Source organism: Callithrix jacchus, chromosome 1 (genome assembly GCF_049354715.1).
Source record: "Callithrix jacchus isolate 240 chromosome 1, calJac240_pri, whole genome shotgun sequence".
NCBI classification, from domain to species: Eukaryota; Metazoa; Chordata; class Mammalia; order Primates; family Cebidae; genus Callithrix; species Callithrix jacchus.
In genome coordinates, this window is record NC_133502.1 from 209849882 (window position 1) to 209988603 (window position 138722).

Consider the following 138722-nt stretch of genomic DNA (forward strand, 5'->3'; position numbering starts at 1 on the left):
GCCTGTGCCTACGGGACCCAGGATGAGCTGATCCTCATGTTTTTTTTTTCTCTTGTTGCAGGAGAAGCCTACAGCCCAAAATTGCCATCGTAAGTATTCTTTAAAACAAACAAAAAAAAACCAGCTATATTGGCACATGTTTGACATTCAAAACAATTCACCTATGTACAGTGTGTGATTCCGTGTTTTTACTATAATTTACATGGTTGTGCACACATTTTTACAATCTAATTATAGAATCTTTTCATTCCCCTTAGGAGTCACTTCTCTTTTCTCCCCAAGCCCACATCCCTGGCCGTGGGCAGCCACTAATCCATTTTCTCTTTCTCTAGATTTGCCTACTCTGGCAATTTCTTTTTTAATTCCATTTTTATTTTCAGCTCGAAGATATGTGTGCAGGATCTGCAGGGTGTTGGTGTTGTTAATGAATGAGAGCTTCTTATGCTGCTCAGGTTGGCCTTGAACTCATAGCCTCGCCTCCTTATGCGCCAGGACAACTGGCCGGAGCCACTGCGGCTCCCTGCCGGTTTTTTAATATAGGAAAAAGTGCGGCATGGCGGTTTGTTGCACCCATGAACCCATCGCCTAGGTGTAAGCCCCGCATACATTAGCCCTTTACCCCCATGCTCTGCCTGTCCCGCTTCCCCCGCAGCAGGCCCCCGTGTGTGTTGCTCCCTCTCTAACACTGTGCACATCTAATACGACTCCCTTCCTAGTGACAAATCTAAGTGATGAGTAAGGGAAATTCTCTTGCTTTTGTCTGGAGAAGCTCCCTGGCTTCAGGTGCCTGATAGGCGTGAGGATCTGGGGTGTGGTGTGAGAAACAGATGGCTCCGTGAAGAACTGTGATCATCCACTAAGGTCCCCGGAGTCAGCCGTATCTCTTAGCTGGTGTGGGGCTGTGTGCAGGAGGGCTGGGAGGTAAGCAGCAGTGAGCTAATATGTAGTGATTATGAATGTGTCTGTCAATGTGCTTCTTTTTTCCTGAAAATGTGGACTCACGTGCACAGCACAGTGCAAGTGTCACTGTTTTTGAATTCCTGACCTATCCTGTCCCCTCAGCCTCCCGAGTCATGTCATTCATCCAATAAAAAGGAAGGAAAAAACCCACAACGACCTACACTTCATATAAATCACCTCCTTCCTCTTTCCCCGCAGCTGTACCTGAAGGCCAGTTTAATATCCTACTTCGTTACTGTGGGATGGGAAGGGTACAGAAAGAATGAATCCAGAACGTGGCATGAAAGAGGCAAACATGAACCCAGAAGTGGGTCCCAGGGTCGGTGCTCTGTGTTATTCAACAGCGTCACTTCTTCGTTTCCCATTAGCACCCTCATAGTTTTGGGGATGTTGACCAGTGGTTCAGCCACTGTACCGCTTCTGGTTTTCCAATATTGCCAAGGGAATAACAGACCTATGTGAGGTGCACAGCGGGATCCCATCTGCACAACGCTTTCTTCTGTATAATTGCAGAGAACATCATGGGAGAGAATACACAGTGGGCACCATGAAGGAACCCACTTCGTGAGGGACCGACTTGCTGCTTGAGTGCATGGAAACCTGATTCTGGGACCCTGCTGGGAAGGAGGATTGGGGTCTCCTGGGAAAAAGCTACTGTGACAATATAGAACTCCAGCCAGAGAGGCTATAGGAAGCTTTGTCAACCCAGAGAAAAGACCAGGGAATCATGTGTGAGGCAGCCTGGCTTCAGCTGGAGGAGGAGTGGGCGAGTCACTCTTTCTAATGACTTTACCTGATTTTTATTTTTATTTTTTGATACAGAGTCTCACTCTGTCACTGAGGCTGGAGTGCAATGGCACGATCTTGGCTTCCTGCAACCTCCGCCTCCTGGGTTCAAGTGATTCTCCACCTTAGCTTCTGAGGTAGCTGAGACCACAGGTACGCACCACCACGACCAGATCATTACTGTATCATTAGTAGAGACTGGGTTTCACTATATGGCAAGACGGATCACAAATGTCTGAGCATGTGATCCGCCCACCTCAGCTTCTCAAAGTGCTGGGATCACAGCTGTGAGCCACTGCGCCTGGCCTGAATCTATTTTCCTAACAGTGCTGAGGTTAAGTTTCTCCCAATATTCTTTCTGCTTCTAAAGGACAGTGCCTTTCTGTACTAACCAGTCTTAGGGTGACTATTTTCACACTAACAAGGTAGTCACAGCCACAAAGCCAAGGCTCTTTCATTTCTGTCTGCCCCTCTCCTTTGCCTTCCTTCAACACCAAGGAGAGTGGTCCAGCAGCAGCTCAGTCCATGCTTGTCAGCAGCACAGCTGCTTCGGTCCACATCCCCCAAGCCTCCTCGTGGGATTCCTCAGCAGCACCAGTGCACTGTCTCTCTGTGTTCTCCTAGCTCCCGTTCAAGACCCAGAGGAGTTACATCTGAGAGGATTGCGGAAGAGACATCACCTCACATAGTAAGATGCATTTTTTTGTCTTGAAGAGAAATGTCTTTTTCTGGGGCTTCTAGAATATCAAGGGAATATCAGTTTTCACTGACATCATGAATCAGGCCTCATTTGTTCATGGACTCTAGCGACCGGTCCCTAGAGTTTGGAAGTGTCTTCCCAACTAATACGTAATACACCGGGAGGTTTCTAAATAACAGCATCCATTATCCGCTGTAACACATTGATTGACAATGTCAGTCAAACACGGCATCACTGACAAACTGAGAGCGAGCATATTTCTCCGTAGCAACTTTTTCTTCTTGAAAAATAATTTTGTGTTTCTCAGCCGCCAGGGACACTTGCTAAATACTCTGAGAAAACCCACTGCCTTTTCCACAGGCATCCTCTATGCTTCATTTGGGGGCCAGTGACTTGATCACTGTTTGACATCTGGTATTCTAATGTCACCAAGTGAATAAAAGACCTGTGCCTACAGGACCCAGGATGAGCTGATCCTCATGTTGTTTTTTTTCTCTTGTTGCAGGAGAAGCCTACAGCCCAAAATTGCCATCGTAAGTATTCTTTAAAACAAACAAAAAAAACCAGCTATATTGGCACATGTTTGACATTCAAAACAATTCACCTATGTACAGTGTGTGATTCCGTGTTTTTACTATAATTTACATGGTTGTGCACACATTTTTACAATCTAATTATAGAATCTTTTCATTCCCCTTAGGAGTCACTTCTCTTTTCTCCCCAAGCCCACATCCCTGGCCGTGGGCAGCCACTAATCCATTTTCTCTTTCTCTAGATTTGCCTACTCTGGCAATTTCTTTTTTAATTCCATTTTTATTTTCAGCTTGAAGATATGTGTGCAGGATCTGCAGGGTTTTTGTTGTTGTTAATGAATGAGAGCTTCTTATGTTGCTCAGGTTGGCCTTGAACTCATAGCCTCGCCTCCTTATGCACCAGGACAACTGGCCAGAGCCACCGCGGCTCCCTGCAGGTTTTGTAATATAGGAAAAAGTGCGGCATGGCGGTTTGTTGCACCAGTGAACCCATCACCTAGGTGTAAGCCCCGCATTCATTAGCCCTTTACCCCCATGCTCTGCCTGTCCCGCTTCCCCCGCAGCAGGCCCCCGTGTGTTGCTCCCTCTCTAACACTGTGCACATCTAATACCACTCCCTTCCTAGTGACGAATCTAAGTGATGAGTAAGGGAAATTCTCTTGCTTTTGTCTGGAGAAGCTCCCTGGCTTCAGGTGCCTGATAGGCGTGAGGATCTGGGGTGTGGTGTGAGAAACAGATGGCTCCGTGAAGAACTGTGAGCATCCACTGAGGTCCCCGGAAACAGCATATCTCTTAGCTGGTGTGGGGCTGTGTGCAGGAGGGCTGGGAGGTAAGCAGCAGTGAGCTAATATGTAGTGATTGTGCATGTGTCTGTCCATGTGCTTCTTTTCCCCTGCAAATGTGGACTCACGTGCACAGCACAGTGCAAGTGTCACTTTTTTGAATTCCTGGCCTATAGTGATCCTGTCACCTCAGCCTCCCGGGTCATGTCATTCATCTAATTAAAGGGAAGAAAAGAGACCGGCGGTGGCGGCGGCACATTCAGGCCGGGCCGGCGCGGGAGGAGTTCCGGGGCCACGGGCCCGGGGCCGGGCTGACGCTTTGACAGCTGGAAAGAGCGCGGAGCCAGCGCCTGGGCGGGAGGGAGGGAAGCGCGGCGAGGAGAGCGAGTGAGCGAGCGCCGGGGAGGGGCCGGGAGCGGGGGCAGCTCGGGAGAGCCGGGGCGGCGGCGGCGAGACTCGGCGTCCTCTTCCCAGCAAACCACGTTTGCCGAAGGCAAAGGCTCGGCGCTGCCCTCGGACGGGCGGGCTCGGGAAAAGTCAGCTTTAAACGTCTACGAGTATTTACTGCACGTAGGAGCCCAGAAATCTGCACAGACTCCTTATCCGAGATTCGATGGGAAAAAGACATCACGCTGGGAGAACCGCCTGGGGTTTTGCACCCGTGGCGGCATTTTGGGACCTTTCCTGGGCAGCTCCTGAAAGGAGAGGCGCTTGTGAACATCCAAGTGAAGCAAAAGCCTGTCGTGATTCTAGTGCAGCAGCTGCCCCGAGCCCCGTGCTTGGCAACATTCCCCCCAATGATGGGGTGCCGGGAGGCCCCAGCCCGCCAGGTTTCTTTCAGGGTCCTCCGGGGTCACAGCCCTCGCCGCACGCACAGCCTCCACCTCACAATCCTAGCAACATGATGGGACCCCACAGTCAGCCTTTTATGTTACGGAGATATGCAGGCAGCCCCAGGCCCCGGATCAGAATGGGAAGTCAGCCTCCGGGAGGGGTTCCTGGGACACAGCCATTGCTGCCCATTTCCATGGATCCCACAGGACAACAAGCCCACCCCAACATGGGAGGATCAATGCAGAGAATGAACCCTCCCCGAGGCATGGGGCCCATGGGTCCTGGCCCACAGAATTACAGCAGCGGCATGAGACCATCACCCAACTCCCTCGGTCCCCCCCATGCCCGGGGTTAACATGGGCCCCGGAGCTGGCAGGCCCTGGCCCAATCCTAACAGTGCTAACTCGATTCCATACTCCTCCTCATCACCCGGTACCTATGTGGGACCCTCTGGTGGTGGGGACCCCCCTGGTGGTGGCGGCCCTCCAGGAACACCCATTATGCCCAGTCCCGCAGAGTCAACTAATTCCAGTGACAACATCTACACAATGATTAATCTGGTGCCTCCTGGAGGCAGCAGGTCCAGCTTCCCAATGGGTCCCGGCTCGGATGGTCCGACGGGCGGCATAAAGCCACACCACATGAACGGATCGTTAGGGTCAGACCACATAGATGGACTTCCAAAAAATTATCCTAACAACATAAGTGGCATTAGCAATCCTCCAGGCACCCCTCGAGATGATGGCAAGCTAGGAGGGAACTTCCTCCACTCCTTTCAGAACGACAATTATTCTCCAAGCATGATGATGAGTGTGTGATTCCCCCTTCTCCAAGACGCTGAGAGAGCCAGCATTGCAGGCGGGAAGATGCCAGAAATTATGCAAGAAGTGAGGTGTCATTATCTAGGAGCTGGTGGGGGGGCATCTCCCTGCTCCCCTCAACCCCCGCCCACCCCCTCCACCCCCTCCACCTTTCCCAATTTTAGTTTCATCCAATAAAAAGGCCGAACTTTTTATTCCATAAAACATGAAGGACAAAACTCAAAATGTATTTCGAGTCAGTGACCAGGAAAATCCTACCCCTCGCTCTTTCCCCAAAGGACCTTTTCTGTACATGACACTTTTTTGTTGTTTGTTTGGGATTTTACCATTGTTGGGAGTTTTTTATTTGTTTTCAGGGGGGTTTTTTGTGGGAAGAATTTTAAATGGAAGCTTCTAGCAAGCCCCCCACCCCAACCAACCCCTATGCTTTCTTCTTAAAAGAAAAAGAAAAAAAAAAAGAAAACCGGAAGCCCTGCTGACCGTGCCCAAGCCCTTCTACCAGGAAAGCTAGTCTAGGTGTGAGAGCCTACATTGTCTGCAGCCATCAGAAATAATAATAAACCGGGTAGGTTACAATACATACAGGAATACATAATAATAACGGGAAGAAACATTTCCAATCACCACACACTTCACATAAGTCACCTTTTTCTCCCTCACCACAGCTGTACCTGAAGGCCAGTTTAATATCCTACTTCGTTATTGTGGGATGGGAAGGGTACAGAAAGGAATGAACCCACATTTTGACCTCCTGAATGAAAGAGGAAAACATGAACCCAGAAATGGGTCCCAATGTTGATGCTCTGTGATATTCAACAGTGCCACTCAGGCATGGGTTAAGGTGTCCACACACCAGGGAGTTCCAGCACTTATGTACACCTGGAACTGTCATGACGTATGAGCATGCCAAACATTGCCCATCATCAAACAGGGCCTCAGTGGTCACATAACTTAGGGTAGCAAAAGGCATATGGAAAAACAGGCCATTAACGTGGACGTTACTGTGAAGTACACATGGAAAGCCCAAGGCTTCTGGTCAGCTCAGAGATTCTGAGAAGTAAGGGAACCACACAGAACAGTGTATGCCAACGTGTGTTAGTGCTGGGGTCACTCCTCAGCACTTAGTGAAAACAGGGAAAAGTCAGGAAGATACTGTATTGTATTGAAGAGCATGACCACCTCAAGCCTCAGAATTGCTTTAATCTGTGGCAGACAGACAAGGGCCAGTGCCATGTGAAAATGCAGAGGACAACATGTTGTTAGCCTGGTGCCCATCACCAGGTACAGCAGGTTCTGGGAGCTCGGCCTGTTGAATGAAGCCTGATGTTTAGGGAATCTCCTCAGGGAGAGTGACACAGAAGCTGCTTTGGCCCCCGATTACAGGGGCACAAAAATGTGTGTGCAACCATGGTTCCAAATGAAGACTTTAAAAAAGAGAAATCTTGTTAATTTTTAATTGTAGCTTTTAGTATCAAATTTTTTCCTGACCTATATGAAAAAGAATGTGTGATAAATAACTTGGCTAAAATGGAATCAATTTCGCCCATAAAGTGGGCCTTTAACGAAGTAATAAATTCTTCAAAAGAGATGATAGATGTAGTACCAGCATGGTAGGGTCCTGAGTACTGACACGGTCTTGAACACATTCAGAAAATGCACTGGTTTAGAAGAGCTTCAAAAACATGTGAGAGGGAGAGAGGCCCTCTTCCACTGAACCTTAGTGTGCCTTTCAGTTTCCATTTTCGGCTGACTCCTTTGTGCTGCTGCCTGACTCTAGTACAGGGCAGAGACCTCCATGTCTCATCTCCTTCCTGCTGCCCTCCCTTGCCAGCCCTCTTCCACCCAGGGGGACGGCCCAGCATCAACTCAGTCCGTGCTTGATAATCCCCCACCTCCATACCCCACATCCAGCAAAGCTCCCTGAGTAATTCACAGCCACCAACCACCAGGGTGCTGAGCTTTCCTCTGGGTCCCTTCAGTGTCTTCGGACAACTATGCCAGCACTATGAGCCTAAAATTGTGGGAGGAAGAAGATGATGAAAACTATATGAATCTGATTCAGGGATCCCGCTGGGAAGGAGGATTGGGGGTCTCCTGAGAGAAAGTGATTTAGCCAATATAGAACTCCATGGAGAGAGGCTGTAGGAAGGTTTATCAACTCAGAACAAAGACCAGGAAATGAGGTGTGAGGCCGCATGGCTTCAGCTGGGGGTAGAGGAGTGGGTGAATCACTCTTTCTAATGACTTGTCCTGATGCTTTTGTTTCTAAAGGGTGGCTTCTTGGAGCCTCTTCATTGGGGGTCGTCTTCATTGAGTCTGCATACGACCCCACAAGGTAGGGAACTACTTTATCAACTCAGAACAAAGACCAGGGAATGACGTGTGAGGCCGCATGGCTTCAGCTGGAGGAAGAGGAGTGGGTGAGTCACTCTTTCTAATGACTTGTCCTGATGCTTTTGTTTCTAAAGGCTGGCTTCTTGGAGTGTCTTCAGACTCAATGAAGACGACCCCCAAGGTTGGGAACTACTTTCCAGGTAGGACCTAATGGGAAAGGGTTCAGGTTATCCCCGCTGCTTGAGGGGCTGAAGCAGGGGGTATGAAATCAGAAAGAAAACGAAAATGTGTGCGAGGTTTGGTTTGCTCTTTTCAGTTTGTTGTCATAAAGGTAGGAACTGTGTCTCTGGGCTATGAGGATGCGGTGATCATTAGAGATGGTCTCTGCAGTACACCTGCTCTTTTCTGCCCAGTGAAGCATCAAAACCTTTGGTTTGGATTAATCAGCACTCCTTGGGATTATGCACAAGGGGTGTAGAGCTGGGCATTGAGTGTCATCTGTAAGGAAAGGAAGGAATCTGTGGGAACATCTGTCTCACAGGCATTTACTTGAACTTGGAGAAAAAAAGGTCTTCTGCTGTGTGCCAGGGGGAAATTGATAATCACCCTCGGAACTTTTAAGACTTGTTATATATAGCACGTTTATGTTTCTGTCCTGTCTGCGGGTTTAAAGGGATCTCCCAGGGGTGGATGGCAGAGTGAATATTCACTCTGGGCTCACTGGTGCATCTCCAGTCTCCTGGGAAGGCAGAGAAGGAGTCTGACCTTGAGCGCATTTGTAGCCTCCACTTCCCACCTCCTACCGCAGATTCTGAGATGAGGCTTCTTTCTCTCCAGTTCTCTAATTTTTGGGGAAACCAAGAGTTGGTTCCCACAGAATATGGCATCACACTATTTCCTGTCTTCAAAAATTAGGCTTCTGTTGTTCTCTAAGTCGAGATTTATAACTAAGGTCTGGACCTTTTATTCACAGTTGCTAAAAGTTATGCAGGAAACTCCACATGATAAAATGTGTTGACAGCACATGATTCTGCCCATGCTACAGATGACATTTTTATCTTTGGACGATCCTCATTTTACATAATAAGATATAAAACTAAGTGGCACCCTCTATCCAGTCTGGGGCGCTTCATTAAACCCAGAACTGAGTTTGACGCTGTCTGTCATTTGCTTTTCTTCATGAGAACCCTGAACACCTAACCATTGCCAGCACCCTCTTTTGAGACCCTCGACATCAAGGGTCCGGGAGAGAACATCTGAGAGAGTGAGAGGGCACTCCCTCCCTTCACTCCTTGAAGCTACAAGTGAAGACGTTTCTGGCTCATCCCTGAAGTTTCTCTGCCACGTTTACGTCGACCTCCTCCTTAAGGGAACTGCTCTGACTGCCAATGATTTGTTTAGACTTCCCCAGGTTTGGAATATTATACATAGAATAAGTCAATATGTATTTCTTGGTGTCTGGCTTTTTTGCTCATGTTATTATTTTAAAATTAATTCATGTTCTAAAGGGTGTTTTCTTATATGTCTGGTGCTCACCTGGGAGTGTGATTCTTATTTCAGTAAAAAGTAGCATAGACGTTTTCTTTCCTTTCGTTTAGCAGCTTAATAATGGTGATGGATGCCTGCCATCTTCCCCAGGGGAAGAGTTATTATCAGGGTGAGCTCAAAGTTATGTTACTGTATGGGATACCTCTGAGCCCACCGTGGGTCTACTTTATGGATGTTGACAATGACCCACTGTGCCTCTTCTGGTGGCCCTACGGATGCTCCTGAGAGAACCCAGCACACCTGGATGACTTTCTGCTCTCTGTTCACAATCTGTTCTGGGCACATCTTTCCCCTGCCTCATGCCTGAAGCTGGCCATTAACCAGAGTGGGCTGGTTCCTTGAAGTGGGAAGCGGGATTTGGAGATCACACTTGGGGTGCTACTCACACAGCCCTTTTGAGCCAGACACTCCAAACACACCCAAAATGGAGACAAGACCCTGAGAGGGTGATAGGGGCTTGCTTCCAACTTCTCCCTGGAGGTTGAAGCTGTAATTTCTTACTAGCACCTGGCGAGACCCATCCCCCAAAAAGACAACACCAGGGAGGCTGGGAGGGAGACCCCTGCAGTTGTGGCTGTAGTCACATCGGTTGCTGACTGTGGGGTAAGCTGCCCTTTCTCTGGGCATTGGGGACACCTGAGGATGCCTGCCTGCTCTTATCCTCTGGTCACACCAGGAGGCTAGAGTTACAACAACCCTGTAGAGTAAAGAATCCCTGTCCCCTTCCACGCCACATCACTCCTTAGGGAAGCAAACACCCCTCCTCCTCCCTGGCAGGATCCATCTCCAGGAAACCGACTACCTTCCTGCCTCAGGCCCAGCCCTCCTCAGTTTTGTGGCTCTGGGAAAGTCACTTGGCCCCTCTACATTTCAGTGCCCTCAACTGTAAAATGCGGGATACAGCCTGGCCCCGCGCACCCCACAGGGCTCATGTGAGCGTCACAAGAGATGGCGTGTCTTAAGGCATCTTGCCCATATAAAGGCTGGAAACTGACCTTCCACTCCCCATGACTTGTACCCATCCAAGCTTCCTCTCTGGAGGCAGCCACTGCTACTTGTCTGCCTCATTCTTTTAGATAGTCTATGTTTGAACACTTTTGTAGCACTTATGAAGTCATTCTTCTTCGGGCTTAATGAGGATCTGCCTAGAGTAAGCTTCATAACATAATGCTAACAGGCAGGCCCCATGTACATCTCCACATCACACAGCAGGGAACTGAGCACAGAGGGGTTCAGTCTCTTTCCCAGGGTTACACAGCTTCTAGCTGCCATCTGAGCCCAGGCCATCAGGCACCTGCCCCTTGCCCTCGGTCACTGAGCTCAGCTGCCTTCTTGAGTTTCCTCCTCTCGTTAGAGTAACATCCTAGTGCAATCAGCCTGTTGTGTATTGTAAGTGCCCACCACACAAAAGGACCCCTCCTCCTAAGCCCAACTTTGACTCAGTCTCCCTTAGGCAGCTGGTGAACACAAGTGTAACCTGGGAAACATGAGCACTGGCCCATGGTCTCCTGCCAGGAGCATATCAACAGTGGTCTCTACTTTGAATGTATTTTTCTCATGCTCATGGCTCATGGATCGTGATAGATTTAAGTACAGGATATGCCAGAAAAGTGATCTGGATACAAGGAAACCTCCTGCCTATCCCCAGGAGCATCTAAATCAGCCTCTGGCCAAGAGCAGGTGGAACCTCAGTCGTCACCCCCTGCCAGCTTCTCCACTGAAGGTGCTGTGGACTTGAAGCCATCAGGAGATTTTGAGTCATGGTTTATACAGCAGGGCCTGAGTCTTGGTGAGAAAGGGTAGGAGCAGGAAGCTGCCCACTCAAGAACTAGGTTAGCCTCTGATCCTTCTCAGCCAGGCCTGAGTCTAGGCTGCTCGGGCAGCTGTTCTGGTCAATAGGCACTGAGACCCTGGCAGCTTGTCGGATTCACTCCCCGAGCTGTCCAAGCACCAGCCCCACAGGCCACTTTTTCACTTAATGAGTATTAACTGCCCAGCAGCCTGGTTTGGTCGGTTTAAGATGAATCTGATTCTAAGTCCAACTGTCACAGGGGCAGTTGGCTGGGAACGTCCTGCATTCTGAGTCGGTTGGGAGTCAAGGAGGCTACTGGTCATTCAGGGAGGTCACCCCACAAGGCAGATACAGGGTCAAGTGTGGGCAAGACACACTCTAAACTCCTCTGGCTGCAACCTGAAGGCAGATAGGGAGGAGGATGCAAGGGTGTTGGGGGTGCAGCAGCACTCGTACCTGCATGGAAGCTTGTCCTACCTCTGCACAAGGTGGACTCCCAGTGATTGTTTTTGGGAGGGGAAGGTTTCTGTTGCCATCAGAAACAGATGGATAAAGGATAGGAGTATCAGTGTAGCTGGGCACAATGGCTCACATTTGTAATCCCAGCACTTTGGGAGGCTGAGGTGGGCGGATCACAAGGTCAGGAGTTTGAGACCAGCCTGGCCAACATGATGAAACCCTGTCTCTACTAAACATACCAAAAATGAGCTGGGTGTGGTGGCACGTGCCTGTAATTCCAGTTACTCGGGAGGCTGAAACAGCAGAATCGCTGGAACCCAGGAGGCAAAAGTTGCAGTGAGCGGAGATCACACCATTGCACTCCAGCTTGGGCAACAGGGCAAGACTCCATCTCAAAGGAAAAATAAATAAATAGGTGGAAAATAAACAGTTCAGCTTACCAGGAACATACTTTGTAGAAGAAAATGTCATAATAACTCCAGACCAGGGAGGCATCCTCAAACCCAGCTCTAAGACGGCAGTTAAGGCACAGTGGGGAAGGGACGCCAGCTTTGCAGCCAGGCAAATCTGAGATCTGCCCTTCCTGACTGTGTGACCTCGTGTGATTTACTTAATGTCTCCAGGCCCCTAATCTTCCTCATCTATAAGTGGTCGTAGTAATACCCAGCTTATAGGGTCATGGGGAAGATAAAAATGTGAAACTTGATGTAAAGAACTTAGCACAGTACTTGGAATGTTAATAGAATGGAAGAAATGATTGTTATTATCATTAGTCACACTACTTTTTATTTATTTATTTATTATTCATTTATTTTTTGAGAGGGAGTCTTGCTCTGTCACCCAGGCTGGAGCAAAGTTGCTCAATCTTGGGTTCAAGCAATTCTCCTGCCTCAGCCTCCTGAGTAGCTGGCACTGTAGGCAGAAACCACCACACCCGACTAATTTTTTTTGTATTTTTAGTAGAGATGGGTTTTCACCATGTTGGCCAGGCCAGTCTTAAACTCCTGACCTCAAGTGATCCTCCCACCTCAGCCTCACAAGGTGGTGGGATTACAGGTGTGAGACACTTGCCCAGACTATTTTTTAAAAACAATTTCACGCCAGGTGTGGCGGCTCATACTTGCAATCCTGGCACTGTGGGAGGCCTAGGTGGGCAGATCACTTGATGTCAGGAGTTCGAGACCAGCCTGGACAACATGGTGAAACCCCGTCTAAAACAGAAAAAAAAGGTCTGGTGGTGTGCACCTGTGATTCCAGCTACTGGGGGGCTGACAAGGCAGGGTCACTTGAGCCATGATTGCAACACTGCACCCCAGCCTGGGTGACAGAGTGAGACCCTGTCTCAAAACACACACACACACACACACACCCCAAATTTTTCCACCTGTGTAATTTTATTTGATGAAAGTTATATATGGCTGGGCATGGTGGCTCACACCTATAATACCAGCACTTGAGTAGGCCGAGGTGGGCAGATCACCTAAGGTCAAGAGATCGAGACCAACATGGTGAAACTCCAACTCTACTTAAAAGAAAAGCAAAAAAAAATTAGCCAGGCCTGCTGGTGCACTCCTGTAGTCCCAGCTACCAGGGAGGCTGAGGCAGGAGAATAGCTGGAGCCCAAGAGGTGGGCGTTGCAGTGAGCTGAGATCTTGCCACTGTACTCCAGCTGAGATCTTGCCACTGTACTTCACCATGTTGGTCAGGCTAGTCTCGAACTCCTGATCTTGTGATCCACCTGCCTCAGCCTCCCAAAGTGCTGGGATTAGAGGCGTGAGCCACCACACCCGGCCTGTTTTTGTTTTTTAAATGTGAATGTAAGTTTACATTTCTCTGGAATAAATGCCCAAGCTGGATTGTATGTTAAGTACATGTTGAGTTTTATAAGAAACTACTAAAGTATATTCAAGAACAGCACTCGATATACTTTATAATAGAAAATATATTCTCATCGGCAATGTATAAATGATCCAGTTTCTCCAGCATTTGGCACTACTGCGATGTTTTATTTAGCCACTGATAAGTCTGTGGTAATATTCTGATAGGTCCGTAGTAATACTGTGGTTTTAATGTTCACTTCCCTATTGGGGGAAGTGATGCAAATACCTATTTCATGCACCTGCCATCCACATATTGCTTTGGTAAAATCTTTGCTCCTGATTTTCTTTCAATTTTAAAAATATTGTGGTAATTCAGACTTAACATAAAATCTACTATCCTGACTGTTTTTAGGTACAGGGTTGAGTCACATTAAACATATTAAATGTATTCACAATGTCACCCAACCGTCACCGCCATCCGTCTCCAGGGCTCTTTTCTTTCCCTTTTTCTGAGACAGAGTCTCCTTCTGTCACCCAAGCTGGAGTGCAATGGCAGGGTCTTGGCTCACTGCAACCCCACTTCCCGAGTTGAAGCAATTCTCCTGCCTTAGCCTCCTATGTAGCTGGGATTACAGGCATCCGCAACAACGCCCGGCTAATTTTTGTATTTTTAGTAGAGGAAAGATATCTCCATGTTGGCCACACTGGTCTCAAACTCCTGACCTCAGGTGATCTGCCCGTCTCAGCCTCCCAAAATGCTGGGATTACAGGTGTGAGCCATCATGCCCAGATGGTTCTTTTCATCTTGGAAGACTAAAACTCTCTACCCGTTAAATACAAACTCCCCGTTCCCTCCTCTGCCAGCCCCTGGCAACCACCAGTCTACTTTCTGTCTTCACCATTTTGAATATTATTTTGTTTTTGCTTTTGTTTTGAGATGAAGTCTCGCTCTGTCGCCCAGGCTGGAGTACAGTGGCTCGATCTCGGCTCACTGCAACCTCGCCTCCTGGGTTCAAGTGATTTTCATGCTTCAGCCTCCCAAGTAGCTGGGATTACAGACATGTGCTATCATGCCCGGCTAATTTTTGTATTTTTAGTAGAGACGTGGTTTCAGCATGTTGGTCAGGCTGGTCTTGAACTCCTGACACGGCCGGACAAGGTGGCTCACACCTGTAATCTCAGCACTTTTGGAGGCCAAGATGGCAGATCACAAGGTCAGGAGTTTGAGACCAGCCTGGGCAACATGGTGAAACCCTGTCTTTACTAAAAATACAAACATTAGCCACGCACGGTGGTGTGTGCCTGTAATCCCAGCTACTCGGGAAGCTGAGGCAGGAGAATTGCGTGAGCCAGGGAGGCGGAGACTGCAGTGACCCCAGATCTGCAACCTCCTCCTCGGGTTCAAGCGGTTCTCCTGCCTCAGCCCCTCCAGTATCTGGGATTACAGGCGGGCGCCATCACGCCCGGTTAATTTTTGTATTTTTAGTAGAGACGAGGTTTCAGCATGATGGCCAGGTGGCTGGGATTCCCCCGCCTCGCCCCAGATCCCCGGGAGGCCAGCACGGCCCTCCCATGGGTGTCACAGAGACAGACGCGATGCGGGTCCCTCTCCCTGGGAAGGGGCGGGCTGGGTCCAGTCCGCAGGGCCCCTCCGGGCGCTGACCTAGGATGGAGTTGAGGTGCGGCGGCGCTGGACCCCAGGACCTCTGCCTGCCTCCTGGGGAGCCGGGTGACCCAGGCAGCCCCGGTCAAGCCCCCGGGCTCCCACAGGACGGATGCGGACAGGGAAGCCGGGGAGGCCTCCCTGCTGGACTGTCCCTGCAGCCCCCAGCTTTCCGTGGTTCTAAGGGCCCCCTCTGCAGAGGGACCAGGGAGCCCGCCCTGCATCCTGAGGCGCCGCGCTTGAGGGACCCCACAGCTCCGGCCAGGCCGCTTCCTTTGCGGATCGTGAAGCTGAGGTCCAGAGGAGGGCAGGGGCAGGCCCTGGAAGCTCCCCAGGCAAAGGGAGCCGATCTCGGGGCTGGGGTCACAGGGCTCCACTCCTGTGATCTCTAGGGCCCTAGAGCCGGGAGGAGAGACTGGGGGGCCTTTCGTCCACCGCTGGGGCTGGGCAGAGGCTCAGCCTGGGCCGCAACGCGAAGCTGCTTCTGTGCAGTCCGAGCCGCGGCCCCTTTAAGAGGGGGTGGTGCGTCAGCCAGTCGCTAGGGACGCTGCGGGCGTGCGCGCCTCTACGGAAGCCGAGATGGCGCTTTTCGTGGGGCCCGGGAAGAAGCCGCTGCGTCGTTAAAAGGAACGGAAGCAGCGGCGATGCGGCTCCTAGCGAAAGCGGCGGCCAGAGTCGGGGGCGTAGTCCTAGTGAGCAGAAGCGAAGTCGACGTCCCAGCGAGCAGAAGCGATGGCGTCCGGAAGTGGCTGCGCCGTCCCAGCGAGCTTCGGAGAAGCAGTGGTGGCTTCCCGGTGATGGGGGAGCAGGAGGCTGGTCTCCGCGGTAAGTGGCGGCGCATGGACCCCCCCCACCCCGGGAACCCTCCGGGCCTCCCCGCTCCTTCCCCACCGCTCGCATTTGGGCCCTTATTCCCAGGGGACCTCTGGGCCCTTAAAAATTAAAATAAATAAATAAGCCCATGCATGGTGGTTTACAGTCATTGTCCTAGATTTTTGGGAGGCTGAGGCAGGAGGATCGCTCAAGCCCAAAAGTTCTAGATCAGCCTGGGCAACATGGCAAAAACCCCGTCTCCACAAAAAAATAATAAGCCAGGAGTGGTGGCACCCACCTGCACCCCCAGCTAATCAGGAGGCTGAGGTGGGAAGATTCCTTGTGCTGGGAGGTCAAGGCTGCACTGAGCCCAGATCTCACCACTGCACCCCAGCCTGGGCAATAGAGAGAGACCCTGTCTCAAAAATACATCAAGAAGAAAAGGCCTTGGGGTTCCTGGCCTGCCCTCTGCTCCCATCGCCCCACCCCTGCACTCCTCCTGTTCCTGGTCTGAGCTCTCCCCACCCGCCTCCTTCCCTAGGTGGGTCCTGATCCCTCCTGTCATGCAGAAATGTGCTTCCTCTCTTGGTTCTGCCACAACATGCTGTCTCCTAACAAGGATTACGAGGTCACCTGGTACGCCTCTTGGAGCCCTTGCCCAGAGTGTGCAGGGCAGGTGGCCGAGTTCCTGGCCAGGCACAGAAACGTGAGGCTCACCATGTTCACTGCACGCCTCTACTACTTCTGGAATCCGGGTTTCCAGCAGGGGCTCCGCAGGCTGAGTCAGGAAGGGGCCTCCGTGCTGATCATGCCCTATGAAGGTGAGATGTACAGGGCTGAGGAGAGCGGGTGGCAGGGGATGGCATGAGGGACAGGTGGGTCTGCAATGCCGTGGGGTGGGGCAGTGTCCCTGAGGAACCTGTGGGGACAGGCCGGTGCTGACTGCAACTGGCAGCCAGGAGACAAGGCCTGGGAGGGGAGGACCCAGTGCTGGGGAGAGAGGCCTGCTGGGCCCTCACTGCTTTCTCCTGGTTTTTGTTTCAGATTTTAAATATTGTTGGGATAACTTTGTGTACAATGATGGTCAGACATTCAAGCCTTGGAAGAGACTTCGATGCAACTCTCTATCCCTGTACAGAACGCTACAGGAGATTCTCCAGTGAAGGGTCTCCCTGGGCCTCCCGGTCTGGCTGCTCTAGCCTCCTGCTCTTCCTGCGAGGGCCTCCAACCCATCCTGGACCAGCTTTGCTTTTGCCGGGTCATCCTGAGCTCCTCCTGCCCTCAGGCCCATTCCACAGTGCTCACTGCCTCCTCCCAGCTCTCCCCAGCTCCTCCTGCAGAGGCCCCTTTCTGCCTCCATGGCTAGCTCCATCCACCCCTTTAGAACACATTCCCCCAGCCTGGCGCCCCAACCTGGCTCTTCCCATCTCCCCAGGAAAACCAAATCTTACTAAAGTCAACACAGGTTGGGTGCAGTGGCTCATGTCTGTAATCCCCGCACCTTGGGAGGCTGGTGAGAGGATCACTTGAGGTCAGGAGTTTGAGACCAACCTGGCCAACATGGTGAAACCCCATGTCTACTAAAAATACAAAAGAATTTAATCAGGTGTGGTGGCTCATTCCTACAATGTCAGCTACTCGGGAGGCTGAGGCGGGAGAATTCCTTGAACTCCAGAGGCCGAGGTTGTAGTGAGGTGAGATCGTGCTATTATACCCCAGCCTAGGTGACAGAGCAAGACTCCCTCTCAAAATAAAGAAATCAAATTGAATAAATAAAATGTAGTGTGATTAATGATAATAACCATCATTTCTCCATTCTATTAACACTCTAGCTACTGTGCTAAGTTCTTTACATAAAGTTTCACATTTTTATCTTCCCCATAACCCTATAAGCTGGGTATTATTAGGTCTGTTTGCAGATGAGAAATATTACAGGCCCAGAGACATTAGGGTCACGTTGTAAGGAAGGGGCAGATCTCAGAGTTACCTGGCTGCAGAGCTGGGTTCCTGCCCCTCTGTGCCTTGACTGCCCCCTTAGAGCTGGGTTTCAGGCCTCCCTGGTCTAGGGTCATTATCATATTTTCTTGTTCCAAGTATGTCTCTGGTTAACGGAACTGCTGATTTCACACGGATGCTCTTATCCTTTGTCCATCAGTTTATTTTTTTGTTTTGTTTTTGGAGCTAAAATTTTGGTCTTGTTGCCCCGGCTGAAGTACAATATCTTGATCTTGGCTCACTGCAACCTCTGCCTCTCAGGTTCAAGTGATTCTCCTGCCTCAGCCTCCTGAATAGCTGGGATTACAGGCAGGTGCCACCATGTCCAGATAATTTTGTATTTTTAGTAGAGACGAGATTTCACCATATTGGTCAGGCTGGTCCCAAACTCCCGACCTCAGGTGATCTGCCCGCCTTGGCCTCCCAAAGTGCTGGGATTACAGGTGTGAGCCACTGCGCTCAGCTTGTCCATCTGTTTCTGATGGCAACAGAAACCTTCACCTTAAAAAAACCATCATCAGGAGTCCACTTTGTGCAGAGGGAAGATGAGCTTCCATGCAGGTAGGGGCGCTCCTGCTCGCCCAGCCCCATTCAGCCTCCTCGGTATCTGCCTGCAGGTTGTAGAGGAGTTCAGAGCCTCTACAGAGAGCACAGCTTCTCCCACTGGAACAGACTCGCCTTAAAGCAATCTATTCAGGAAGATTATTTCAAGGATGCAATGTACATGCATTCCTTCAAAATATGCTTGGATGGACTTAAATAATCAGAAAGCTGTGTGTGTGTGTGTGTGTGTGTGTGTGTGTGTGTGTGTGTGTTTTGCATGTTCTTGGTTCACAGGGAACCCCTTAAGAGGTCCCTGTGGGCAGTGAGCCTGTTTGTAGACACCCCCCTCCCCTCCTTGATGTTACAGACACCACAATCCCTCTGAGGGGCTGACCTGCCCCCCACCCTCTGGAAGCTGGGAGGTTGGAAGAGGGAGGTGTGTGAAGGAGCCAGCACACAGCTGGGGACTCAAGGCACATCAGCCTTCGTTTCTGTTGTGCAGAGTCTGTGCTTCCTTCGTCACTGGAGTCTCAAAACCTTCCCCCACTCACCTGGGAGTTGCTGCTCCAAACTCTGGACAGACATTAGGGCTGGGCAGGGGGTGGTGCAGAGGGGACTCCAGCCTGCCCATCCACCAGGTGAGGGGGCACCTGCCTCTCTTTCAGCCTGGTCTGAACCCACCTCCCGGGCTCTGGCTGCAATGCCGTTCTGCAATGTCTTGGCCTAGGCTCCTGCCCAAAACAAAGACAGAGCAACCTGTCTTTATGAGCGGTTCCTCTGCCAGGGGGAGGGACCCGGAGAAAACCAGAAGGAGGGCCAGAGCCAGAGAAAGGTAAAGCACCCGAGGGCCTCCCACACCAGTGCCTGAGCAGGAATGGGGAGGTGCCAGGACTCACAAGGCCCTGCGAGGTCACTTTAAGAGGGCTGTCCAGCTGCAAGATACTGTAAGCGGAAAGTGAAACCACAGAGCTTTGAAAAAGAGCGGGACTGCGACAAGCCTAGCAAAGCGGCTGGGCATGAATCCACAGATCAGGTAGGTTGCCTGCTCTGTCTGCAGATCCCTTCTGCCCCTTCCCCTACTGGGCCTCAGTCCTGGCCTCCTCTGCCCCTGCCCATCCCTCGCCTTGGGATCCCTCCCCTCTGGTTCCTGTGTCACTCCCGCTCTCAGCCAGGCTCTTTGCTCTGCCCTGTGGTCGCCCCACTGCTGCTTCTGAATGGGCCGCCTCCCCAACCTGCCCCAGCTCAGACTCCCCTGTTCAGACTGATCTATGGTGGCTCCCATTGCAAAGTTCTCCACCCTGAAAGTCATAGCTGAGCCGGTGACCCTGGGAGGGTGCTCCCTCTGCGTGCTTCCCCCCATTCCTCAGCTCTGGAATGGGGAGAACTGAACCAAGGGATGATGGGAGCAATCTGGCATTTTGTTCACAGCGCCTTGGTGGGTTTTCTGTAAGATTTACTTTGCTTAAATACAAAGTCTTACGAGAGGGTGTTGGGAGGGAATGGTCTCTGAAGCACAAGATAAATCTTGTCACCCAAGGATGACTCCAGGGTGAGCAGATGTCCCCCCACAAAGGTTCCAGTCCAAGGTCACTCTTCATCTTGTAGAACATGACCAGTAGCATGGAATGTGAGAAAAAACGCAATGATCAGGAGAAATGCTCTTAAGATTGAATGAACAGAGAGCGGGTCCCCAACGGCTCCCTCCTGCAGGGCCTGTGATGCAGAGGCTGGACAGGGCTGGCCTGGAAAGGGGCCCCAGCTCCATCACCCAGCTCCATGTCCTGGGCAGGTTACCCTGCCTCTCTGCGCCTCTGGCACCTCCTCTGTAAGATGGGAATGGCCCCTGCAGGCCCAGGTCAGCATCACATGAGCTCAGAACCTTGCAGCACTTAGAGGAATGACCTGGGCCTTGGAATTCTGCCATGACTTTAAAATAATATTGGCTGGGCACAGTGGTTCACGCCTGTAATCCCAGCACTTTGAGAGGCCGACTGGGGTGGATCGCCAGCTCAGGAAATAGAGACAATCCTGGCCAACATGGTGAAACCCCGTCTCTACTAAAATACAAAAATTAGCTGGGTGTGGTCATGGGTGCCTGTAGTCCCAGCTACTCGGGAAGCTGAGGCAGGAGGCAGAGTTCCTGGGTTCCTACTTGAACCCCGGAGGTGGAGATTGCAGTGAGCCCAGATCTCGCCACTGCACTCCAGCCTGGCAACAGAGCAAGACTCTGTCTCAAAATAAATAAATATAATAATAATGTTAGTCAGGCGCAGTGGCTCACACCTGTAATCCCAGCACTTTGGGAGACTGAGACAGGCAGATCATCCGAGGTCGGGAGTTCGAGACCCACCTGATCAACATGGTGAAACCTTGTCTCTACTAAAAATACAAAATTAGCCGGGTACGGTGGTGCGTACCTATAATCCCAGATACTCAGGAGGCTGAGGCAGGAGAATCCTTGAACCTGGGAGGTGGAGGTTGCAGTGAGCCCAGATCTCACCACTGCACTCCAGCCTGGGCAACAAGAGTGAAACTCTGTCTCAAAATAAAATAAAATACAAATATGAATAATGTTAACATGCAGAGGTGAAGCATCAGGAAAGAATTGAGCTGAAAGGTTAAAAGCTATTATTTTGGGGTGAGGCATTTTATTCTCCTTTGCATTTTCCTAATGGGTTGGGGAGTGGGTGGGCAGAAATACTGGAGGGTGGGGAAGGTACCCCTGGAAAGACCAGCCCTGGGGCCTGAGTGGGGAGAGGTCACCCGGCCCTGCTGCCCCTGCCACCATCATCTCCTCTTCCTGTCTCCTCAGTCTTTCTGCTTGGGAGGCAGCAAAAACCCTCAGGGCTGTGGAGGGGTGGGGGAGGCCCAGGGCCGTCCGGGAGCTGTGTTGAGTGGACATAGGCCCCGAGACTCCGGGGAGCGCTCTGTGCAGGGCCCTTTCTCTCTTGTGCCCTCAGAAATCCCATGGAGCGGATGTATCGAGGCACATTCTACTACAACTTTGAAAATGAACCCGTCCTCCCTGGTCGGTCCTACAGCTGGCTGTGCTACGAAGTGAAGATAAACAAGGACCCCTCAAAACTCCCTTGGGACACAGGGGTCTTTCGAGGCCAGGTACCACCCAAACTTCCATCGGATCACAGGCAGGATCTAAGCAGCTGGGAATGCAGAAAACATAAGACTAAGTAAAATGTGCGGCGGCGGTGGGCTTTCAATTGCCTGTTTCTTCCCACATTCCTTTTTTTATTTTTTATTTTTATTTTTGAGACAGAGTCTTGCTCTGTCACCCAGGCTGGAGTACAATGGCATGATCTTGGCTCACTGTCACCTCTGCCTCCCAGGTTCAAGCAATTCTCCTGCCTCAGCCTCCGGAGTAGCTGGCATTACAGGATCCCGCCACCATACCCAGCTAATGTTTCTATTTTCAGTAGAGACAGGGTTTCGCCATGTTGGCCAGGCTGATCTGTAACTCCTGACCTCAGGTGATTCAGGAGTTGAGATCCCTTCCAAAGTGCTGGGATTACAGGCATGAGCCACTGCACTGGGCCACTTCCCATATTTCTTCGTCATTTTTTGAGACAGAGTTTTGTTCTTGTTGCCCAGGCTGGAGTGCAATGGCGTGGTCTCGGCTCACTGCAACCTCTGCCTCCCAGGATCAAGTGATTCTCCTGCCTCAGCCTCCCGAGTAGCTGGGATTACCGGTGCCCACCACCATGACTGGCTGATTTTTTGTATTTTTAGTAGAGACAGGGTTTTGTCATGTTGGCCAGGCTGATTTTGAACTCCTGACCTCGTGATCTGCCCACGTTGGCCTCCCAAAGTGCTGGGATTACAGGTGTCTGCCACGGAGCCTAGCCTCTACTTCCTACATTTCTTAAGTCCGTGGCCCAGACCTTTTGGCTTGACTGCCTGGCCACTGCCCCGATTCCTCCATGCCAAGGTATCATCACAGGGTGAACCCTCACTCCTCACCCTGCCGCCCCCACTCGGGACACTAAAACCCTTGACTTTCCCACCCACCCCTGCAGCCCCCTCCACCCAGGCACGAGACTTCTCAGTGTGTTTGGGGAGGAAGCCGTCCGTGTGCTGAGCAGGTCTGACCAACGGCAGTGCTGGCCGAAGAAACACCCAGGACTCAGAAGTGAAGTGCAAGAGTTTCCAGTCTCCACACACTCAAAGGCGACCAGAACTGGCAAACAAATATTTTATTTAGTCCACTATAGCTAATGTATTACTTCAGCATTAATTAACATACAATTCTTCTTGGCCAGGTGTGGCAGGTCACACCTGTAATCCCAGCACTTTGGGAGGTCAAGACGGGTGAACCACGAGGCTGGAGTTCAAGACCCGCCTAGCCAAGATGGCGAAACCCCATCTCTACTCAAAAGTACAAATTTAGCTGGGTGTGGTGGTGCCTACCTGTCATCCCAGCTACTCGGGAGGCTGAGGCAAGGAATTGCTTGAATCTGGGAAGCGGAGGTTTCAATGAACCGAGATCATGCCACTGCTCTCCAGCCTGGGTGACAGCCAGGCTTCATCTCAGAAAACAAAACAAACAAACAAACAAATAAAAATCCTACTGGTTGGGCGTGGGCTCTCACGCCTGTAATCCCAGCACTTTGGGAGGCCGAGGCGGGAGAATCATGAGGTCAAGTGTTCGAGACCAGCCTGACCAACATGGTGAAACCCCATCTCTACTAAAAAATACAAAAATTAGCCTGGCGTGGTGACATGTGACTGTTATTCCAGCTACTCAGGAGACTGAGGCAGGAGAATTGCTTGAACCCGGGAGGCAGAGGTTGCAGTGAGCCGAGATCACATCATTGCACTCTAGCCTGGGCAACAGAGTAATATTCCCTCTCAAAAAAAAATACAAATACAAATACAAATATTAGCTGGGTGTACTGGCAGGCACCTGTAATCCCAGCTACTTGGGAGGCTGAGGAAGGAGAATCTCTTGAATATAGGAGGTGGAGGCTGCGGTGAGTCAACATTGTACCGTACGCTCCAGCTTGGGCGACAGAGTGAGACTCCATCTCAAAAACAAACAAACAAAAGTTCTTCACCAGATAGTGAAGTTTTTTATTCTTCTCACTCTCAAAAGAGTGGTATATTTGTCCTGTGCACAGGTCTCTCATCAGGCCCCATTTTAAGTGCTCCGTAGCCCCCGTGGCCAGTGCCCCCCTCCCGACATGGGACAGCACAGGTCCAGTGGCCTCCCCAGTAGACAGCAGGCAGGGAACGAGGCCGACCCCAGAGGGCCAGGACACAGCAGGGGCTGAGCATGTCTGGTGAACGAATGCCTGGGAGAATGGATGCCAGAATTCACGCATGAGGCCATGAACAGGGCTAGGAAAACTACCAACAGAAGGGAAGCATGTGTCTTAGTGCACCCGGTGATGCTTCAACAGCATGACTGAGACGGGGAAATTTACAATGAACGGAAATGTGTTGGCTCCAGTTCTGGACTCTGGGAAGTCCAATGTCAAGGCACCAGCAAGTTTCCGGGGCCTGCGAGCTGCACTGTCACGTTGGGGTGAAGGTTGCTGGGGAAGCTCAGGGGATGCTGCAGACAGAGCGGCCTGGGATGTGGAGTCACTGCTGCTCCACCACAGGGGACAGAGGAAGCAGGAGTTTAGTCTGACACGCTGCCCCTCCAGCTGGAGGGGAAGAGACAGAGAGAGGGGCTGAAGTCACCCTTGAATAACCACCCCAGTGGTAACCATCCAGTGGGGCCGGCACCCACAGCCTCATAGTCTAGTGTCAGTGCCATCTCTTAAGGCCATTGCAATAGCAATTAACACTGAACATGAGCTTTGGAGCAGACAGACTCTCAAACCAAAGAAGGGGGATGGAGGAAAGGAGCTTCAGTGAACAAGATCCCCTGGGCTGTCCGGGCCCCTCCTCCCCCTGCCCCACCCCTGCACTCCTCCTGCTCAGTGTCCCACAGCTTCCCCTGCCCCCTCCTCTTCTCCCAGGTCTATTCAAAGCCTCAACACCACCCAGAGATGAGATTCCTCCATTGGTTCCGAAAGTGGAAGCTGCATAGTGACCAGGAGTACGAGGTCACCTGGTTTGTGTCCTGGAGCCCCTGCCCAGTGTGTGCAAGGAATGTGGCCGAGTTCCTGACTGAGGATGGGAAGGTCACTCTGACCATCTTTGTGGCCCGCCTCTACTACTTCTGGATCCCACGTTACCGGGAGGAGCTTCGCAGACTGTGTCAGAGAAGAGACAGTCCACATGCCACCATGAAGATCATGAGTTATGGCGGTGAGAAGTAGGGGTTCAGGGGTGTGGGAGGGAGTGCATGAGGGTCTGCGATGGGTGGGTCTGTGATGGCAGCAGAGGCCAAGTGTCCCAGGGAAGCCTGTGGGGTCAGGTCCGGCACTGAGTGTAACTAACATCCCGGAGTAGGTCTGGGAGGGGAGGGCCCCAGGGTCACAGGAGAGAGGCCAGCTGGGCCTGACTGCGTTCTCTCTTCTTTTTCTCAGAATTTCAACATTGTTGGGACAAGTTTGTGGACAACAAAACAGAGACATTCGCTCCTTGGAATGAGCTGCCTAAAAATTATACATTACTGCGCATCACCCTGGGGGAGGTTCTCAGGTAAGAGTCTCTCTCCAGCCTCAACACCTCTCTCCTCTCACCTCCTGCTCATCCTCCTGCGGCCTCCCCTCTGTCCCAGAGCAGGTCCCCTCTTGGCTGAGCCCTCCCGCCCCACTTCCTGCCCTCATGGTCACACCCCCTCACCCCCACCCTCACCCCCATCTCTGCTCCCTCCACCTTGTTGTCTCCCCTGCTTTCCTGGGCCCTTCCTGTGAGCGAGAGGCCCCTTCTGCCCCCCGAGTGACTTCCGTCCACCCCTGAGGTCGCCCTCCCCTCAGCCTGGGAGCCCCAACCTGCTCCTTCCATCTCCCTGGCATAACTGAATTTATCATAAATGGTGTGAATATTCACGAGCCGGACAACTGGAAGCTTTGAGCAACATTCTTAAAGGCTGGTCCTGAGCCCCTGAGAAGGAGCTGCCTCCAAGGCTGCTCTTCCTGGCTCACAGGGGTCCCTTCCGGTCTTTCTTCTGTATACCTACACCCCTGGGGTCTCTCTGCCCCCAAATGTCCTCCTCATTTATGGACCCTAGTCAAGTGAATTTGGGCCCACACTAAAGGTCTCATTTAAATTAAGGTCCTGATATAAGGACTTGTCTCCAAGCAGGGCGTGGGGGCTCATGCCTGTAATCCTAGCACTTTGGGAGCCAAGGGAGGTGGATCACTTGAGGTCAGGAGTTCGAGACCAGCCTGGCCAACATGTGAATTTTCATACCAAAAATATGAAAATTGGCCAGGCGTGGTGCTGGTGCGCACCTATAATCCCAGATACCCAAGATCCTGAGGCAGGAGAATCGCTCGAACCTGGGAGGCGGAGATTACCATGAGCTCAGACTGTGCCACCCAACTCCAGCCTGGGTGAAAGAGCGAAACTTCTCAAACAAAAAAGAAAGGACCTGTTCCAAATACAAGCACACTTTGAGGTAGCCGGGGTTAAAATGTACCCCCAAACAGGGTTTGTGTGAGCAACATGGCTGTTGATTCACCGGGTGCGGGTGGGCTGAGTCCGAAGGGTCAGCGGAGGGTGGTGGGATACGAGTTGGTTTTACAGGTTTGAGGTCAACAGTAGAAAGTTACAGAAGTTACAGTTTATGGTGGTTTCTTGCAACATGGGAGGGGGTCCTAGGGCCGAGGTTGACCAAAGTCAGTTCCAAAGTCCAAAGTCCTTGTCAATTAAGGCCAGAATAGAAATAATAGAAGAACGTCTCAAGTTAGTTAAGCGCCTCAGGGGTCCACTGTTTTTTCACTTTTCGTGGTCTTCAGGTTTTCTAATTGCAGAAGGCCCTTCAGAGGCGTACCTGTGGGTCACAGAGGTGACCACGCCGTCCAAGGGGCGGTCAGACCTTACAGTGGGGGTTGGGACCTCCATATGTTGATTTTGGGGAGAAACAGTGCAGCCCATGGCAACAGGCACAGCCATTGTGGGCGGGCCTGGGGGGCGAGGGAGGGGTTCCTGTCCTGTGTGTGTGTCTTCCAGGGGTCCTGACCTGACCCTCACAGCCCCTCCACCCAGACCTTCCTGCGTGCTCCACCCACCCCATTCCTCCTGCACCCCACACTCCTGAGCCGCTCCTTAGCCCCGACAGGCTCCCTGCCCCTGGCTGCTCCTCTTGTCACTCTCTCCGGGCCTCTTTAGGGGTCCCCACGTGACCCCTCGGCTGATGCCCCTGGCTTCCCCAGCCAGACTCCTCCCGGTCCCAGGCTCTGCAGAGTCCCATCAGAGGTCTCGTCCTCCCCTCTGTCCAGTCCAGGGAGAAGCCCTGGCGCTTCTGTGTTGGAAGAGCCTCTGCACTGGGGCTGAGAGTTCACTTCTATTTTCATAACGTGTGGTCTTGTGAGGACACGTGTTTTTTGGGCAACAGAAGAATCCTGTGAATTATCCAAAAACAGTCCCTAGCAGGCTCTCCTGCTGGTCCCACTCAGGAGCATCTCTGCCCCGATGCTGGGTGTGGTAATATTAACCCCACTTGCAGGAGGGAAGCCCCAGAGGGTCCATCTCCAGCAGGGACTGAGGGTGAGCAGAGCCAGGACTGGGTTGCATGGTGAGGCCAGGGAAGGAGACCCAGCTCTAGCTCAGGGAGAGGGGCAGGGGCCTCCCCAGAGGGTCTGAGCACACAGAGCTGACCCTGGGAGACCCTGACAAGGCCCCGACAGGCCCCAGGGCTGCAGGGATGTCCCAGTGAGCCCCAGAAGGGGCCCCCTGAGAGGGGGAGGTTTGGAGATTCCAGCACGTGAGCGGGAGCCCCTCCTGAGCGGTGGGTGCCAAGGGATGTGGGGAGCAGGGGGAAGGAATTTGGGGTGCCTGAGGGAAAGCGTGGGGAAGGAGGGGGAGGCGGGGCAGTCCAGGAGGGCTCTTACTTTTCTGGGCTTTTCTCCCGCTGTCCACAGAGACCTGATGGATCCAGACACATTCACTTACAACTTTACCAATGACCCTTTGGTCCTTGGACGGCACCAGACCTACCTGTGTTACGAGGTAGAGCACCTGCACAATGGCACCTGGGTCCCGCTGCACCAGCACAGGGGCTTCATACTCAACGAGGTAATCACCAAACACCCGCATCCACGCAGGGCCCTCCCCACCGAGGGACACACATGGCTAGAAGGTTCCGGGTGGGACCTGTGGGGTCCCTCAGACTGTCTGACCTGTGCTTCCTGCACTGCTGCTGCTTGGGCCTGGGGTTCGGGGAGACCTCGGCTTCAGTGACTCTCCAGGATCAGCAGCTTCCAGCCCCACATACCTAACCGGCCATGTGGGGCACCACTAGTCCAGAGTCACCCCCAGGTCCAGGGCTCAGCCATCCCCCCTCCTGCTGTGCTCTGAGAGGGTCCAGGCAGAGGAAAAGGGTCTGCACCAGGGCCAGGTGGGGTCAAAGGCAAAGTGCTTCCTGAGACCCTCCCAGGATCCCTCACAGACGCAGCTCTCACCAGGAATCATTAGAATGGTGGGATTTGAGGGTCAGGGCCTCCCTGACCTCACAAGGCCAGGATTCCCCAGTGCCTGCTCCTGGGCTACATCCCATGGGGAGAGAGACTGAGGCAGGAGAGGCCGATCAGGGATTCTGTCCTGACCAGGGTGGAGCCCACAGCAAGGCCAGAACAGTCTCCCCACAAGGGACGAACATGCAGCTCAGTGGCATCTGTCCTCCCTCCCCTAGCTCTGCAGCCCCTCCTGGGCCCAGAGTGAGGGTCGTGAAGGCACTGACCTCAGGTGCAAAATGAGAAGATGCTCCAAATACTCAGTATCAGAGAAATTGCACCATAATCTAAAATAAAATGATTTAATGTATTATTTTAAAAGTCAGGTCAAGTTTGGTGGCTCACACCTGTAATCCCAGCAGTTTGGGAGGCCAAGGTCAGAGGATTACTTGATGTCATGAGCTGGAGACGATGAAACCTCGTCTCTACTAAAAATACAAAAATTAGCCAGGTGTGGTGGTGAGCGCCTGTAATCCCAGCTACTGAGGAGGCTAAGGCACGAGAATCGCTTGAACCCAAGAGTCGGTGGTTGCAGTGAGCTAAGATCGGAGCACTGCACGCCAGGCTGAGTGACAGAACCAGACTCTGTCTCAAAAAAAGAAAAATAAGAAAAGAAAATCATCTTGATAACTAGGGTTTGGTGCCCCTTCTAATCTTGTGTTGGAGGCTGCCCCGCACCCAGCCTCTCTGATCTGGGCTGTCCCTCCCTGCTCACAAAAGACGCCTCACACCTTGCTTTCTTTTCTAGGCTTCAAATAGTCTCAGTTTCCCTGAAGGCCGCCATGCAGAGCTGTGCCTCCTGGACCTGATTTCCTTTTGGAAGCTGGACCTGGCCCAGTGCCTCAGGGTCACCTGCTTCATCTCCTGGAGCCCCTGCTTCTGCTGTGCCGAGAAGGTGGCTGAATTCCTTCAAGAGAACCCACACGTGAACCTGCGCATCTTCGCTGCCCGCATTTATGATTATCGCCCAGGATATGAGGAGGGGCTGTGCAGGCTGAGCTGGGCTGTGGCCCCAATTTCCATGATGAAATACAGTGGTGAGAATGGAAGCCGGGAGTGGGGTGGGGTCAGCCGGGGCAGGAGAGGGCCCTCGGGAGTTACTAGAAAGTGGGGAGGGCGGGCATCCCTGGGGGAGAGGCCTTGGTCTGCTGTCTGCAGAGGCGAGGGCTGCACACTGAGCCTGACTTTGGGGTCTATGGGAAGAGAGAGGCCAGGAGATGGGGGCCTGAGGAGGGCGAGGAGGGTGGCTGGAAGAAGGACTTGGGGCTTCCAGAAGAATGAGAACTCCTCCTGCCTCCCCTCCATCCCCAGGCTTCCTCCCTCGCACCCACACTCTTTTCCCATTGCCCACACCCCTTGGCACCTATCAGGAAGGGCTCCCGCTCACTTGCTGGAGCCTCCAAACCTTCCCTCTGACCCCTTCTGGGGCTCACTGGGAGATCCCTGCAGCCCTGGGGCCTGTTGGGGCCTTGTCAGGGTCTCCCAGGGTCAGCTCCCTGTGCTCAGGCCCTCTGGGGAGGCCCCTGCTCTTCTCCCTGTCCCAGATTCCAATGGGAAGGAAGTGGCTAATACCAGAGCGAAGTCCTGAGGGGAAGGGGAGGGAAAGGAGGGACTCAAACCAGCATGTGGGAGTCTGTCCTGAGAGTCAGGGGAACGGGACTTATCTCCCCTGTCCTGTTTCAGAGTTTAGTCACTGCTGGGACACCTTTGTGGATCACCACAGACGCCGCTTCAAGCCCTGGGAGGGCCTAGATGAGCACAGCCAAGCCCTGAGTGGGAGGCTGCAGGCCATTCTCCAGGTGAGGGCTTCCTCCCTCTGCCCAGTGCCCCATGGGCCTCCCCTCCTCCCCTCTCCCCCTGGGCCTTGCCTTCCCCTCTGCTCAGAGCCTCCTCTGGGTTCCCTGCTCCCCCCAGGGCACCCAATGCTGTCTCTCCCTTTCCTCCTCACAGCCTCCCTCTCTCTCCCACCTCCTCCATCCCCCTCTCCTCTCCCATCATTGTCCCTGTCCCCAGGCCTCCTCCTGTGCCCTCTTTCCACTCTCTCACTCCCTGCTCCATTCAACTCCCCTGCTCTTCCTGAATCAGGGAAACTGATGAATGATCCTCAGTCTCTAAGGAAGGCAGAGACCTGGGCTGAGCAGCGGAATAAAAGATCTTCTTCCAAGAAATGCAACCGGGCTGTTCACCGCCAGCTGCAGCTGATCACAGATGCCAGCAAAGCAATTCACTCCTGACAAGTAGATTATTTTAAAAATTAGAGTGTGTAAGGTTAGTGTAGTCAAAGGAGAAAAGACCCTAAGTCAGGCGAGCATGTTTTATTAACCGGCCGGGCTGCCCCACAACAGTCGGAGGAGGCAGCCCCGAGCTTATAAAATGAGGGGTTTATATGGGGTGAGAAGAGCATAAGGGAGTTTCGGGACTGAGATAATCTATCCACTTGTAACAGGCAGAGATATTTTGTTAACTTGTGACCTACTTACAATACATCATCCTGTGACTTTTGTGGGGGCAGTTTTTTAAAAAATCAGGGTTTTACAGATATGTTTTAAGCAGGAATTTACAAGTGTGGATAGCAAACACTGGTTTTTCCCTGTCCTCTCCCAAGCTGCCCGGATGGCTGTAATCAGGCTTTGCAGCCTTGACCTGGCACCCGGATAGGAGTTCAGAAATGCAGCTGCGGAGCACCAGAGTGTGCAGGGCTCAGCTTTCGTGGAGGGGGTTTCTGAGGCAGCTTGTCCCTAACAGGGAGAATTACTTTTAATCAAAAATGTATTCGATGTTTCAGGAATACAGTAGTGAGACTGTGCTCAGAAAGGTTTCAAACCTACTCATCCGGTGATGAATTGAATTGGCTTCATGTTAAAACGTGTGCTCTGAATGAGGAGACCCCTAAACAGGCTTTGTGTGAGCAACATGGCTGTTTATTCATCCGGGTGCGGACGGGCTGAGGCCGAACATGGAGTCAGCAAAGGGCGGTGGGATAGGAGTTGATTTTATAGGTTGTGGGGAAGGCAGTGGAAAGTTACAAAAGTTACTTTAGGGATGTTTTTTGAAAGTTGGGAGGGGGTCATAGGTTTGCAAGCTGGGAGGGGGTTGTAGGGTGTGGAGTCAAGGTCGGTTACAAAGTCCGCTGGCTTTGTCAATTGAGGCGGGAATAAGAAACAATAGAATAATGTCTCAGGGTAGTTATGCGCAGCAGGGGTTAGGGGTTGATGGTTTCTTACAGGGACTCACCGGGGTGTGCGTGCAGATCACAGAGGTGATCCTGCTGTTCATGGCCCGGCCTTAAACTTTACGTGAAAGAATAAAATGAAATACTAATTTTTTTTTTTGAAATAGAGTCTCACTCTGTCACCAGAGCTGGGGTGCAATGGCATGGTCTCGGCTCACTGCAACCTCCGCCTCCCAGGTTCAAGCAATTCTCCTGCCTCAGCCTCCCAAATAGCTGGGATTACAGGCGTGGGACACCACACCCAGCTAATTTTTATATTTTTAGTAGGGACAGGGTTTCACTATGTTGACCAGGCTGGTTTCAAACTCCTGACCTCGTGATCCACCTGCCTCGACCTCCCAAAGTGCTGGGATTACAGGCGTGAGCTACCATGCTCAGCCGGGATCATATGTTACAGGCATGTCTGTTTAACAAGCAGGGAGCACAACCACCGGCATGAATATTCCTAGCTCCTCCCATATCCTGTTGAATATGTATGTTTGGCCAACCCCTTCAGCATAAAGCTCCTGCCCCAACCCCACCTGCTTCTAAAGGTCTGTCTCTCGTGTTTCCTAGAGGCTGCTCTTCCCGGCCTGCCGGATGGCTACCTTGCAGGCTGTCACCCTTAACAGGAAATAAGTCTCCTTTCCAAATTTATACGTTGTGAAATGTTTCGTTAGCTGCACCACGGGAGCACATTACTTGGGGAAGGGAGCTGTGAGATGCACAGGGAGGCTCCAGATAGGTTGGCCTGGGACACCAGCCGCTGCCCTTTCATGACATGGGACAGGAGGAGGCAAGAGCTCAGCCCACCAGGGAGGAACTCCAGGCAGGAGAAGCAGAAGAAGGAGAAGCCAGAAGGAAGGAGCTCAGTGTGGGAGTGCCCATGACATCCTGGTGGGCCAGCTGGGGGCCACACCCACCTGCTGTCCCTCCCTCCCATGCTGGCCTCCGAGTGTGAAGCCATGGGGAGGGATGTAGACACCTGGCCCTTCACTCTCCCTCCTCGTCCCCACGGCGGCTGGGTGGGGTGTCTCTGGGATGATCGTTGAGAACAGGATCCAGGAGTCCCTGCAGAGGCTTCAGCCTGTCTGTCTTGATGGTGGAGAGGTGGCTCCAGCTGACCCGGACCACCAGGGAGGGGCCTCTGCTCTGCTGGCTCAGCCTAGTGTGGACCCACCTCCCCAGCTCTGGCTGAAATGACTTTCTCTTTTTCCCTTTGCGATTTCCTTGGGTCCTGCCGCAGAGAGCAGTCCGCTTTATCAGAGGTCTCTCTGCCAGGGGGGGGGTCCCTGAGAAAGAAAGAGGGTGGGGCCCAGGAAGATAAAGCACTCGGGATTCTCCAGAAGCAGAGCCTGAGCTGGGAGGGGGAGGGACCATGACTCACAAGGTCCTGGGCGTGGTCACTTTAAGGAGGGCTGTCCTAAAACCTGGAGCCTGTAGCCGAAAGTGAAACCTTAGTGGTTCAGACAAAGATCATGGTTGGGACTAGCTGGCCACAGATGAAGCCTCAGACCAGGTACAGCTGTCCCCTCCTGCCTGGTAGCCCTGCTGGGACTTAGCCCTGGCCTCCCCCTGCCCCTGGCCCACCCCTGGGCTGGTTCCCTCCCCTCTGGCTCCTCTGTTGCCCCCACTCCCTGCCAGGCTCTTTGCCCCACTGTGTGGTCACCTCACTGCTGCTTCTGAATGGGCCACCTCCCCCACCTGCCCCAGCCCAGGCCTCCTGCTAAGACTGTCTCCTGAAAGTCTTGGCCAGGCTGATGCTCCCTGCCCTGGGAGGGTGCTCCCTCTACGTGCTTCCCACCGTTCCTAAGCTCTGGAACTGGGAGAATTGAATCGAAGGATGACTGGAGCAATCAGGCATTTTTGTTCACAGCGCTTTGATGGATTTTCTGTAAGATTTACTTTGCTGAAATACAAAGTCTTGGGCCGGGGGTGGTGGCTCAAGCGTGCAATCCCAGCGCTTTGGGAGGCGGGTGGATCATGAGATCAGGAGTTCAAGACCAGCCTGGCCAACATGGTAAAACCTCATCTCTACTAAAAATACAAAAAACTAGCCGGGCATGGTAGCAGGCATCTGTAATCTCAGCTACTCAAGAGGCAGAGGCAGGAGAATCACTTGAACACAGGAGGTGGAAGTTGCATTGAGCTGAGATTGCGCCATTGTACTCCAGCCTGGGCAACAGAAGGAGACTCAGTCTCAAAAAAAAAAAAAAAAGTCTTATGAGAGGGTGTGGGGGAGGGAATGGTCTCTGAAGCACAAGATAAACCATCTCTTCCAAGGATGTCTCCACTGTGGGCACAGGAGGCTGCAGATGACCCCAAACACACAGTCCTCCTCCAGTGTTAAAACGGGAGCTCTGAATGAAGAGACCCCCAAACAGGCTTTGTGTGAGCAACATGGCTGTTTATTCACCCAAGTGTGGCCAGGCTGAGGCCGAAAATGGAGTCAGCAGAGGGTGGAGGGAGAGGAGTTGGTTTTATAGGTTTGGAGTTAAACAGTGGAAAGTTACAGAAGTAACTTTAGGGAGGTTGTTTTGCAAGCTGGGAGGGGGTCGTAGGTTTGCAAGCTGGGAGGGGGTCGTAGGTTTGCAAGCTGGGAGGGGGTGGTAGGTTTGCAAGCTGGGAGGGGGTCGTAGGGCATGGAGTCACGAGGTCGGCCAAGGTCGGTTACAAAGTCACAAAGTCCAATGGCCTTGTCAATTGAGGCTGGAAGAAGAAACAATAGTGACATTTTGGCCTGTATGATAATTTAAAAGAAGAAAGAAACAATAGAAGAATGTCTCAGGTTAGTTAGGCATCGCAGGAGTTGATCGTTTCTTCCAGGAACTCATCTGGGGTGTGTGTGCAGGGTACACAGAGATATTACCATGCCATTCATGGGCAGTCAGAGCTTACATCTAGGACTGCCATTCACCGTTTATAATGCCACCAGTAACATGGAATATAGAGGAAAAACGCAATGATCAGGAGAAATGCTCTTATTTTAAAATGTAGTGAGAAGGCCGGGCGCGGTGGTTCACGCGTATAATCCCAGTACTTTGGGAGGCTGAGGCGGGTGGATCATGAGGTCAAGAGATCGAGACCATCCTGGTCAACAAGGTGCAACCCCGTCTCTACTAAAAATACAAAAATTAGTTGGGCATGGTGGTGGGCACCTGTAGTCCCAGCTACTCGGGAGGCTGAGGCAGGAGAATTGCCTGAACCCAGAAGGTGGAGGTTGAGGTGAGCCGAAATCGTGCCATTGCACTCCAGTCTGGGTAACAACAGCGAAACTCCGTCTCAATAAATAAATAAATAAATAAAAATAAAATGTAGTGAGAAGAGAGCCCAGTCCCCAGCGGCTCCCTCCTGCAGGGCTGGTGAATGCAGAGGCTGGAGAGGGCTGGCCTAGAAAGGGGCCTCAGCTCCATCAGCCCAGCTCCATGTCCAGGGCAGGTTACCCTGCCTCTCTGTGCCTCTGGCACCCCCTCTGTAAGATGGGAATGGCCCTGCAGGCCCAGGTCAGCATCACATGAGCTCAGAACCTTGAAGCACTTAGAAAAGTGGCCTGGGCCTCAGCATTCAGTTCTACCGTCATTTAAAAATAATCATATAGAGGTGAAATGTCAGGAGGAAGCTGAGGTGAAAGGTTAAAAGCTATTATTTGGCGGTGAAGAGTTTTGTTCTCTGCCTTTTTTTTTTTTTTAAGACGGAGTTTAACTCATCACCCAGGCTGGAGTGCAGTGGCGCCATCTCAGCTCACTGCAACCTCCAACTGGCAGTTCAGGCAATTCTCCTGCCCCAACCTCTAGAGTAACTGGGTTTACAGGCACCTACTACCACACCTGGCTAATCTTTTTTTGTATTTTTAGTAGAGACACGGGGTCTCACCATGTTAGCCAGGCTGGTCTCAAACTCCTGACCTCAAGTGATCTGCCTGCCTCAGCCTCCGAAAGTGCTGGGATTACAGGCATGAGCATAACACCCAGCCACAAGATAGTGAAGTTTCTCTTTTGCATCTTCCTAATTGGCAGTTGGGTGGGCAGAAATATTGGGAGGGTGAGGAATGTACCTGTGGAAAGACCAGAGCTGGGCCCTGAGCGGGAGAGGTCACCCTGGCCCTGCTGCCCCTGCCACCATCCCTTTCTCTTGTTCTCTCCCTGGTATTTTTTTTTTTTTTTTTGAGACGCAGTCTTGCTGTGTCTCCAGGCTGGAGTGCAATCGGATGACCTTGGCTCATTGCAACCTCCCACAGCATTTCTCTGGCCTAATGCCTCCCAGGTTCAAGATTCCCCTGCCTCAGCCTCCCTGGTAGCTGAAATTACAGGCATGGCACTACCATGCCCAGCTAATTTTTTGTATTTTAGGAGAGATAGGGTTTCACCATGTTGGCCAGGATGGTCTCGAACTCCTGACCTCATGATACTCTCACCTCGGCCTCCCACAGTACTGGGATTACAGGCATAAGACACCCAGCCATCTCCCTGGTCTTCCTGCCTGGGCAGGCAGTAGAAATTCTCAGGCCTGTGGAGGGAGGGGGAGGCCCAGGGCTGTCCAACAAGCTGTGCAGAGTGGACATCAGCCCGGAGGGCTCCAGGGAGCGCTCTCTGAATTGGCTGGTTTCTCTCTTGTGTCTTCAGAAACACGGTGGCGCGAATGGATCCAGACACATTCTTCTACAACTTTTATAATAGACCCATCCTTTCTCATCGGAACACCGTCTGGCTGTGCTACGAAGTGAAAATGAAAACAAATGACTGCTCGAGGCCCCCTTTGGTTGCAAAGATCTTGCAAGGCCAGGTACCCCCCAGACTCCAGTGAATTTGCAGGCAGAAGCTAAGCCAGCTGGGGAAGCAAAGCACGCACTGATCGGTGACATGCCCGCGGCGGGCTATCCACTGTGTACTTTTCTCCCACGTTTTTCAAGTCTGTGAACCTGACCTGCTGGCTTGACCGTCCTGGGATCGGATCGTGGGGGTTTGCCTCTTAGCAGATACGCTTTTTTTTTTTTTTTAAGTTGGAGTTTTGCTCTTGTTGCCCAGGCTGGAGTGCAATGGCGCGATCTCGGCTCACCGGAAGCTCTGCCTCCTGGGTTCAAGCAATCAGACTCCTGAGGTGCTGGGATTACAGGTGCCCATCACCACGCCCAGCTAAATTTTTTGTGTTTTTAGTAGACATGGGGTTTCATCATGTTGGCCAGGCTGGCCTCGAGCTCCTCACCTCAGGTGATCCACCTGCCTTGGGCTTCCAAAGTATTGGGATTGCAGGCATGAGCCACCACGCCTGGCCTAATTTTAATATTTTATTTAATCCACTGTAGCTAACATATTACTTCAACATTAATTAACATAAAATTCTTCACAAGATAGTGAAGTTGCTTTTTCCTCTCACACGGAGTCTTTGAAATGAGCAGTGTAGGCCACACACAGTGGCTCATGCTTGTAATCCCAGCACTTTGGGAGGCCAAGGCAGGCAGATCACCTGAGGTTAGATGTTTAAAACCAGCCTGGCCGACAGCGTGAAATCCTGTCTCTACTAAAAATTAAAAAATAAAAAAATGAAAAAATAGGCAGTTGTGGTGGTGGGCACCTGTAATCCCAGATGCTCCAGAGCTGCCTCAGCAGAATCACTTGAACCCATGAGGCGGAGGTTGTGGTGAGCCGAGATCACGCCATTGCACTCCAGCCTTGGCAACAAGACAAAACTCCGTCTCAAAAGAGAGAGAGAGAGAGAGAAGTGAGCTTTGTATTTTTCCTGTGCTCACATCTCTCATCAGGCTCCATTTCAAGTGCTCTGTAGCCCCCGTGGCCAATGCCCACCCCCCCACCCACATGGGACAGCACAGGCCCAGCAGCCTCCCCAGCAGATGGCAGGCAGGGAACGAGGCCGACCCCAGAGGGCCAGGCCACACCAGGGGCTGAGCATGTCTGGTGAACGAATGCCTGGGAGAATGGATGCCAGAATTCACGCATGAGGCCATGAACAGGGCTAGGAAAACTACCAACAGAAGGGAGGCATGTGTCTTAGTGCACCCGGTGATGCTTCAACAGCATGACTGAGATGGGGAAATTTACAATGAACGGAAATGTGTTGGCTCCAGTTCTGGACTCTGGGAAGTCCAATGTCAAGGCACCAGCAAGTTTCCGGGGCCTGCGAGCTGCACTGTCACGTTGGGGTGAAGGTTGCTGGGGAAGCTCAGGGGATGCTGCAGACAGAGCGGCCTGGGATGTGGAGTCACTGCTGCTCCACCACAGGGGACAGAGGAAGCAGGAGTTTAGTCTGACACGCTGCCCCTCCAGCTGGAGGGGAAGAGACAGAGACAGAGAGAGGGGCTGAAGTCACCCTTGAATAACAACCCCAGTGGTACCCACAAAGGTGCAGTCCCCACAGCCTCACAGTTGAGTGTCGGTGCCACCCCTTAAGGCCATTGCAATAGCAATTAACACTGAACATGAGCTTTGGAGCAGACAGACTCTCAAGCCAAAGAGGGGGGATGGAGGAAAGAAGCTTCAGTGAACAAGATCCCCTGGGCTCTGTCTTGGCCCCTCCTCCCCCTGCCCCACCCCTGCACTCCTCCTGCTTAGTGTCCCACAGCTTTCCCTGCCCCCTCCTCTTCTCCCAGGTCTATTCAAAGCCTCAACACCACCCAGAGATGAGATTCCTCCATTGGTTCCGAAAGTGGAAGCTGCATAGTGACCAGGAATACGAGGTCACCTGGTTTGTGTCCTGGAGCCCCTGCCCAGTGTGTGCAAGGAATGTGGCCGAGTTCCTGACTGAGGATGGGAAGGTCACTCTGACCATCTTTGTGGCCCGCCTCTACTACTTCTGGATCCCACATTACCGGGAGGAGCTTCGCAGACTGTGTCAGAGAAGAGACAGTCCACATGCCACCATGAAGATCATGAGTTATGGCGGTGAGAAGTAGGGGTTCAGGGGTGTGGGAGGGAGTGCATGAGGATCTGCGATGGGTGGGTCTGTGATGCCAGGAGAGGCCAAGTGTCCCAGGGGAGCCTGTGGGGTCAGGTCCGGCACTGAGTGTAACTAACATCCCGGAGTAGGTCTGGAAGGGGAGGGCCCCAGGGTCACAGAAGAGAGGCCAGCTGGGCCTGACTGCGTTCTCTCTTCTTTTTCTCAGAATTTCAACACTGTTGGGACAAGTTCGTGGACAACCAAAGATTGTATAAGCCTTGGAATAAGCTGCCTAAACATTATACATTACTGCACATCACGCTGGGGGAGGTTCTCGGGTGAGGGTCTCCTTCCGCCTCATCGCCTCTCTCCTCTCACCCCCTGCTCATCCTCCTGAGGCTTCCCCTCTCCTGCTCATCCTCCTGAGGCGTCCCCTCTGTCTCAGACCAGTTCCACTCCTGGCCGAGCCCTCCTGCCCAGCTGCCTGCCCTCATGGTCACACCCCCCACCCCCACCCTCAACCCCACCTCTAGCCCCACCCCTGCTCCCTCTATTTTGCTGTCTCCCTGCTTTTCTGGGCCCTACCTGTGAGTGAGAGACCCCTTCTGCCTCCAGAGTGACCTCCATCCACCCCCGAGGCTGCCCTCCCCTCAGCTTGGGAGCCACAGGCTGGCTCCTTCCATCTCCCTGGTGAATATTCACAAGCTCTACAGAAGCTTTCAGCCACATCCTTATAGGCCAACCTGAGCCCCTGAGAAGGAGCCGCCTCCTTGGAAACAGAGCTTCAGGCTTCGGCTGCCATAGAAGATGGCCCCGGGCTGGGCACCCACAGGGCAGCTGTTTATTTTCTCACAGATGTGGAGGCTGCAAGTTCAAGGTGGAGCCGTCGGCTGGGTTGTTTCCTCTGAGGCCCGAGGCTGCTCCTCCTGGCTGGCAGGGGTCCCTCCCAGCCATGTCCTCTGTGGCCTTTCCTCTCTGCACCTGCTCCCCTGGTGTCTCTCTGCCTGCAAACGTCCTCCAGGTTTAGGACCGCAGCCAAGTGAATTTAGGCCCACCCTAGAGGTCTCATTTACATTCATCATCTGATGCAAGGACCTGTCTCCAGGCTGGGTGCAGAGGTTCATGCCTGTAATCCCAGTACTTTGGGAGTGTGAGGCGGGTCCACCTGAGGTCAGGGGTTCGAGATCAGCCTGGCCAACATGACAAAACCCCATCTCTACCCAAAATAGAAAAATTAGCCAGTCGGCGGATGCATGTTTATAATCCTGGCTACTCTAGAGGCTCAGGCAGGAGAATGGCTTGAACCTGGGAGGCAGAGGTTGCGGTGAGGCCAGACTGTGGCACCGCACTCCAGCCTGGGGGACAGATCGAAACTTGTCAAGCAAACAAACAGAAAAGGACCTGTTTCCAAAGACAGCCACACTTTGAGGCAGTGGGGGTTGGGGCTTCAATATGTGGATTTTGGGGAGAAACAGTGCAGCCCACGGCAACAAGCACAGCCATTGTGGGCAGGCCTGGGGAGCGAGGGAGGGGTTCCTGTCCTGTGTGTGTATCTCCCAGGGAGTCCTGACCTGACCCTCACAGCCCCTCCACTCAGACCTTCCTGCGTGCTCCACCCACCCCATTCCTCCTGCACCCCACACTCCTGAGCCGCTCCTTAGCCCCGACAGGCTCCCTGCCCCTGGCTGCTCCTCTTGTCACTCTCTCTGGGCCTCTTTAGGGGTCCCCACGTGACCCCTCAGCTGATGCCCCTGGCTTCCCCAGCCAGACTCCTCCTGGTCCCAGGCTCTGCAGAGTCCTATCAGAGGTCACGTCCTCCCCTCTGTCCAGTCCAGGGAGAAGCCCTGGCGCTTCTGTGTTGGAAGAGCCTCTGCACTGGGGCTTCTGTGTTGGAAGAGCCTCTGCACTGGGCACTTCTGTGTTGGAAGAGCCTCTGCACTGGGGCTTCTGTGTTGGAAGAGCCTCTGCACTGGGTGCTTCTGTGTTGGAAGAGCCTCTGCACTGGGGCTTCTGTGTTGGAAGAGCCTCTGCACTGGGTGCTTCTGTGTTGGAAGAGCCTCTGCACTGGGTGCTTCTGTGTTGGAAGAGCCTCTGCACTGGGGCTTCTGTGTTGGAAGAGCCTCTGCACTGGCGCTTCTGTGTTGAAAGAGCCTCTGCACTGGGTGCTTCTGTGTTGGAAGAGCCTCTGCACTGGGGCTGAGAGTTCACTTCTATTTTCATAATGTGTGGTCTTGTGAGGACACGTGTTTTTTGGGCAACAGAAGAAAATCCTGTGAATTATCCAAAAACAGTCCCTAGCAGGCTCTCCTGCTGGTCCCACTCAGGAGCATCTCTGCCCCGATGCTGGGTGTGGTAATATTAACCCCGCTTGCGGGAGGGAAGCCCCAGAGGGTCCATCTCCAGCAGGGACTGAGGGTGAGCAGAGCCAGGACTGGGTTGCATGGTGAGGCCAGGGAAGGAGACCCAGCTCTAGCTCAGAGAGAGGGGCAGGGGCCTCCCCAGAGGGTCTGAGCACACAGAGCTGACCCTGGGAGACCCTGACAAGACCCCGACAGGCCCCAGGGCTACAGGGATGTCCCAGTGAGCCCCAGAAGGCGCCCCCTCAGAGGGAGGTTTGGAGATTCCTGCACGTGAGCGGGAGCCCCTCCTGAGTGGTGCCAAGGGATGTGGGGAGCAGGGGGAAGGAATTTGGGGTGCCTGAGGGAAAGCGTGGGGAAGGAGGGGGAGGCGGGGCAGTCCAGGAGGGCTCTTACTCTTCTGGGCTTTTCTCCCGCTGTCCACAGACACCTGATGGATCCAGACACATTCACTTACAACTTTACCAATGACCCTTCGGTCCTTGGACGGCACCAGACCTACCTGTGTTACGAGGTGGAGCACCTGCACAGTGGCACCTGGGTCCCGCTGCACCAGCACAGGGGCTTCATACTCAACGAGGTGATCACCAAACACCCGCATCCACGCAGGGCCCTCCCCACTGAGGGACACACATGCCTAGAAGGTTCTGGGTGGGACCCGTGGGGTCCGCAGGCTGGCTGTCACCTGTGCTTCCTGCACTGCTGCTGCTTGGCCCTGGGGTTCAGGGAGACCTCGGCTTCAGCGACTCTCCAGGATCAGCAGCTTCCAGCCCCACATACCTAACCGGCCATGTGTCTTGGGGGCACCACTAGTCCAGAGTCACCCCCGGGTCCAGGGCTCAGCCATCCCCCCTCCTGCTGTGCTCTGAGAGGGTCCAGGCAGAGGAAAAGGGTCTGCACCAGGGCTAGGTGGGGTCAAAGGCAAAGCGCTTCCTGAGACCCTCCCAGGATCCCTCCCAGACGCAACTCCCACCAGGAATCATTAGAACGGTGGGATTTGAGGGCTCAGGGCCTCCCTGACCTCACAAGGCCAGGATTCCCCAGTGCCTGCTCCTGGGCTACATCCCGTGGGGAGAGAGACTGAGGCAGGAGAGGCCAATCAGGGATTCTGTCCTGACCAGGGTGGAGCCCACAGCAAGGCCAGAACAGGCCCACATCAGGATGCAGGGATGGCCAGCATTTGGGGAGGAGCCGGGACAGGACAGGCCAAGGGGCCCTGAGCCCGAGGGATGATCTTCCCCGGCCCCCGCCCAGCACAGCCCCTGGTTAGAGAGGCCTGATTCCGCTCAGCTCTGGTGCTAGACATGGGGGCTCCTCTGGGCTTTATGAGCTCATTGTAGGCCCTGCTGGGCCCACACACACTGCTTGGAAGCTACTTTTTAGGTCTCCACACCGCCTATCCCATGGGACAGGAGTCCCCCCAGAATGACCCACAGCCCCTTCTCAGCACAGATCGTGTCCTCCCTTCTCCCCCGAGTCCTCTCCACACTGGCGTCCTGGGCTTCACCAGTTCCTCATCGAAATGGAAAATCCTGCACTTGTGTTTGGACAAAATGCCATAATTCCTTGGGCTCAACAAGGACAGTCACCCCATGACTGGGGCCTTAACCCCATTTGGGGTTAATCCTACTGGGAGCTCCTCATCCCCACTTCTCCCTGCAAAGGGAGCCCTCTGGCCTCAGTCTATGTCACCCTTAGACTCAATACAGGGGGAAGCTTCTAGAATTATAGGTCACAGAAGGGGTGGGCTGAGGGGAAACGATGGGTATAGAGGTCAGTCTCCCCACAAGGGATTCAGATGCAGCTCAACGGCATCTGTCCTCCCTCCCCTAGCTCTGCAGCCCCTCCCTGAAGGGGTCCTGAAGAGAGGGTCCTGAAGGCACTGACCTGAGGTCCAAAATGAGACCATGCTCCAAAAACTCGGTATCAGAGAAATCCCTTCACAATGTCAAATAAAAGTAATGCATCATTTTCAAAATCAGGTTGGGTGTGGTGGCTCACACCTGTAATCCCAGCAGTTTGGGAGGCCAAGGCGAGAGCATCACTTGAGGTCAGGAGTTCAAGATCAGCCTGGCCACCATGGTGAAACCCCGTCTCTACTAAAAATATAAAAATTAGCGAGGCATGGTGGCGCGTGCCTGTAGTCCCAGCTATTGGGTAGGTTGAGGCACAAGAATCGCTTCAACCCAAGAGGTGGAGGTTGCAGTGAGCTGAGATCGCACCATTGCACTCTAGCCTCGGAGACAGAACCAGACTCTTTGTCTCTCAAAAAAAAAAAAAAAAAGAAAAGAAAAGAAGAAGAAGAAAATGAAATCATCTTGATAACTAGGGTTTGGTGCCCCTTCTAATCTTGTGCTGGAGGCTGCCCCACACCCAGCCTCTCTGATCTGGGCTGTCCCTCCCCGCTCACAAAAGACACCGCACACCTTGCTTTCTTTTCTAGGCTTCAAATAATCCGGGTTTCCCTGAAGGCCGCCATGCAGAGCTGTGCCTCCTGGATCTGATTTTGTTTTGGAAGCTGGACCCGGCCCAGCGCTACAGGGTCACCTGCTTCATCTCCTGGAGCCCCTGCTTCTGCTGTGCCGAGAAGGTGGCTGAATTCCTTCAAGAGAACCCACACGTGAACCTGCGCATCTTCGCTGCCCGCATCTATGGTTATCAACGAGGATATAAAAAGGGCCTGCGCAGGCTGAACAGAGCTGGGGCCCCAATTTCCATGATGAAATACAGTGGTGAGAATGGAAGCCTGGAGTGGGGTGGGGTCAGCCGGGGCAGGAGAGGGCCCTTGGGAGTTACTAGATAGTGGGGAGGGTGGGCATCCCTGGGGGAGAGGCCAGGCCAGGAGATGGCGGCATGGGAATGGCAAGGAGGGTGGCTGCAAGTGGAAGACAGACTTGGGGCTTCCAGAAACAATGAGATCTGGGCTGGCTCCGATTCCAATGGGAAGGAAGTGCCTGATGAAGGAAGGAAGTCCCTAGGGGAGGGAGAGGGAAAGGAGGGACTGAAACCAGCATGTGGGCGTCTGTCCTGAGAGTCAGGGCCCTGGGTGCCTCTCTCTCCCCACAGGGGAACAGGACTTATCTCCCCTGTCCCGTTTCAGAGTTTAGTCACTGCTGGGACACCTTTGTGGATCACCACAGATGCCGCTTCGAGCCCTGGGAGGGCCTAAATGAGCACAGCCAAGCCCTGAGTGGGAGGCTGCAGGCCATTCTCCAGGTGAGGGCCTCCTCCCTCTGCCCAGTGCCCCATGGGCCTCCCCTCCTCCCCTCCTCCCCTGGGCCTTGCCTTCCCCTCTGCTCAGAGCCTCTTCTGGGTTCCCTGCTCCCCCCAGGGCGCCCAATGCTGTCTCTCCCTTTCCTCCTCACAGCCTCCCTCTCTCTCCCACCTCCTCCATCCCCCTCTCCTCTCCCATCATTGTCCCTGTCCCCAGGCCTCCTCCTGTGCCCTCTTTCCACTCTCTCACCCCCTGCTCCATTCAACTCCCCTGCTCTTCCTGAATCAGGGAAACTGATGAATGATCCTCAGTCTCTAAGGAAGGCAGAGACCTGGGCTGAGCAGCGGAATAAAAGATCTTCTTCCAAGAAATGCAACCAGGCTATTCACCGCCATCTCCAGCTGATCACAGACGCCAGCAAAGCAATTCGCTCCTGACAAGTAGATTATTTTTTAAATTAGAGTGAATTACCTTTAATCGAAAATTTATGTGCTATAGTAGTAAGAGTGTGCTCAATACATTCAGAAAAGTTTCAAACCTACTAATCCAGTGACAATTTGAATCGATTTTATATGTAGAGGAATACAATGAAATACTAAATATTTTCATATGTTTCCTTCTGTGAGTGTATCATGACTTGCAAGTGTTTACATAAATATTAGCAAATGTGTAACTGTCTTTCCTTTTGTAGTGGGCCTGTAATGGGGCAAAGGTCACACTACATCCCTCTGGAGCCAGAAAACTCAGCTAAAGCCCACAGGAGAGTGATAAAAAATGTGTGGTCATTCTGGGCAAAGGGGCCATGGAGGGGAGGCCAGAGGGCCTGACCCTGGTGAAGGAACCCCACAGTTAGTCATGTCACAGTGTTGTAACCGAACGAGTTATAGAGAAAGTGCCACACTCTGAGATTCAAGCAGGAGTCCTCTTATTGCCGGCGACCGAGAGATAGCTAATGCTCAAAATTCTCTCGGCCTGAAGAAGGGGCTCGATTACTTTTTGTACCTTGTGTATGACATGGGAGGGGGAGTCTAGCTGAAGCAAAATTTCACAGCAGCAGAACAAGCAGGTTAGAGAGGAAGGCTGGTAACCAGGAGGCAGGAGTGTTCCCATAATTGTTGGTTACCAAAGGGGGTATTCAGATACTTTCCATACAGTCACCAAGGGGGTGTTATTCACAATAGCGGGTGGACTTGCCAAGTCTGGATGCAGTTACAATGGTTACAGGTACTGAGAACAGCATGACCCAACCTGGACCCAAACCTCAACGGTTCAAAGCTCTGAGCACAGCGTGACCTGAGGGGCTGTGGCAGGGAGGGAGAGCTAGAGAAAGCTTGTCAGGCTTAGAGCTAAGATGCAGTCAGTTAGGCTAGCACAACAAGGCGGGTCCCAGGGAGACCTGCCCCGGCCCCCAGGACCCCACTTCCCCAGGACCCAGGCCCCCTGTTCCCTGGGCCTCCACTCACAGTGGGTCCTGGGAAGGGGACTGGACACAGCCCCATGACACTGCTGAGAGCTGGGCTGGGAACTGGCAGCCTGTGGTCCTCTGGGCTGTGGGGGGTCGGGGCCCCACAGTGGTGGCAGAGCAGGGACCTCAGTACAGAGCAGCATGGACTCCAGACCTCAGCGGGACCTCCATTCTGGTCCCAGGGTGACCTGGGCTGTGTATCCCAGCACCTGCCCAGGGTCCCTCTGCTCTGCTCTGTCCCTCAATAGTCTGAATCCCTGCTGGGCACCTGCCTCCTCCCCGCTTACAGGGGACCAGGGTGAATCTCAGTCAATGCCTGCACCTGTGAAGGCGGCCATTCTCCCTGCACCCATCCCTGCTGCCCACAAGGGGAACCAGCTCCTTCCTGTCCCTGGTGACCTTTCCTGGGCTCCAGCGGAAACTCCAGCAGGATGTGGGGTCTTTCATTTTCACTCAGTGTTGCACGGGCCAAAATAGGGGTGGGGCTGTCGGTCCGCAGGAGATAACGCCTGTAGATGATGCTGGTAAAACACTGTGCATCCCAGAGATGCTTTTAAGTACACCTGTCACCTGTACCTCAAAGCGTCTCCGGGATGTACAGTGTTTTATCAGCATCATCTACAAGCATTTTACAGTGAAGTGTTTGTCTTTTTTTTTTTTAAGATGGAGTCTTGCTCTGTCACTTAGGCTAAAGAGTAATGGTGCGATCTTGGCTCACTGCAACCTCTGCCTCCCAGGGTCAAGGGATTCTCCTGCCTCAGCCTCCCGAGTAGCTGGGATTGTAGGTGTGCGCCACCATGCCCAGCTAATTTTTGTAGTTTTAGTAGAGATGGGGTTTCACCACTATTGTCCAGGCTGATCTCAAACTCCTGACCTCAAGTGATCTGCCTGCCTGGCCTCCCAAAGTGCTGGGATTACAGGCACGAGCCTCCACTGCCCAGCCATGAATACTAGTTTTAGATCTGATCCTAGACCCCAGGCTGTGTCTGTCATGAGCAATCATGATGAACTTTTTTGTTTTTTTTTTTTTTTGAGGCGGAATCTGGCTCTGTCACCAGGCTGGAGTGCAGAGTTGCAATCTCAGCTCACTGCAATCTCTGCCACCCCGGTTCAAGCGATTCTCCTGCCTCAGCCTCCCGAGGTGCTGGGACTACAGGCAGGTGCCACCACGCCCAGCTAACTTTTGTATTTTTAGTAGAGACACGGTTTCACCATGTTGGCCAGGATGGTCTCGATCTCTTGACCTCGTGATCCACCCGCCTCGGCCTCCCAAAGTGTTGGGATTACAGGTATGAGCCACCGCACCCGACCTCATCATGATGAAATTTTGCTGCATTGTGCTCAGGGAAAAAGAATTTTTTTGCTGGACATTTTGCCACCCACTCCACCCCACTTAGCAAATAAAACAAACCCCTCAGGATCCCAGCATGGAGGGCACGGCAGTCTAACGGTTGGACAGAATGGCAGAGGCTGCACCGAGCTGTTCCTGGGAAAGTCCAAAGGAATGAGATCAGGATTCTAGGCAGTTCCTGGTGAATATCATCCCCTACCCTACCTTCCCTCAGAACAAACATAGATTTCCAAATCTACCACTTTTGTCTTTCAAATTTTCTTTTTCTTTTTTTGGGGGCAGACGGATTCTTGCTCTGCTGCCCAGTGGCACGAGCTTGACCCACTGCAACCTCAACCTCCCAGGTTCAAGCAATTCTCTACCTCAGCCTCCTGAGGAGCTCGGATTACAGGTGTGAGCCACCACATCCAGCTATTTTCTTTTTTGTAGTAGAGATGAGGTTTCACCATGTTGGCCAGGCTGGTCTTGAACCCCTGACCTCGTGATCCACCCACCTCAGCCTCCCAAAGTGCTGGGATTACAGGCATGAGCCACTGCGCCTGGCTGTCTTTCACATTTTCTACCTATGGGAGAGTGAACGATCATCCAGAGATCACAGGGAAAGTTGTTGCTTCATCAAGACGCTGGTGTGTTTCAAGGAGCTGGCCAGGGTGCAGTGGCCCAGTTCCCTGGGTGGGAAGACTGAGATGGAGGTGGGGGTGGTCCAGGGCCTGCCAGGAGCAGGGCTGGGGGAGATGGCCTGGCATAGGCCCATGCCCACACACGGAGCAACAATGCCCACCATCGGGTTTGCCCTGTGCCAATCAGAAAACCCTGGGCAGAGACTGTGACCCTCTGTGTCACTTTGGGGCAGGCAGTGATGGCTCCACACACTTCTATGGGGACCTGGAGAGTAGGGACCATTGCACTGGTATGTGGGCAGGTGAGCCTGGGTCTAAGAGCCCACTGTGCCTGCCACTGTCAGGTCCCCAGGCACATCGCCTCCCCTGAAACCTCTTTACTCATCTGTAGAGTGGGGGCAATGATACCTCCCTCTCAACTCTGCACTTGGAGGGCAGTGGGGGCTGGATGTGAAAAAGGCCTGGCCGCACCAGGCATTGGGCCAATCTGAGTCTCCTCCTCCCCCTGGGTCAAGCTTCCCGATGTCATAGCAGACTCCCTGTGCCCAAGGTTGGCTTCAGCCCCTCCACCCAGGAAGCCCTCAGGGAGCTGATGCCACCAGCAGCGTTCTGGTTTTGGCACTCGCAGGCTCAGGATGGGTGGCCATGGAAGGCTCTTGCTGCCCCTCAGGGTCTGTACCTCTGCCTCCCTCCAGGGTGGGGCACTGTCCTCTTCCCACTCCCTTCTCCAGCCCTCACCACCCCAGGCAGGCATTGCTTCCCAGAGAGCCATCTGGGCCAGGTGTAAAATGGCCTCTGTGTCAAAGTCTGAACGCATTGCCCCCACACCTGCCTAACGGTACACAGCGTTTTCTGAGGGAGCGAGGGGGAGGTGGGCAAGAGTCTGGCACCTTTTCCGAGTTACATCCCTTCTAACAGGGCCCTGAGTCTGCAGGACGGAAGGATGTGGCCTTGCCTGTCAGAGGGTTCCGCGAACCCAGAAGGCGTCTGAGTCCTCCAGGGCATCCTGAGTGGGAGGGTGGCCCTGAGCAGAGAGGAACGGAAGGGCCAAGGCACAACCCTTTAGAGGTCTATGTCAGCAGTGAGCCTGTTTGCCTGTAGACATCCATCTCCCCTTCTATTTATTTATGTATTTTTTTGAGACAGGGTCTTGCTCTGTCACCCAGGCTGCAGCCTCAACCTCCCAGACTTAAGCAATCTTCCCATCTCAGTCTCCCAAGTAGCTGGGACTACAGGCATGCTACAGCCAGCTAATTTCTGTGTGTGTGCGTGTGTGTGTGTGTGTGTGTGTGTGTTTTAGCAGGGATGGGGTTTTTCTATGTTATTCAGGTTGATCTTACATTTCTAGGCTCAGGTGATCCTCTTGCGTCAGCCTCCCAACGTACCGGGATCGCAGGCGGGAGCCGCTGCCACAGGCATCTTCTCTCCTTGATGTTGAAGTGAGAAATGGCAAAAGTAGCCAGTCTCACTGCGGAAATGTGCTCCCTGTCGTGATCTGCAACGCCCTGCCTCCCAGCAAGTGCTACCAAGTCGCCTGGGTCATATCCTGGAGCCCCACCTGGACTGTGTGTTGAGAGTGTGAGTCTACTAGAAGCCGAGCAAAACCAAGTGAGGCTGAGCATCTTCCCTGCCCACCTTCACCATGACTGTGACCCACCATGATTCCAACATGGGCTTCACAGACTGCATGACAAAGGGGAATGTGTGCAGATCATGTCTTCTAAGGGTGAGGGGGTCAGGCGTGGTGGCTCACGCCTATAATCCCAGCACTACGGGAGGCTGAGATGGGCGGATCACCTGAGGTGAGGAGTTCAAGACCAGCCTGACCAACATGGAGAAACCCCTGTCTCTACTAAAAATACAAAATTAGCCAGGCATGGTGGCACATGCCTGTAATCCCAGCTTCTGGGGAGGCTGAGGATGCCGAGGCAGGAGAATCACTTGAACCTGGGAGACGGAGGTTTCAGTGAGTTGAGATCATGCCATTGCACTCCAGCCTGGGCAACAAGAGCAAAACTCCAACTCAAAAAAAAAAAAAACAGGGTGAGAGGTTGGGGCCTGAGGAGTGTGCTGGAGGGAGGAACAGCATGAGGGGCAGGGGAGTCTGGGATGCCATTGGGACAATGTCTCAGGGGAGCCTGCAGGGACTGAGCCAGCACTGACAGCCGTGAGATCACTCCTGGGAAGGGTGGGCCCAGGGTCAGGGAGAGAGGCCTGCTGAGCCTGACTGCCTTCTTCCCTCTTTTATCTCAGAATTTAAACACTGTTGGGAAGACCGTGTACAAGAGAGATGAGCCACGTCAGCCTCGCATGACACTGCATGAAAGCTACCCATCTCTGGTCCCCAAGCTGAAGCGTAGCCTCACAGCTGATCCCCTCGCTCCTCTTGGCTCCTGCTCAGCCTCCTGATGCCTTCCCTCTGTCCCGTACCAGATTCACCCCTACCTGGGCCTTCTGAGCTGCTCCTGCCCTGAGTACCGCCCCTCAGTGCCCAACACCTTGCTGCCTCCTCCACACTTTCCCAACCTGCCAGTGAGAGGCTGCTTTCTGCCTCCAGAGCAACCTCCATCCACCATCCCCAGACTCCTTCCTCCCATCCTGGGGCCGGCTAGCCTGGCTCCTACCATCTCCCCAACATACTTGAATCTTGTCAGTGAACTGAATATAAATGGGTAGTAGAAATATACATAAATGTGAAAGTTGGGTTTTGAGAAACATCTTTTGTAAGAACGGATGCTAAGCATTAGGTCATTCCCGTCTTGCCCAACTAAAACAGAGGCCAGGAGCCAAGAGGGGAAAGCGCTCAGGCTACAGAACATGGCTTCCACGAGCCTGATGGCTGAAACTGCTCATCCCGTGCCCTGAAACCAGCTTCACCTACAACCTCTGAGATAAACTGCTGCCACTCTTGAACTCACGATGCCTACCGCAGTGGCTCATCAATGGAACCTGCCAGCTCCCAACCTTCCTAGGGCCCATGAACTTTCTGAAAGAGGAACAGAAGTATTTCTCCTTGTTATAAAATCTTCAGCCTTCCCTTTGTTCCTCATGTACATGCGGAATTGCAATTCTTCTTCCCAAACTGTTGGAAATGGATGATTGGTGCTGCAAAGAAAAACGAGCACTAAGACAAAGGAATGTTCAGCAACGCAATTTTACTTCCTGGACTGCAGAAAGGGTACTCTCACTAGCCATCTTGCCATGAGAGTACAACGAACAAAGGAAAACATATAATTTTTTTTTTTTTTAAGCATTTGGGGTCATCCTTACTGCTGTGTCTGATCTCCATTGGCTGGAGCCAGACCTCACAATCTAAACTAAAACCCAGTTGGCTAATAACTTAAAACTTTTCCAAACAGGTAAAAGCAGTGGAGAGGCGGGACATGCCTGTGAGCAAGCACTTCCGGCACAGATATCCTGGTTAAAGTGCCAGGACGTAGAATGTACTACGTGCCTGTCAGCATGGCATGTCTAACAGCTACATAGGGTACGGCTTAACAAAGAGTTATCAGCACACTTATTTTTCAACAGGAAGGGAAACTTTAAAAATGAACTTGTCTACTTCCCACAGAAATGAAACATTCGATTTAGAGATTCCTCTCCACGGTTTTGCCTTTGACATACATGATGTCAGAAGTGGGACCCTCCAGAGGAATCGCCAGCCCACAGAACTATGGTGGGAGGAATCCACACTGGTAACCCCTCAGCCCCCTGGTAGATCTTTCTTGAACAAAACTCCAGAATTGGGTTTGCATTCTGTTTTATTTTGGATAAGGTTGGGAGAGGTCTTTCCCCCTTCTGTTTGGAAGATTTCCTGTTAGGAGGAGGGTTTTTCTGTTTTGTTTTGTTTTTGACAGAGTCTCACCCTGTCACCAAGGCTGGAGTAAAGTGGTGTGACCTTGGCTCACTGTAACCTCTGCCTCCCGGGTTCCAGTAATTCTCCTGACTCAGCCTCTGGAGTAGCTGGGATCACAGGCACCTGCCACCATGCCTGGCTAATTTTTATATTTTTAGTAGAGACAGGATTTCACCATATTGGCCAGGCTGGTCTTGAACTCCTGACCTTGTGATTCACCAGCCTCAGCTTCCCAAAGTGCAGAGCCACCACACCCGGCCTAGGAGTGTTATTTTCCTCCTGTTGACCTGGGCTGTGAGGTTTGCACCTCGACAAGTTTAAAAGAGGTGATTTCACCCTCATTTGGAGAAAGCGATCATCCTCCCTGGTAAGCACGTACTTCGCTTCCCATCAGTGCATTTATTGTGCTTTCGTGTACTTGATGTCAAACTAAATTCCCTAGATCAGGCTGAAGGGCAGTGGCTCAATCTCGGCTCACTAAAACCTCTGCCTCCCAGGTTCAAGCAATTCTCCTGCCTCAGCCTCTCGAGTAGTTGGGATTACAGGCACCTGCCACCATTCCCAGCTAATGTTTGTATTTTAGTAGAGATGGGGTTTCACCATGTTGGCCAGGTTGGTCTCAAACTCCTGACCTCAGGTGATTGACCCACCTTGGCCTCCCACAGTGCTGGGATTACAGGCATGAGTCACCACGCCTGGCCCTGGATAACTTTCTTTGTATCAACAAAGTAATAAATCTTGTCACACTGTCAGCTCGCCCTCATGTAGACATAGCTTAGCTTTTACATACATAAGTCTCCAATATAAGAAAGGCCATGGCTGGGCGCGGTGGCTCATGCCTGTAATCCCAGCACCTTGGGAGTCTGAGGTGGGTGGATCACGAGGTCAAGAGATGGAGACCATCCTGGTCAACGTGGTGAAACCCCGTCTCTACTGAAAATAAAAAATAAAAAAATTAGCTGGGCATGGTGGCGCATGCCCATAATCCCAACTCAGGAGGCTGAGGCAGGAGAATTGCCTGAACCCAGGAGGCGGAGGTTGCGGTGAGCCGAGATCACACCATTGCACTCCAGCCTGGGTAACAAGAGCGAAACTCCGTCTCAAAAAAAAAAAAAAAAAAGAAGAAAGAAAGGCCAGGCATGGTGGATGAGGTCATTGGGGTGGTTCCTAATTCAATATGTCTGATGTCCTTATAAAGGGTGGATTTAGGCCGGGCGTGGTGGCTCATACCTGTAATCCCAGCACTTTGGGAGGCCGAGGCGGGCAGATCATGAGGTCAGGAAATCGAGACCATCATGGCCAACAAGGTGAAACGCCATCTCTACTAAAATGCAAAAATTAGCCAGGCATGGTGACATGTGCCTGTAGTCCTAGCTACTCGGGAGGCTGAGGCCAGAGAATCGCTTGAACCTGGGAGGCAGAAGTTGCAGTGAGCTGAGATCATGCCATTGCATTCCAGCCTGGGTGACAAAGTGAGACACTGTCTCAAAAAAAAAAAAAAAAAATAGTATTTCATTTTATTCCTCTACATATAAAGCCAATTCAAATTGTCACTGGATGAGTAGGTTTGAAACCTTTCTGAGAGTATTGAGCACAATCTCACTACTGTATTCTTGAAATATCACATACATTTTTTATTAAAAGTAATTCGCTCTAATTTTTAAAATAATCTACTTGTCAGGAGCGAATTGCTTTGCTGGCGTCTGTGATCAGCTGGAGATGGCGGTGAACGGCCTGGTTGTATTTCTTGGAAGATCTTTTATTCCGATGCTCAGCCCAGGTCTCTGCCTTCCTTAGAGACTAAGGCTCATCCATCAGTTTCTCTGATTCAGGAAGAGCAGGGGAGTTGAATGGAGCAGGGAGTGAGAGAGTGGAAAGAGGGCACAGGAGGAGGCCTGGGGACCGGGGACAATGACGGCAGCGGGGGATGGAGGAGGTGGGAGAGAGAGGGAGGCTGTGAGGAGGAAAGGGAGAGACAGAGCTGGGCGCCCTGGGGGGAGCAGGGAACCCAGAGGAGGCTCTGAGCAGAGGAAAAGGCAAGGCCCAGGGGAAGAGGGGAGGAGGGGAGGCCCATGGGGCACTGGGCAGAGGGAGGAGGCCCTCACCTGGAGAATGGCCTGCAGCCTCCCACTCAGGGCTTGGCTGTGCTCATTTAGGTCCTCCCAGGGTTTGAAGCGGCGTCTGCGGTGATCCACAAAGGTGTCCCAGCAGTGACTAAACTCTGAAACGGGACAGGGGAGATAAGTCCCGTTCCCCTTTGGGGAGGGGGAGGCACCTAGGGCCCTGACTCTCAGGACAGACTCCCACATGCTGGTTTGAGTCCCTCCTTTCCCTCCGCCTCCCCTAGGGACTTCCCTCCTTCATCAGGCACTTCCTTCCCATTGGAATCGGAGCCAGCCCAGGTCTCACTGTTTCTGGAAGTCCTAAGTCCCTCTTCCACTTCCAGCCACCCTCTCTTCCCACCCTGCGCCCCCATCTCCTGGCCTGGCCTCTCTCTTCCCATAGACCCCAAAGTCAGGCCCAGTGTGCAGCCCTCACCTATGCAGGCAGCAGCCCAAGGCCTCTCCCCCAGGGATGCCCGCCCTCCCCACTTTCTAGTAACTCCCGAGGGCCCTCTCCTGCCCCGGCTGACCCCACCCCACTCCAGGCTTCCATTCTCACCACTGTATTTCATCATGGAAATTGGGGCCCCAGCTCTGTCCAGCCTGCGCAGCCCCTCCTCATGTCCTGGGCAATAATCATAAATGCGGGCAGCGAAGATGCGCAGGTTCACGTGTGGGTTCTCTTGAAGAAATTCAGCCACCTTCTCGGCACAGCAGAAGCAGGGGCTCCAGGAGATGAAGCAGGTGACCCTGTAGCGCTGGGCCGGGTCCAGCTTCCAAAACAAAATCAGATCCAGGAGGCACAGCTCTGCATGGCGGCCTTCAGGGAAACTGAGACTATTTGAAGCCTAGAAAAGAAAGCAAGGTGTGAGGCGTCTTTTGTGAGCAGGGAGGGACAGCCCGGATCAGAGAGGCTGGGTGCGGGGCAGCCTCCAACACAAGATTAGAAGGGGCACCAAACCCTAGTTATCAAGATGATTTCATTTTCTTCTTCTTCTTTTCTTTTCTTTTTTTTTTTTTTTTTTTTTTGAGAGACAAAGAGTCTGGTTCTGTCTCCGAGGCTAGAGTGCAATGGTGCGATCTCAGCTCACTGCAACCTCCACCTCTTGGGCTGAAGCGATTCTTGTGCCTCAGCCTACCCAATAGCTGGGACTACAGGCACGCGCCACCATGCCTCGCTAATTTTTATATTTTTAGTAGAGACGGGGTTTCACCATGGTGGCCAGGCTGATCTTGAACTCCGGACCTCAAGTGATGCTCTCGCCTTGGCCTCCCAAACTGCTGGGATTACAGGTGTGAGCCACCACACCCAACCTGATTTTGAAAATGATGCATTACTTTTATTTGACATTGTGAAGGGATTTCTCTGATACCGAGTTTTTGGAGCATGGTCTCATTTTGGACCTGAGGTCAGTGCCTTCAGGACCCTCTCTTCAGGGCCCCTTCAGGGAGGGGCTGCAGAGCTAGGGGAGGGAGGACAGATGCCGTTGAGCTGCGTCTGAATCCCTTGTGGGGAGACTGACCTCTATACCCATCGTTTCATCTCAGCCCACCCCTTCTGTGACCTATAATTCTAGAAGCTTCCCCCTGTATTGAGTCTAAGGATGACATAGACTGAGGCCAGAGGGCTCCCTTTGCAGGGAGAAATGGGGATGAGGAGCTCCCAGTAGGATTAACCCCAAATGGGGAAGGCCCCAGTCATGGGGTGACTGTCCTTGTTGAGCCCAAGGAATTATGGCATTTTGTCCAAACACAAGTGCAGGATTTTCCATTTCGATGAGGAACTAGTGAAGCCCAGGAGGCCAGTGTGGAGAGGACTCGGGGGAGAAGGGAGGACACGATCTGTGCTGAGAAGGGGCTGTGGGTCATTCTGGGGGGAGTCCTGTCCCACGGGATAGGCGGTGTGGAGACCTAAAAAGTAGCTTCCAAGCAGTGTGTGTGGGCCCAGCAGGGCCTACATTGAGCTCATAAAGCCCGTAGGAGCCGCCATGTCTAGCACCAGAGCTGAGCGGAATCAGGCCTCTCTAACCAGGGGCTGTGCCGGGCGGGGGCCAGGGAAGATCATCCCTCGGGCTCAGGGCCCCTTGGCCTGGCCTGTCCCGGCTCCTCCCCAAATGCTGGCCATCCCTGCATCCTGATGTGGGCCTGTTCTGGCCTTGCTGTGGGCTCCACCCTGGTCAGGAAAGAATCCCTGATCGGCCTTTCCTGCCTCAGTCTCTCTCCCCACGGGATGTAGCCCAGGAGCAGGCACTGGGGAATCCTGGCCTTGTGAGGTCAGGGAGGCCCTGAGCCCTCAAATCCCACCGTTCTAATGATTCCTGGTGGGAGTTGCGTCTGGGAGGGATCCTGGGAGGGTCTCAGGAAGCGCTTTGCCTTTGACCGCACCTGGCCCTGGTGCAGACCCTTTTCCTCTGCCCGGACCCTCTCAGAGGACAGCAGGAGGGGGGATGGCTGAGCCCTGGACCCGGGGGTGACTCTGGACTAGTGGTGCCCCCGAGACACATGGCCGGTTAGGTATGTGGGGCTGGAAGCTGCTGATCCTGGAGAGTCACTGAAGCCGAGGTCTCCCTGAACCCCAGGCCCAAGCAGCAGCAGTGCAGGAAGCACAGGTCAGACAGTCTGAGGGACCCCACAGGTCCCACCCGGAACCTTCTAGGCATGTGTGTCCCTCGGTGGGGAGGGCCCTGCGTGGATGCGGGTGGTTGGTGATCACCTCGTTGAGTATGAAGCCCCTGTGCTGGTGCAGCGGGACCCAGGTGCCACTGTGCAGGTGCTCCACCTCGTAACACAGGTAGGTCTGGTGCCGTCCAAGGACCAAAGGGTCATTGGTAAAGTTGTAAGTGAATGTGCCTGGATCCATCAGGTGTCTGTGGACAGCGGGAGAAAAGCCCAGAAAAGTAAGAGCCCTCCTGGACTGCCCCGCCTCCCCCTCCCTCCCCACGCTTTCCCTCAGGCACCCCAAATTCCTTCCCCCTGCTCCCCACATCCCTTGGCACCCACCGCTCAGGAGGGGCTCCCGCTCACGTGCTGGAATCTCCAAAACTCCTCCTCTGAGGGGGCCCCTTCTGGGGCTCACTGGGACATCCCTGTAGCCCTGGGGCCTGTCGGGGCCTTGTCAGGGTCTCCCAGGGTCAGCTCCGTGTGCTCAGACCCTCTGGGGAGGCCCCTGCCCCTCTCCCTGAGCTAGAGCTGGGTCTCCTTCCCTGGCCTCACCATGCAACCCAGTCCTGGCTCTGCTCACCCTCAGTCCCTGCTGGAGATGGACCCTCTGGGGCTTCCCTCCTGCAAGCAGGGTTAATATTACCATACCCAGCATTGGGGCAGAGACGCTCCTGAGTGGGACCAGCAGGAGAGCCTGCTAGGGACTGTTTTTGGATAATTCACAGGATTCTTCTGTTGCCCAAAAAACACGTGTCCTCACAAGACCACACATTTTGAAAAGAAAAGTGAACTCTCAGCGCCCAGTGCAGAGGCTCTTCCAACACAGAAGCGCCAGGGCTTCTCCCCGGACTGGACAGAGGGGAGGACGTGACCTCTGATGGGACTCTGCAGAGCCTGGGACCGGGAGGAGTCTGGCTGGGGAAGCCATGGGCATCAGCTGAGGGGTCACGTGGGGACCCCTAAAGAGGCCCGGAGAGAGTGACAAGAGGAGCAGCCAGGGGCAGGGAGCCTGTCGGGGCTAAGGAGCAGCTCAGGAGTGTGGGGTGCAGGAGGAATGGGGTGGGTGGAGCACGCAGGAAGGTCTGGGTGGAGGGGCTGTGAGGGTCAGGTCAGGACCCCCTGGGAGACACACACACAGGACAGGAACCCCTCCCTCGTCCCCCAGGCCGACCCACAATGACTGCATGTTGCCATGGGCTGCACTGTTTCTCCCCAAAATCCACATATTGAAGTCCCAACCCCCACTGCCTCAAAGTGTGGCTTTGAAAACAGGTCCTTTCTTTTTTGTTTGAGAAGTTTCGATCTTTCCCCCAGGCTGGAGTGCGGTGCCACAGTCTGGACTCACTGCAACTTCTGCCTCCTGGGTTCAAGCCATTCTCCTGCCTGAGCCTCCAGTAGCTGGGATTACAGGCTTACACTACCAGCCTGGCTAGTTGTATTTTTGGTAGAGACGGGGCTTGGCCAAGTTGGCCAGGCTGATCTCGAACCCCTGACCTCAGGTAGACCCGCCTCACACTCCCAGAGTACTGGGATTACAGGCATGAACCTCTGCACCCAGCCTGGAGACAGGTCCTTTCATCAGATGATGAATGTAAATGAGACCTCTAGGGTGGGCCTAAATTCACTTGGCTGCGGTCCTAAACCTGGAGGACCTTTGGAGGCAGAGAGACACCAGGGGAGCAGGTGCAGAGAGGAAACGCCACAGAGGACATGGCTGGGAGGGACCCCTGCCAGCCAGGAGGAGCAGCCTCGGGCCTCAGAGGAAACAACCCAGCCGACGGCTCCACCTTGAACTTGCAGCCTCCACATCTGTGAGAAAATAAACAGCTGCCCTGTGGGTGCCCGGCCCGGGGCCATTTTCTACGGCAGCCGAAGCCTGAAGCTCTGTTTCCACAAAGGCGGCTCCTTCTCAGGGGCTCAGTTCAGGCTTTAAAGCTGTTGCTCAAAGCTGCCAACAGTCAGACTTATGAATATTCACACCCATTTATGACAAATTTGGTTATGCCAGGGAGATGGAAGGAGCAGGCTAGGCCTCCCAGGCTGAGGGGAGGGTGGCCTTGGGGGTAGATGGAGGTCACTCTGGAGGCAGAAGGGGCCTCTCACTCACAGGAAGGGCCCAGGAAAGCAGGGGAGACAGCGAGGTGGAGGGAGCAGAGGTGAGGGTGAGGGTGCGGGTGGGGGATGTGACCATGAGGGCAGGAAGTGGGCAGGAGGGAGGGCAGGAGGGCTCAGCCAGGAGGGGACCTGCTCTGGGACAGAGGGGAGGCCTCAGGAGGATGAGCGGGAGTTGAGAGGAGAGAGGTGATGAGGCCGGAGGGAGCCCTCACCTGAGAACCTCCCCCAGGGTGATGAGCAGTAACTTATAATGCTTAGGCAGCGCATTCCAAGGCGTGAATGGCTCTCTTTGGTTTTTTACGAAATTGTCCCAACAGTGTTGAAATTCTGAGAAAAAGAAGACAGAACGCAGTCAGACCCAGCTGGCCTCTCTCCTGTGACCCTGGGGCCCTCCCCTCCCAGACCTACTCCCGGATGCTAGTTACAGACAGTGCCAGACCTGACCCCACAGGCTCCCCTGGGACACTTGGCCTCTGCTGGCATCACAGACCCACCCATCGCAGACCCTCATGCACTCCCTCCCACACCCCTGAACCCCTACTTCTCACCACCATAACTCATGATCTTCATGGTGGCATGAGGATTCTTTTTTTTCTGACACAGTCTGCGAAGCTCCTTCTGGTAATGTGGGTCCCAGAAGTAGTAGAGGCGGGCCACGAAGATGGTCAGGGTGACCTTCCCGTCCCTGGCCAGGAACTCAGCCACATTCCTTGCACACACTGGGCAGGGGCTCCAGGACACAAACCAGGTGACCTCGTACTCCTGGTCACTATACAGCTTCCACTTTCGGAACCAATGGAGGAATCTCATCTCTGCGTGGTGTTGAGGCTTCAAATAGACCTGGGAGAAGAGGAGGGGGCAGGGGAAGCTATGGGACACTGAGCAGGAGGAGTGCAGGGGTGGGGCAGGGGGAGGAGGGGCCAGGACAGCCCAGGGGATCTTGTTCATTGAAGCTCCTTTCCTCCAACCCCCCTCTTTGGCTTGACAGTCTGTCTGCTCCAAAGCTCATGTTCAGTGTTAATTGGTATTGCAATGGCCTTAAGAGGTGGCACCGACACTTGGCTATGAGGCTGTGGGTGCCGGCTCCACTGGATGGGTACCACTGGGGTTGTTATTCAAGGGTGACTTCAGCCCCTCTCTCTGTCTCTTCCCCTCCAGCTGGAGGGGCAGCGTGTCAGACTAAACTTCATTGAAGCTCCTTTCCTCCAACCCCCCTCTTTGGCTTGACAGTCTGTCTGCTCCAAAGCTCATGTTCAGTGTTAATTGGTATTGCAATGGCCTTAAGAGGTGGCACCGACACTTGGCTATGAGGCTGTGGGTGCCGGCTCCACTGGATGGGTACCACTGGGGTTGTTATTCAAGGGTGACTTCAGCCCCTCTCTCTGTCTCTTCCCCTCCAGCTGGAGGGGCAGCGTGTCAGACTAAACTCCTGCTTCCTCTGTCCCCTGTGGTGGAGCAGCAGTGACTCCACATCCCAGGCCGCTCTGTCTGCAGCATCCCCTGAGTTTCTCCCAACAACCTTCACCCCCACGTGATGATGCAGCTCGCAGGCCCCGGAAACTTGCTGGTGCCTTGACATTGGACTTCCCAGAGTCCAGAACTGGAGCCAACACATTTCCGTTCATTGTAAATTTCCCCGTCTCAGTCATGCTGTTGAAGCATCACCGGGTGCACTAAGACACATGCTTCCCTTCTGTTGGTAGTTTTCCTAGCCCTGTTCATGGCCTCATGCGTGAATTCTGGCATCCATTCTCCCAGGCATTCGTTCACCAGACATGCTCAGCCCCTGCTGTGTCCTGGCCCTCTGGGGTCGGCCTCGTTCCCTGCCTGCTGTCTGCTGGGGAGGCCGCTGGACCTGTGCTGTCCCATGTCGGGAGGGGGGCACTGGCCACGGGGGCTACAGAGCACGTGAAATGGAGCCTGATGAGAGACTTGGCCACAAGAAAAATACACCACTAATTTCTCTCTCTCTCTCTCTCTCTCTGAGTCAGAGTTTCCTCTTGTTGCTCAGGCTAGTGTGCAATGGTGTAATCTCAGCTCACCACAACCTCTGCCTTACGGGTTCTAGCGATTATCCTGCCTCAGCCTCTGGAGTATCTGGGATTACAGGTCCACCACCACGCCTGGCTAATTTTTTTGTATTTTTAGTAGAGACTGTGTTTCACCATGTCGGCCAGGCTGGTTTTGAACATCTAACCTCAGGTGAGCTTCCTGCCTCGGCCTCCCAAAGTGCTGGGATTACAGGCACGAGCCACTGTGCGTGGCCTACACCACTCATTTCAAAGACTCAGTGTGATAAGAAAAAGAAATTTCACTCATGTTAATTAATGTTGAAGTAATATGTTAGCTACATTGGATTCAATAAAATATCAAAATTAGGCTGAGCACAGTGAGTCTGATGCAACAGATTGCTTGAACCTGGGAGTTGGAGGCTTCTGTGAGCCAAGATGCCTCCATTGCACTCCAGCCCGGGCAACAAGAGTGAAACTCCATCTCAAAAAAAGGAAAAAAAGTCCCCGTGAAGAGTCAAAGCCCCTCCACGATCCGATGGTCAAGCAGGAAGGTCAAGCAGAAAGGTCAGACAGGAAGGTCAAGCAGGAAGGTCAGATAAGAAGGTCAAGCAGGAAGGTCAGGCAAGAAGGTCAAGCAGAAAGGTCAGGCAGGAAGGTCAAGCAGAAAGGTCAGGCAGGAAGGTCAAGCAGAAAGGTCAGGCAGGAAGGTCAAGCACGAAGGTCAGACAAGAAGGTCAAGCAGGAAGATCAGGCAGGAAGGTCAAGCAGAAAGGTCAGGCAGGAAGGTCAAGCAGAAAGGTCTGGCAGGAAGGTCAAGCACGAAGGTCAGACAAGAAGGTCAAGCACGAAGGTCAGGCAAGAAGGTCAAGCAGGAAGATCAGGCAGGAAGGTCAAGCAGAAAGGTCAGGCAGGAAGGTCAAGCAGAAAGGTCAGACAGGAAGGTCAAGCAGGAAGGTCAGGCAGGAAGGTCAAGCAGGAAGGTCAGGCAGGAAGGTCAAGCAGAAAGGTCAGGCAGGAAGGTCAAGCAGAAAGGTCAGGCAGGAAGGTCAAGCAGAAAGATCAGGCAGGAAGGTCAAGCAGAAAGGTCAGGCAGGAAGGTCAAGCAGAAAGATCAGGCAGGAAGGTCAAGCAGAAAGGTCAGGCAGGAAGGTCAAGCAGAAAGATCAGGCAGGAAGGTCAAGCAGAAAGGTCAGACAGGAAGGTCAAGCAGGAAGGTCAGACAGGAAGGTCAAGCAGAAAGGTCAGGCAGGAAGGTCAGGTAGGAAGGTCAAACTGGAAGGACAGGGCCACAGACTTGAAAAATGTGGGAGAAAAGCCCACTACCAGGCATTTCACTGATCAGTGCGTGCTTTGCTTCCCCAGCTGGCTTAGCTCCTGCCTGCAAATTAATTGGAGTCTGGGTACCTTGCCTTCAAAGATGTTTGCAACCAAAGGGGAACTTGAGCGGTCGTTTGTTTTCATTTTCACTTCGTAGCACAGCCAGACGGTGTTCCGATCAGAAAGGATGGGTCTATTATAAAAGTCTTTGAAGAATGTGTCTGGATCCATTTGCACAACTGTGTTTCTGAAGACACAAGAGAGAAACCAGCCAATATGGAGAGCGCTCCCTGGAGCCCTCCGGGCTGATGTCCACTCTGCACAGCTCCCTGGACAACCCTGGGCCACCCCCATCCCTCCACAGGCCTGAGAATTTCTGCTGCCTGCCCAGGCAGAAAGACCAGGGAGATGGCTGGGTGTCTTATGCCTGTAATCCCAGTACTGTGGGAGGCCGAGGTGGGCGGATCATGAGGTCAGGAGTTTGAGACCATCCTGGCCAACATGGTGAAACCCTGTCTCTACTAAAATACAAAAAGTTAGCCGGGTGTGGTAGTGCCATGCCTGTAATTTCAGCTACTAGGGAGGCTGAGGCAGGGGAATCTTGAACCTGGGAGGCATTAGGCCAGAGAAATGCTGTGGGAGGTTGCCAGGGTCATCCAATTGCACTCTAGCCTGGCGACACAGCAAGACTGCATCTCAAAAATAAAAAAAGACCATGGAGAGAACAAGAGAAGGGGATGGTGGTGGGGGCAGCAGGGCCAGGGTGACCTCTCCCTGCTCAGGGCCCAACTCTGGTCTTTCCATGGGTACATTCTTTCCAATATTTCCCACTCTCCAAACCATTAGGAAAATGCAAAAGAGAATAAAGTTCTTGCCTGAGCGTTATGGCTCATGCCTGTAATCCCAGCACTTTGGGAAGCTGAGGCAGGCAGATCACTTGAGGACAGGAGTTTGAGACCAGCCTGGCCAACATGGTGAAACCCCATCTCTACTAAAAATACAAAAGAATGAGCCAGGCATGGTGGCAGGTGCCTGTAATCTCAGATACTCTGGAGGCTGACGCAGGAGAATCACTGGAAACTGCCAGTCAGAGGTTGCAGTGAGCTGAGATGGCGCCACTGCACTCCAGCCTGGGTGACAAGAGTAAAACTCTGTCTAGAAAAAAAAAAGAATGAAACTCTTCACCCTCAAATGATAGCTTTTAACCTTTCAGCTCAGTTCCTTCCTGACATTTCAACTCTGTATATTATTATTTTTAGATCATGGCAGAACTGAAACCTGAGGCCCAGGCCACTCTTGTAAGTGCTGTGAGGTTCTGAGCTCATATGATGATGACCTGGGCCTGCAGGGACCATTCCCATCTTACACAGGAGGTGCCAGAGGTGCAGAGAGGCAGGACATGGAGCTGGGCAGAGGGAGCTGGGGCCCCTTTCCAGGACAGCCCTGTCCAGCCTCTGTAGCACGGGTCCTGCAGGAGGGAGCCATTGTGGATCAGGCTCTCTTTTCACTAAGTTTTCAAGTAAAAGCATTTCTCCTGATCATTGAGTCTTTTCCCTATATTTTGAGTTATGGCGATTGTGGAGGAAGAGCGTGTGTTTGGGGTCATCTGCATCCTCCTGTGCCCACAGTGGAGACATCCTTGGGAGGGATGATTTATCTTGTGCTTCAGAGACCATTCCCTCCCTGACACCCTCACATAAGACTTTGTATTGAAACAAAGTAAATCTTACAGAAAGTTCATCAAAGCACTGTGAATAAAATTCCATAGTGATCCAATCATCCTTTAGTTCAGTTCTCCCCGTTCCAGAGGCCAGGAATGGCGGGAAGCACACACAGGGAGCACCCTCCCAAGGTGGGGAGCACCAGCCTGGCCATGGCTTTCAGGGGAGAGTCTCAGCAGGGGGCCTGGGCTGGAACAGGTTGGGGAGGCAGCCCATTCAGAAGCAGCAATGGGGCAGCCACACAGCAGAGCATAGAGCAAGGCTGGGAGTGGGAGCAGTGGGGGAGCCAGAGGAGAGGGAGCCCAGGGCTGGGGATGGGGCAGGGATAGGGGAAGACCAGGGTTGAGACCCGGCAGGGCCGCCAGGCAGGAAGGAGCAGCGGAGGGCAGAGCGGGCAGCGGTACCTGATCTGTGCTTCTGGCCACAGCCTCCTTGGCAGACCTGTCCCTGTTTGTCTGGGACGCTGAGTTTCACTTTTGTTACCAGGGCCCTTGCTGTAAGGCGGCTCTCCCGAAAGTCACCTCCCAGGTCCTGGTGAGGAGGCTCCACCCTCTTCCTTTTGGAGGACTGGGTGGGAGGGCCTGGGGGTGCTTTAGATTCTTGGGGCTCCTTCTTTTCTCTACCTTCCTCAGGCTTGCAGGGGAAGTAGACGGAACCCTGATGGAGACAGCTCACCTCCCATCCCCCCATCCCCAGCTCCCTCCCCAGGTACAGTTTGCAAAGGAACAAAGAAAGGAATAGAAGGGGGTTTGGGGTGCCTATAATTCCAGCACTTTGGGAGGCTGAGGCGGGTGCATCACTTGAGGTCAGGAGTTTGAGACCAACCCGGCCAACTATACTCCAGCCTGGGCAACAAGAGTGAGATTCCGCCTCAAAAAATAAAACGAATGAAAGGAATTGAAGCCACAGAGGGGAATGTGGATCCAGACAAGGGCTGATTCCACAGGCAAGATGCCACTCTCCTAGTGGATAGGGCAGGCTGCTGCCCCCTCCTTATCACCCCGCTGACGTTCCTTTGTCATTCAGCCTCCTGGCAGGACTCTGTGCCTGGTGTGAAGTGAGAAATGGGGTCAGGGCTGGTACTGCATCTCCAGCAGGGCCGGTGCCCATTACCCAGCCCAGTCCCCAGACAACAGTGGGAGAGAAAGATAGTGATCCTGACAGTCAGAGGAGGTCCCAAGCACAGAGAGGCTGACACACTGTCCCCAGGTCACATAGCAAATCAACAGCAGAGCTGGAGTGCTGGCCAGGGCTTCCTGTGCCATCTCTCCCCCGCAGCTAGCTACTTTGAGATCCACCCCGCACACCCCAACAGCCCCCCAGACCCTGCATGATCCCTAGAGTCACAGGAGCTTGGGTGGGCATTTAGAAGGTTCCTGGGAATGACGTCCCCTCCACCCTATCTGTCCTAATGTTGGGGCTACAGTCCATGGAAGATTCCAGAATGAGCAGGATCCTGCCAGGTGAGACATCAGAACTACACACTGCAGTGCTGGTTAATCAGAGCTGAGTCTCCCAGGCTGAGAAGCAGGGAGGATGGAAAGGAGGGTGGAACCCTTTCCCGGTCTTTCCCGCAGGCAGCATTCCCACTGCTCCTCCAGTGAATTCCTTCACCAGACACCCTGTGGTGTCTAGGACTGGCCTTGGCTTAGGCGTTGTCTCCAGGAGGAGGGGAGGCCTGGCCTGGCCACTGTGGCCTGTGTTTGTTGCTGGAAAAGGAGTCCCGATCCGGAGTCCAAGAGTGGGTTCTTAGAACTCTTACGGGAAAGGGCTCGAGGTGAGCCACAAGGCGTGGTGAAGTCATGATCAGTTATTAGAAGCTCCTGCACTACAGACTAGGGACCCCTCAGAAGGCAGAAGGAAGAATGCCCTGGCTTTAAGCTTTTGTCTTTCTTTTTTTTTTTTTTTTTGAGAGGGAGTCTTGCACTGTCACCAGGATGCAGTGCAGTGGCATGATCTCGGCTCACTGCAACCTCCACCTCCTGAGTTCAAGCGATTCTCCTGCCTCAGCCTCCCGAGTAGCTGGGACTACAGGCTTGCACCACGACACCCAGCTATTTTTTTTGTATTTTTAGTAGAGACGGAGTTTCACCATGTTGGCCAGGCTGGTCTCGAACTCCTGACTTCAGGTGATGCACCCACCTCAGCCTCTCAAAGTGCTGGGATTACAGGCATCCCAACCTGCCTTCTATTCCTTTCTTTATTAATTTGCAAACTGTACCTGGGGAGGGAGCTGGGGATGGGAGGATGGGAGGTGAGCTGTCTCCATCAGGGTTCCGTCTACTTCCCCTGCAAGCCTGAGGAAAGTAGAGAAAAGAAGGAGCCCCAAGAATCTAAAGCACCCCCAGGCCCTCCCTCCCAGTCCCCCAAAAGGAAGAGGGTGGAGCCTCCTCACCAGGACCTGGGAGGTGACTTTCAGGAGAGCCGCCTTACAGTAAGGGCCCTGGAAACAAAAGTGAAACTTAGCGCCCCAGACAAACAGGGACAGGTCTGCCAAGGAGGCTGTGGCCAGAAGCACAGATCAGGTACCGCTGCCCGCTCTGCCCTCCGCTGCTCCTTCCTGCCTGGCGGCCCTGCCGGGTCTCAGTCCTGGTCTTCCCCTATCCCTGCCCCATCCCCAGCCCTGGGCTCCCTCTCCTCTGGCTCCCCCGCTGCTCCCACTCCCAGCCTTGCTCTACCCTCTGCTGTGTGGCTGCCCCATTGCTGCTTCTGAATGGGCTGCCTCCCCAACCTGTTCCAGCCCAGGCCCCCTGCTGAGACTCTCCCCTGAAAGCCAAGGCCAGGCTGGTGCTCCCCACCTTGGGAGGGTGCTCCCTGTGTGTGCTTCCCGCCATTCCTGGCCTCTGGAACGGGGAGAACTGAACTAAAGGATGATTGGATCACTATGGAATTTTATTCACAGTGCTTTGATGAACTTTCTGTAAGATTTACTTTGTTTCAATACAAAGTCTTATGTGAGGGTGTCAGGGAGGGAATGGTCTCTGAAGCACAAGATAAATCATCCCTCCCAAGGATGTCTCCACTGTGGGCACAGGAGGATGCAGATGACCCCAAACACATGCTCTTCCTCCACAATCGCCATAACTCAAAATATAGGGAAAAGACTCAATGATCAGGAGAAATGCTTTTACTTGAAAACTTAGTGAAAAGAGAGCCTGATCCACAATGGCTCCCTCCTGCAGGGCCCGTGCTGCAGAGGCTGGACAGGGCTGTCCTGGAAAGGGGCCCCAGCTCCCTCTGCCCAGCTCCATGTCCTGGGCAGGTTACCCTGCCTCTCTGCACCTCTGGTGCCTCCTGTGTAAGATGGGAATGGTCCCTGCAGGCCCAGGTCATCATCACATGAGCTCAGATCCTCCCAGCACTTAGAAGAGTGGGCCTCGGAATGGAGGTGCTATCCTGATTTTTTTTTTTTTTTTTTTTTTAATGACAGGCCTTGCTAGGCACAATGGCTCATGCCTGGAATCCCAAAACTTTGGGAAGCTGAGAGGGGAGGATCACTAGCGGCCAGGAGTTCCAGACCGGCCTGGGCAACATAGGGAGACCCCTTATCTACTAAAACTAAGAATAATAATAATAACATGAATAGGTAAAATGCCAGAAATTAATTGAACTTAAATACTAAGAGCTCTTATTTTGAAGTGGAGAATTTTATTCACTTCTCTTATTTTTGATGGGTTGGAGGATGGGTGGCAGAAATACTGGGAGGATGAGGGGTCTGCCCCTGGAAAGACCAGAGTTAGGCCTGAGCTGGCAGAGGTCACCTTGGCCCTGCTGCCCCTGCCAACATCCCCTCCTCTTCCCCTCTCCCTGGTCTTCCTGTTTGGGAAGGCTGCAGGAATTATCAGGACTAGGAGGCTTGAAATCCTCAGAGGTTTTCCAGAAAGCAGAATAGAAAGTAGAAGGGCAACCACCAAATCAGAGAAGCCAGAGAAAGGAGCTCAGGCCCGCAGGGAGACAAGAAGTGAGCACAGGGGTCTGGGCCCGCAGGAGCACGCTTGGCAACATAATATTACATTTTACAAAGAGAGATCCTGGCCGGGCGCAGTGGCTCACGCCTGTAATCCCAACACTTTGGGAGGCCGAGGAGGGCGAATCACCTGAGGTCAGGAGTTCAAGACCAGCAATAGTGAAACCCTGTCTCTAATAAAAACACAAAAATTAGCTGAGTGTGGTGGCAGGCATCTGTAATCCCAGCTATTTGGGAGGCTGAGGCAGGAGAATCGCTTGAACCTGGAAGGCGGAGGTTGCAGTGAGCCGAGATGAAGCCACCGCACTCCAGACTAGGTGACAGAGTGGGATTCCGTCTCAAAAAAAAAAAAAAACAGTTGGGTTTGAAAAGTGGCTTGAGCCTGGGGTGACTCCAGAAGGTGCTCCCTGCATCTTTGGTTTTCCCCTTTCTGTCGCACAGAAACGTGATGCCTCTGCTAACAGCCGAAACATTCAGCTTACAGTTTAACAACCGGCCTTGCTACCCCAAGAGGACATACTTGTGTTACCAGCTGATGCCACAGAATGGCTCCACTCCTACCAGAGGCTACTTTAAAAACAAGGTGCCACACGGGCTCTATGGGCACAGGACCGGCAGGGGCTAACCCCATCCGATGTGTGCGGAAAATACATGAAATGCCTGCCTAGAAATTTCTCAGTTGCTGACTTAACACCCTGTGTTTTCCTAACCCTCGGTCCCTGCCTGGGTTTTGGCTTAGCTGGGTCTGAGTGGTCCAGCTTCCCTGGGACACTCCCCATCCCTTCCCACCCCCTGACCTCCCAAGAAGCCATCCCTTCTGCAGAATCCCTTCTGTAGAATGCTTCTTCTGCCCCTCTTTGAGGAAGCTGACATTTACTCATTCTCCCGATCTCAGCTCAGTCACTACTTTGGGAAAGCCGCGGGGCAGAGCCACGGTCTGAGTGCAACTCCATCACATCCCTGCCTTCTGCTCTGCTGCCTGCCCTGCCCTGCCCTGCCTCCTCCCCCTAACCCCCCCTCCATCCCCGGCTCTCACCTGCTCTTTAGGATCTCCAGGTTGGACACAGCCTCCTGGGCGGGTGTCCAAAGGCAAAGTCGACAGAGCTTTGGGACTGGGGCATGGAGGTGTCCTCTCCTCCTCTGGATGCTGGATCTTTGTCCAATTTAGAGAAAGCTGTGGAAAACCCGGGACAAATGAATCAACACGCGAGTGCCTGAGTGCAGGGCTGTGTAAACCCAGAAAGGCAGGAAGTGGGTGCTTGCCAGGCTACACACCAGGAAGTTCACCGGACAGACCCCCTCTGCCCCCGCCCCCCTCCCCTCTGCCACAGTCACGTGAATCCTGGCCTCTGTCTTCTTACCTTCCTTCTCTCTGTTCGGGACCCTCTCCAGAACAATCGCCATGCAGAAATTTGCTTTATTGACAAGATTGAGTCCATGGGACTGGACAAAACCCAGTGCTACGAAGTCACCTGTTACCTCACGTGGAGCCCCTGTCCCTCCTGTGCCCAGAAGCTGGTTGCCTTCGCCAAGGCTCAAGTCCATCTGAACCTGCGCATCTTCGCCTCCCGCCTGTACTACCACTGGCTCTTGAGCTGCAAGAAGGGGCTGCAGCTTCTGTGGCAATCCCAGATCCCCGTGGAGGTCATGGGCCTCCCAGGTAGGAAGGAGGCTTTGTAGTTCCAAGAGGCCAAAACGGCGGGGTAGGGGTGGGGATGCGGGTGGGGGGGATCTGTGGGAGGTCAGGAAGGAAGGATTGTGGCCCAGTTGAGACCCAAGATCCGACGCCACCCAGGAGGGAGAATTCCCCAGAGAGAGCACTGTCTAGGGAGAGGAAGAGAGAAGAGGGGAAAGGAAGGAGCTCCTGGCGCTGCAGCTGCTGCCCTGGGCCTGGCCGCTTTCTCCTCTTCCATCTCAGAGTTTACTGACTGCTGGGAAAACTTTGTGGATCACGGGAAACCGCCTCCCTTCAACCCCTCTGAGAAGTTACAGGAGCTAGGTGAAAGAAGTCGGTCCATAAAGAGACGGCTGGAGAAGATAAAGGTGAGACGCTGTCCTGCCGCTGCCCACTGCCTCCTCACCGCCCGCCTCAGCCCCACTCCTGATCACGCCTCTGCCCACTGCTCTTCCCCCTACTTTTTTTTTTTCTTTTCTTTTTTGAAACAGGGTCTCACTCTGTCACCCAGGCCGGAGTACAGTGGTGCGATCTCAGCTCACTGTGCAACCTCCGCCTCCCAGGTTCAAGTGATTCTCATGCTTCAGCCTCCCATGTAGCTGGGATTACAGGCACCCGCCACCATGCCCAGCTGATTTTTTTCATTTTTAGTGGAGATAGGGTTTTACCATGTTGTCCAGGGTGGTCTTGAACTCTTGGTCTCAAGTGATCCACCTGCCGCAGCCTCCCAAAGTGCTGGGATTACAGGTGTGAGCCACCGCATCCGGCCCTGCCACCTGTTTCTTTTTTGTGTTCTCTTACACCAGGGCTCCCAGCTCCTCCCTCTCTCCCTCTTTTGTTCTTTTAGATTCTAGGGGTACATGTGCAGGATTGTTACATGGATATACTGTGTGATGCTGAGGTTTGAGTCACCCCATCTACTGGAACATAGCATCCAATAGGTAGTTTTTCAACCCTGGCCCCCCTCCTGCCCCCACTTCTTTTGGGGTCCCGTGTCTATTATTTCCATCTTTATGTCCATTTGTACCCCTTACCATATACAAAAATTAACTCGGCTTGGACGTGGTAACTCATGCCTGTAATCTCAACATTTTGGGAGGCTGAGGCGGGTGGATCACAAGGTCAGGAGTTCGAGACCAGCCTGGCCAACATGGCGAAACCCCATCTCTACTAAAAATACAAAAATTAGCTGGGTATGGTGGTGGGTGCCTATCATCGCAGCTCCTTGGGAGGCTGAGGCAGGAGAATTGCCTGAATCTGGGAGGTGGAGGTTGCAGTGAACCGATATTGCACCACTGCACTCCAGCCTGAGTGACAGAGCAAGACTCCATCCCGAAAAAGGAAAAAAATTAACTTGAGACGTGTGGGGCATGATGACTCATGCCTGTAATCCCAGCACTTCAGGAGGCCAAGGTGGGTGGATTGCTTGAGCCCAGGAGTTCAAGACCAGCCTGGGCAACATGGCAAATCCACATCTCCACAAAAATACGAAAATCAGCAAGACATGGTGGCATGTACCCATGGTCTCAGCTGTTCGGGAGGGTGAGGTGGGATGATCGAGTGAGCTCTGGGAGGTGAAGGCTGTAGTGAGCCGAGATCATGCCACTGCACTACTGCAGCCTGGGCAACAGAGTGAGACTTCGCTGTTTTTTTTTTTTTTTTTGGAAAAAGGGCTGGGTGTGGTGGCTCACGCCTGTAATCCCGACACTTTGGGAGGCCAAGGCAGGCGGATCACCTGAGGTCAGGAGTTCGAGACAAGGCTGACCAACATGGAGAAACCCTGTCTCTACTAAAAATACAAAATTAACCGGGCATGGTGGCACATACCCATAATCCCAGCTACTCAGGAGGCTCAGGCAGGAGAATTGCTTGAACCTAGGAGGTGGAGGTTGTGATGAGCCAAGATTAGGCCATTGCACTCCAGCCTGGGGAACAAGAGCAAAACTCCATCTCAAAAAAAAAAAAATTAACCCAAGTGAATTAAAGATGTAACTGTAAGACCTCAAACTATAAAAATCTTAGAAAAAGGCTGGGTGTGGTGGCTCACACGTGTAATCTCAGCACTTTGCGAGGCGGAGTCAGGCGGATCACAAGGTCAGGAGACTGAGACCAGCCTGACCAACATGGTGAAACCCTGTCTTTACTAAAAAAAAAATACAAAAAATTAGCCAGGTGTAGTGGTACGTACCTGTAATCAGAGCTACTCAGGAGGCTGAAGCAGAAGAATCACTTGAACCCGGGAGGCAGAGGTTGCGGTGAGCGGAGATTGCACCATCGCACTCCAGCCTGGGGGACAGAGCGAGACTCTGTCTCAAAAAAAAAAAAAATCTTAGAAGAAAACCTGGGAAATATGAAATACTCTGCTGGACACTCGTCTATGCAAAGTATTTATGACTAAATTCTGAAAAGCAAATGCAACCAAACCAGATGTTGGCAATTGCGATCTAATTAAATGGAGCTCCTACAGAGCAAAAGAAACCATCAACAGAGGAAACAGACAGTCTCCCTTGCCTAAGATGCTCTCGTCACCCTCCTGTTTTTCTCCAGGCCTTCCCGGCCCTTCTGGTGCCAGTCCTTTTCTCTTCCTAGAGATCTCATCCTCACAGCTCACTCCTTCCTCCCTGTGTTGTCTTACAGTTGGTGCCTCCTAACTTCTCTCTTTCCCTCTCAACAGTCCCTCGTTGTGGATAATTTAGGGACTGACTTGAGAAATTTGCAGCTTGGACCAGGATCCCCCTCATCATCAAGAAGCCACTGGAGATGACTGTCCCTGGGGCGTGTCATCGCCTCATAGCCTGCTGGCCCCGTGAGCAAGCACCAAGCTCCATAGTGCCTGTTCCTTGCCCCAGACCTGGCCTTACCCAAGTACAAGAAGACCTTTCTTTCCTCCTTTCATTTTGCTTTTCTAAGTGGGTGAATAATTTTATAATTGAAAAAAATAAAGATAATTTTAAAGTCTGTAAATCCGGCCACCAGGTGCACTGGCTCATACCTGTCACCCTAGCAGTTTCGGAGGGTGAGGCGGATGGATCACCTGAGGTCAGGAGTTCGAGACCAGCCTGGCCAACATGGTGAAACCCTAGCTCAACTAAAAATACAAAAATTAGCCAGGCATGGTGGCGGCACCTGTAATCCCAGCTACTTGTGAGGCTGAGCCAGGAGAATCTCACTTGATTCTTTTGGGTTGCAGGGAACTGGGAGACTCTTTTTGGGGGAGCAAAGAAATGGAAGCTCCCTGGCAATTTTGTTCTCTGATACTTCATTTTATTCACCTTTGGAGTTGAATTCTGGGCTTTCTGTAAAATCAATGTACATTTGAAGATGGGAAACGATTCAGTTTTACTAGTGGGATTGCATTTAGTCACCAGCCAGATATAGGACCTTTGAAACAAAATATGAATTCTGAATAACAAGAGGAGTGGGGAAAATATATTTATGTTATTGGAACCTGGCGGGCAGAGGTTGCAGTGAGGCGAGATCGTGTCACTTCACTCCAGCCTGGGTGAAAGAGCGAGACTCCGTCTCAAAAAGAAAAAAAAAGAAAAGAAAAGAAAAGAGAAAAACGTCCATAAATCCTGGGTGTTATGGTTTGAATGGGTCCCCTCTGAAATCCAGATGTTGCCAATGTGATGGTATTAGAGGGGTGACTAAGCCCCTCCCTCATGAACAGGATTAAGGCCCTTATACAGGAGGCTTCTTTAGGGCTGTTGGCCCCACAGGGTTTTCGGGTGTCCGTTATGCTGTGTTGAGGCACAGGATCAGAGAAGAGACAGGACACTGAAGAACTTGAGAAGAGCAGCTGGACTCAGGGGGCCATGCCACCTATGATCGGAGACAGGTGAGGCCCCGAATGTCCAGAAGCATCTGTATTTATTAGGTACAAGGCAGGGGGGTAGGGTCGTGAGTGAGGTCATCTATAGGCTTAGTGATAGGGCATACATAATCATGTAAGTAGCAGGTGAGGGGGCCACCCCATTATGTTGCCTGGGAAGACAGGTGGGCCATGAGCAGTAGGGGGATATGCACAGTAGGGGGCCGTGCCATGCGCAGTAGGGGCTCATGCACAGATAAGGGGTCCACCCCCATTAGGTCTCCGAGGCAAGGAGGTGGGCTGTGTGCAACAGGTGTCATGCACAACACTTCCTATCTGGGGGCTGGAGACTTCAAAGAACTTCTAATAGAAGGATACTGTAAGCCAGTGCAGTGGGAGCTGACAGACTTGTGCTCTTCTCTAAGATATTTATGGGAGGATGATTTGAACTAGCCCAGAAGTGAGAAAAGGCTGACAGGGTGTACAGCTGCTGTGACTGGTCACACCAGAGGGGTTCTTCTCCCTCGGTTATTTGCGGGATCTCAGGCCTGAGGTCTACAGGAACTGGATGCAAGGTGCTACAACTCCTTTATCAAGAGGAGAGGCTCTTGCTCCAAGTCTGCCATACAGAGTATGCCCTTTCAGGCAGGGATGCCACCGCCTGGATCTTTGGTTCTTGTCCTGGTCTGGCTGTTTTCCCATGTACTGCTTCCGCTTTGTGACTCCTCTAGGGACTCCTCCTACTACAAACTACCATATGGTTATATGGAAGGATTATATAAATCAGCGCTAAACATGTCGGTACAGCTCCGACTACAATACATATATGATTATATAGAATAGACTATAATATTTATGTGACTACATAGAAAGATGATATGGAACTAAGTATGCTAGATATAAGTACTAAGTGTGTTTATATAAGCTAGATGTATTAAGCAGTAAGTTACTATATGATTATATAGAAAGATTATATAAAGGAAATCGCTGAGTAATTATTAACACTATAAAATAAGATAGTCTTCAGGCACTAACTGTGCCTGAGGTTTCCACAGCTCTCCTTCCTTGGTGCTGCTCATGTCGGGGGTTACCTACAGGCTTCATTCAGGCACTGGCTCACTTGCCCTTCCCCATCTACGATGTGAGGATACAGCGCTCCTCCCCTGTGGAGGGTGCAGCAGCAAGGCACCACCTTGGCAGCAGAGAGCGGCCCTCACCAGACACCAAATCTGCCAGTGTCTTGATCTCTGACGACCCACCCACTGGTGCTGTGACAGTAAATTTCTCTTGTTTGTGAATCACCCAGTCTGTGGTATTTCGTTATAGGGCGTATGGACTAAGATACTGAGTTCCAGCCACGTACAGTGGCTCATGCCTGCAATCCCAGCACTCTGGGAGGCTGAGGTGGGTGGATCACCTGAGGTCAGGGGTTTGAGACCAGCCTGACCAACATGGAGAAACCCTGTCTCCACGAAAAATACAAAAGTAGCTGGCTGTGGTGGTTCCCAACTGTAATCCCAGCTGCTTGGGAGGCTGAGGCAGGAGAATCTCTTGAACCTGGGAGGCGGGGTTTGCAGTGAGCCCAGATCATGCCACTGCACTCCAGTCTGGGCAACAGAGAAAGACTCCATCCCCCGCCAAAAAAGGCAGGGCGCTGTGGCTCATGCCTGTAATCTCAGCACTTTGGGAGGCTGAGGCGGGTGGATCACCTGAGGTTGGGAGTTTGAGACCAGCCTGACCAACATGGAGAATCCCATCTCCACTAAAAATACAAAATTAGCTGGACATGGTGGCGTGTACCTGTAATCCCAGCTACTCAGGAAGCTGAAGCAGGAGAATTGCTTGAACCCAGGAGGTGGAAGTTGTGATGAGCCGAGATCGTGCCATTGCACTCCAGCCTGGGCAACAAGAGCAAAACTTCGTCTCAAAAAAAAAAACTAGGAAGTATTTTGTTCTACAGCACCAAAAAATTAAAAATCAGCAACGCTCTATTGAAGGAGTCCCTGCTGAGTCTAGAATCACTGAATTATTCTGTAGTCCAGGTAACCTCTGTCCCTTCTCAGTATCTAATATGTGTTCAAATAAATAAGGTCAAACTCTATGGAGCAGAGGTGCCCACAAAATTGACTAAAAAAAGCAAAAAACAGCCAGGTGTATTGGCTCACACCCCAGCCAATACACTCCAGCCCTGTAATCCCAGCACTTTGGAAGGCCGAGGTGGGCAGATCACAAGGTCAGGAGTTCGAGACCAGCCTGGCCAACATGGTGAAACCCCATCTCTACTAAAAATACAAAAAATGAGCTAGGCATGGTGGTGGATGCCTGTAATCACAGCTACTCGGGAGGCTGAGACAGGAGAATCGCTTGAACCCAGGAGGCGGAGGTTGCAGTGAGCCGAGATCGCGCCATTGCACTCCAGCCTGGGCAACAGAGAGAGACTCCGTCTCAAATTATAAAATAAATAAATAAAAACTGTAACTATTTACAGTCATTTCCACTGCTAATTGCTTAAGGCTGATGCAGTTTCTGAAGACTTTACAAGCATGCAAAATCCTAGAAGATGGTATCTTTTAAAAGATTCCTAAAAGGATGGAAAGGACTCCGAAAAGCACTCTTGAATACAGGCTAATAACTTTAAAATCATGTCATAGAAAAGTAAATACATTTTAAAATGTCATATCAAGGGTAAGAATTCCCCATGAATTCCCCAATTCTGCAAAAATTCCTGTAACTCCATGGTAAGAATTCCTGTAGCTTCGATTAAAAAAAAACACACACACAAAAAACAAAAACTGACGGGTTTATGAAACTGCTAGCACAAGTGAAACAAAAATGAATTACACACCAAAAATACTTTACCAGGTGATCATGCTAAACCGGCCCAGACTAAAATTATTTAGATACACAATCTGAATGAACTCAATGGTCTAAGATTGCCTATGATAACGTGGGTATCAGTGTTACACACCCACATTAGAGAAACAAAGCGTATTCGAGAGGACATGAGTCCAGTGTTAAGCATGGAGTCCTGGAGAACCAGGACGGCCGCCTTGTCCTTCCTGAGTCCTTAAAGCTTTTGTTATTAAAGGTTCTGCCCTCCATGACTCATCATGGAAGAAATAATATAATCCACATTGAATATATCGATGTGGTGACTTACAAATTGAGGAAATCGTTTATTTTTATTGATTTATTTTTGAGATGGAGTTTTGCTCTTGTTGCCCAGGCTGGATCATGCAATGGCATGATCTCAGCTCACTGCGACCTCTGACTCCCAGCTTCAAGTGATTCTCCTGCCTCAGCCTTCCAAGTAGCTGGGATTACAGGTGCACGCCACCATGCCCAGCTAACTTTATTATTTTGAGTAGAGAGGGGGTTTCATCATGTTGGCCTGAGGCAGTGGCAGCCACAAACAAACCTCTGGAACACCGAATAAGGAAGGAAGTGGTAATTTTATTCGGCTGGGAGCTTCGGCAGGCAAAGACACCTCAACAACCGAGCTCCCCGACAAGGAAAATCCTGGCCCTTTTAAAGGCTCACAATCTAAGAGATGTAAGAGGTGCACCTGTGGGAGGGTCGTGATTGATTTAGCAAGCGTGGGGGATGTGACTAGCTAGGGGTCTTGAGAGGCTGAGCAAGAACAATGACTTCCGGGATAAGGTTCCCCCATATCGTGCCTGTGGTCTACGGATAGAATTGTGGTTAGCAGTAGGAGGGTTAATTTTCTCTTTTTTTTGAGATGGAGTCTCCCTCTGTAGCCCAGGCGGGAGTGCAGTGGTACGATCTTGGCTCACTGCAACCTGTTTCCTAGGTCCCGGGTCAAGCAATATTCCCACCTCAGCCTCCCAAGTAGCTGGGATTACAGGCACGAGCCACCATGCCCAGCTAATTTTTGTATGTTTTAGTAGAGACATACAAAACATTCACCATGTTGGGCAGCTTGGCCTTGAACTCCTGACCTCGTGATCTGCCCACCTTGGTCTCCCTGAAGTGCTGGGATTACAGGCCTAAACCACCACACCCTCCCTCCACCTGCCAATAGAGATTCTTTACAGATGCAAATTTTCCCTCACAAAGGACAGCTTTTGCAGGGCCATTTCAAAATATGACAAAGAAACATGTTTTGAGGTAAAATATTTTTATTTTCTTCGTTGTTTCGTAATGCTTTGCCAGAGTAAGTGTGGAAAGTGAGTCATGATATATAAGGCTAAATAAAACCCATCCTAAAAGAAATTATGATTTGTAGAGCATGGCTCCCTAGACCCTTTAGATAGGAATTTGAGCAAGATGACAAAAATCACAGTATAGTTTTCATCACGTGTGTAACAAACTGTCCATTGTCCCCCTGCACCTATAATAAAAGTTTAAAAAATAGGCCAGGCGTGGTGGCTTATGCTTGTGATCCCAGCACTTTGGGAGGCCAAGGCGGGTGGATCACCTGAGGTTGGGAGACCAGCCGGACCAACATGGAGAAACCGTCTCTACTAAAAATACAAAATTAGCTGGGCGTGGTGGCTTATGCCTGTAATCCCAGCTACTCAGGAGGCTGAGGAAGGAGAATCCCTTGAACCCGGGAGACAGAGGTTATAGTGAGCCGAGATGCAGCCACTGCACTCCAGCCTGGGCAACGAGAGCAAAACTCTGCCTCAAACAAACAAAGAGTTTAAAAAATAAAGTATTTTTAAAAAGAAAATGTGGTATATACAAACAGTAGAATATTAGGAGACTCCATCATATGCTATGAAATAAGTGGTATACGCACAGCAGAATATTATTCAACCTTTAAAAAGGAGATTCTGTCATACACCACAATAGGCCAACCTGGAGGATATTATGCCAAGTGAAATAAGCCAGTCATAAAAAGACAAATACTGCATGCTCCCACCTCCTTGAGTTGTCTAGAACAGTCAAAGTTAAGGAACCGGAATGTAGAAGGAGGGCTGTCAGGGGCTGAGGGAGGGGGACACTGACAGTTGTCATTCAACGAGTATAGAGTTTCAGTTCTGCGGCTGGGCGCCGTGGCTCACACCTCTAATCCCAGCACTTCGGGAGGCTGAGGAGTGCCTCAGTCAAGAGATCAAGACCATCATGGCCAACATGGTGAAACCCTATCTCTACTAAAACGACATTTAGCTAGGCGTGGTGGTGGGAGCCTGGAGTCCCAGCTAGCTGAGACAGGAGAGACTCACTTGAACCCAAGAGGCGGACGTTGCAGTGAGCCGAGGTTGCGCCACTGCACTCCAGACAGAGCAAGACTCTGTCTCAAAAAAAAAAAAAAAAAGCTTCAGTTTCACAAGATGAAAAAGCTCTAGAGATCTGTCACCGAACAATGTAAGTATAGTTAGCAACACTGGGCCCGGAGAGGTGGAATCCCAGCCTCTCTGAGAAGGGCGAATTGCTGCAGCTCAGGAGTTCAAGACAAGCCTGGGCAGCATGGTGAAACCTGTCTCTACCAAAAATGCACACACACACACACAATTAGCTGGGCATGGTGGCGTGTGCCTGTAGTCCGAGCTACACAGGAGACTGAGGTGGAAGGATCCCTGGAGCCCGGGAGGTGGAGGTCGCATTGAACTGAGATCGTGCCACCACATGAAGCAGGGAGACCCCATCTTGAAAAAAACAAACAAACAACAAAAAAACCCGCTGAACTGTACACTTAAAAATGGTTAGGAGGCTGCGTGTTCACACCTATATTCCCAGAATTTATAGTTTGTAAGGCATGACTCCGCAGACCTCTTAGGTAGGAATTTGGGCAAGATGAAAACATCAGAGCTTAGTCCACACAAAGCAGAGCAATAGAAGAAAAGGCATACTCATTTATTAACATGCGTCCGTGAGGGAGGTCGACAGAGGGAGCACTCCGGCCCCACAAAGAGCTGCAGCACCTCATACATCATCTTGAGGTTACAGAAAGATTTCAGGCTTAGATCCTGGCAAAACAGGCTATGGGAGGGGGAGAGGAGGAGGTCTGGCTAGCAAAGGTGGTCTTGTTATGCAGATGCAACCTCATAGGTAGCAATCCCTGGAGAAAAAGATGGTAAATGTTTCTTTCAGACTTTCAGCGTGTCAGACTCTCAGTTCCTCTTTCCTAGATCTGGGCAAGGGAGGGCCTCAAAGAAAGCCAGGCTGCAGCAATAAAGATTTTCTACAGATACAAATCTCCCCCACAAAACGCTACTTTGGCCGGGCACGGTGGCTCAAGCTAAGGCAGATGGATCATCTGAGGTCAGGAGTTCAAGACCAGCCTGGTCAACAGGGCAGAACCCCATCTCTACAAAAGATACAAAAAAAAAATAGCCAGGCGTGGTGGTGGGTGCCTCCAATCCCAGCTACTCAGGAGGCTGAGGCAGGAGAATTGCTAGAATCCAGGAGGTGAAGGTTGCAGTGAGTGGAGATCATGTCACTGCACTCCAGCCTAGAGGACAGAGTGAAATTCAGTCTCAAAATAGTAATGATAATAAAAGATCACTTTGCAAGGCTGCTTCTGCAAACAGAAGCAGCCATCTCAAAATATACTGAAGAAGGATATTTTGATTACCTTTACTAGCCTTTTAGGTCTTGGAAGCAGATAGATGATGATGGATGGATGGATGGCTAGATGAATAGATGGACAGATAGACAGGCAGGTAGAGATGAGGTCTAAGCTCTGATTTTCTCATTTTTTTTTATCTTGCCCAAATTCCTAAGGGGTCTGGGGAGTCACGTCCTGTAAGTCATCATCAGATGGGTTTTATTTAACCCTCTATATCCATTACTTTCCAATATGACTGACAAAGGGATTCACCTTGCCTGCTGCCTAGACAGAGCTGAGTGATATCAAGACAGGGCAACTGCAATAGAGAAGGAGTAACTCAGAGCAATTGCAGTAGAGAAAGAGTAATTCACACAGAGCTGGCTGTGCAGGAGACTAGAGTTTTATTATTACGCAAATCAGTCTCACTGAAAACTCGGGGATCAGAGGTGGTTTTTTGGTGTGTGTTTGTTTTTGAGACTGAGAACTCCTCCGTCATCCAGGCTTGACTGTTACTGGTGGTAACTCAGAGTCTAGCACCTTTTAAAGATCTGGGTAGAAAACATTTGTCATCTACTGTCTCGAAGGGCAGCCACTATGAGACGTCAAAAGAACCTTGGTTTCCACAATCTTTTATCTTTTATTTATTTTGAGATAGTTTTGCTCTTGTCCCAGGCTGGAGTGCTATGGTGCCATCTCTGCTCACTGCAACCTCTGCCTCCCCGGTGCAAGCAATTCATCTGCCTTAGCTTCCCGTGTTGCTGGGATTACAGGCGTGTGCCATTATGCCCAGCTAATTTTTGTATCTTTAGTAGAGACAGGGTTTCACCATGTTGGCCAGGCTGGTCTCGAACTCCTGACCTCAGGATCTCCCACAGTGCTGGGATTACAGACGTGAGCCCCTGAGCCAGGCCTCGATCTCTTAGTTAAAAACGAAATTTGCTGGAATCACAAGCTTTTATTTTTATCACGCAGGACAGAGATGAGTAAAGTCTCAGTGATCCTCTTCAGGGTGGACACAGCCCCCTTTTTAAGTATTTAAGCCCTTTTTTTTTTTTTTTTTTTTGAGACGGAGTTTCGCCCTTGTTACCCAGGCTGGGGTGCAATGGCGCGATCTCAGCTCACTGCAACCTCTGCCTCCTGGGTTCAGGCAATTCTCCTGCCTCAGCCTCCCGAGTATTTAAGCTCTTAAGGAATATACAAAGATGTTGATCGCAACATTATTACCAGGAAATATGATTATCAGTTAGAACTGTAGGCTTCTCCTCAAAAGCTAAGACTATTTTCATATTGAGATAATTTGGCAGGACTGGTTTCAGAAGACACAGATCACAAGGACCCCCTGAAAAAACAGGATGTGGTAGAGTAGCCTGGCCCAAACCTGCCAAAACCTCTCATCGTCCTTACTGCTCCTTATATGCTAATTAATTCTCGTGCTAAAAGACGCTACCACCAGTGCCTTGACAGTGACAAATGCCATGGTGACGTCTGTAAGTGTAAATGGTCTGAAATGGGAAATAGTCCTCAGTTCGGGGCATCCCCCACCCGCTTCCCAGAAAACTCCTGAGTAGATCATTTAAATAGAGAGTGGTCACCAATTCACTAATAATTGATTAATTTCCCATTCTGCCCCCTGTAGGCTGCCCGCAAGATTAATGAACTTGTTTTGATTCTAAAGAACAAAGATCCTGGCCAGACGCTGTGGCTCACACCTGTAATCCCAGCACTTTGGGAGGCCAAGGTGGGAGGATTGCCTGAGCTCAGGAGTTCGAGACCAGCCTGGGCAACACAGGGAAACCCCATCTCTACTAAGATACAAAAAATTGGCCTGGCATGGCAGCGTGCACGTGTAGTCCCAGCTGTTCAGGAGGCTGAGGCAAGAGAATTGCAAGAACCCAGGAGGTGGAGGTTGCAGTGAGCTGAGATTGCACCACTGCACTCCAGTCTGGGACACAGAGCGAGACTCTGTCTCAAACAAACAAACAAAACCAAATCCCCACTCCTACAAAAAAAAACAAAAAACAAAAAAAACACCGAAGATCCTGAGGTCACGTGACCTCCTTGACGATGTCCAGAAGTTTGATTGGTGAAGAGACATAGCAGCTTTGATCATGGGGGAATCTCACCTCCCAACCTACCCACCTTACTAAGGCAGGTCAGATTTGAGAGTTTGACTCACATCCTCAAGGTGTGGCCAAATTGAATAAATCTTTCTCTGCTCCTAAGTGCCTACGTGTCAGTGTTTGGCTTACAGTATATTGGATACTCAAAATCTACCCTTTGGGGTTCTTGTGACTCAATGGTGACATTCCATCTCCAATGAAAGAATCTTATCATAAATTCCTCAAATGACTGATGTACTGACCAGGGCGTAACCTGCAGACACTAAATAGGATGCTGATTTATTTTAAGGTGAGCTTAAGTCTGAAGTTCAACTGATTGTCTGGTATATAGTCCTTTTTCTTTTTTGAGACGAAGTCACGCTCTTGTCGCCCAGGCTGGAGAGCAATGGCGAGATCTCAGCTCACTGTAACCTCCGACTCCCTGGTTCAAGCAATTCAGCTGCCTTAGCCTCCCTAGTAGCTGGGATTACAGGCACGTACCACCATGCCCAGCTAATTTTTGTATTTTTAGTAGAGATGGGGTTTTACCATGTTGGCCAGGCTGGTCTCGATCTCCTGACCTCATGATCCGCCTTCCTTGGGCTCCTGAAGTGCTCCGATTACAGTTGTGAGCCACCATGCCTGGCTGCATGTAGACATTCTTAACCTGTCTGATGTCATCTGTAGCCCATGATGGTAACCTTTATATTGTAAAGGTTTATACTGATTGACTCCTCTAAGGAAAGGAGTCCCCCTCCTTTTTTTTTTTTTTTTTTTTTTTTGAGACAAAGTCTTGCTTTTGACACCCAGGCTGGAGTGTAATAGCGTGATCTCAGCTCACTGCAACCTCCGCCTCCCGGGTTCAAGCGATTCTTCTACCTCAGCCTCCCAAGTAGCTGAAACTGCACGCATGTGCCACCATGCCTGGCTAATTTTTTTTTTTTTTTTGTATTTTTAGTAGAAATGGGGTTTCACCATATTGGTCAGGCTTGTCTCAAACTCTTGACCTTAGGTGATCCACCCACCTCTGCCTCCCAAAGTGCTGGGATTACAGGCATGGGCCACTTCACCCAGCTCCCCCTCCTTTCTTTTAAACTTTTATCAAATTATTTCTGCCTCAACAGCCTTAATTTCAGTGGACACTCTGGATTGCTTAATAAATGGTGCTGGCACAACTGGCTATCCATCTGGAAGAAAACTGAGTCCTTTTTCATGCCATATGCAAAAATAAATTCCAGCTGGCTCAAAGCTTCAATGTAAAAAATTAAAATCTTAGAAGAAATCCAGAAGACATGTACAAAACAGAAATTAGGAAAATCCTTATAATTAAAAGAGAGAATGCAGAGACCATCAACAAAAATATAGATCTATTACATAAAATCTGAAATGTGTGTATGGGAAAAGATATAAATAGACAACTAAAACCTGGGGAACGTAACAGATTTGAATAAATGCACATAGCAAAGAAATGATGCCTTACAGTATAGAAAGAGCACTTAAAATCAGTGAGAACACAATGAAAAGGTGGTCAGAGGCATGATTTTGGCCAATCCAAATGGCCAAGACGCCTATGAAAAAATGCTCAAATTACCGGTAGTCAGAGAAACAAAAGTTACATTACTCTACACCCGACTGATCAGCAAAAAATTAAAAATGCAACTGACCCTTGAACAATGTGGAGGTTAGTGGGGGGTTGGTGGTGCCAACCCCTCAGTTAAAAATCTGCAAAAAAGCCAGGCAAGGTGGCTCACGTCTGTAATCCCAGCACTTTGGGAGGCCAAGGCGGGTAGATCACTTGAGGTCAGGAGTTAGAGACCAGCCTGGCCAACATGGTCAAACCCCATCTCTACTAAAGATACAAAAATTAGCCAGGTGTGTGGTGCACACCTGTAATCCCAGCTACTCAGGAGGCTGAGGCAAGAGAATTGCTTGAACCCGGGAGACCAAGGTTGCAGTGAGCCAAAATTACGCCACTGCACTCCAGCCTGGGCAACTCGGTCTCAAAAAGAAAAAAAAAAATCTGCATATGACTTTTTATTTTTATTGTTTTCATAGGCTGGGTCTCACTCTGTTGTACAGGCTGGTCTTAAACTCCAGGGCTCAAGCAATCCTCCTGCTTCAGCTTCCCAAAGAGTTAGAATTACAGGCATAAGCCACCGTGCCCAGCCTTTGTTTCTTTTCTTTCTTTTTTTGGCGGGGATGGGGTGAGAAGGGGCCATGCAATAGACGGTCTTTATTGGAGAGAAGAAACTTTATAGCACATTTTGAGTAACTTAGTGCAGGCGCTCAGTGCACCAGCTGGTGGGGCACCTGCTTGTAATGGGTTCCACAGCTGGGGCATCGCTGGTCTTGCCTTTGGGCCGCCCAAATCAGAGGACGGTACTGCTGTCCTCTACACAGACTGAGCCCACTATTTACTTGTTGCTGATGGAGAGGACTAAATTAGTCTTCTTTGGTGCCTGAAGCTGCCTTTGGGGTAGTATATTGTAAGGGTCCAGACCCTTCCTTGCAGCCATCATGACTCCCTCTCCAACCCAGTTGCCTGCTGGTCATCAGTAGGAACACCACCTCCAGATGCCAGGGAGCACACTGCGACCGCGCCACTAGGACCTTGAGCCCTCAGGGCCTGCACTGCCAGCGATCCAGCTCCGGGAAGTAACCTTGAACCCATCATGTCTGCAGGCCTTTTACTTTTTTCTTTCTTTTTTTTTTTGAGACAGAATCTCACTCTGTTGCCCAGGCTGGAGTGTAGTGGCATGATCTGGGCTCACCACAACATCCGCCTCCCGGGTTCAAGCGATTCTCCTGCCTCAGCCTCCCTAATAGCTGGGACAACAGGCACCCGCCACCATGCCTGGCTAATTTTTGTATTTTTAGTAGAGACGGGATTTCACTATGTTGGCCAGGCTGGTCTCCAACTCCCGACCTTCTGATCTGCCTGCCTCAGCCTCCCAAAGTGCTGTAATCCCCAAAAGGGATTACAGGTGTGAGCCACCATGCCTGGCCTTGTTTTTCTTCTTTTTTCTGAGACTGAGTTTCACTCTGTCACCCAGGCTATAGTGCAGTGGTGCAATCTCGGCTCATTGCAACATCCGCCTCCTAGATTCAGGTGATTCTCCTGCTTCAGCCTCTTGAGTAGCTGGGATTACAGGCATGAACCACCAGGCCAAAATTTTTGTATTTTAGTAGAGACGGGGTTTCACCACGTTGGTCAGGCTGGTCTCAAACTCCTGACCTTGTGATCTGCCTGCCTTAGCCTCCCAAAGTGCTGGGATTACAGGTGTGAGCCACCGTGCCTGGCCTCCTTTTTTCTTTTTATATAGATGTGCATATAACTTTTGACTCCTCAAACTTAAGTCTCCTGTTGACCAGGAGCCTTACTGATAACATAAACAGTGGAGGAAGACACATTTTGAATGCTATTATATAATATATATATATGTATTATTATATTATATATTATATGTGTTATACAATGTATTCTTACAATAGTAAGCTTGAGGAAAGAAAACGTTATTAAGAAAATCATAAGGAAGGGAAAATACATTTACTGTTCATTAAGGGGAAGTGGGTCATCATAAAGATCTTCAGCTTTATCGTCTTTAGGTTGAGTAGGATGAGGAAGAGGAGGGAGTGGGGTGGGCTTTGGCTGTCTCAGGGGTGCAGAGGCGGGAGAGGAGGTAGGAGAGGCAGGTACACTTGATGTAACTTTTATTCAAAAAAATAGCCAGGTGAGGTGGCTCACACCTGTAATCGCAGAACTTTGGGAGACTGAGGCGGGCGGATCACTTGAGGTCAGGAGTTTGAGACCAGACTGGCCAACATGGTGAAACCCCGTCTCTACTAAAAATACAAAAATTATGGGAAACAGTGCAGCTTAGTAAAAAAAAAATACAAAAAGTAGTTGGGTGTGGTGATGGGCCCCTGTAATCCCAGCTACTCAGGAGACTGAGGCAGGAGAATCACTTGAATCCTGGAGGCAGAGGTTGCAGTGAGCCAAGATTGAGCCATTGCACTCCAGCCTGGGTGACAGAGCGAGACTTCATCTCAAAAAAATAAAATAAAATAAAATAATAAATAAATAAAACAAATTTTAGGGGCCCTCTACTGGCTGCACATCTTTTTCCTCCACTCTGACAGGTACCTGCAAAGCACCTCTATAACAAAGGGAAACTTGGTCCCAGATGCCACAAATCAACATTGTGACAGTGATTTAAAGAGACTTGGCCTAATGATGAAAGGTCCTCATTTAAATCTCCCTGGTTTGCACATTCCTGTAAAGAATCAATCATCGGCCGGGCGCGGTGGCTCATGCCTGTAATCCCAGCACTTTGGGAGGCCGAGGCGGGTGGATCACGAGGTCAAGAGATCGAGACCATCCTGGTCAACATGGTGAAACCCGTCTCTACTAATAACACAAAAAATTAGCTGGGTGTGGTGGCGTGTGCCTGTAATCCCAGCTACTCGGGAGGCTGAGGCAGGAGAATTGCCTGAACCCAGGAGGTGGAGGTTGCGGTGAGCCAAGATCGCGCCATTGCACTCCAGCCTGGGTAACAAGAGCGAAACTCCGTCTCAAAAAAAAAGAAAAAAAAAAAGGAATCAATCATCGGATTGCTCAGATCCTGCCATCTCAGTCAGTCTCAGACGCTGTACTTGTGTGTGTCTGGGCTGCTGGTGAAGATGTCAGGAGTGTTCGAAGGAATCAGTCTAGATCTATAATACTGGATTCATAATTAGGCAAATTAACAATGCTTAAATGCTTAAGGAAAATTGATTTTCAGAGTTAGGTTACTTCAATAGATTGGGCAATAAAGTACCAATACTAATAAGTATTCCTCTCCATGCACGGAAGTATCTTGAATGAAGCAACTATTAAAAAAATCTATTTTGTTGGGAGGCCGAGGTGGGTGGATCATGAGGTCAACAGATCGAGACCATCCTGGTCAACATGGTGAAACCCCGTCTCTACTAAAATTACAAAAAATTAGCTGGGCACGGTGGTGCGTGCCTGTAATCCCAGCTGCTCGGGAGGCTGAGGCAGGAGAATTGCCTGAACCCAGGAGGCGGAGATTGCGGTGAGCCGAGATTGCGCCGAGCCGAGATTGCGCCATTGCACTCCAGCCTGGGTAACAAGAGCGAAATTCGGTCTCAAAAAAAAAAAAAATCTATTTTGCCAGATGCCATTACACTCCAGCCTGGGTGACAGTTCCAGACTCTGACTCAAAAAAAACCCAAATACACACACACACACACACACACACACACACACGAAATGAAAACTGAGAAATCTAAAAATACCTAATTCATTAAAATACTGAAGCCATTACTTTTTTTTTGATACGGAATCTTGATCTTGTTGCCCAGGCTGGAGTACAGTGGTGCAATCTCAGCTCACTGCAATCTTTGCCTCCTGGGTTCAAGCGATTCTCCTGCCCGCCTCAGCCTCCCAAGTAGCTGTGATTACAGGCACCTGTCACCATGCCCAGCTAATTTTTGTATTTTTAGTAGAGATGGGGTTTCATCATGTTGGTCAGGCTGGTCTCGAACCCCTGACCTCAGCTGATCCACCTCCTCGCCTCTCAAAGTGATGGGATTAGAGGTGTGAGCCACCGCCCATGGCCTCTAATTTGATAAGTATTGATAGCTAGAACCCATGTACACAAAAGCTCTCTGGGGTTCTTAACAGTTTTTAAGAATGTAAATGGACTTAGCAACCAAAAAGTTTGAGAATTGCTATAGAACGATTAGTAGTGAGGTGTCTGGTGCTAGACACAAGTTCAAATCCTTGCTCTGCTACATCCTAACACACAGCATCTCTAACCACTTGTCTCATCAGAGAAACAGGTGCAATAATACTACCTCAGAAAGTTGTCGTGAGCAGGCAGGTAACATACACAAGAGTTATGCTGAGCACGTGCATCAGGGCAATTCTGACACTTTTCTCGTTTTTCTTTTCCTTTGAGACAGGATCTCACTCACCCAGGCTGGAGTGCAGTGGCGTGATCAGAGCTCACTTCAGTCTTGGCCTCTTGGACTCAAGCAGTCCTCCTGCTTCAGCCTCCCACGTAGCTGGGACTAGAGGTGCCACCACGCTCAGCTAATTTTTTCTTATTTTTCATAGAGATGGGGTCTCACTATGTTGCCCAGGCTGGTTTCCAACTCCAGGCCTTAAGTGTTCCACCTGCCGTGGCCTACCAAAGTGTTGGGATTACAGGCTTGAGCCACCACACCCAGTCATGACACTCTTCTTGGGAGTCAGAATTCGGGCCAAGGCTTAAAGCTAAGGGGAAAGCACGCTGAGTTCCTCACTTTTTTCTTTTTTTTTTTTTTTTTTTGAGACAGAGTCTCATTCTGTTGCCCAGGTTTGAGTGCAGTGTCGAAATCTTGGCTCACTGCAAGCTCCACCTCCCGGGCTCAAGCGATTCTCATGCCTCAGTCTCCTGAGTAGCTGGGATTAGTAGCTGGGATTACAGGCGCACACCACCATGCTGGCTAATTTTTATATTTTTAGTAGAGATGGGGTTTCACCAAGTTGGCCGGGCTGGTCTCGAACGCCTGACCTCAGGTGATCTGTCTGCCTTGGCCTCCCAAAGTGCTGGGATTACAGGCATGAGCCACCACACCGGGCCCTGAGTGCTCTACTTTCTAAAGGGAGGTATCAAAGAGTTGCCAGCAAGCAGCTAGGGCCAGACTCTACCCCCAGTGCAGGGAACCTGGAGGAGGCAGAATCAACCCTAGTGTTACCACCTGTGAACATACACACATGCGTGCATGTGCATGCACACACACACACACTTGAGCATGCTATCGGAAAACAGCCCGTTGCATGGCAAGAGTGATGCCATCTTGAAGCACAACCATGAGAACCGGTGTCTGACCCCTGCATACCAACGTGTTCTGCAGCACGGTCTAAAGACCCATAATGACCCCCCGTAAAGATGCTTACCCACCCTCCCCAGCGCTCATGAGTCTTGACAACAAAGTCTAAAGACGTGACCAGCTCCACGTTTCACCCTAAAAGCTTGCTATATAAAGCACATTTTCTGGAGGGCGGGTGTGGGGATCTGTCATCTCGGCTGCCAGAGACATGGCCTCTGTTCCTAAGTCCCCATTAAATTTTTCTTTCTCAGAAACTGGATTTGTCAGTCTCTGTCTTTGGTCTCTTGGCTCCCTTGGTCTTGGGGGCAGGCCTGCAAAGATCTGCCCACCACCAAACACACACAGGCACATCGCCTTCTTCCTCCCCTGACCCTTCGCCCACCCCTGTGGCTTTATCTAGCACTGTGTGCCCAGGACCCTGTATCTGCAGTCCAGCAAGTGTGGGGTAGCACTAAGGTCGGTGGTGTCTGGGTGATGGGTGCGTTGTAAGGTCTTTTAGGCTGACTGACGGCGTCATGGATGCCATGGTAACCTATGTGACCTGCACACACTCCAGATGAGTTCCTAGAAAATCTAAAGTAACTGGAAGACCATCAACCCTTGTGGCACCTACTTAACGTCGAGACCCTCCCGCCCCAGTTGATAAGCCAATTGGACTTCATAATCAACCTTGGTCAACCTTATGACTCCAGACCCCATGACCCCCTCCCAATTTGCAAAAACTGCCCAAACCAAAACTATAAAGCCAACTCCTATCCCACCGCCCTCCACTCTCTTTTAGGACTCAGCCCACCCGTACCCAGGTGTTGCTCATGTTCCCCCAGCACCCACCTTGATAATGCATCCTTAACCTGGCTTTCCCTCCTCCCCGGCCCTGTCTCCACTCTTCCTTCCTCCAACCCCGTCCCAAATAAACTACCTGCACCCAAGTCCCAGCCTTAGACTCTGTTCTCACGGACACTGTGTTAGTTTGCTATGGTGCCATGATAAGCTCTCATAGACCAGGAGGCTTAAACAACAGGAATTCATCCTCTTACCACTGTGGAGGCTGAAGTTCAGGATCAAGGGTCAGCAAGGTTGGCTCCTTCTGGGCTTGGAGGGAAGGCTCTGATGCAGGCATCTTCCCTGCCTTCACAGGGTCATCCCACAGCACGTCTCTGAGTCCAAATATCCCTCTGTGCCCCTCTGTTTTTTTAGACGAAGTCTCACTCCGTCACACAGGCTGGAGTGCAGTGGCGTGGTCTTGGCTCACTGTACCTTCCACCTCTCAGGTTCAAGAGATTTTCCTGCCTCAGCCTCCGGCGTAGCTGGGATTATAGGTGCCTGCTACCATGCCTGGCTACATTTTGTATTTTTAGTAGAGATAGGGTTTCATCATATAGGCCAGGTTGGTCTTAAACTCCTGACCTCTGGTGATCTGCCCACCTCGGCCTCCCAAAGTGCTGAGATTACAGGCATGAGCCTGACCCAAATCTCCCTTTTATAAGGACACAAGACATAGTGGATTAGGAACCACCCCAATGACCTCATTTTAACTTGATCACCCCTGTGAAGTCTCATCTCCAAATAAAGTCACACCCTGAGGTGCTGGGAGTTAGGACTTCGACATGGGAATTTTAGAGGGACACAGTTCAACCCCTAACAGAGACTGAAAACAGAGGCATTAGACATGGACCCTAAAAGCTAATCTTCAGGATGGGACTTAGAACTGCAACCCCCACCAGACAGCAACCTCCATCTCTTGCGTTCAAGTGGTTCTCATGCCTCAGCCTCCCGGCAGCTGGGCTTACAGGCATCTGTCACCACGCCCAGCTAATTTTTGTATTTTCAGTAGAGATGGGGTTTTGTCATGTTGGCCAGACTGCTCTTGAACTCCTGACCTTGAGATCCACCAGCCTCAACCTCTCAAACTGCTGGGATTACCGGCGTGAGCCACTGTACCTGGCTGGGGTGCCCAGGATTTTGAAACCACACATACTCCCGCCTAGGCACCGAAACCCTTAGCCCCTAACCACAGTAAACACAGAAGCCAGCCCCTTGTCCTGGCTCTCTCAGACCATTTTTGCACCTGCTCGAGGGGCCTGCCCTGCTCTCCCCAGAGACTTCAATCATGTATGCAACTCAGCCAACACTCTTAGGTTCTTGTGTGTATGTGGCATCAACAGCCAGTAGGGTTGGTTCCTTCTGAGCTTGGAGGGAAGGCTCTCAATACGTGGACCAAATTTTGGATGCAGTGCGGGGGGGAGGGTCCATCTTCCTCTGCAGGGCAAGCGGGGGGGTCCATCTTCCTCTGCAGGGTGGAGAGGGGGGGCGGTCCATCTTCCTCTGCAGGGCGGAGAGGGGGCGCGGTCCATCTTCCTCTGCAGGCAACTATAACAGATGCTAACAGAGCCTTGTAATAGTTTTGAGGGAGGAGTTGGAAAGCTCAGGTTGGTAGAAATTTTGGACTTGTTTTATTTTATTATTTTTTGGGGACAGGGTCTGGCTCTGTCATCCAGGCTGGAGTGCAGTGGCAGGATCCTGGCTCACTACAGCCTCAAACTCCTGGCCTCAAGTGATCCTCCCACCTCAGCCTCCTGAGTAGCTGGGACTACAGGTGGGTGCCACCATGCCCAGCTAATTTTTGTATTTTTTGTAGAGAGCAGGCTTAGTCATGTTGCCCAGGTTGATCTCAAACTCCTGGGCTCAAGTAGTCCTCCTGCCTCAGCCTCCCAAAGTGCTGGGACTACAGGTGTGAGCCACTGAGCCCAGCTGGATTTATTGCATGAGACCAGAGGGCCCGCCTCTGACCATGTTCTTTTCTTAGGTTTGTGTGGACCAGAGAGCACTCATCATAGAGGAGACTGGAACACAGGAGGAGAGGACAGTCATCTCCCCCTCTATCCTCTGCAGTGCATGACAGCCAGCCTCTATCCTTGCCATACTGGTACCTGCACCATAAGCCTGCTATAGAAATGGCCGTGGTGGAAGACACACAGGCTATGAGCGGGCCCATCAGCACAATCTTCCTTATAAAGCTGGTCCTGCTGGGCGCAGTGGTGGCTCATGGCATGCTGGGAGGCTGAGGTGGGCAGACCACGAGGTCAGGAGTTTGAAACCAGCCTGACCAACATGGTGAAACCCTGTTTCTACTAAAAAAACCACAAAGCTGGTCCTAAGCCTAGTTCTGCAGCCAAAGAACATCCAACTTGTCAAAGGCAGACACTGAGGGTGAGTCCTGACGTGGTGTCATCCCTCCCAGAGATCGTCGGCCAGAAACGTCATGGCAAGTTGATTACACTGGATTCCTTTCCCTCTGGAGGGGTCAGCGATTCACACTTACCAGACTTCACCCCCGACTCAGGACGTGGGTTTGCCTTCCTTGTCCAGTGTCCATACCACCACCACGATCTGAAGGGCTACAAAAGGCCTGACTGACCAACAGCATTCCCATAGGACACAGCTTTAGATGGGGGAACACACTTCCTAGGCAAGGAAGTTCAATGGAGTGCTTGCCCATGGGATCTGCTATTACAGCTGTGCTGTCCGGAAACTGCTCGCCTTACAAAGCCCAGCTCACCCTGCAGGACTGGGGTGCTGTCCCCCTGGATTTTTTTTTTTTTTTTGAGACAAAGTCTCGCTCTGTTGCCCAGGCTGGAGTGAAATGGTGTGATCTCAGCTCACTACAGCCTCTGCCTCCCAGGTTCAAGCAATTCTCCTGCCTCAGCCTCGAGAGTAGCCGGCACTACAGGCGCGTGCCACCACACCCGGATAATTTTTTGTATTTTAAGTAGAGATAGAGTTTCACTGTGTTAACCAGGCTGGTCTCGATCTCCTGACCTTGTGATCTGCCTGTCTCAGGCTCCCAAAGTGCTGGGATTACAAGCGTGAGCCACCGTGCCTGGCCACCTGGACTTAACACATGCACTGAGCCAGTGATGCCCTAGGGAGAACCAAGGGGCAGAAGCTGGGCAGGCCCTTTTCATCTCCTTGCAGAACTTGTGCTCCTGCCCACTGGGACTGAGACCTGGCAGAGCAGAGGCCCCCGCTTCCAGGACAGGAAGCACATCTACCAGGGGACAGCGTAAGGAAGGCAGAAACTGAGCCTACGACTATGACCCAGTCGCTCTGGGCTCCTAGGACTACTAGATCCGCAGGCAAGAAGAAAAAAGTTTGTAAATTGATGAGGTTTCTGGACCTTGATCACCCTGAGATGTGAGTTGTTGATACATGCTGCGGGCAAAAAGGAGTCTGTCTGGATGTCAGGGCAGTCCCTGAGGCATCTCTTGGTGCCTCCGTGCCCGTTGCTAGCTGCAGGGGCAACTGCAGAAGCCTCTGGTGCCCCTCTTGGGCAACCATCTCTCGGCTTCATCTCTGATTTCAGCTGCGGATGGGGTGGACAACTCCCTGTGGGTTCTGACTGCCAGAATGTCTTCACTTTCTACCCTGGGCTCTTCTAACACAACAGATGGGTGAAAGCTGGCATCAGCAGTGCTTGGAAGTTGGGGGATGAGGATAAGCACATCCAGGGTCAACTCTCTACCAGGGAGGCGTTGTGCACATGCACTAGGCTCCACCCCTCTCACTGGGAGTGGCCAATTCAGGGAGGCACTTGTATACTTCTCGGGTGATCTCAGGCAGAATCACACCCCAGTTCCCTGTAACAGCAATACACTCAGCAATACCCTCTTGTATGCCACTCCCTCTAGCCCCTAATCCCTGCCAAATAAACTCCCTGCCCAGAAAATCATCCCAGGCTCTGCTTTTGGGGGTGACCAAGTCAAGATACTTCAGAATCCGCTTCTTCTCCATCCTCCATCCAGATCTTTGCCTACCCAGTTGTCCAAACTGGAAACCCAGGCATATTCTTTTTTTTTTCTTCTTTTTTTGAGACCGAGTTTCACTCTCGTTGCCCAGGCTGGGGTGCAATGGTGCAATCTTGGCTCACTGCAACCTCTGCCTCCCGGGTCCAAGTGATTGTCCTGCCTCAGCCTCCCAAGTAGCTGGGGTTACAGGTGCCCACCACCACACCCGCCTCATTTTTGTAGTAAAGATGGGGTTTTGCCATGTTGGCCAGGCTGGTCTCGAACTCCTGACCTCAGGTGATCCGCCCACCTCGGCCTCCCAAAGTGCTGGGATGCTACAGCCTCTTAACTCTTTTTCCCCACCATCGGCCCTGCCTGCTCCGGCCCAGCCTCTGTTCCGCAGCCTGTGATGCACTCAAATGCAGACGTGCTCCCAGGACTTGCCCTTGGCTGACCACCTGTCTCAGTGTTCAGACGTGTGCTAAGCATGGTTGAACACACAGTAGGTGAGCGTTAGCCCAGCGACAGCTTTGTGATCCAGAACCTGCAGTTGCAGAGACCCAGAATGCTCACTGCCGCAAAGTCTGGAACTGAGGATTCTCGGGGGAAGCAGAGAAAAGGTGCCAGAAGCACTCCAGGCCTCTGAGGACACAGTACAGACCACGGCAATGGCCTCACCCAGAGACACCCCCAACCCCCGTTTCCTGTTCCCGTCACCTCAGTTAATTCACTGTCCCTCTGGGATCACGGTCAGTGACTAGCACTCTGGTGTCACCAGGGTCTGGAGCGCTCTCCCTGGCACAGTGGGGATGAAACCAGAAGGAACGATCAAATGCCCAGGAACTTTCTTTAATTTTTATCACCTTTAATGTATTTTTAATAATTTTTTGCCTCATTTACCAGATAAATCATCTAAATAAATAGATGCTATACAGTCTCTTACCAATGTCAGTACAAAAATAAAACCGCGCTCTACATCCACTCTGACTCTCCCAGCACACACATACTCGGCAAAGGCATGTGCTTGGAATCAACTCGTGTCCCCGACCCCTCCCAGATACATTCATTTAGTCTGAACAAAGCTCGAAGCTCATTCTGTGCAAAGGAAGCGCTCTTGTGCTGAGACCTGGTGGCCGCGGCGGCCACTTATAAAGCAAAAGCTAAACCACCTCACAGAAGCACAGCGCCTGCCCCTGGAACGCGGGGAGAGGAGGAGGCTGGCAGCGAGGTCACCACCCTAACAGCGGTGATGGTCTTGCATTCCAAGTGGCCGTGCCAGGGGTGGGGGTATGTCCTCCGCACCCCCACCACAAAAGGAAAAGTACCCACAGGCCTCTACATTCAAAGTGGGTAGGGGCTGGGGGAAAGAAAGGCAGGTGGGCAAATGCTTTCTAAGCCCTCCCCCCACTCCCAAGATTACTGGCCTTTTAAGGGGCTGTGGGGGTGGAGGTCACTGTCTGCCTTGCTCTACTGGGCCACTCTGGGCTGGAAGGAGGCCTGCACGGCCACAGCCATAGGTGACCTCATAGAGGTCACCAGTCCCGGGGAATGGTCCTAACAGCCCACAGCCTTTTTCCCCAGGGAGCCCGCCTACTACAGCCCATGAGCCGTGTGGCTGCCGCGAGCTGTGCACCTCAGGCCCACCCGCCCCAGGTCACAAAACTGGAGTTGGCTCTCCCTGAGCCACGGGGTTCCCCATGGGCTATAAAGGGCTGAGTAAGGGGAAAGATACGTCCTGCTGCTACAGACAAAACAAGTGCAGCCCACACAAAAAGCCCCGTGAAATCACAGACCCATAGATTGCACAAATAGTTGTTTGAAAGTGACCGGGAAGCAGGGAGAAGGTCCCATGCCCCCCGGTGGATGGGGAGCCTGACTTCTGCTGGAAGCTGCCAGCCATATTCCAAAGCCATGGGCCAAGACATTCAACTAGAGATCCCCCCAACAACCCTCTCTCACCTTCCCCTCTGCTGGGCGCCCCTCTCCTGGAAGAGCTCCCCTGGGACCCCAAACTTTCCCTTCCCCTCCACGGGGCCCCACAGCTGGAGACGGGGAGTGACTCCTGCCACCCCTTTTCCAGACCCACCCCACATATTCCTCTAGATTCCATTCCCTGGGCTGGAGGTGAATCAGGTCACCCTGGTGGGGACTGTCCCCCAGTGGAAGCACTGAATTGACCGTGGACAACTAAAGATCGAGGAGGAAGGACAGAGAGACTCAGGGATCTGGGCAGCCTGTCAACACAGCACCCCAGGCAGAAAGGGCTGTAGGCCGTCTTTGGTTTGGGAACTGGGAAGACAGGGTCTGGGAGAGAATCACCCTCTCCTTGCCTCCGTAGAGACTCTGTGACTTCCTGAGGACACAGCACAGAGCTTCCGGGAGGGTGGGCAGCTTTCAAACTCACCGACCACACTCCACTCTTGGTGTGTGTTACCCTGACTGACAGCCAAGGAAAGACAGGAGAGCCGGCATTTTTGATGCTCCCCTCAAGCCCCCCCAATCTGGCCTTTTCTCCCCTACAGGACTGGAAGAGAAGGAGAAGTCACTCCTCACTGGCAGAGAAGCCACTGGCCGCCAGGACACCTTTGTACAAGCCAGAAAACAGTGCCGCTCACCAGAGGATGGTACAAAGCCTGCCCATCACACACAGGCAGCCTGACCTCAGAGAGGCGTGGCAGAGGTCCCTCCACAGGAACACAGGTCAGCTCCAGCTGTGGCATTTAGGTTTGATGGGCAGGGGATGCAGAATGGGAGGAGGAAGGGGCTTAGGAGTCGAGGGCTGCCCTGAGAACACGGTGGGACACTCCCCGCCTCCCTGACTGCCCACACCTGGGCTGGCTGAGTTGGAGGGGAGGGCAGAAAAAAAGGGGAATCCAAAGGGTTGAAAAGTCACCTGAGTCAGAAAGAACAAGAACCCCTCAGGGGAGGAAGGACAGGGTCCAGATGTCTCAAAGCCTGTGCTGATACATCGCACAACTTAGCAGACGCCTGCACACCCGCAGCCTGGCCCTGTGCAGCTTAGAAACCGCTTCTGCATGCCTGAAGCCAGGGATGCCATCACACCCGTGCCAGACCCCTGCCCTCCTCTGAAAGCTGCAAGCAAGCAGCAAGGTGCATGCAAGGTGGAGGAAGTGTGGGTGTGGTGGCGCATTCTTTCGTGCTATGAATCGCCCAAGTTCCCCTGGCCAGGGTTTCTAAACCAGATTTGCAAGGCCCCTGTGGACACGTCAGCAGACCCACATGCGTTCGTGGGGCACATGGGAATGTACACGCGAAGGGTAACGCGTGCATACCTGTGCAGCCAGACGTGCATGAGCATTTCTGCATGGGCCAGGTGATGAGGGGAGGGCAGAGCTCTCAGCAAAAGGGTCTCTGCAGCACCTCCTCCCCGGGAAGGGTAGAAGCCTCTCTGAAGGGGAAGGGACTTGCCCCAAGTGACCTCAACCCTTCTTCCTGCCCCTTCCTCCTGCCCCACTCACTTTTGGTTGAAACCAGCCTCCACAGCCCACTGCAAAGCTGGAGTGGAAAGTTCAAGGTAAAGACCCAATCAAACCATAAAGGGGAAAAACAGCCAGCCAGGCTGGGGTGGGCCGCTCAGGGGAGAGGGTTTGGGCCTTCCAACACTCCTTTAACTCCTAGAACCTTCGGCTGCCTCACTAGAGGAGAATGATAATGGTGGTGTCCCTGGCAGGGGACATCCTGTCCCCATCCTGCCCTGGGGGTGGTCCCCCAACTCCCAGAGCAACTCTCTCCATCCCCAGCCTGAGGCTGCATGTAAACGTCCCTCAGAAAAAGGGCCGGGTGGTGGGAGAGTGGTGGCATCTTCTCCCCTCTTGCTGCTCGGTATTTTTTTAAATAAAATAATTACCCCGCCCCCAACCCATCCCTATCTCTGGAAGTCCCACCCCAAGCCCAAAAGAAAACAGTTTAAGAAGAGTAAAAACAGTGATTCAGAACTTCCCACTTCGGTCTCGGAAGAAGCCCTCAGCCGCCTGAGCCTCGCGGAAGGTGACGGTGATGGAGTTGGCGGTGATGTCCGTCACGGTCACTTCACTTGGGGGGAGCGCAGGTGTCCAGGGAGGGGGCCCCTCGGCCAGGTCGGCATCTGCTGCAGCGTGAGACACAGACAGACAGATGGGAGCAGCGTTGAAAAGTGAGAAGCCAGGCAGACCACCCAACCCCACCCCAACTCCAGGTCTTCCTCTCTGCGTCTTCAGCCAGCTCAGGGCCTCGCACAGGACTGGACACTGGGAGGAGGGCACTGAGGGCATCTTCCCAGCCTAGACAAGAGCTCATCCGGAGTGGGAAGACAGGAGGAGCCCTGGGCTAGTGTCCGGGCACTGAGCCCAGACCCGACTGTTCCCGCAAAGCTCTAAGGGCTCTCTTTGGACACTGAGTCAGTTGGACCTGATGACCCACAGGGCCCTTTCCAGTTCTGAGGGTCTCTGGGCCTGGGCCGCCTTACCCTCCTCTTCAGGGGGCTGTGCAGCAGGCTCCCACTCGCCGGCCGCCTGCAGGACATCTGGGGCCGGTTGCTCCTGCAGGAAGAGCTCCCGTCGATGGCTGTGGCTCTCCAGGTTGGGCCCGCGAGGCGGGAACTTCTTGCGTGAGAGCCGCAGGTACTTGTGGGCCTTTCGGGGCTTGCGGAGTGGGAAGGGCAGGGTGGGCACCAAGGGGCCCTTGTCCACCAGCTCAGGTGTCCCCGCCTTGACCACCCCCTCAGGGCTCCCGCTGCCGAGCGGGCAGGTCAGGGAGAAGCAGAGCTTCTCCTTGCCCTTGGCCTTGTGGGAGCTCCGCAGGTCCATGCTGTACAGCCGCTGCGGGGGCAAGCCAGGGCAGCGCGGGTCAGCCCCACCCTCCCACCCGCCACACGTTTGCTCATGCTGTTCCTCCCACCCGGAGTGCCCTTCCCACATCTGCCCACCCAACTCCTCCCCGTGCTGTGGACGGCCACCACCCCACCCAACTCAAGCCCAGAGAGTGGGCCCCCAAGCAGCCCCAGACTCTGCCAGCTCAGCCCCGCCTCTGGGCCCCACGGCACACTCTCATCTTCCCAGGGATGGGGGCTGGGGCCACACGTTTACTCCTTCCATACCCAGCAGAGAAGCATACAAGGACAAACTGAAAACTGACCGAGAGAAACCAATCTGAATGCATTACAGAGTTAGCCTTCATTTCAGGAAAGGCCTCTGCTTGCCAGAGCACCTCCAAAACTGACGCTGCCGGCTCACCCAGGAGATGGCACAGGGCAGAGGGCAAAGGGTGTGCCCTTGGAGTTGCTTGGGGCAAAGCCAAGCAAGCGGCGCATACAGCACCGCACCACATGCCCGTGCCGCCCAGCGGAAGGGACAGGGCTCCACCCAGCTGCAGATGCACCTGACCCCTCCAGGGTGCTCCTGGGCCCTATGTGCTGTTTGTAATTTCGGAATTTATCTTATTTACTTTGGGAGAATTTACACGAATCCACAAAAGATCCACGGTGCCAAGATGTTGGGAGACTCTGGATCACCGGAATAGGACCTTTTCCTGCCACCTGTCACCAAAGGCCAGGAGATCCCAGGAAGAGACAGCCATTAGATGTGACCTGTGAGGTCAAACACCTCCAAGCTGAAGGAAGAGATGACAATGCAGGCCCCGCTCACAGTTGTGCCTGCTAACGGCACCACATGTCCCGAGGTGCGGTCTGCAGTGATGGGAGGAGGCTGAACTGGGAGAGGACTGGGAAAACACTGCAGTGGCTAGGAGGCCCGTCCCGCAGGCAGCTGACTCAAAACACACTCCTCCCACCGCGCTCGCAGGCCATCAGAAGCCCAGTATAGGCCGAGGATGGTGGCTTATGCCTGTAATCCCAGCACTTTGGGAGGTGGAGGTGGGTGGATCACCTGAGGTCAGGAGTTTGAGACCAGCCTGGCCAACGTGGTGAAACCATTTCCGCTAAAAAACACAAAAATTAGCCAGGCGTGGTGGCAGGCACCTGTAATCCCAGCTACTCGGGAGGCTGAGGCAGGAGAATCACTTAAACCTGGGAGGCAGAGGTTGCAGTGAGCTGAGATGGCACCACTACACTCCGGCCTGGGTGACAGAGCAAGACTCTGTCTCAAAAAAAAAAAAAAAAAAAGAAGCCCAGGACATTCTACCATTCTGCAAGGCAGCTTCTTCTTCCTTGGCAAGCTCATCACAAGAGAACTGCAGCTATTAAAGTGACGCAGGTGGTAACAGTCATGTCCTGGGTAAGCTACCGGACTCCCTGGGCCTCGGTTTCTTTCTCAGCGAAACAGTGAAGAGGCTGTAGGAGCCAGCCTCCAAGGAGGGCCCCACCCATCCCCACCTCCTGGAATTCCCACCTCTGGGCAGTCCCTTCCCACACTGAGTGCTGTGGTGTGTGACTTCCCAGGCTAGGACATAAAAGACACTGTGGCTTCTTCCCTGCACACTCAAGCAGCCCTCTGGAGAGGTCCACGCTGTGAGGAACAGCTCCTGCCAATGCCCAGCCCTGACTTGCCAGCCCATGAGCAGCCCCCTCAGAAGCAGATCCCACAGCCCTGGCCAAGCCTACAGATGACTACAGCCCAGCCAACACCTTGACTGCAGCCCAAACTCGAACCACTACAGAACCAGCTAGTGCCTTCCCTAATTCCTGACCCCCAGAGACTATGGGAAATCATAAATGGTTACTGCTCTAAGTTGCCACGTTAGCGGGGAGAGAGAATGAACACACCTGCCCCGTGGGCTTAGTATGTGGAGTGTGTTCACTGATGAAGCACACCAGCACAGAGTCTGGCATGCAGACGTCTGGGAGATGTTACTTTCCTTCCTAGGCTCAATTCAAGCCAAACACAGTGGAACACACCCACTGCATGAAGGGAGGCCCACCCACGATGTGAAAGCCTCCATGGGCTATAAGCAGGAGTGGCCAGGACACGTGATGTGGACCACATGCAAATGGACCATGAATCCTGACTTTCTGGCTTCCAATGCCCTGCCTGGGGGCCTTATTACATTAAGGAGAGCGGGTATTCTCTTCACCCCCATTTTACAGGTGAAAAGATTTGCCTACAACCACACACAGGCAGAGTATTCCTTACCCGAAATGCTTGGCACCAGAAGTGTTTCGGACTTCAAATTTTTTTAGGAGTTTGGAATATTTGCATCATATTTACTAGCTGAGCATCCCCAATCCAAAAACCCGAAATTCAGAATGCTCCAATGAGCACTTTCTTTGAATACCATGTTGGTGCTCAAAGTATTTTGGATTGTGGAGCATTTCAGACTTTGTTTTTTTCTGGCGGGGGGAGCAGAGTTTCAGTCTTACCACCCAGGCTGGAGTGCAATGGCATGATCTTGGCTCACTACAACCTCTGCCTCTCGAGTTCAAGCAACTCTCCTGTCTCAGCCTCCCAAGTAGCTGGGATTACAGGTGCCTGTCACCACACCTGGGTAATTTTTGTATTTTCAGTAGAGATGGGGTTTCACCCCATTGGCCAGGCTGGTTTTGAACTCTTGACCTCAGCTGATCTGCCCGCCTTGGCTTCCCAAAGTGCTGGGATTACAGGCGAGCCACCACACCTGGCCGAATTTCAGATTTTGGATCAGGGAGACTCAACCTGTGACTGTGCTGCTCCACACTCCACTGACCTGTCACTGCAAAGCACTGAGGTTAGCAAAGGCCCCAAAGACCTATGACGCAGGCATGCCAGATGCTGCAGAGACTCGGGCCCCCACTTGACTGAAGGTTGGAAGAGGAGGCTCTGTAAGTTTTTTCCCACTCGAAAATGACACACTTCTAAGAGTCTGACATCCCAAGGCTATAGTTCTACAGATCTAAGACTCTGTTTCTTGGATTCGGAAATTCTAGTCTCTTATGTTTCCTCAATTCTAACATTTATGTTTCTGAGGTTCTCAATGATTATAATTTTCTGTTTAAGGATTCTGAGCATTAAAAGGGGCTCAAAGCTTTCAAGACTTCCTTACAGCAACATTCTAAGCTTTCAAAATCCTAGGATTCCACTGGCTCTAGGCCCACCCTCCCTCCCACCATGGCACCTCCCACTCAGTCTGTCTTGCCAGGGCACCAGCCCCCCTACACCACAGGCTTTCCCCACCTCCTCCCATCAAAACTTACCCAAGTGGCCCACCCCACAGTGCCCTGGGTGGTACAGGGGAGGGGACACAGATCAGCTCAACCAGCCAGTGTAAATGCACCAAGGGGCCGAAGGGGACTGGGGGCTGGACAGGGGGAGAAAGGAGGCACAAAGGCAGGCCGGTTACCTGCAGCAGAAGCCGCTTGGGTTTCGGACCTCTCTTCCTATACCCCGACGCTCGGTCTCTCTCCTCCCTGGGGTGTGAAGCAGGTGGCAGAAGAAAAGGAAACACTGGTGACATCTAAGGGAAGGGAAGGCATCCGCTTCGCCCGTCCTCTGCTCTCTGCCAGGGAGTGGACAATCCCCATTGGCCTGCCCATCCATCCTCCCCATTGCCTGGCTGGAGCTCTAACAATGGGGGTCACATGTTCAGCTCCCAGGGCCTTGGTCTTCCCATCTGACAAATGGGGAGGGCAACTGCTGAGGCGGGGACTTGCAGCATCTCGAAAAACATGTGGGTCCTTCTGGGGCTCCAGAGCCATGTCAGGGCTCTGCTCGACATGCTCCTGGGGACCCCCTAAAAACATGGCTCAATTTTTCCTCCTAGGGGAGTGATACAAGGCAAATCCAATTTGCCTTGAATGTTCCAGGGAGCTAATTGGAATGGCGAGTCCCTGTGTGAGTGATGTTCTGCACAGGATGCCCCAAATTTGGGATCTCTGTGAACCTGGGAGAGCAGAGAGGCTCCTACCGTGTCTGTACCATCTTGTTGGGGGACAGGAGGAAAATCAGCCTGTTCTGAGTGCCCAGTAGATGCCTTCCCATGTGCCAAATACACAAAGCACAGCTGAGGCCGGGTGAGGTGACTCATGCCTGTAATCCCAGCACTCTGGGAGGCTGAAGTGAGCAGATAACTTGAGCTCAGGGGTTTGAGACCAGCCTGGGCAACATGGTGAAACCCCATCTACCAAAAATATAAAAATTAGCCAGCCAAGGTGGTACACACCTGTGGTCCCAAATACTCAGGAGGCTGAGGCAGGAAAATTGCTTTGTTTTTTTTTTTTTTTTAATGGAGTCTTGCTCTGTCACCCAGGCTGGAGTGCAGTGGTACGATCTCAGCTCACTGCTGCAACCTCCACTTCCCAGGTTCAAGCAATTCTCCTGCCTCAGCCTCCCGAGTAGCTGGGATTACAGGTGTCCACCACCATGCCCATCTAATTTTTGTATTTTTAGTAGAGACAGGGTTTCACCATGTTGGCCAGGCTGGTCTCGAACTCCTGACCTTAGGTGATCTGCCTGCCTCGGCCTCCCAAAGTGCTAGAATTACAGACATGAGCCACCACGCCTGGCTGAGAATTGCTTGAACCTGGGAAGCAGAGGTTACATGAGTCAAGATCGCACCAGTGCACTCCAGCCTAGGTGACAGAGTGAGATTCCATCTCAAAAAAAAAAAAAAGCATGACTTGATGATGCCACAAAGCTACACATGACATGCAAGACAACACAACCAGAGACTCCAAACTGCCAAAAGTAGTGGGGAGAGTCAAAGCACGTCATCCTGCCTCCCGCTTCAGTTCTCTCCACCCACACTCTCTGGAGCCCCCGGTACAGAGGCCACGTGGACAGCAGAAAGAATGTGGAGGCCAGGATCTCACCCCTTCTCCCCTTCCTGGTCGTGTGACCTTGGGCCAGGCTCTGACGCTGAGCTCAGCACACACCAGTGAACCTGCGGCATATATTGCAAATGTCTGAACATCCACAGAGCCTCCATCCCCTGCAGGATAGATACCCGGGGGCCAAGGGATAGGACCCCGGAGGAGGATTGGAATCTGGACCTTTGATACCTGCCCAAGCTCCAAGGATTCCCAAGTGTCACACCCTGTTGGACCAAGACCCCACCACACACCTAGGAGGCAGAAAGAAACACTGGGATGGGGGACACCGATTTTTTTTTTTTTTTTTTTCAATGGAGTCTCTCTCTGTCACCCAGACTGGAGTGCAATGGCAGGATCTCCGCTCACTACAACCTCTGCCTCCTGGGTTCAAGCAATTCTCCTGCCTCAGCCTCCTGAGTAGCTGGGATTACAGGTGTCCACCACCATGCCCAGCTAATTTTTGTATTTTTAGTAGAGACAGGGTTTCACCATGTTGGCCAGGATGGTTTCAATCTCCTGACCTCAGGTGATCCACCCACCTTGGCCTCCCAATGTGCTGGGATTACAGGCGTGAGCCACCGCGCCTGGCCAGACACCAATTTTTAAAGGAAAGCACAGTGAAATTTGTCCTTTGAATCCATGGCAGGAAACCTCCTGGGGGAGGAGCCGTGAGAACCCAGCAAGGGGCAGTGAAAAGCCACAACTTGGAGGTGTGAGCCCTGGCTAGGTCCTTGCTGTGAGGCTCCTGGACTCCTCCAGCCTGCTTCCTTCTCTGTCAAACAAGACCCTCATCTTTGCCTCAGGAGGTTGCCACAGGGGCCAGACACAAATGATTTTGTGAAATGGTGCCACGCCGCATAAGGCAGGCGGGCTGGGAGAGGCAGGGGATCTGGGTTGCCTGCTGGCAGGGAGGGCGGCCAAACAGGGCACATGGAATAGTCAGGGCATGCTCCGAATCCCCGGGGGGCTCTGGCAGAGGTGGGAGACTGACTTTGCCCAGGCCACTTGGATAGGAGGTGGCAGAGAGATAGGCCAGAACTCAGAAATACCAGCCCCAAAGGCCACGCTCCTGCCCAGCCTTCCCTGAGCTTGATCAGACGCTCCTTCTGGCCCTGAGAGGTCCTCTAGAGACGCTGTCTCTGACCTGTCACTCCAGCACCACTGGCAGTGCACACTGGGGATCTCCGTGAAGCGTTTTCACATTCTTCACTGGAACGGAAACCTCTTACGGGCCCCTCTAAGGTTTCACCCTGGCAAAATCAGGGTGTTCTTCAGGGTGGCCCATTTTAAAGCAGAGGGACTGAGGCCTGGGTGGGTAAAGGAAGTGACCAAAAGCACCCCACGATAGGAAAGGGACCCAAGGTCCTCTACTGCCCTGGGACTCGGTGCTCACCACTTTTACCCAGCTGCAGACCAGGCTGGCCTACCCCATCGGACACCACCACCCTGCCCCAAGAACTCCTGCCAAGCCAGCAGCAGGCTCCTAGGAAGCCTTCAAGCCGGCCCTAAGTCCCACCCGGCAGCGCCGAGGACACCGTACTTCTCCTCGTAGGCCATGACAAGGCGGGGGTCCAAGATGTGCTCTTCTGGCTCCCACGTGCTGTACCTGGGAAGAGGAATGAACGGTCAGAGTCGGGGCTAGGCACGGTGGCTTACGACTGTAATCCAAGCACTTTGGGAGGCCAAGGCAGGCAGATCACCTGTGGTCAAGAGATCGAGACCAGCCTGGCCAACATGGCAAAACCCTGTCTCTACTAAAAATACAAAACTTAGCTGGGCGTGGTGGTGGCGCCTGTAATCCCAGCTACTCAGGAGGCTGAGACAGGAGAACTGCTGAAACCCAAGAGGCAGAGGCTGCAGTGAGCTGAGATCACGCCACTGCACTCAACCTGGGCAGCAGAATAAGACTCTCAAAAAAATAAAAATTATTATTTTTTAATTTTAAAAAAAGCTTTAAAAGAGAAATTAAAACTTTTTTAATAGATGAAAGCTTATAGAATATGAAGCAAATATTTTGTACAACTGTACATGTTTGTGTTTTAAGCTAAGTGTTACTACAAAAAGAGATAAAAAGTTAAGTTTATAAAGTAAAAAAGTTACTATAAGCTCAGGTTAATTTATTTTTAATTTTATTTTTTTGAGACGAGGTCTTGCTCTTGTCGCCTAGGTTGGAGTGCAGTGGCACAATCTCGGTTTGCTGCAACCTCCGCCTCCTGGGTTCCAGAGATTCTCCTGCCTCGGCCCCCCTGAGTAGCTGGGATTACAGGCACACACCACCACGCCTGGCTGATTTTTACATTTTTAGTAGAGACGGGGTTTCACTATATTGGCCAGGCTGGGCCTGAACTCCCAACCTCAGGCGATCCACCCACCTGGGCCTCCCAAAGTGCTGGGATTACAGGCGTGAGCCACTGTGCCCGGCCTAGATTAATTTATTATTAAAGAAAACCATTTCTGGGCCAGGCATGGTGGCTCACGCCTGTAATCCCAGCACTTTGGGAGGCTGAAGCAGGTGGATCATGAGGTCAAGAGATAGAGACCATCCTGACCAACATGGTAAAACCCCGTCTCTACCAAAAATACAAAAATTAGCTGGGCGTGATGGCATATGCCTGTAGTCTCAGCTATTCGGGAGGCTGAGGCAGGAGAATTGCTTGAACCCGGGAGGCGGAGGTTGCAGTGAGCAAAGATTGAGCCACTGCACTCCAGCCTGGTGCCTGGTGACAAAGTGAGACTGTCTCAAAAAAAAAAAAAAAATTTCTGTATAAGTTAGTGTGGCATAAATGTACAATGTTTCCAACAGCCTAGGTCTTCATATTTCACTCACTGATAGTGAGTGGCACGTGTCTGGGTGACAGAGCAACTTCCGGCTCTGCAAACTCCGTTCCTGGGAAGTGCTCTAGAAGGTGTCCCACGTTTTGTCTTTGATGCTGCTGCATTCTTCCTGTCCCTTTTCTAGTTTGGATGCATTCAGTACAGTCATATGCTGTGCAGGCTTGTAGCCTAGGCACAGCAGGCTCTACCACATAGCCCAGGTGTACAGTGGGTTGTGCCATTTAGGCGTGGGTAAAGTCACTCTATGACGTTCACACAATGAAATCACCTAACAATGCATTTCTCAAAATGTACATCCCTGTCATCAAGCAACGCATGACTGTGTATAAAATATACGCAGACAAAAGCCAAGCGATGCTCTGTAGTCCTGCCCAGAGGCTCTGCTAGGTCAGATGGAAAGCAATGGGTGCCAGCGAGGGGTTAAAAGGCAGAAGGAGCCTGGGAGAGCCCCTGCCCTGATGCCTTCCTGGCCCTAGAGCTGAGGCCTCTACCTCACGCCATCCTGGAAACCACCTAACCCTAGTTCAGTCCCAAAAAGCTGCATAAGGACAGGATGCTTGACTCCTTGCTTCCTCTAACACTCTGGCATACCCACTTAAGTGTCAGGCCTCTGTGGGCCCGCAGTGAAGCCCTGAGCCAGGACCACCCCTTCCCATGTGCCCCCTGCCAGCCGGCCCTCCCTCCCTGTGGGTGCTCCCATCAGTCTAGTCAACTCCTAGTGGACCCTTAAGAGCCAGGTCTTTGTAGCCTTCCCTGACATCCCTCCCAGGCTGTCCCACTGCCAGCAGGACGAGCCTGCCCCTCCTCCGCTCTCCTTACAGCTAGCCAGGCCCTGGCCATAATCACTGTTGGACTAGGAGACACCCTGGCTGGCAGAGCCCTGCAAAGTGGCCCGCTCAGGCCCTCCCGGGGCTCTGGGAAGGGCTGGGGAGCCCCTGCAGAAATGCTGAAAGCGAAACTACAGCAGAAGCCACCAGAGGCTGGCAGCCACTCTAACCCTTCCTCCCCCCTCCCCCCGGAAAAAGCTGAATCTCCTCAGCTCCAACTGGTAGGAAGGGGAATTCTGTGCTCCTTCTGATAGTGGGTTTCAGCATGCTTCTCCGCACCGCCCTGCCCATGGCTTGCTGAGGTCCCTACCCTTCTCTGAACTTGTTTTCTTAACTCAAGAATAACGACCACACAGCAACAGCTGGTGCAGCAGGGACCCCACCCATCCTCAAAAGGTGCTAATAAGGTAGGTGCTTAGTTCTTACCCCCATTTTACAGATGGAGAAACTGAAACACGGAGGTTCAGCAGCCAGCCCAGGGTCACTGAGCCATTCAGTGGCCACCCTCTGCCTTTAGGCCCCTCCCAGGCCACCGCGTCTGGGACCCCCGGCTGTGCCGCCCCCGGGTGCCCCGGAAGGCTCGGTAGCCAGCCCAGGCAGCGGGGTCTGAGGTAACACGGTCAATCGCACTTGGCAGCTGGGTGCAGCCCCAAGTTGGGGGCGGGGGCGGCACCAGCGTCTTAACCGCTTGGACCCAGCCGGTAAAGGGGACGCCGCGCCGCGCCGCGCCCTCCGCAGTGCAGGAGCCTGGAGGAGCCGCGGGGAACGCGCTTCCGAAGAGTCCAGGAGCGTGCCACCAGCGTGGGCACGGCGGATCGAAAGGATTAGACCCCCACGATCACCGGAGACCTTTGGGTGCCTGGAGGAGAGCGGGCCCTTGTACGTCCCAGGACACCCTTCCCACACCAGGAGAGATAGGGTGGAAAGGAGCCAGGGCTCTGGGGACACGCACGTTGCCTGGGATGAGCAGCCCGCGGCGTGGATACTGGGGGACCGCGGGGACTGCATTGGGCTAGCGGTGCCGGCGGGGCGGGAACCGAGCGCCCTGTGGGAGGGGGCGTAGCGCCCAGGCCCCGCCCCCGCAGTCGGCGGCCGCGCGCACGCACGGAGTGGCGCGCGCACCAGGATTACCGGCAAACCAAGGAGGCGGGGGCGGGGACGGGACAGGGACGGCGCGCGCCAGCTCCGAGATAAACACGGCCACGTGACCGCCCCACCCCGCCCCACACCCGGTAAACAAGCCCTGGCGGTCTCGCCCGAGCCCGGCCGCGCAGGGCTTGACACGCTAGGGTGAGGGCATGGAGTGGGAAGGGGCGCGGCAGGTGCAGGACCCCCGCCCCCAGCCGGCCTTTCCTGGGGGCGGGGGGGGGAGCGGGGCTTAGGGGGCGCTGCTGAGCTGTGACGCAGGCGGCCTTGGGGGCAGGGGGAAGCACCCCAAAACCCTACAGAGCCAGGCCAACCCCCAAGTTCCAGTCCCCACTCCAACTGAAAGCTGCCCCTTATGAGAAACACCATGGGCTCCGATCCAGACTGCGGGGTGCGGCGTCGTTCAAGTGACTCCACTGCTCTGGGGCCTCATTCTGAAGTGGGCCCACCAGTAGTCACAGCCGTTTAGGGAGGTGGTGAAGATTAGATGTGTTAAGCCACGTAAAACGTTTCCAACAGGCCGGGCGCGGTGGCTCACCCCTGTAATCCCAGAACTTTGGGAGGCCGAGGCGGGTGAATCACGAGGTCAAGACATCGAGACCATCCCGGTCAACATGGTGAAACCCCGTCTCTACTAAAAATACAAAAAATTAGTTGGGCATGGTGGCGCGTGCCTGTAATCCCAACTACTCAGGAGGCTGAGGCAGGATAATTGCCTGAACCCAGGAGGCAGAGGTTGCGGTGAGCCGAGATCGCGCCATTGCACTCCAGCCTGGGTAACAAGAGCGAAACTCTGCCTCAAAACAAAAAACAAAAAACATTTCCATCAGTGTGGTACACAGTGAAGGCAAATAAGCCTGAATGAAATCAATGAAAAGCCCAGGCAGCGGAAAAATCTGCGGCTCCTAACTTGAGGCTCCCCAGCCTCGGTGGAGACAGCCCTAGCTCCCATTCTGCCCCAGCAGGGTATTAATAAATCTTATCTTGTGTCAGGCAGTCTTCAGCAGGGCGCCATGAGGTTAGGGCCTCTTTTATAGGTGGGGAAACTGAGGCACAGAGAGGCTGAAGGCTTTGCCCTGGGTCACTCAGCTGTAAATTACAACTAGAGTTCAGAGGTGGAAAGCCTCAGCACTTCCCACAGACGAGTCTGGTCACCTCTAGTGGAGCTGGCTGTGGCATCAGAGAGGTAGGCCCCCAAGCCCTGGGCCAGGCAGCCCTTAGTTCACATCATGGCAGCTCCAAGACCCTGGGCAAGGCCTCTTCTCTGTTGTAGGCTCTGTCTCTCCATCTGTAAAATGGGTTGCTATGAGTGGCTGAATGAGCCAATGCCTGATTTACAATAGGGGTTTATTCTCTGACAGCCTGGCCATGGCTGTGACCACTGATATCATTCCTAAAACTCCACAGAGCCAGTTCTTCCAAAAAGATGGAGAACCATTCACAAGTAGGGCAGAGAGGAAGGCATTCTGGAAGGAGGAACAGCAGGACCCTAGACAGGCTAAAATGATCATCTGGAGGCCTCAGGCACAGCCAGCACCTGTAACTGACCATGTAACATGCCCTGCCCCCTGCCCCAGCCCCTCCCTGTGCCATTTGTTGTGCTTTCCAGAAGCAAGAGAGCCCCTCTGCCACGCTGGGGGGACAAAACAGGCAAGGCATGTAGTGGCTTAGCCTGGGCCTTGCACAGAGCGTCCAATTTTTGGGGGGCTTGAGGGGTATGGAGTCTTGCTGTGTCCTCCAGGCTGGTGTGCAGTGGCGCGATCTCGGCCCACCGCAACCTCCGCTTCCCAGGTTCAAGTGACTCCTGCCTCAGCCTCCAGAGTAGCTGCGATTACTGGCACGTGCTACCATGCCTGGCTAATTTTTTATACTTTTGGTAGAGATGGGGTTTTTGCCATGTTGGCCAGGCTGGTCTTGAATTCCTGACCTCAAGTGATCCACCCACTTCAGCCTCCCAAAGTGCTGGGGTTACAGGCACGAGCCGCCGCGCCTGGCCCAGAGTGTCCACTGAAATCACGGTTCCTGTTACTGTTACTGAGAGGAACGTAAGTCTCCCCACCCAGAGGGCAGCTGCTGAGCAGGAGAATGACTCCCCCCACCCAGGCTGGCACTGCCCAGCCAAGGCTCCCAGGCCTGGAGGACACAGCCTGCCTAACTCCCCACCTCGCCACCCTCCTTCTCAGCTTTTTCTCCAAGCAAGGCCCCCTGAGGCAGGGAAGACAGAGCTGGCTCCCCTGCTTCTCTCCAGCATGAACTTCTGTTTCCCCCAAGTGAGGTGGGGATGGTTAGCAACTGTACTTGCCTCACACCCAGACTGTGGCGCTGTGCGAGGCATGAAGTGGGCACCATAGGGCATGGGGTTGGCAGTTATATTCTTGTAAGGACCACCCCTCTCTGGGCCTCAGTTTCCCCATCTGAAAAATGAGAGGACTGGCCTAAATGATTTCTAAGGATATTTTGAGCTCCTAAGAAGAATGGAATCCCCTAGGTCCCTTTCCTGACTGGGAAAAACAAAAAGAACTATGTTATCTATCTAGCTTGGTGTTAAAACCAAGTGTTTACTAAAGCGCTTGTACTGGGCTGAGCACGCACTTGCTAACTTACATCCACCATCTCACCCTCACAGAAGCCTGCAAAGGAGGCTTTGCTATCCCAATTTGAAGATGAGCAAGTGGAGACCCAGCCAAGGTGGGCCCCTGCCCCAGGGCTCATGGCTGTTGGGTGGACAGCCAGGCCTAAAATCCAGGATCAAAGTGGAGGGGGGTGACAAGGCAGTCAAGAGGGCCCATCTGGTGGCCTCAGCATGTTAAGAAACAAATGGGTCCCCGGGCCAGGGTTACTGCACAACAGAAGCATCGAGGGCCTCTGCTCTGGGAGCCTGGTTCCTTCCCTCCTGACGAGCCGCAGTGGGCAGACGGATTCTCATCCAGGATCAATCAAAGTAGGGGGAGGAACTTTTCATTCATAAGGGTCTCTGCTTACAGAAGAAAATCTTCCAAAGAGTAGAGTCTCCAGAGGAGGAAAAATAGTGTCCTGAAGGCTAACAACTGGTCACCAGGGCCGTGATGCCTCAGCTTCCCAGTGCGGAGCGAGAGAGGCAGGGCTGTGCGTGCCCAGGGAGGCGGTGTTCCTGCTGCCCACTCTGAGCATCATTGCTCCCTTTGCTGCCCCCTTCACCCAGGCTGGAAGCCCACCTTGAAGGAGCCGTGGGGGCAGCGGATCCTCCTTCAGCCCTCAGAATATTTGGGAAGGGAGAAGAGCAGTGGGGGTGGCGTGAGGGGTGGAGTGTATTCTCCGCTTGCCAAACCCAGTCATCAGGATACCCGCAGGTCACCCAGAACATGTGCCCAGGCCTTTCATCCCACAGGGCCACCAAGCCTGTGAGATGAGTGCAGGGCCTGGGTTTCTTAACCCATTTTGCAAAGAGAGAAGCTGAGGCACTGTGGGCTATCTTCCTTTCTGCTGTCTCTCCCCACCATCACCCCAGAATGGCCACAGGACCCCACATCAGGTCAGCCCCCACCAGCACAGCGGAGAGGCCCTGTCCCTGGCAGCAGAGGCCCTGGGCAGAGGGGGTTTCCAGGAGTCAGCCTCCAGGAGGTGGGGCAGGGGGTAGACCAATGGGAAGGCCCCACGACTAGCTCATTCCCTCCCCTCCCAACAACTCCCTGCCAGAAGGCATTGGTGGGTTCCTGGTAGGGCCTCAGCAGGGGAGGTGGAGCAGGTAGGGGGTCTCAGCTGCAGCTCCCTGCTCCCCAGCTCTGAGACTGGGAAGGCACGGAGGAGGCACCTGAAAAGGAGAAGGCCTAGTTCAAGTCCCAACTCTGCCTCCACTTGCTGTGTGACCTAAGGCAAGCTGCTTACCCTCTCTGAGCCTGTTTCCTCACCTTGATAGAGCCTGATCACATCTGCCTTACAAAGCTGTATGGGAGCCTGCTCCGTACAGCTGGATGGAAAAGTGCCGTCCAGGGGTGAGGGGGATTCAGGCTCTGCCCTTGGCCACAGAGCACTGAGGACTCAGTCAGCACTATACTTAAAGTGGCTGGGGGCCCCTCCTCCTGCCCAGCAGCCCTCTCCAGTAGCACAGATGCTGGGCCTTCACCTCCCAGTTGCCAAGAAAAGCCAGAGGGAAGGCAGGAGGGAGAGGAGACACTAACCAGCAGAAGCGCTCAACACTGTGCGAGGCAGAGTGAGAAGAGAAGCTGGAGACCCACCTTGACCCTCCTGTGGTCCAAGGGGAAACTGAGGCCCAGAGAAGATGATGATTAAATCAAGGTCAGCTGTTCAGTTACAAGAGCAGCTGAAGCTAATAGCTAGGCAGGGGAGGGGGCAAAAGGCAGGTGGAGGAATGCATGGGTAGACAGACAGACAGACACACACACACGAAGGAGCTTACTTTGGGGGCCATCCTTTCCACTTCACCAGATACTCGACTTTACCCTGAGGAGAGAGAGAAGCAGACACAGTGAGTCTCACGGTTGTCCCTACAGCTACTCGGAAGGACAGTTAAGGCCCAAAGGATCCCAGCTCCAAATCCCCACTGCAGACAGGTGTCCCCCAACACGCAAACACAATCCGTGGACCATTCACCAGATCCTCACCAACCCATATCACCGTGGCTGCTGCATGATCACCCACACTGCCCTCCCTATGACAGCACAGGAATGCATCTGGCCCCAAACACCTCTGAGGCTCCTGAGGCCTAAGCCCAGAGCTCATGTCACACGTGGGGAACTGGGACTACAGGGAGGTGTGCGTGCGTGGCCAAAGACCCACAGTGTTTGGAGCCCCAGTGCACAGGTCGGGACGCTTACTTTCTTTTTTAGATTGGAAGAGTCTCCAAATCTGAGAACATTCCTCTCTGGGGTGTTCCCCACGCTCCTCCCCCATCTGCTGAGTCTCCTCTCAGTCTTTGAGAGGCTGCCTCTGGCTCACAGGCAATGGGCCAGTGACTTGAGGACCCTTAACTCAAAAGACCCTGGCAAGACCCCATAGAAGACTGGCAAACTCTCCACCTTCAGAAGGGGTGGTCAGCCCTTCAGTTGTTAGAAAGTACAGCCATTTGAAACTTTACAGTTATGGTGGCTCATGCCTGTCACCCCAGCACTTTGGGAGGCTGAGGCTAGAAGATCGCTTGAGCCCAGGAAGGAGTTTGAGACCAGCCTGGGCAACATGGTGAGACCCCACCTCTGAAAAAAGGAAATTAGTCGGGCATGGTGGCACTTGTCTGTGGTTCCCAGCTACACAAGAGGATCGTTTGACCCAGGGAGGTTGAGGCTACTGTAAGCCACGTTTATGCCACTGTACCCCAGCCTGCATGATAGAGGCCTCGGTGCCAGACAAAAAAGGTTACAGTCCAACCCCATTCTGTGATAACCTGCTTTCTGCCAGCTAAAACTGACTCTCTTTCTCAGACTGAGAGCTGTTCAGCTTCATGTTAGCTTCTAGAGCCGGACAGACTCCATCTCAGCTTCTTCATATTAGTTATTTCCCACCATTCAGTATGTAACTGTATGTAACTGTAGTGCGAAGCTGGGGCAGGCTGACACTGGGCACCTCCAGGAATGCATTTGCGGATAAGAGGCCGAGTTAAGTGGCACCAGCAGAGCCTGGGAATGCAGGTGCTGTCGAGCGCCCAGAGCCCCCAGTATCTGTAAGTTGTCTGTCTTTCATGACAGCTTTACCCCTTGCACCCGGCACTGTTTCATTTCTCATGTACTGGTTTATCTTTTAAACTTTTGGCTTACTCTGCTTCTGTGAAGTTTGCTTCAGCTAGGTTCCCCTTCCCTTTTACAACTAGGGTCTAAAAGACCACCCAACTTTTTCTTAGGGGCCGAGAGAATTTTGGGCATTAGCTGCCTCTCGGTCACTGGCATAATAAAGGACTCATAATTCAATCTCAGAGTGTGGTGCATTCCTTGACTCGCTCAGGTGCAACAATTCAGTGAGTGAAGCCCCTCCATGCCAGAACTTTAAGACCAAGATATGAAACCTCCTCAGAGAGGCTTTCCCTAGCAACCCTCTCCCATGCTGTCTTCACCGGCACCTTGCAGTTCTATTTCTGCGGAGCACACAGCTCCATCTGAAGGCATCTGTCTGTATCTCCTCATTCACTGTGTGGTGCCTCTGCAGAATGCCAGCTCCCAGAGGGAAGGGATGGATCCCTGGGGCTTACTTAGACTGGTGCCTGGTACATGATAGATCCTCAATAAGTATTTTGAGTGACTGGCCGAAGAAATGATGGTCTCGATCTCTTGCACTACCCTGCGAGCCCCATCGTAGAGGGCGTTAGTGTTGTACCTGCTTCAGGCTACACAGCATGAAAAAGCACTGAGCTTTGTGGAATAAATTCATTCTCTTTTAAGTTGAGGAAACCCTAGGAAAAAGGAAGAGAAGGAGGAACAGCTGCCTCAATCAGAAGAGTAGAACCCCAAGCAGAGTTGAAGGAAGAAAGATGCTCCTGACCACCTTGACCTTCACCCTTGGCCCAAGATGCCAGGACTGAGATTTCTCTATGGAGAAAGAAGATGGGCTGGCAATCAGCCCAGCTGAGCTCCTGCTCTACCTCTCTAACTCGCTGAGTGACCTTGAGCAGGTCACTTCTTCTGCGCCTCAGTTGTTTTTTTTTGAGACGGAGTTTCGCTCTTGTTACCCAGACTGGAGTGCAATGGCACAATCTTGGCTCACTGCAACCTCCGCCTCCTGGGATCAGGCAATTCTCCTGCTTCAGCCTCCCCAGTAGCTGGGACTACAGAAGCACACCACCATGCCCAGCTAATTTTTGTATTTTTAGTAGAGACGGGGTTTCACTTTGTTGACCAGGATGGTCTCGATCTCTTGACCTCGTGATCCACCCGCCTCGGCCTCCCAAAGTACTGGGATTATAGGTGTGAGCCACCACATCCCGCCAAGCCTCAGTTTTTGTCTCTGTTAAATGGGAGGAGGTACCCTAGGGCCCCTCCCAGTCCGCCTGGAGCCTCCCAAAGGGCTGCAGGGAGGAGGAGACAAAGGAAGGACAGTAGTGAGTACCAGGAGAGGAACTTCTCCCCAAGCCTAACCTCCAGCCTTGGGCAAGCCCCCTTGCCAAACAAGTGCACAGGAGGTGTAGACGCCAGGCCGGGACAAAGTCCAGCCCCAACTGTGGGGTTCTGAAACTAGCAGATCAGACACCTCCTTAAATTGCAGGGTGTTATGTTTTGAAGGAGAAGGCAGATGGGATAAGGAGCCTAGGGGATGCCCCATCGCAGGGGGCGGGCTTCTGAGCCCTGGCCGGGCTAGGAGTTGAGGTGGGGTTGGGGCGGGGAAGAAGGATGTGCTCGGGTGGGGGTAGAGGCAACCAGATCGGAGAAGGCCAAAGTCCAGCAGGAGAACTTCTGAGGCCGGAGGAGGCTTTTCCAAAGCTCCACTTACTCGAAAGGACTTGGTGCCAAGCATCCAGAGTCCCGAGTTCAAGACCCAGCTCTGACACTAATGTGCTAGGCAAGTCCTTTCAACTTGGGCCTCAGTCTCCCCATATTTACAATAAAAGGGGAGCGCGGCGGGATGGTGCTCAGGATCCCTATGTCCGATCCCAGTCTCCAGCTCAGGCGAGCTCGGCCACCCCTAACATCCTGGAGAGACAACTTTTATTCTACTCGTCCTACACGGTGGCAGGGAAACTGAGGCACGGACTGGGGAGACGGGCCCAGCAGCGCAGGGCTGCAGGCGCTCCGCGCCCCGCTTTCCCCCTCAGCCCCAGCGTGGACGGAGCGGTGCTGGGGACGGGAGGGACCCCACCGGGGTCCTGGGAGCCGCCCCCGGGCAGCCTCACCTTCCGCACACGCTTCTTCCGGATGCTCTCCACGGCGAACACCTGCTCGCCGATTGCTGACAGCTCCATGCGGGGCGGCAGGGGAGCGGGCCCGGGGCCGGGCCGGGGGCGGAGCTGCGGGGCCGCGGCTGCGGCGCGCGATGCTGGGGCTGGCGGGGTCCCTGTCACCCTCGCCCGGGCGCGCACGCGCGCGCGTACGCGCGCACACCCCCTCGCGCTCCCTCACGCCGCCGACGTTCCATTTTTGAACCTGCGCAACGTTTTCAGCGGCGCCAGCGAGCGAGCGCGCGCAAGGAGGGGGCGGGGCAGGAGCGCGCAGGCCGGCCGCCGGGCTCTGCTCGCGCCCTGTGGGTCAGCCCCGCCCCCGAACCCGGGTCCTCCCCCGCCGTAGCCCCGCCCCGGGATCCGCCCCCCCCGCGTTGCTATTGGGCGGCGCGCCGCGTGCGCCGGGACGCGCGACTTACTTGTCTCGGGCGCCGGCTGGGGCGGGGCGGGGCGGAGGCTCGCGCGTCGCTTTTCGCTGTGTTGCCGGGTCAGGACGTGCTCCTTAATTCCTCCGCGGGCGCCTCACAGCCTCCCGGTGACTGCGAGGGGCCGAAACGGCTGGGCTCTGTGGGGCCGACGACAAAGTCGAGGCTCAAAGCAGGGAGGTCATTTGCCCACCTCCCGCAGCGGACGAGACGGGCCCGGGGCCCTTGAGTTGCCGGAGGGCCGGGACCCAGAAGGCTTCCCACCGTGTCCGGTCGTCGCAGGGCTGAGGTCTCCCTAATCCCGCCTTCGCCGCGGCGCAGTTTGGCCGGCGTCTCCACATCCGTCCGGCCACCCCTTCATCCTCCCCTATGTCAGCCCACCCGACCCTCCAAGGTCGATGCCGAGACGCGCGGGTCAGAAGCGGGCGCTACTGCCTCGAGGGCTCCCAGGCCCGGCCCTGGTTCGCGGCGGAAGCGGCCGCGGTGAGCTGAGGTTCCCCGGGGACGGATTTTGCCGCCGCGCTGCCCCAGCCTCCCCCAGGCCCGCCCGCACTGGGCGCCTGGTGTGTAGTAGGGGCTCAGCCATTTGTGGCACCAGGTCCGACACGAACTCTTGATTCCCCACCCCTTCCTTTTTGGCTAACGCGCCTCCATTCCTCGCGGGGAGCCGGGAGTCGTCCCTGCTCCTTCCTGCACTGCCCGCAACTCCTGGCGCTCAGTCCTCCCCTCAGGGACTCGGGTCGGCCGGCTCTCACCGCCCGGGGGGGGCGTCGCTTCTCTGGACCACAGCAGAGACCTCGCGGAGCTGCCGTCCCTCCGATCTCGGCCACAAAGTGCCAGAGTGCGCGGCTAAAATGCAGATCTGACGGCGTCGCCCTGTGCTGAAAAACTTTCCTCCTTATTCCCCTCAGAATAAAATCCAACACCTCTTTCTGGCACTCAGAAAAAGGGAATAATAGATTCACACCTGACTTTTCATCAAGAAGAACGGAAGCCAGAGAGAAAATAACCATCATCTTAGAATTATATATTCAATGAAAATGTCTTTAAAGGATTATCCGGTATGAAGCAGATGTATCCAGAACGTAGGGGAAATCATGGCACTCAGAAATACAAAAACTTAATAGTCTGCCACTGGCCGACTCTCCGGAGGGAGATTCCAAAGCGGGAACTTCAGGCAGGAGAAAGATGATCCCAGACGGAGCTCTCATGCAACAGGGAATAAAGAAAAATGAAGAACATTGATAGTGTGAAACAATAGCAGTGTCTTCTGGATGAAAACATTTGGAATACACAGCAGTGATGGTATATACTTGGGTGAGTGGAGTTAAAGTGTTTTAAGATCCTTGTATTCTTCAGGAGGAAGGTGAAGATAAGGTTTCAAACACACTGACAGATTGAAGAATCCAGGTTGTCGTTACTGGGATGAACACTGTAGGAGTGGAAATGCAGTGTATATTTATCCAAATGATTGGAGGAGGAAAAAGAATGATCAAACCAACCCAGGCAACCCTAAAGCAGGCAAGAATGGAGAGAAAAATAAATACAAGATGAGGCGGGGATGGCACAAATAGACGATAGCTATAAATTCAGATATTCTGCGATTCAGTAAATGCAAGTGGACTAAATAATGCAGTTTAAATACAAAGATTGTCAGAATGCATACATTGCTACATGCATTTTACAAGATAAATCCGCAAGAGACACTTGCAAAACGTAAAGGTAGTGAAGGTCAAAAGTAAGCACATGGGGGAAAAGTACCATGCAAATGCTAACAAAAAGAAGGCTGGGGCCGTTACGTTAATATCGAGGGGGAAAACATCACTAGAAATAACTAAGGTCACTTCATAATGAAAAGTGTCCAATTCACCAGAAAAAGAGAACAATTCACATTTGTATGCAAATACCATAGTCTTAAAATATAAGAAACAAGAAGAGAGGTAGAGGGAGAGATAGACAATTCCACAATTATAGTGGGAGGTTTTAACACATCCCTCTGTAATTGGTAGGAGAAGACAACAAATATTCAATAACATAGGAGATTAAAACATAATTAATAACTAATGGACTTTCATAGCACACTATCAACAATGGTAAAATTCTTCTCTTTTCAAGACATACAGGATACCTACAAAAACATTTAATTTCAATAAATTTCAAAAGCTTGAAATAACAGTACATTCTCTGACCACAACACATATAAGCCGGAGATGAATAATAAAAAGTTTTCTTCAAAGCCCCATGTGTTTGGAAAGTAAGAAGCACTTTTTTTTTTTTCTTTTCCTTGTTTTGAGATGGAGTTTTTGCTTTTTCGCCCAGGCTGGGGTGAAGTGGCAGGATCTCGGCTCACTATAACCTCTGCCCCTGGGGTTCAAGCAATTCTGCCTCAGCCTCCCTAGTACCTGGGATTATAGGCACCCCCCTTCCCCGGCGAATTTTTGTCTTTTTAGTAGAGACAGGATTTCACCATGTTAGCCAGGTTAGTGTCCAACTCCTGACTTCAGGTGATCCACCTGCCACAGCCTCCCAAAATGCAGGGATTGCAGGCGTGAGCCACTGAAGAAGTATGTTTTTATGTTAACTAATGGTTCAAAAAAAGAAATTGTAATAGAAATTATGAATATATATGTATGTGTGTGTATATATATACACGTGTGTTTTTTTTTTTTCTTTTTCAGACGGAGTAGTTTTGCTCTTGTTGCCCAGGCTAGAGTACAATGGCATGATCTCGGCTCACTGCAACCCTCATCTCCTGGGTTCAAGTGATTCTCCTTCGTCAGCCTCCCAGGTGGCTAGAATTACAGGCATGTTCCACCACACCCAGCTAACTTTTTGTATTTTTAGTAGAGACGGGGTTTCTCCACCTTGGTGAGACTGGTCTTGAACTCCCAACCTCAGGTGATCCTGATAACCCACCTCAGCATCCCAAAGTACTGGGATTACAGGTGTGAACCACCATGCCCGACCTATAAAATATTTTTAACCGCTCTTCCACAGCCGCCTGTGGGAATGGAAATCTGTCCCACATGCCAGAAGCCAACTGATGGTAATGACTGCGCCACTCCGTGTCCTACCACATGGATCCTCTGTGTGTGTCCTCGAGAGATGAGCTCACCAAAATGGCCAAGTCCAGGCAAGCAAACTGTGAGGGAAACTTTGAATCCCTGAACCTTATGGAATTTGCTGAGAAGCAGCCATGGTAGCATAAGCTGTTCCAGCAGGAATCTGGACCTTTGGCCGAAAAGTATAGCATGGCAACCCATCCGTTCACTGGAGGTGTCACTGAGTGGTGCACGGGTTTCATATTCCACAAGGTTGGAAAGTTGGCTGCAACAGTTGTGGGAGGTGGATTTTTTTTTTCCTTCAGCTGGCAAACCATACTGGGTACATCAAAGTTGACTGGCAACGAGTGGAGAAGGACATAGAGAAAGCCAAAGAGCACCTGAAGAAGCTAAGAGCAATCAGATACCTACCAGGGTCAGGAGCAAAGCTGAGGAGGAGGTGGTGTCATTTGTGAAGAACAATGTTCTAGTGACTGGGGGATTTTTCAGAGGCTTTCTGCTTGGCATGGCATCCTAAGAAGGATGACCTTATTTTCCTTTCTTCTTTCTCTCTTTCTTCTCTCTCTCTCTTTTCTTCCCCCCTCTCTCCCTCCCTCCCTCCCTCTCTTCTTTCCTTCCTTTTTTAAGATGGAGTTTTGCTCTTGTTGCCCAGGGTGGAGTGCAATGGTGTGATCTTGGCTCACTGCAACCTCCACCTCCTGGGTTCAAGCGATTCCCCTGCCTCAGCCTCCAGAGTAGCTGGGATTACAGGCCTGGGCTAATTTTCATATTTTTAGTAGAGACGGGGTTTTCTCCATGTTGGTCAGGCTGGTCTTGAACTCCCGACCTCAGGTAATCCTCCCGCCTTGACCTCCCAAAGTGCTGGGATCACAGGCATGTGCCACCGCCTGGCCACCTTATTTTTATTGTTCTTGTTTGTTTCCACCCAGCAGCCTCTACACTCCATCGTAGGACATCTAGTCCCTCCTCCTCTTCCCCCATGCCTTTCTCTCTGCTGTAGCAAATCCAAGTGGCTTCTATAAGCATCCGTTGGTACAAGTTAGTGTGGCCCTACCATGAGCTTGATGGTGGCGGAAGAGACAATAATCGTTAGCTCCCCTCCCAGTACACCTGCTACTTGACCAATCTGTAGGTCAGCAAGAAGGTTCCTTTTTTTTACCAAAACGTATTGCAAGATGGCTCACCATGGAGGATCAGCGGATCCTGAAACGTCTCTGTTGATTTGGAAAAGAAATAAGCACATAGATAACCTTATTGTGTGCTGCATGGAAAGGAACTGAGTACATTTGCCTTTAAGCATGAAAAAATATTTTTAACTGAATGAGAAGAGAAATATTACATAGTAAAAATGTTGGGCTATGGCAAAAGCACTACTTAGAGGGAAGTTTGTTGCCTTTTGTGCCTATATTAGAAAAGAGAAAAGGCTGAGAAAAATGAACAAGCACTTGTTTCAAGAAGCTAGAAAAAGAGGAGCAGGGTAAACCAAAGAAAATGAAAGGAAGTTAAGAGTAAAGGTGAAGGAGAAAATAGGCGGGTGCTGTGGCTCACGCCTGTAATACCAGCACTTTCGGACGGGGGTGCCGCGGCTCACGCCTGTAATACCAGCACTTTCGGACGGGGGTGCCGCGGCTCACATCTGTAATACCAGCACTTTCGGACGGGGGTGCCACGGCTCACGCCTGTAATACCAGCACTTTCGGACGGGGGTGCCGCGGCTCACGCCTGTAATACCAGCACTTTCGGATGGAGGCCAAGGCAGTAGATCACCAGAGGTCAGAAGTTAGAGACCATCCTGGCCAACAAGGTAAAATCCCGTCTCTACTAAAAATATAAAAATTAGCTGGGCGTGCACTTTGGGAGGCCAGCACTTTGGGACACCGGGGTGGGTGGATCACCAGGTCAGGAGTTCGAGACCAGCCTGGTCAACATGATGAAACCCCATCTCTACTAAAGTTATAAAAAATAAGCCAAATGTGGTGGTGTGTGCCTGTAATCCCAGCTGCTCAGGAGACTGAGGCAGGAGAGTTGCTTGAACCCTGGAGGTGGAGATTGCAGTGTGGTGAGATCGCACCACTGCACTCCAGCCTGGGTGACAGAGTGAGACTCCATCTCCAAAACAAAACAAAAAAAAAATCATAATAAAAAGAATTGGGATCAGCAGCAAAACCAAACATTATTTCTATGAAAAGACTAATGATATGGACGACCCCTTTTGAAACTGATCAAGGAGAGAAGACACAATTGACTAATAATGGTAATTAAGAGTTAAAGAACCTGCAGACATTTTAAAAATGAATAAAGCAGATATTATGAATAATCTCATTACAATACAAAATTTAAATGAAAGGGGCAGGCCGGGCACGGTGGCTCACACCTGTAATCCCAGCGATTTGGGAGGATGAGGCAGGTGGATCATGAGGTCAGGAGTTCAAGGCCATTTTAGCCAACATGGTGAAACCCTGTCTCTACTAAAAATAGAAAAATTAGCTGGGCATGCTGGTGTGTGCCTGTAATCCCAGCTACTCCGGGAGGCTGAGGCTGGAGAATTGCTTGAACCAGAACCCTGGGTGACAGAGTAAGACTCCATCTCAAAAAAAAAAGAAAAGGCAGGGCAAGTTCCTAGGAAAATATACCTTACCAAAATGGACATAAGATAAAGAGAAAACCTGAATGAGTACCATCCCTAGTCATAGTACCAAATTATGAAATACTTTCATAGCCAGTCATTGGCCATTTAAAACACTTTTCAGCCTTCACATGGAGCAGGGTCCAGAAGGCTATCCAGGCAATAATTCTGTGACTTAAGTGTCATCAGAAGGTCTGGGGGATCTGGGACATTCCTGGAAGAGTCATTGCAGTTAGGAGGTTGATTGTGTTGGCTACATACCAATTGGTATGAAATTATTTTGGAACTTGAGCACCCTGAAGTCCTATGGCATCAGACCTCCCCATAATCATTAAAGGAACTGAATCGATAACGCTTCCACAAAGAAAACTCAGACCCAGAAGACTTCACCTATAAGCTATTGAAAGAACTGATTCCAATGCTACCCAACTTTTCCACATAATAGAAAAAGAGAAAATGCTTCCCAATTCTTTTTATGGCAAGCACAGCACGAGAGAAAATTACAGACCGGTGTCACTTATGAATATAGATATCAAACTCTCAAATAAAATATCGGCAAATCAAATCGAGTAGCATGTAAAAATGATACTACATCATGGTAAAATTGGATCTAATCCAGAAATGCAATGTTGGTTTAACATCTTTTTTTTTTTTTTGAGACAGAGTTTCGCTCTTGTTACCCAGGCTGGAGTGCAATGGCGCGATCTCGGCTCACCGCAACCTCTGCCTCTTGGGTTCAGGCAATTCTCCTGCCTCAGCCTCCTGACTAGCTGGGATTACAGGCACGCGCCACTGTGCCCAGCTGATTTTTGTATTTTTAGTAGAAACGGGGTTTCACCATGTTGACCGGGATGGTCTCGATCTCTTGACCTCGTGATTCACCCGCCTCAGCCTCCCAAAGTGCTGGGATTCCAGGCTTGAGCCACCGTGCCTGGCCTGGTTTAACATCTTAAACCAACATGGTGGTGGACACCTGCAATCCCAGCTACTCTGGAGGCTGAGGCCAGAGAATCACTTGAACCTGGGAGGTGGATGTTGCAGTGAGCCAAGGTCATGCCATTGTACTCCAGCCTGGGCAACAAGAGTGAAACTCCATCTCAAAAAAAAAAAAAAGAAAAAGGAGAAAGACATGATCCTCTCAGTATAATAATCTCCTGCATAATAAGTCAGGAACAGTTCGACATCTGTTTGTTTTAAAATTTGTAGTAAACTACCAATACAAGGCAATGTCTTTATCCTGGTAAAAGTCTCTATGAAGAACGTACAGCAAATAATTAATGGTGAAATGTGGAAAACGTTCCCTTGAGATCTGTAACAAGGCAAGGTTGGATGAATCCCCATTTCCATTTAACATCACTCTGGATATCCTGAATCTTTGTTGCCCGCTGTAGTGGCCACTGGCCATATGTGACTGTCATTTGAAATGTGACTAGTTTGAACTCAGACGTAAGAATGTAAGAATAAAATTATTATTTTAAGAATAATTATATAAGAATAAAATTAGATACATGACAGATTTAAAAAATGTAGTACCCCAAACCTGTAAAATGTCTCATTAATAAGTTGATATTCATTTCATGTGGAAATGATAATATTTTTCATACATTGGGTTAAATAAAATATGTTATAGAATTAATTTTTAATGAAGATTTTAGAAAATTTCAAATTACAGTTGATTGTGGAACAACATGGGTATGAACTGTGTGGGTCCACTTATTCATGAGTTTTCTTCCACCTCTGCCACCTGGGAGACAGCAAGATGCACCCCTCCTCTTCCTCCTCCTCCTCGGCCTACAAAACATGAAGACGAGGAGATGAAGACCTTTATGATGATCCACTTGCACTTGATAAATAGTAAATATATTTTCTCTTCTTGATGATTTTCTTAATAACATTTTCTTTTCTCCGGCTTACTTTATTGTAAGACTGCAATGCATAATGCATATAGCATCCACAATGTGCGTTCATTGACTGTTTATGATCAATAGTATGTTATTAGTAGTTAAGTTTTGGGAGACTCAAAAGTTACATGAGGCCAGGCGCAGTGGCTCACTCCTGTAATCCCAGCACTTTGAGAGGCCAAGGCGGGCAAATCACCTGAGGTCAGTGGCTCAGGATCACCCTGGCCAGTATGGTGAAACCCAGTCTCTACTGAAAATACAAAAAATTAGCTGGGCGTGATGGCAGGCACCTGTAATCCCAGCAGCTGGAGAGGCTGAGGCAAGAGAATCCCTTGAACCCAGGAGGTGGAGGTTGCAGTGAGCTGAGGTGGCGCCACTGCATTCCAGCCTGGGTGACAGAGTGAGACTCTGTCTCAAAACAAATAAACAAAAAAGAAGATGAGAGCATGGCCTAGATGAGAGAGAGAGAGAGAGAGAGAAAACATGGGATGAATTAACTAACTGGGGTATGGGGCAGGGAGGAGGTCAGTTTGGATACCCCAGTCTGGGAAAGGCTGGTGCCCTCCACTGAGCTGGGCCTTCTCCTTTCACGGGGGGAGCAGAAGTTATCAGAGGGGAAGCCCCTCACCTCCCTGCCTTGAGCCCCCGTCCCAGGAGGACCAGGTTCATGGGCAGGTGGTCCATCAGTCACACGGCTTCCCTCCTCAAAGGGGCAGGCACGTGGCTTCATGCTCTGCTGTCTTGAAATTCATAACAATTGTTGAGCAAAGGGCCCCATGATTTCATTCTGCATGGGACCCCACAAATTATGCAGCCACCTCTACCCTGCCAGTGTGTCTATACCCACGTCTGGCTTGCCTTACCAGCTGAGGCATCAGAATCATATTTAAAAACCCAAACCCTCAGACCCACCTCCACCTCTATCGGGGTTCCTGATCTCAAAGATAACTGCCACCAGCCTCTAAATGTCTTGGGCCATCTGTCCTCCTCAAAGTGTGGTCCGAGATCTGCAGATTCAACCTCACTCGGGAGCTTGTCAGAAATGCAGATTCCCAGGTGCCACCCCACACCCACTGAGTCAGAACCTACAGTGTAGCTGGACCCCCAGGGGACTCACGTGCACGTTCATTTGTGAGAAGCACCGTCTTAGGCTATACCAAGGGAACATTCTAGACTTTTTCCTCCTAACTCACAGGTCACCAGGTACTGTGAATTCTTCCCTAGTTACATCACACATCCTGCTGCCACTGCCCCCCGGATGACTCCTCTTGGAAGTCCCAGGACCTCTCAGACTGAACAGCTGCAGACCTGAGTGCCCTCCCCTCTTCTTCTCCCAGGTCATCTCCTCCCCCTCCTCCATTCCTTTTTCAAGTACCTACCTGTCCAGGTGAACTGACAGGTACCCAAGCCAGGTACCCAAGGAGTATTCCAGGTCCTCCTCTGGCTCACCTCCCTCCTCCTCTCACGACCCCTTCTCCCAACCTCCATAGCCACCACCACTCACCCTACAAGACACGTAGCCATTAGTACCTCTCACTTCAGCCACCTCCACCATCCCACACTGGCAGTGGAATGACAATGTCACTCCCTAGAATAACCCCTCCATGGCTCTCAGCTCAGGGCCTTTCCGCCCTGGCATGCCTCTCCACCCCCTCTCTGCTTACTAAACACTTCCACCATCACTATTTCATCCAGCTTTCAAAAGGAAGCCCGACCAGCTCCTCCTCCACAGCTTCCCCTGGCTACCCCTCTGCCTGCCCCCAGCAAGACTTCTGGGCTCCCCTCAGCCACAGCCCTGGTTCTACTGTGGTCTGCATGTCTCCCCGCCTCCCCAGCTCCTCTGTGGGGGGACAGGGAACTGCCTGGTTCAGTCATCTTCCTGGTGCTCTGCCTGGGGCCACACACACAATAGGGGTCTGGTATTTGAACAGATAAAGGCCCAGTGAGGGATTGGTCTGCAGCAAGTGGCAGGGAGGGAGCAGAAGATGGGGTTATGCAGTGGGAGTGGGGAAAGCTGTTACGGAGGCGCCCTGTAGACCCAGCTACAGGCAGGAGGATTCCTTGAGCCTAGGAGTTCAAGACCAGCCAGGAAAACATAGCAAGAATCCATCCCTAAAAAAACTCAATTTAAAATTTTAGATGAATTTTGTTTATTTATTTATTTTTAGTCGAGACTGGGTTTCCCTGTGTTGCCCAGGCTGGTCATAAACTCCTTAGCTCAGTCAATCCGCCCACCTCGGCCTCCCAAAGTGCTGGGATTACAGGCATGAGCCACCGTGCCTGGTCTGTTTTATTTTATTTTATTTTTAGATGGAGTTTTGCTGTCACCCAGGCTGGAGTGTAGTGGCATGATCTCGACCTACTTCAACCTCTGCCTCCCAAGTTCAAGCGATTCTCCTGCCTCAGCCTCCTGAGAAGCTGGGATTACAGGTGTGCACCACCATGCCTGGCTAATTTTTATACTTTTAGTAGAGACAAGTTTTCGCCATGTTGGTCAGGCTAGTCTCAAACTCCTGACCTCAGGCGATCCACCTGCCTTGGCCTCCCAAAGTGCTGAGATTACAGGTGTGAGCCATAGTGCCTGGCCAAAAAACTAAATTTAAAATTGTAAAAAGGTCAGCCCAGGTTGAATAAAAAGTAGAGAGGGATGGCTACAGGACGCCTGATGCCCTGTCCCGGTCCAGAGTTCTGGAGAACAGCAGGACTCTCTCTGCCCACCAGGTGGCGCCAGGACCCCAGTGTCCGCCTGCCCGGTGCTCAGTTCAGTCCCAGCTTCCCCGAGTGTTGGGTGGATGGAGCCCTAGGGAAGCCAGAGCAGAACCTGCAGGACCCACAGTAGGTCCTCAAGGGGACTTGCCCCATCTGCTTTCCCTGCCTGAGTGTCCGCCATCAGCACTCTCTACAATACAGGGCGGAGGGCTGTGGATGATGAGCGTGTCACGGGAAGATGGAAGAGAACACTTGCAAAGCCGTTCAGCTGTGGAGTGATGGAGCCAGACATTTGCACACCTGCGGGCTGGGTCACATCCTGTTTTCTGAAGGCGCTCACCATGGGGCCTGTCTGCACGGGCACCGGAGCCAGGATTGAGCCCAGACAGTCCAGCCCCAACCAGACCCACGTTCATAAGCACCGGGCTTGCCTGCTGCCCCTCCCTGGGGTCAGATCCCCTCCTGTTACAGATGGGGAAACTGAGGCCCAGGGAGGGGAATCACTTGCCGAGAATTCCACCCCTTGTGTAGAGCAGAACCAAAATGAGAGCTCCTGCCTGGTGGCTCCGAGGCCACCACCCCTTCCTCCGCCATTGTGGAAACCCCTTGTCCCTTCTTGTCCAAGGAGCCCTGGCTCCCTTCCCATGGGCTTTTCCCAGGAGCCTCCATGTGCTGCCAGCTACCCCCTGCTGCAGCAGTCTCCCTTGCTGCAGACCCAAGCCACCCACAGACTACAGCCCTTCCTACAGCCCCTTTCAACAGCCCCTGAGAGGATTTCCACCAGGGATTGGAAGAGGTCCTCATCACTCCCACCCCAGGGCCAGATGGGGGCTGGAGGGGCAGGTGCACGAGTAGTGCCGGATGGAGGATAGAGGAAGGAGGAGGTGTGGGCAGGCGTGTCTTTTCCGGGTCCCACCTGAGGCCCCAGGTGCAGCCCCCTTGCACCATCCCCCGTCTGCCTATGTTTGGGACCCCGGGCTGTGGCCAAGATGCATTTCCTCCCAGCCCCTGACCACCTGCTCCTGCCCCTCAGCACGTCTGCTCCTCCCCTTGTCCCCTCACCAATCCCTGGCATCTGCTCCTTTCCTGCAAGTGCCCCACAGTTATCCTGCCTCTTTTCGGGGCACCCCTCCCTTCCTCCCTGTCTCAGTCTTGCCTTCTAGCTGGGCCCAGGGCAGCCTCCTCCCTCAGCACTCCTCCACCAGCCCTCAGTCCACAGCTGGAAAAACTGAGACCTCGAATCTGGGGGCTACTCAGACACATGGTTGGAGCTCCGTTATCTGTGTGTCCCCAAGGCCTGGGGTAAACTGCAGTGTGAGATGGCGGGTGGGAATCATCTGGGCTGGAATCTAGCCCCACCATAGCATGCTGTGCAGCCTGGAGCAGGTCCCTCAACCTCTCTGAACCTCCATTTTCCCCTTTGTAAAGCCAGGGAGAAATGAGGCCTATTTTGTGGGGTTGTAGTGAAAATTGACAAGACAATGTATGCAAAATAAGTATCACAGTATAAGGCAGTTGCCATTCATTCATTCTTTCAATAAATATTGATTGAACGCCTTTTTTTTTGTCTGCGTTCCAGATGGAGTTTCTCTCTTGTTGCCCAGGCTGGAGTGCAACGGCGTGATCTTGGCTCACTGCGTCACTGCAGCCTCTGCCTCCTGGGTTTAAGCGATTCTCCTGCCTCAGCCCCCCAGGTAGCTGGGATTACAGGCGTGCGCCACCACACCCAGCTAATTTTGTATTTTTTACTGGAGATGGGGTTTCACCATGTTGGCCAGGCTGGACTTGAACTCCTGGCCTCAAGTCGTTCACCTGCCTCAGCCTCCCAAAGTGCTGGGATTTACAGGTGTGACCACCACACCCGGCCTGACTGAACACCGATTATGTCTCATTATTATTAAGTTCAAAAGAAAAGAAGCCAAGTCAGCAGCGCCCAGATTCCCTGACCTCCCATCCTGTGCTGTTTCCTGGTGCAGCCTCTGCTCCTAACCCTCTCAGAGGCATCACCCTAAATTACCCGGCTGCACCTATCACTGCTCTGGTCAAAAGCCACCAGCAGTGTCCTGGTGCCTAGGGTGCCGGCTCCCGACTCCTGGCTGTGACACCAAGGCCCTCTGCGATCTGGCTCTAGCCTCTTTTTCATGGGATCTCTCTTTATTTTGTGACACCAACTTCGACTCCAGGTATGCGGATCTGGGTCACGTGACCAGAATATCTTGGGGTTTCTCACCACCACACCTGTGCCCCTGCTATGCCATTGAGTGGAACAGCTACCACTTTTGTCCTTACCAAATGAAGTCCCGTCAGCATTTTCTCTTCCATTTCCCCCGCATGGCCTCTCTGACCACTTAGAGCCAGGCTCTGAAATTTAGCCTTCTTGCCTAACCATCCCATCCCCCCACTCCGTGGCCCGGGCCCTGCCAGGCCTTGCTCTATCAGCAACCATTGGCAGGAACCACTGGGACAACAGCAGGTGCTGGACTGAACCACATGGCAGGGGATGGCCTGACATGGCCATGGTTGGAGTCCAGCTCTGTCACTGTCTCACGGGGATTTTTTTTTTTTTTTTTTTTGAGAAAGAGTTTCACTCTTGTCACCCAGGCTGGAGTGCAATGGCATGATATTGGCTCACTGCAACCTCTGCCTCCCAGGTTCAAGTGATTCTCCTGCCTTAGCCTCCCAAGTAGCTGGGATTACAGGTGCCCACCACCACGCCTGGCTAATTTTTGTATTTTTAGTAGAGATAAGGTTTCACCATGTTGGCCAGGCTGGTCTCAAACTCCTGACCTCAGGTGATCCGCCCGACTTGGCCTCACAAAATGCTGGGATTACAGGCCTGAGCCACTGTGCCCAGCCAGGGATCATTCTTATCTATCACATTCCTAAATGGACTAGAATGGTGGTCTCCTCTTCCCCAGGACCTACACTCTCTAGGCAATGGAGAAAGAGCCGGGGTCCCAGCACCACCAACTGCTCACTGACACTGCAGGGTCTCTTCCCATAGACACCGTGCGGGCATCAGCCAGATATCAGACTAGATGGGATTATCCAGACAGGACCACTGGGCCAGAGCCTTCTGCTGGAGGGAGGGAGCCTTGCTCCTCCCCTACACCCTCCTGTTCCAGGGCTCAGTCCCTTCTAAGAGGTCCCACCCAGCCTTCACAAGCCTGCCCCCTCTAGCGACAGGGAGCCCCATACCCCTGGAGTATCTTGCCCATTCTGATGGTTAGTTTAGAGCTGAGCTAGCTGCCTCCATGGAATTTCTGCCCCATTCATTCATCCTCCATGAGTTTCTTCTGCACGCATCGAGCACCTACTGGGTGCTAGATGATGTGCCAGCTCACCTGAGCTTTGCAACACCTCTGTGAGGCGTGGAGGCGGATGCTGATGATGGCGAGGGCTCCAAAACCAATGAGGAAGCTGAGGTGCAGAGATCGTCACTTGCACAGAATCTCACAATGAGCCAGTAGCTGGGCTAGGAGTAGATTTTTTTTTTGAGATGGAGTCTTGTTCTGTTGCCCAGGCTGGAGTGCAGTGGCATGATCTCAGCTCACTGCACCCTCTGTCTCCCGGGTTCAAGCGATTCTCCTGCCTCAGCCTTTTGAGTAGCTGGGATTACAGGCACGTGCCACCATGCCCGGGTCATTTCTTTTGTATTTTTAGTAGAGACAGGGTTTCACCATGTTGGCCAGGCTGGTCTTGAACTCGAGACCTCAGGTGATCGATCCGCCTCGGCCTCCTAAAGTGCTGGGATTACAAGGCTTGAGCCACGGTGCCCAGCCTGGGAGTAGATTTTTTTATCTGGGTGGCCCGGGAGCCCGTGCTCTTTCTCACTGAACTGAATATGTTCCTTAGCAGGACTTGGGAGGGGTAATACTTGGGGAGATGGGGGCAGGACTAGTCCATCCAGTCCCCCAAAGCCTCAGTAGAGGGCACAGAGCTGGACCTGGGTCGGGGTTCCCAGGGGTGGCCAGGGGTAGTTCCAGAGGCCTCGGCAGAGGAGCCTCAGCAGCTGCTGCTCACCCCCAGGAGCTCCTTCTGAGAAGGAAGTATGATTGAGCCCACATTGTGTTAGGAGGGAAAACGTGGGGTCCCTGGAGCCCTGCCAGCCCCCTGCCTTCAGGCTGTTTGGCTTTGTTTGTTTTTTTGGCCTTTTTTTTTTTTTCCTTTTTCTTTGGGTTGATTGTTCTCATTAAATCTTTTTGTCCTGTTTTGTTTTTTACGGGGCTGACAATGCGGCTCAATCCTTAGTGTGGCTTCCTGTGTTTCTGCCCCAGCGCGGGCCTGGATGGGGCCGTGCTTCCTGTTGTGAGCCATCACCATGGCAACTGGAGGCCTGGTGGGCTCCTCGGGGGTGCGGGGAGGGGGTGACATCAGTGACGTCACCGGGTGAGAAGGCAAGGGGCAGGGGTCCAGAGGGGGTTGCATGGGGGACCGGCAGCCCGCAGCCAGCCTGTGGCGCATTGCTGAGAGCTGACTCACAGCCCGGGAAGGGGAAGAATGCTTCACATTCTTTTGGGAGGTAAACAAGGTCAGGGAGTGCGACTGGGATCCTGTTTACCTGACCCTGGCCCCCCGGGGGACCTGAAGCCTGTACAGGACAACACACTGGAACAGAACCAGTCAGACTTCAGGGGGCTAGCAGAGAAGGGAGGGATAGTGAGGGGCCCCCAGGTGGCCCCCAGAAAGACCAGGATTCAAATCACAGCTCCACTAGGTGACAGCTCTATGACTTTGAGCAAGTCATGTGGCCTCTCCATGCCTCAGTTTCCCTGATTTCTAAATGTGGAGAATTTCTTGTGTAGATGGTCCCTTGGTCTCCAGTTACTTTGGGGTGGTTTTGGGGGTTGTGAGGGCCGCAGCTCAGCCTGTGCCTCTGTATTTTCTGTTCTCCACCTGCCATCCAAGGCTGGACCTCCACATCTCTGTCTGGCTGCACCTGACCCCACTGCGGTAGTGCCCCAGACCTGCAGCTAAACCAAAGGGCCAAGGTGGGCTGGCTTTGAAGAGGGCAGTAGGTGCGCAGCCCAGGGCAGGGCACAGCACCCCTAGGATCTGGTCCAGTTAGTCCCATGTGCTCCTCACTCCTAGCCTGTGTCTCCCTTTCAGCTCTCCCAGAGCCCCACCTCCTATCCCTGGATCTTCAGAGTGATGGCCTCCCCTGCTCATCAGGGAGGGTCCAGAGGAGCCCCTCATGGTGCCAATGATCTGCATCCTGATCAAACTCTGGAGTCCATGGTGCTAGGCTCTGCAAGAACAGCCCTGGGAACAGGGCCAGACCCTGCATCTCTGAGACAAACCTTTGCCATCTTCGAAACACTCCAGCTTCGAACATCGTGCCCTTCTCTCACAGGTGCCATGTGAGGACGGGGGCCGTGGCCCCCCACGGCTACAGTTGAATTGGGGCCACCTGGCCCATGACTGAGGGTCTGGGAATTAGAGTCAGACTGGCCTTGGTTCCAGCCTGGCTTTGCCGCTTGCTAGCTGAGGTCTTCGGGCAAGCTCCTCAGCCTCTGTGTGCCTCAGTTTCCTGATCTGCAAAGCAGAAGCTCCCAGGGTTGATGTGAGGCTGAGCGGGTTAATTCACTTGAAGCCCTTAGCACGGAGTAGGCCCCCACATGTGCTGAGCCCACACAGAGCCAACCCCTGAGACCCCTGCATCCTCCCCAGCAGCGCCTCATGGATCCTGCTCGCCCCGGCTCCCCCATGCTGAACACCCCATCCCAGTGCAGGAACGGTGCCTACCAGATGCCCCATGGTTTCCCCATGAGGGGACCGGACTTGGGTTTCCCTGAACAGGGAATATCCTGTTCCAGGCTGGTGGGGAGCGGGGAGGAAGAGGAGCGGGAAAGACACGGCCGCTCTGCATTCCTGGCATTCTTGGCGGCTGCCTTGTCCAGCTGCCTCAGGGCTGCCGGGGGCCCTGGCCTCCTGCCACGCTGGCCTGACGCGGCACAGCAGCACCCCACTTGGGGTACTCCTTGGACTTGGAGTGATAGGGGACCCCTCGTGTGCCCCATCGCAGGCTATCACAGAAGCAAATGAACCCCAACCCTGGAAGCAGAGATCTGGGGGCTCTGGGAGGAGTCGGTGAACAGGGTTTCTGCATTCAGTTCTACCTTATGGGGCTCCCTAGCCTACCTGCCTTCCCCAGGGAAGCTCTGGGGGTCAGGGCCAGAAGAGGAAGCGGGGAGAGGTAGAAGAGTCCCGGCTCCCGGTCTCCAGTGCTCAGGACAGCCACTTTCCCTCTCTGGGACTCAGTGTCTCTATCTGCAAGATGGGCGGCTTTGCCCCCACTTTGGGCAACTGCAACCCTTGTCACAATCTATGGCATCGTCACTGCCTCTCTGCAGAGCCCGTGCCACTGACCAAGGGCAGGCAACCATCCCTTCTCCGCACTCGGCCGGGCCTGGTGGGTCACAGCGGTTTCTACCACCATGCAGCCACCGTCTGCAGGATTCAGACATTCGGAGGGGAGGGCCTGGGGGCAGTCAGGCTCCGGAGCCCTCGCCCTGGGAGTGTCTTTGGGGTCCTAGGAGGACAGGGGTCCTCGGCTGAGCTGACCAGGAATCCAGGTGTTGGCTGTTCTGCAAAACCACCAGAAACTAGGATTATTCTTTTCCATGTTTTTCTGCAAATGGCCCCTAGTTTCAGGCCCAGAGCAGTCTAGGGAGGAGCCGGGAGCTGGTGGCTTCAGATACCTCCCCTCCGCAGGACACCAAGCCTGTGAGCAGGTGGCCACAGTCACTGGCCCCTCTGTCTTTCCCTGTGCTGTCCTCTGCACTTAGGGAGCCTGGAGTGGTCTTACAGAGCCGGGAGGGGACAGGTGGGAGGGGCTGCAGTGGGGTGGATGCATCTAGGCTGCCAGCCTCTGGACCCCCACCCCCTCTCCCTTCCCTCTCCGGCTGGCTCGAGGACCACCCCAAGCCCCTGCCCAGTTCTGGAAACTCCAGCTCCATCACTGCAGGCCCTGCTCCCACTTCAGCAAACCACAGTGGCTCTGGAGACAGAGACCAGAGCAACCTGGTCCAGGCCACAGCGAGCCTGGACAGTCTTTGCTGAAGTCCGGAGCCCTGAGAAGTCTCTGGGCCTCTGCCCTCCACTGGACTATCACAGGGTTAGAGGATGTGGTCCCTGGGGTCAGCCCCAACAGCCCTCTGTGGTCCCAGGATTCTGAAATTCAGCCTTTTGGTTCTGAGACCATCAGTCACCTCCCTTTGCATGCCCTTGAGAGGATTAAACAGAGAAAGCTCCTTCCCGTCACCTGCCCTTCTCTAGGGCTCACCCCCAAGCACACAGCTCCCATCCAGGCCAGCGCCCTGCTCCCAATGACCCCACCCCCCATCACTCAATCCTTCTGAAAGGCCAGACACCCACAACGCTATTGCCTCCGCCTTCCCCTGGTGCCTCCCGCCTGCCTGTCCCGATGCCTGTCTGTCTGGCTGGCCATCTGTCTGTCTCTCTGTCTGTCTGAGGGACAGTAGGAGGAAAAGGCTGGAACCCCACCCTGCTGGGTCCACACGTCCAGGCCATTGTTCAGCCTCCTCTGGGAAATCACCTCAATTGTGAGGCTTAGGAGCCACTGCCGCACGAGTCGGTGTGTTCACAGACGGAGGGATGGATGGGGGTTGTGTCTGTTGAGGAGGATGGGCACGGGGGTGTCAGGATTATTTATGTGTGGCGTGCTTGGTTAAATAATGATAAAATGACAAAATGGAATATTACATAGCCATCAAATAGGATGGCTTCAAAGAACAGTGAAGATATAAGAATGGTCACAAAATAAGATTTAGTAAAAGGAAAAATGCACCAGCAGCAGAAGAAGAAAAAGTGACTAATCATGGTGACCTCTGGGTTGGTAATTCATGGGTAATCTCCTATTTCCTTTACACTGGTGTATCTTCAATGTTTCTGGCAATGGGTACATTAGTTTTGTAATCAGAAAAAGGAGAATACATGTTGTAAAAACAAAGATGAACTAGAAAACAAAAGAACGTGATTAAAAGAAAATAAACTCACTGGGCACCGTGGCTCACACCTGTAATCGCAGTTCCTCGGGAGGCTGAGGCGAGAGGATCACTTGGCCAGCCTGGGCAACATTACCCTGTCTCAAAACAAAGCAAACAAAAGAACTAAATAAAATCAGGCCAGTGGAAAAGACCAAACATAACACTATGGCAAATGTTTAGTTAGCAAACATTGAGTGGGCGCCTGCTGTGTGCCGAGGCTCTGCTGAGTGCCAGGGCTATAGAAATGAAGGAGACATAGCCCCTGGCGAGGTCACTGCCTGTCAGGAGGGTGGGAGGGTCACCAGTCACAAGGCCCACAGACACAGGTAGGACGTGGTCCCCCTCGGGAGGGCACCTGAGAAAAAGAGAGAGACATGGATGAGTTAGGAGGCCTTCAGGGAGGAGGTGACTGCTCACACAGAGGCTAGGGAGAGGGAATGTAGTCCTGGTGGTAAATATGGCAGGTGGTTGGAGGGTCCGCTGGTGGCAGGAGCGCCGTTTAAGTATAAAGCAGGGAAGACAGGCTGGCTTCAACTCACTGAAAGGCTGGAGTGAGGCTTCCATTCAAGTGCAGGGGAACGGGCAGAAAGCAACTAATCAGTAAAGGGAATAGAAGTCAGAGCTGTGAGGAGGAAGGATGGGGCAGGGTCCAGAGGTGGGGGGAGGTAGTTTGATGTGGGGTGGCCAGGGAGGGCCTCACGGCCAGAGGAAGTGAGGGAGTGAACCCACCGAGGTTGGGCGCTGCAGGAGGAGGGCTGTCGGCAGAGGGCTCCAGCGCGGACAGACTCAGGGTAAAACCCATAGGTCCTTGTGGGCCTTTGTAAGGACCTGAGCTGTGGCTGAGTGAGGACCAGAGTGGGAGCTGGGGAGGGTCTGAGCGGGGAAAGGCAGGATCTGACTTAGGCTGTAACCTTAAGCAGGAAGGGGAGCTGGCAAGGCTAGGCTGGGCCAGCAGCCATGGAGAGGGTGAGAAACAGAAGGCGGAGCCAACAGCCATGCGGCCTATTTGATGAAGGGGGGTGGTAAAGGAAAGAGAAGGTCAAGGCCTATTCCAAGGTTTGGGCCCTTGCACTTGGAAAGACAGAGATACCAAAACAATTGGGGCCCGCTGGGGAGGGCAGGTGTCGGGTGAGATGGGAGCTGGGAGAACAGGCGCTGAGGCTGGACAGGTTGAGGTTGGGATGTCTGGTGACAAATCCGAGGCTTCCACAGGTCAGAGCCGAGCGGGCAGGGCTCAGCTGGGGACACTCATCGGACGTCACTGGCTCGTGGTGGCAATCAGCCCCTAGAGCAGGATGGGACCACCCTGGGGAGGGATGTAGACGAAGAAGAGCTCCAAGGATGGAGCCTCAGACACCCTCGACATTAGAGATGAAGGAGGCGACAAAGGGGGCTGAGAAGGACAGTGGGGAGGAGGGAGGCCCAGGAAAGGGGGCCTTAGCTGAGGTATCTGCAGGCAGCAGATGGAACCGACACAAATGAGGCTCCTGAAGAGCCATAGGTGACAGCCTGATGGGGAGGGAGACTTGTAAAAAAGGATAGGAGACGTCCAGGCATGGTGGCTCAAGCCTGTAATCTCAGCACTTTGGGAGGCCGAGGCGGGTGGATCACGAGGTCAAGAGATTGAGACCATCCTGGTCAACATGGTGAAACCCTGTCTCTAGTAAAAATACAAAAAATTATCTGGGCATGTTGGCGCGTGTCTGTAATCCCAGCTACTCAGGAGGCTGAGGCAGGAGAATTGTCTGAACCCAGGAGGCGGAGGTTGCGGTGAGCTGAGATTGCGCCATTGCACTCCAGCCTGGGTAACAAGAGTGAAACTTCGTCTCAAAAAAAAAAAAAAGGACAGGAGAGAGGACATTAAAAGGGAAGGAGAGGTCAGCTGCGGTGGCTCACACTTGTAATCCCAGCACTTTGGGAGGCCAAGGCAGGTGGATCACCTGAGGTCTGGAGTTTGAGACCAGCCTGGCCAACATGGTGAAACCCTGTCTCTACAAAAAATACAAAAAAACGGGCTGGGCGTGGTGGCTCACACCAGCACTTTGGGAAACCAAGGTGGGTGGATCACCTGAGGTCAGGAGTTCAAGACCAGGCTGGCCAACATGGTGAAACTTTGTCTCTACTAAAAATACAAAAACAATTAGGGGGGTGTGGTGGCGGGCACCTGTAATCTCAGCTACATGGGAGGCAAAAAAAAAAAAAGAAAGTATCTGGGCATGGTGATACATGCCTATAATCCCACCTACTTGGAAGGCTAAGGTAGGGCTTGAACCCGGGAGATGGAGGTTGCAGTGAGCCGAGATCGTGCCGTGCACTCCAGCCTGGGCGACAAGAGTGAAAATCAGCCTCAAAACAACAAAGGCAAGGAGAAAGAACTCTCCCCAGGAGTGTGGCCATACAGGGGACAGCAGGGCTGCCCTGAAACCCTCAGAGACTCGAGGTTCTCACCCTGGTCCCCATGGCTGTCCCTCCCAAGGGTGACTAAGAGGTGGCTGTTTGCTGTGGGGGTAAGTGTGATGGGCAGAGCTTGGTGTGGGTGCTCAGATGCCAGTGCTCCAGGCCATTCAAGAAGGGGGGTGCTGTGGAGCGGGGCCGGGGCCAAGGCTGGCTCTCCCCACACTGCCAGGTCCCAGGAGTCCGAGAATTCTAACTCCAGCCCTCTTTGAGAAGATCTACTTAGCGAGTAGGAAGAGCGCATACTTGATTTAACAGTTTGTCCACGGATTTATGACATCTTGATATCCAGCCTCAGCGTGCACAGGCCTCCATCTGCCCCTGGGCCCCGCACATGTTAGGGCTGAGCTGGGAGCAGATGGCTTGAGGGGAGAGGTGAAAGGAGAGCGTTTTCTTTTGTTTTGATTTAGTTTTTAGCGGTTGCTGGGTGTTTTTTGGTTGGTTGGTTTGTTTGTTTCACTCTGTCACCCAGGCTGGAATGCAGTGGCACAATCTCAGCTCACTGCAACATCCACTTTCCAGGTTCAAGCGATTCTCCTACCTTAGCCTCCCAAGTAGTTGGGATTACAAGAGCCAACCATGATGCTTGGCTAATTTTTTTGTATTTTTGCTACAGACAAGGTTTGACCATGTTGGCCAGGCTAGTCTCGAACTCCTGATCTCAGGCAATTCACCCACCTCAGCCTCACAAAGTGTTGGGATTACAGTTGTGAGCCACCTCGTCTGGCCAGTGGTTGCTGTTTTTAAGAAGAAAGGAGAATGAGCATTCTCTCTTGGGGAATGACCCTGAAGAGCCCACACTTGGGGAGCAGGAGGTGGGTATGCACTCCGGGAGGGATGGGTCCACCCATCTCGACACACAGACTCTCCATCAGAGTGGCAGCAGGAGGCAGCCTCATTGGGCACAGCAGGGAGGTGTTACACAGGAAGGTTCCCCAGGACCCCTTCTGCTTTCTCAGTGAAAATGCAGCTAGGCCCTGGAGGTCTGAGCAGTGAGGAGAAGGCATGGAAGAGCCCTCTCAGATGGAGGGGAGCACGTAGACCCAGGAAATGCAGCAGCATTGCCCAGCAACACTCTGGCAAATTGCATTTTCCAAGATGGCTGCAACAACACCTCCCACCCCACAAGTTATTCCAGAGCCTTTTGCTCCTCCACCAAGAAGTAGAGTCTAATTTTGCCTCCCCTGGAATGTAAGCAGGCTTGGTGACTCACTGTGCTACCAATGGACTGCAGCAGAAGGGACACCGCATCACTTTGGAGGCTAGTTATCAAAGCTTCTGCCTTATGGGGTACTCAGGCTGGAGCCTTGAGTTGCCATGCTGTGAGGAAGCCCAACCAGCCCCTGCACATGGAAAGGCTCTCGGAGTTCCTGAAGAGAGAGATGCTCCAGTCACCATGTGTCTGCCACCCTATGAGACCCTGAACAACCGAGCTGAGCCTCTCCCAAGTTCATGACTCACAGAATTAATGAGAGATATTGTTGTCTCAAGCCTTTAATGTATTATACAGAAATAGGTAATTGGAATAAATGCTAAGGACCAAACTGAGATTTGTGGTTGTGAATTTAAAGTGACACTCCTTTTTAGCCAAGTGGTATCTAATGCATTTCTTCAGGGACAAGAGGCTGCACAGTTGCTGCAGGTTTCCCCTCCTTGCTGCAAGTGAGGAGAGAGAATGGAGGAGAAAAGGTAGAGGGAATTGGGTCTAATGTGTCAGGCTAAGTTGTGTGGACTTGACTATGTAGGTAACTGGGAACTACTGAGGGTCCCTCAGTGAGAGCTGTTAGATTCTGTGCATATGCTGGGCTCACTCTAAGCTTAGCATACAGAATATAGCCTCCATCCTCAGGTGAACTGGGGCTTGGGGAGGAGAGAGGTCTCCCCGGAAAGCCCGGCCACAGGTCTGAGGCCTGGGGACTCTGGGCATAGCGGGACCTTCTGCCCCTTCCCTATCTGCTTGTTCTTTAGACATACAGCCAATGTACTAAGAGAGGGGTGGAGAGTGGTGGGCCTCATTGTTCCTACCTAAAAAATGGAGACATTGGACTTCGTCTCTAAGTGGGCTTCTGGCTCTGAGACTACAAACAGGAAAAGGACATTTTTGGTCATATTTTCACACACACATTGCTTGTGGTCAGAGAAGATGCTGGGCTGAGCCCTGCACTCCATCCTGGTGGCTGGAGATGCAGGAAGAGCCCTGGAGGCCTGGCCCTCATTACATGATAGGTCCTGCTCAAGATTCTTAGGTTCAAAGGAAGAGAAAACCCAACTCATGGTGGTTTTAACAACTGGAATGTGTGAGCTACTGAGCTGCCATGCTGTGAGGAAGCCCGACCAGCCCCTGTGCGTGGAAAGGATTTGAGCTACTGAGCTGCCATACTGTGAGAAAGCCTGACCAGCCCCTGTGCGTGGAAAGGATCTGAGCTACTGAGCTGCCATGCTGTGAGGAAGCCCGACCAGCCCAAAAGCCCGACCAGCCCCTGTGTGTGGAAAGGATCTGAGCTACTGAGCTGCCATGCTGTGAGGAAGCCCGACCAGCCCC

The 138722-nt window shown here is 52.5% G+C and overlaps 6 protein-coding genes, 1 long non-coding RNA gene and 2 pseudogenes across 57 annotated transcripts; 7 read left to right on the top strand and 2 right to left on the bottom strand.

The window, feature by feature from the left end:
• The first annotated feature begins 4146 nt into the window (after positions 1 to 4146).
• On the top strand, positions 4147 to 5716 carry LOC100387121 (single-stranded DNA-binding protein 3 pseudogene; annotated as a pseudogene).
• A 9960-nt stretch (positions 5717 to 15676) lies between these two features.
• On the top strand, positions 15677 to 17623 carry APOBEC3C (apolipoprotein B mRNA editing enzyme catalytic subunit 3C). Its single transcript, XM_054258752.2, is given in 4 exon segments — positions 15677 to 15826; positions 16387 to 16666; positions 16890 to 16958; positions 16961 to 17623. Coding segments are annotated over 4 exon segments (750 nt in total). The 3' UTR covers positions 17212 to 17623.
• A 1763-nt stretch (positions 17624 to 19386) lies between these two features.
• Positions 19387 to 31306, top strand: LOC100413381 (DNA dC->dU-editing enzyme APOBEC-3G). The gene is made up of 8 exons (XM_035270201.3): positions 19387 to 19416; positions 21344 to 21500; positions 24365 to 24656; positions 24878 to 24992; positions 27380 to 27533; positions 28719 to 29007; positions 29654 to 29769; positions 30056 to 31306. The coding sequence occupies exons 1-8, from the start codon at positions 19400 to 19402 to the stop codon at positions 30062 to 30064; spliced, it is 1149 nt and encodes a 382-aa protein (XP_035126092.3). The 5' UTR covers positions 19387 to 19399; the 3' UTR covers positions 30065 to 31306.
• Positions 31307 to 32683: 1377 nt separating this feature from the next.
• Positions 32684 to 43645, top strand: APOBEC3G (apolipoprotein B mRNA editing enzyme catalytic subunit 3G; the record flags this gene model as incomplete). Its single annotated transcript, NM_001267742.1, is given in 7 exon segments — positions 32684 to 32700; positions 35804 to 35963; positions 37786 to 38077; positions 38299 to 38410; positions 40856 to 41009; positions 42873 to 43161; positions 43530 to 43645. Coding segments are annotated over 7 exon segments (1140 nt in total), but the record flags the coding sequence as incomplete, so codon positions are not given.
• An 8902-nt stretch (positions 43646 to 52547) lies between these two features.
• On the bottom strand, positions 52548 to 68068 carry LOC100412662 (DNA dC->dU-editing enzyme APOBEC-3G). Of its 3 annotated transcripts, none has more exons than XM_035270243.3 (8): positions 67867 to 68068; positions 61230 to 61389; positions 58362 to 58653; positions 58026 to 58140; positions 55751 to 55904; positions 53597 to 53885; positions 53041 to 53156; positions 52548 to 52758 (listed from the first exon to the last, which is right to left on the bottom strand). In XM_035270243.3, the coding sequence occupies exons 2-8, from the start codon at positions 61371 to 61373 to the stop codon at positions 52750 to 52752; spliced, it is 1119 nt and encodes a 372-aa protein (XP_035126134.3). In that variant the 5' UTR covers positions 61374 to 61389; positions 67867 to 68068; the 3' UTR covers positions 52548 to 52749. The 3 variants fall into 3 exon arrangements, with proteins under 3 accessions (XP_035126134.3, XP_035126163.3, XP_035126225.3); XM_035270272.3 differs by lacking the exon at positions 67867 to 68068 and adding an exon at positions 63268 to 63335; XM_035270334.3 differs by lacking the exon at positions 61230 to 61389.
• APOBEC3H (apolipoprotein B mRNA editing enzyme catalytic subunit 3H) lies at positions 67279 to 71469 on the top strand. 2 transcript variants are annotated; one of them, XM_017963597.5, is made up of 4 exons: positions 67279 to 67413; positions 68223 to 68490; positions 68749 to 68873; positions 71180 to 71469. In XM_017963597.5, the coding sequence occupies exons 1-4, from the start codon at positions 67279 to 67281 to the stop codon at positions 71267 to 71269; spliced, it is 618 nt and encodes a 205-aa protein (XP_017819086.4). In that variant the 3' UTR covers positions 71270 to 71469. The 2 variants fall into 2 exon arrangements, with proteins under 2 accessions (XP_017819086.4, XP_054097608.1); XM_054241633.2 differs by lacking the exon at positions 71180 to 71469 and adding an exon at positions 69353 to 69535.
• A 21970-nt stretch (positions 71470 to 93439) lies between these two features.
• Positions 93440 to 115895, bottom strand: CBX7 (chromobox 7). Of its 48 annotated transcripts, none has more exons than XM_078341110.1 (6): positions 115414 to 115895; positions 111536 to 111579; positions 103848 to 103937; positions 100864 to 100930; positions 97061 to 97412; positions 93440 to 96703 (listed from the first exon to the last, which is right to left on the bottom strand). In XM_078341110.1, exons 3-6 carry the CDS (start codon positions 103886 to 103888, stop codon positions 96546 to 96548), a joined length of 618 nt encoding a protein of 205 aa, XP_078197236.1. In that variant the 5' UTR covers positions 103889 to 103937; positions 111536 to 111579; positions 115414 to 115895; the 3' UTR covers positions 93440 to 96545. The 48 variants fall into 48 exon arrangements, 44 of the variants coding, with proteins under 44 accessions (XP_078197236.1, XP_078197182.1, XP_035127635.1 ...); XM_078341056.1 differs by having other exon boundaries at positions 100864 to 100977; XM_035271744.3 differs by lacking the exon at positions 115414 to 115895 and adding an exon at positions 114950 to 115147 and having other exon boundaries at positions 97061 to 97133; positions 103872 to 103937.
• A 2564-nt stretch (positions 115896 to 118459) lies between these two features.
• Positions 118460 to 119144, top strand: LOC144578160 (FUN14 domain-containing protein 2 pseudogene; annotated as a pseudogene).
• A 6171-nt stretch (positions 119145 to 125315) lies between these two features.
• Positions 125316 to 127274, top strand: LOC144578162 (uncharacterized). Its single transcript, XR_013523454.1, has 2 exons — positions 125316 to 125438; positions 125919 to 127274. It is a non-coding gene; the product is annotated as an uncharacterized LOC144578162 (long non-coding RNA).
• Positions 127275 to 138722: the final 11448 nt, after the last annotated feature.

What these genes read in the sequence shown, in the direction of transcription:
- LOC100412662 (XM_035270243.3), bottom strand. Translation starts at nt 61,373, where the DNA reads ATGGATCCAGACACATTCTTCAAAGACTTTTATAATAGACCCATCCTT. An exon ending in CAAACATCTTTGAAGGCAAG is followed by an intron (nt 58,654 to 61,229) that starts GTACCCAGACTC and finishes CTCTTCTCCCAG; the next exon opens with GTCTATTTGAAGCCTCAACA. An exon ending in GAAGATCATGAGTTATGGTG is followed by an intron (nt 58,141 to 58,361) that starts GTGAGAAGTAGG and finishes TCTTTTTCTCAG; the next exon opens with AATTTCAACACTGTTGGGAC.
- LOC100413381 (XM_035270201.3), top strand. An exon ending in ACCCTGGGGGAGGTTCTCAG is followed by an intron (nt 24,993 to 27,379) that starts GTAAGAGTCTCT and finishes CGCTGTCCACAG; the next exon opens with AGACCTGATGGATCCAGACA. An exon ending in TTCCATGATGAAATACAGTG is followed by an intron (nt 29,008 to 29,653) that starts GTGAGAATGGAA and finishes GTCCTGTTTCAG; the next exon opens with AGTTTAGTCACTGCTGGGAC.
- CBX7 (XM_078340960.1), bottom strand. Translation starts at nt 107,508, where the DNA reads ATGGTGTTTCTCATAAGGGGCAGCTTTCAGTTGGAGTGGGGACTGGAA. An exon ending in CCAAGCGGCTTCTGCTGCAG is followed by an intron (nt 97,413 to 100,863) that starts GTAACCGGCCTG and finishes TTGCCCCCGCAG; the next exon opens with CGGCTGTACAGCATGGACCT. An exon ending in ACAGCCCCCTGAAGAGGAGG is followed by an intron (nt 96,704 to 97,060) that starts GTAAGGCGGCCC and finishes CTCACGCTGCAG; the next exon opens with CAGATGCCGACCTGGCCGAG.
- APOBEC3H (XM_017963597.5), top strand. Translation starts at nt 67,279, where the DNA reads ATGCCTCTGCTAACAGCCGAAACATTCAGCTTACAGTTTAACAACCGG. An exon ending in GGAGGTCATGGGCCTCCCAG is followed by an intron (nt 68,491 to 68,748) that starts GTAGGAAGGAGG and finishes CTTCCATCTCAG; the next exon opens with AGTTTACTGACTGCTGGGAA. An exon ending in GACGGCTGGAGAAGATAAAG is followed by an intron (nt 68,874 to 71,179) that starts GTGAGACGCTGT and finishes CCCTCTCAACAG; the next exon opens with TCCCTCGTTGTGGATAATTT.